The following is a 144,179-nucleotide window of genomic DNA, read 5'->3' as shown; positions in this document are numbered from 1 at the left end:
AATCTTTCTTTATGGGGATCCCAGATTTAGTCTGGCATTTAACTATTTGTTTTTTCCCCAAATACAGCTCTTTATTGTAATGTGCTGTTTTAGTGCTCTCATGCTAGTCTCTCGTAGCATACAGATGTTTTCTCATGCGACTCTATTCTCTCTTCCCTCTTTCCTTTAAAGATATGTATGTAGACACCAAGTGTCATATAAAGTTACTGATTTTATATTATTTCATTGTATCTATGTGAGATCTCACTTTGCTCTGTTGTTTTGATACTGCATTCCTATTTGTGTGTTTTATGCTCATTGTTGAATTGGTAACACTGTAAGTCCCCATATTTAGCATTTATGAGCAGCATATAAACATTTAATAAATTGTTTATAAGACATCAGTTGCAAGCTGATATATTATTATTATTATTATTATTATTATTATTATTATTATAATTACTGAACAGTATTTGTCAGAAATTATAACTTCTCTGATGAAGACATATTTTACACATAACTGTGTTTTGCAGTAATTCATTATCTGTTTATATACCAGCCTCCACTTATATCAAATACATAATAAACCCTGCTTACAACTATATTATATTTTATAAACTATTTTGTTAAATGTGTCTATACTACTTATAAATGCTAAATAGGATGACTCAAATTAAAGTGCTACATTTGAAGAGACCACAGCATTGTAACATATGTAAGAAGCCCAGTGTCATGAAGCTGTGTACTAATACTTTTTTATTTAGAGCCTTGCAAAGAGGGACTAGACCTGTCAGCTGGCAAGAGATCAATGGCCCTTATTTCCTTAAATGCAATGTACATTACGTGGATTTTCAAAAATGACCATATGTCAGAGCAGACCAATTACATGCACGTAACTGCATTTCACAGCAGTTCTGTGGCTGAACGGTTACAGCAGACAGTGAGAGAGGACTGCAGTGGCTGCTGCTGTTTTGCTGACATGCTGCTTTTGCTACACAGTTGTTGTAGACATGTTACGTTCGCGCCACCTTTGTTGACAGAGTTGCAGCTTACTCACAGCTAATCACTTAGTTGTTTTGAAATCAATATTAAAAGTAGAATCAGAAGCAAAGCAGCCTGGGAAAGGAAGATGGACTATATGAAACCCACCCACCGGTCTGATGCAGGACTATAAATACACCTTGTGACAGTTTTCTGTTTGTAAGAGTGTTGCCAGATTCACTGTCGACCCACAGGTCAACCAGCCCACGGAGGAAATCCCACCACTCCAGATGGCCAGTCCGCCCCTGCTGTCAAATTATCATTGACTGTTTTTAGTTAACTTTGATCACAGTTAATCAGTGACAAATTACCCTTTCTCTTGCCTGCAGCTGAGACACTCAGCAGAGAGGAGTAAGAGGGGGACATATGTGACTATGACACAAGTTTCAGAAAGCCAATAATTGTGTTGATGCTGAAGTTCCACATCATACAACTGTCAGTCTACCAATTGAGATCCTTTTACATAAAATGGCAGGTCACATTGTGACGGGGGATGTCCCAAATGAGTCTTTTTGGCCCCAATCCCAACCCGAAACCTTTAATATTGTTGATTTAGTATGCTGGAGCGCCCTTGTAGCCAAATGGTTACTGCCACATAACCGTAACGTCCCTGGGTCGATTCCAGCCAGGTTTGTTTGATGTCATACCCATCTCTCTCTCCCCTCGTTTTGTGTCTGCTTCTTCACTATCCCCTGTCCAATAAAGGCAAAAATGCCAACAAATAATCTTTAAAAATAAATAAATAAATTTACATGTGATACATTAACATGTAGCCTACTAAATTTTACATTTTTCACAAGCTACTTGATACAAATAGTCCTGGTACTAAGTTTATAAACTTAAATAATAGATATCATATGTATTAAAGTTTAACTGGGTGAATGCGACTCCAGAAATTGATGTGATGGAATCTGCTAGATGGTTTTTACCAGAGAAGACTAATGACTCGGTTGGAGATATGGGAATTACAAAAACACTCCTCTCACAAATGTACAGGGGTGTTACAGTTTGTTTTTTCAAGTGGCGAAAGTGATGCTCAGTAACAGGTAAAAATGAGAAGCTGCTATTTGAGTGTTGGATACACTGCTCTGTGCTAATAAGGAAGGGAGAGGAGAAATAGCAGATTAGTTAAGGTCTGCGTTTAGTGAATCCATGTTTTTTTTCCAAATACATTACATAAATACACTATAAATACACTAAATATAATATTAAATACACTAGCAAGCAGAGGTGGACAAAATAGAGCACAGTAAAGAAAGGATCAGAGTTTTTAAAGGTTTCCTGTTGAGTTTGTCACCAATTGATTATTTGTCTAGTTTTAAAATCCAACTGAAATTAAACTGCATTTTCTATCTGCTACAGCACACATATCTGACTTGTAAATCATGTCCTGTTTTCACCTTTGAGTCACACTAACATGACTAACATCCAGACAGCAGCCTGTACACAAGAGCCTAAGACTAAACAACAACCCACATTAGCTTTCCTGCTAAGTCTCCTTCATATCTAACTTAAAAACATGAACATCTTGTCCTCCCGCGCCTTTGCTTGTGGAACAAGCTGCCAAACAAACATTCACCAGGCAAAAGTGCACTGCTAACGTCACTTTGCTGGCTAGATAGATAATTAGCTGATTGGCTGCAGCACATTAAACAGCATGTAAACATACATGAAAATGTAACTTCGGTCCTTTGAGATGCTGGTGTGATCCTTACTCTTCAATACCACTGCTAACAACACGGATAAGACACGTAACATGTAAGTTTGTTTACTTTGTCTCTCATCGACCTGCTGGTGCCGCCATCAAAGACCAACATGGACACGACTCTTCAGCCAGCTGAGATGAAAGGCAGTATCTCTAATATTTCTACTTTTTAATAAGAGAAAAACTATTAATAATACACTTAAAAACACGACTTATTGCTGACTGCAAAAAAGGGATGACTTAATGTGATTTCAGTTGGACTTTAACAAGGGCTGATATTTAAATCAGAGTGATAAGGTTAAGAGTACATTTATTGGGTGTCTAAATTATTAAAAAATACATATTTTATATAAATTTCTCACCAGTTTGTTTGCTATATCAATTGAGAACAAGCAACAATCTAAAACTGGTAATGAAAATATAACATTTTCTTTGATTTTTTTTTTTTTTTTTGATACTTTTTTTTTTACTAAATGTGACTTGTGAGATTGTGTTAAGATGTGTTTGTAAAGTTTGAGGGCTTGTGAACCTCCTTCCACCTTGCCTGCCCTGCACACCAGGTGGCCTTCCCTTTCCTGCAACCACGTGCTTGTTAGCCACCTGTAATAGTGACCAAGACTGGCCTTTGAGATTCGTTCCAGCTATGTCCTCACCCTCTCATTAATATTTTTTTTTAACATAACATCTACTACTCCCTCATTTCAAAAGTTACACTGAGAATGTATATGATGTATGTATATGTGCACAAGAGGCTTCAGGTTTAAACACCATACTTGTGTATGTTGCATACTGGACTACAGTTGGGTCCGAACCAGTTGTGATGTCACAAATCATGCTTGTATGCACTTGTGTTGAACTCAGATTGTGGTAAACACAGAGTAGTCCTGTCACTTTTTATTCGAAATTTTAACTTTTGTTCGAACATGGGGAAAAATTAAATATTCAAACAGTTTTGACCTTTTCAAATTCAAAATTTACAGTCTATAAGTGCAACAGACCATTTGAAGTAGTTGTAGTTGTAGTAGCCTTGTAATCCAGCATGTCGTCCTTAAAATTAACAGCTATTTAAATTAATCAGCTTGACCTATTGCATGCTCTTTGACCTAAAAGGAAACTAAGCTAATAAATCAAAATGGAACAGGACACTAGCGAACAAAGCCGTGCTGATCAGATAATCACGGCACCGAAGCATCTGAGAAGCAGTGTGTTGAAATATTTTGGGGGCTACACCATAGGTGGCAAAATTACCAACAAAGACGAGGCTGTTTGCCAACTTTGTAAAAAGCTGCTGCCTTACTCTACATTGACAATAAATCACGTGCTAGTTTACCACACAAGTGAGGCAGCGGAGGCGTCAAAAAAACAGAGCAACGTCAACTTTACAACCTCATCTGACTGCCCACTTAAGACACAGTGCAATCTCAAGACACATAGCGCAGTTTTATAACACCACACAAGAAAATATAAAGACTACACTGAACAGTAAAATGACCACTGACAGATGGACATCGTTGGCCATATACGCTTATGACAACAAATTGCATCGCTGACACATTACAGTATATGGATTGTGTTTGAATTGATTTGAGCAAATTACTTGTTAGTTCAAATTTGTTCGAAGTTGACTTTCTGACAAAGTGACAGCCCTACCACAGAGAAACTTTCCCCTTTCAGTAGATGAATGTGAAAACAGCCTTCTAGTGTCACACTCTGAACATACAGTACCAGTCAAAAGGTTGGACACACCTTCTCATTACCTTGAATGAGAAAGTGTGTCTAAATTTTTGACTGGCACTGTACATCATTCTGTAAAGTGAAGGTCAAACATCCAAGTGAAGTGACAAGAAGCTAAACACATATTTGACTTGAGGGGGACTTGAAAGTGGTTATTGGAGCCCCAAAATTTACTTTCAGCTGGGAAGAAAAACTCTTTTCCTACAAGAAAAATACAAGGAAAAGCATTCACACACACATCAATCTGTACAATATCAATCAAATATAACAGATTGCTTCAAGTTTCAACATGTGCATCACCTCCCGGCCATTCTGCCATTACATATTACTGTTACAGACAGGATGTTTTCAGAAAAGCTTAGAAATCTGAGTGAGGTGATAAGGTCACCAGAGAAGGGCTTTGTAACATGTATTAACATGACTAATATAAAGCATTCACTCTATATGAAAGCCCTTAGGATTCAAAAGGCCCTGAATTTCAAGACTCAGCATGCATGTATGCTTTTTCTAATGCAAATTAGCTGGGAAATGACTTCTTTTGATTATGCACTGGAATAAAACGAGAAAAAGAAAGAAAGAAAGCATCAACATGTATTTAAGAACACTTCAGATAGATTTTGTTTTCCTTCTTTTTCTCTTTCAATTTCTGTAAATGCATACAAATCAACCATCATCCTTATTCAAGCTATTTCAAAAGTCAATGCATTTGCATTAATTAATAAATTAATTAAGGCAGTGAATTACATTATTTCTTGGCAACAAGTAATGTACAGTGGGGGCATTAGATGAACTTCTCATATACCAGAAATGAGTGCAGAAAAAGCTCAAAAAGAGATACTGCCAGTGGTATTTATTGATTTTTACATTCAAACTGACATTGTTTATGATATTTTCCCAATCTGACTTGACCTACTTAGTAATTACTAAAAGTATTGCTTATCCATCTGGTTAGTATGCTAAAGGGAAGCACACATGGGTCCCATGGGAATTTGAGAGAGGTAGGCACAGTAGATGTCTGTTTACTTCCATATGTGCAAATGTAGTGAGTTTAATTACTTTTTTATTACTATTATCTTCATGTGCAACTCTGCAACTGACCATTTATTAAAAGAGGCAGTTAAATAGATCCCTACAGCTTCCTCATCAAAATGTTTGTAATAGATTTATGAGTTTGAGAGAATGGTGTTAAACGTACAATGATGAATAAAAGGGGTGTAACGGTTCTGAAACCGTGACACAAACGTCCATAGTCGCGAGATGCGGTTCTGTCTTCTGTGTCGCGGTCCCACCACACAGATCAGAAAACAAGGAGGCTTCGTACTAAGATATGAGCATATATACTTATCAGACAGGGGGAATTAGAAATAATGCCTCTCTCTAATATAGCCTGCTTCTGATAAAGGCCTGGTACCCTCTGCAGTTGAAGTAAATAAAGGCCCCGGCCACTATTAGAGGAAATACAGTAATTTTGTTTACTTAGTGAAGTTAGTATGTTTTATTTATGCATCTATTTTGTATAATTTGTTAATTTATGTGAAGTTAACTTAGTTAATCTACCTTTATAGTGTTTTTTAGTGTTCTTGATTTGTAGTTGATTTAATAAAACCCAGATTTTTTTTTTCCCTGAAGTATGACCCTAAAATTCAAGGTCTGAATCGAACTGGATTGGGAGAATCATTATACCACTAATGACTAAAAAAGACAGACAATTAGTATGAATGCCACTGTACAGACCTGTCTCTCTAGTGCCATCACTCATGATCTGACGCAGAAAACCATTTCCAGTCCATTATTTCTCTTTCTTACTGCCTCTACTACAAAGACCGGAGTCCCTACCTTCACTCACCTGAGAAGGCCTGAGCACCAAGCCAAGGATATAAATCTACTGTTGAGCTGTGGCAGATGAGGTGAGCGATTTGATAGTAATAACACAGAGGACCAAAAGAACAGGTAATGGTGGAAGGTTGGGATTCATCTGTCTTATGTCCTGTTTTTGGAAGACATGAACTTTACACAATATTGCACTGTTCTGAGAACTTCTACCATTAACTCTGGAAAGGATGGTACAACTTCATACATAATGAAATCACTACAACCCTTAGGCCAGTTCTGAACACATTTACAAAATTTGCTGAAGACTTTTTTATTTTTTATTTTTTAGCATTTTTCATATTTCTATCTACTTACTTCAAACACACAGTTGGTTTCCTTCCCTGGCATCTTTTGATCACTCAGTGAGCCTTTTTAAATAAAAATTTGCATGCTCGGATGTAATCTTGTGCATACCAACAAACTAAGAAATTTGAAAAATAACTTATTTATTGTCATAAATGTTGATGGGTGAGAAAATCATTTAAGTATGATCAGGGTCATTAATGAACATCAAGTTCTAAGCCATGGAATAGTAAATAGCAAATACATTTAAAAGTCTAATAGTATTTCTGCTTTCTCCATTTTTATAGTATTTTCAAGACAGTAAACCTTAACAGAAATAACACGTAGTCTAAATCATACCAATAGGTCATTTGTTTGTTATTAGATTGTGCACAATGTTGAAAATATACTCTACAATAGGCTAAAACACAGAAAATCCTAGAAATAATATTGATTCCAACAAAAATACCTGAGAAAGGTGCCTAAATGTGTACCGTTAGTGGGATATTCTCCTGTGCTTGCAGTTCACTGTCCTGCAACACTGCAGGACCAAAAGTCCAGTCTCTCCAATTATAGATCCAATGCGCTCATCCATTTCAGTTGTTTGGAAACTGCCTGTCCCCTCCCATGGCCCCTCTGTCTGACAGCTGACAGATGTTTTATGGTTTCTTGTTTCCAATCAAACTACTTCTTTTAAACTTCCACACATGCTGTTTTGCACTGATATTTGTTGACTTGTTTCCAAACTCTCTTTTTCTGTGAACAGTTGTTTCTGGTGATGCTATTATTATGTTTATTTGGTCTCATTTGTTCTGATGTTTAACTTTGCACAGTGGACTGAGGAATGCTGCTCTCATATAGGGTTATTTGGCCATTTCTAGATCCTAATGATACATTGCCAAGAATGCAAAAGATCAACGGTGATTCACTGACATTTTCAGGTATGAACAAATCTATTGTCAGCTCATGTTTCAGGTATGAGTTCTGAATTATATGGAGAAATCCAAGAGAGAAAAGAAGAAAGCATTTGTGCATTAGGATCAGTGTCATAGGCTTCCATTTCATCCTTTTAGCAGGTTAGAAGATGTGGACAGGTGGGTGTTTTAAGCCACACAACAGCCTGTACTGCTTTTTCCTACAGCGCCAAGGTCACAGTTCATGCTTGCCTCAGCATGACCCCACTCATGTAACTGCAACTACACTGAGTTTGCTTTATGAAGCATGTGGCTCGATGTGATGTGTGATCACTGTGTGTACCATTTCTACAGCACATTATAGCCCCTTGTTGACGAAGCCTGGGCTATCTGTACTTGGCTCCTGCTTACCAATGCTGCCTTCGTGATCCCTTCATCTTGATTAACATGAAGATGATATCCACCCCTTACACACAAACAGACACTTCTCACCCCATGCACTTCTGTCTGCAGGAAAGAAAAAAAAAAACGGAGAAGCACTGATTTTCTAAAGCTGCCGTCTGATGTAGAATGATTTAGCAGCCCCCACGCCTCTCTCTTGCTATGAACTCTACGACTGAGACTGTCCAGGGCAGGGCTGAATAACTCGGACTTGATGATGGATTTGAATGAGACCTTGTCCGCCCTCCTGTCTCCATAGCAGTGGTAATGATGGCAGCAGTGCCAGTTATAGTGCACACCATGCAGACGGCCATCCATATAGATAAGGGGAATGAATCACAGCTAGTGTCTTTCAGCGTAAATTAGCGTCCATCCCCTTGAATTACACAGCCAACCTGTGCCTTATCTGCAATTATCAACACTCCATGACCACAAAGTCTGCTTCAACTAAAACAAGAGAACACAACAGGCCTATCATCAGGCCAGGAGTGTAATCTGATACCCAGATGCCATCTCTTCTGGTGGTTTACATCCCCTACTGGAACAGTAGTGTTGAAATGACCACACACGACTGACATCGTCTGGACTCACACATGTGCACTTTACAGGAAAAGCTGATTCTGACGTCCCCTCTTTGTTTTAAAGCTTTTATAGATTGAAGGTTGTGTTTAACAGTATTGACAGAGCAGTGCAGACATTTTTTGCTATAACTTTATCTTTTGTACTGAGCACTTATAATTTAATTGCTCACAATTACATTATAACATATTAAACGCACATACACACTGAAAATAAATAAGCTTCATGTATGCATTAAAATTTTATATGTCTACTTCTTCTTTGGGGCTCATGTTGATGACAGTCTTGCAAAAGGAGAAACGCCTGTAAAAATATCATAACAGCGCAGGATGTTTAAGCTGTTAGGACATTATCTATTTAACTGCTCATCACACACTTAAACATCAACCAAAGGTGGGTGTATGGTGATTTTCCACTTTAAACACAAGAGAAGAAGGAGGAAGCCTTAGAAATAGGCTGTATTCTTCAGCAGTTTAACATTCTGGGCATGCAGCAGCACAGAGATGAGAGGGGCTCGAAAGGTTTAGTTTGGGTTGCAGAAAGAAACAGCTTCACTGCGTGTGTATATATAGTAATATAAATGTTGAGGTTGCTCCATAATAATTAGAGAAAGAACGGTTCAGTAGGTTTAATAATATTTTCCAAATCAATTTACCATGGCTATAAATGAAGCTGACTGCAAGACAGACAATAAGTCATGCAAACCTCATTAGGCTTTCCTTTTGTGAGTGTGCGTCTGCAGTAGTTACTGCGTTTAACTATAATACAGATTATACAGATAATAGCTTATTAAATTCAAAGTTCGCTGTAGTCGTGGAAATTAATTTCAAGCAGGGAGCATACCTTTCTGTAACATTTAGCTATGCCAGACTTCCTTAATTGCATGACAAACAGAATTGGCCTAGCAGATAAGCTAATGTAAAACAGCAACACTGCATTTTTTTTCTTTTTATTAACCGTTATAGGTGTGACTGTTACAGTGTTGTACAGTGAGTACAGTCCAAGTTTAATCTATGAATGTTTACCATAGGTGAGAAATTAATTCATATTCAGAGCATGTCCTGTTTCTGTAATCATTTCTTGTCTTTTCCAGGACTGAAAGTCAAATCAGCCTGAAATTACACTTTTTCAGCTGTGTTATGGCTTCCAAACAGTGAATAGTGTTAATCTTGTACTTAATCACATTGAGTTTCCTCTTAAAGGAAGACATCTCACTTTTTTTAAAACTGTGCAGAATCTGGTTAAAAACAGTATAAATGTTTAGAGATAATCTTCAAGGTCAAGTGACAAGTCTTTATCTGCCCATATTTACCCTTGGACTTGACATTGACCAACCAAAGGGCTCATTTCTTTTGTAAACACTATAATCAGTTTTGAAGAAATTTGGAGAGAAAACGACACTGAATGGGGGTTAGACAATGAGTTCAATCTTGTAGTGAAAGTGCGAAAATAGCAGAACACACATCCTACAATTGTCTGTTTTTGTTTTGTTTGTTTTTTTAAAACATGTCATCAGAGAAATATACCTTATTCTTTCCCGTATTTTTAGAAGTGGTGACAAACTACTTGATAAAAACCCACCAAAGCCTTTGCAGACATGCCAAACTTTTTAAGACAGTGGAGGAAGTGAAGCCTTTGCTCAACTTTGTTTAAGTGTGTAAACAGACCAGGTTAAACAGTTGGTCTTTCTCTGTCAGTTAATAAAATCATACAACCAAGCACGGATGGAGGGATATAAGTGCAAATCTCTGAGTTTAAGCACCACTTTTGTTGGCACAATGATATTAAAGGCAGAGCTAAAATCAATGAACTGAAATCTGACATTCCTCCCCTCAAGGTGCTCAAGAGCCGTGTGCAGGACAAGGGAAACTGCATCCTCAACTGATCCATTAGGTGATGAGCTACCTGTAATGCATCTACAGTATGGAAGCAGGTATATTATGACTAGTCTGTCAAAGCATTTCATTATTACAGATGTCAGAGTGATTGGCCTCTAATAATTTAGACAGGTTACAGGTGTTTGGGTTGTTTGGTGATCTTGGGTGAAGGCACAATATGTTTTTGACAGATGTAAACACTTTGTCCACTTCCGTCTCTGTCATTTATTGTAATCGTTGCAAACAATTAAAAACAATAAATAATAATTTGAGAAACAAAATGCTTATTTTCCATGTACTATACATTTAAACTCTGTAATTGTAAATGCAGTTGTGGCTTTGTGGGAAAATGACTGATTGGCCCTTTTTTTGCTAAGAAGTGAATCTTTCGGTTTGCACATGAATATCTAAGTTTAGAGGCCTCCAGGCTCTTGCTAGGCTTTTTCTGGGATATGTGTGGGAGACTTGATTTTCATATTGGTTAATAACTATTCTAAGCTGCACACTAAAATACTGTGTTTCCTTCTAGGAACACATTTAGAGCTCTTATCCCGCCGGTGATTTTAGTATAGCTCGGGTCTTCTTAGTCCATCATTCTTCCTAAATCTCTGAATCACGGCTAAAGAGCTGAAAGCCTCTCGTGCACTGCAAGGTCTGCCTACTGTACATCTCTCTCCATTAGTTGTGTCAGCCTGTCCCTCTCTGATCAGAGCCACACACATACACATAACACACACACACACAGTTGGAGGTTGCAGATGGGCTGTGTCAGATAGCCTTGCTCTACAAACAAGCTCGGGAGGACGACATCATGCCAAAACAGCTCATTAAACGCTATTAGCCTGTCATTTCATCTAAGTGAACCCTTTCTCGATTCCTCTGGTTAGCAAACAGCTTTGGGGTCACAGCTAAAGACGAAGTAAAAAAACAGAGAGGCAAATGAAGCAGGGCCACTCACTCTAATGGTGCTTGTGGGACTGACATAGAGGATAATGTGTTGTCAACGATCAGAGAACAGGATTTGAATCTAATTATACACAGAGAAGAGCAATGGATGTTAGATGATCTGTTTTGTACTTTTGAGGACATGCATCTTTTTTTAACAAAAAAAATTTATATATAAATTAGAACATCCAATGAGCTGTGTAATGTAAAACAGTGATTCACAATAAGCAATTAAACAATATAGTTACAGGCCAATTGCAAAGTTAATGTTAAGTGTCGGATGAATGTAACAGACTAAAGAGCACAATCTAGATGAAAACATGAGATAGAAAAACTCTCATTTTATCATAATTGTTCAGTAGTCGAGCTGTCTGTCTGAGAACATTAGCAGGCCAAACAAATAAAAATATTGTTTTCAAATCAATATAAATAAGTGGAAATCTTCATGTCCACGCACACCGAATAGAAAGATCTATAAACCAACAATGTCTGTGATGCAAACTGAGTTGAATAGGAGCTAGTCTGACGTGCATCTGTTTTCTGATCTGATGGCTCTATCTGCAGTAATCAGCAGGACAATATATTTTGTCTGTCTTCCAGAACCATTAAAAATCACAGCTGAAAAATAAAATAGTTTAAAATGAGTACTTTGTTAAGGCTTCTGTGTTAAAGTCTGATATTTTGTTGACCCATCTATCCATCCCAACAACCTCCCAACACAGACTTTGTCTCTATATAATAACGTCACCTGATTTCCTCCTTTGCTCCCATCGCAATTACCACAGCCACTAGAGGGATTCTGTCCCTTGAATGTACTGTATATAAATATATATATATAAACATGTTGTTTGGGGCACTTGCATAAACATTTACTAGGAAGGATAATCTCAAATTGTTCACTTTCTGCATTACCCACATAAGATCAAGGATTTAAATCTGTAAAGTCAGTGTTGTTAGTGTGTATGTCTACCATAATATAGCTGGCTATGTTTCTAACACTGTATCACAAAAAAAGAAGAAACATGAAGCCAAATGGCCACCATTTGAAGTCTGTGGATCCTTTATAACTTTCAGAGACACAGCGAAGCCTCTGTAGTAAAGTCTGCTATGATGTTACCAATTCATTTATTTTCTTCATCTTGACATACAGGATGAAATGGCGCCATTCAGCCGTATTTGAAAAGCTCTTGTCTGGTGCCTCCCTGCAGACGGCTTTATAAATCAATATGACTCCACAAAGTCAGAACACAGCCTAAATGGAGACTAAATAGATGATTAATATGGCTCAAGGTTTTGATAAAGGTCAATTTGGTAAAAGAATGCATCGGTTTGAAGCAATTACCACCGGTAATCTGGCCCCACCTGCAAAATTAGAGTTGCCATGGATACTTGCTGAGCAGGAAATGGTGATGCTTACCCTGCATGGCAACGTCTTTAATGTATTCATTACATCTCAGTTTACCTGTGAGTAAAGTTGCACACATGGATTTCTCCTAAATATTCCAAAAGACAAACCAGTTGGATACAGCATGATATTACACTTTTTATATTATTATTTATATTGATAATAATACATAATCGACTACTTGCTGCAGCTCTAAGATGTAATCATTATTAGTCAAGTTTTCTCATTACAGAGCACTGCTAACTGTTGAGAAGACAAGGCTGTTTTATTAGGTTTGATTTATGGAGCTCAGCCCAGTGGAATAACAAACATATAAGACCTTGATTTGAGCAAAATAAAGCTACAAAAAGCAAAATTACAAATATATTTTAAATTTACAGAAAACGTTTGCTCTGTTTGTTATTATGATATTAAAATCAAATTATTTAACGTTAGCAAACATCCTGTATACTTTTGTAAACTACAAGGTTGAGTCACAAATATGAAAAGGTAGCACTTATCTAAGGTCAGTCAAAGAGGTGTTTGTTCCTCATAGAGGCAACTGTTGTTGCATATCAATAAAATAATTATCTTTGCTCTTAGAATTAAAGCTTATAGCAGTATAACAGGTGAGCAGAGCAGAGTACAACAATGCACAAAAAAGTTCCATATTCACCTCAGCTAAAGTTGTAGAGTAAAATACAATTTATTCCTCAGATTACAGATTGTATCTGCAAAACTGTACTGGATACTCATACTGTATTGTCTGACAACAAGGCTCACCTCCTCATATCATATTATACACTTTGTTGTCTTCTTTGCTTTTTCTTGCCCTCCATTGTCATTTGCTGATAAGAACAATATTTACACAAGAAAACAAGCAAAAACCTGAGCATTAAAAAAAACAGCTGTCTTTTCATGCATTATTTATCTGAATAGCATGGCAATTGTATTGAAAACCCAGTGGTTAACTACACTTCCATGGACCACAAGGTCAAAGAAGCAAACTCCCATATGTACACGAACATGGGAAGTGTCAAGCAGCATGTTCGCTGTAGCCCCAGGGCCACAGATAAGTGTGAATTCTAGAGCAAACCAATCATTTCAAGTTTTCCACCTTATGCAGGGAAGCCTAAGGGACATACCTGCACATCGGTGTGAAATCTAGTCTTGACCATCTGCTACGTGTTGTTCAAGCTTGGAAAGCAAGTTCAAATTCATCCACCTTATTATCTTACATTTGCTTCAAGTAAGCAAGAAATTCAGAGGACTAGTGTTTCCTGGCAGATTATTGGTTGTGACATTTTTTTCTTAGTGCGGTATTTCTAAGATATGGCTGTCATCAGTATGATTTGCCAACATTGTAACTCAACAGATATTAACACAAGGTTGTGACAAACATGATAATAAAACCTGATCTTTTTTTTTTTTTTTTTTTGGAAGATATCTCAGCGCAGTGACACTGCCTTCTGAGTGAGCAGGGTTTTAATTAAAGCCCCAAACACAAGAGCTATCGATAAAGTCTTCACAACTTAATGCCTTGTGAGTTGCTGCCATGGATGTGGAGAGACTGGTGGGGTTATTTACACCATGAGACAGAGTTAATCTGCCTTGATGCTCTTAGATCTCTAATCAAATAGGAATTGTAAATACCACAGAATAATCCACCCAGCTCTTGTGGCAAGGAGTAAGATGACTTCCACGGAAAAAGAGTTCATATTTGGCTAAAAAAAGGTAAAAATTGAACATACAGTATGCTTATTAAATACTCTTACAAGACCATTACTTGATTTTCCTCTATGAGTGGTGCTGTTAAGCTTCTTTTAAAAATATGAACCCTTGCCCTGATCAACAAAGGCAGGCAACTGAGAACAAAATGTATATACATAAAAGTACAAAGTGGCACTGCAATTACCATTAAGTTTGAAATTGCAATTTGCTCATTCAGTCTGGAGATAATGTGCTCTTTTCCATCAAAGGATCTCTCATACTCTTCTGAAAGAAGTATAAGAGTATAAGAGAAACCAAATAACAAACAAGAATAATTAAATACATATTAAACTACATACTAGGCCACTATATAACGGGCTGAGGATAAAAAAAAAATTTGGTTTAACCTCTGGCACGGTGCAAGTCCAACTCATGGGCGCCATATCAGCTTTCACTGGTTTGATTAAGAGTTCATTATTAGTCTCTCTTTGACTGCCAATATAAGAAACATATAATGAAATCTTTCTAAACATGCATGTTTCCAAATTCAGTTGATCAAATTTAAAAATCAACATGTTTAACCACTTCTGCTGCAATTTTTGTGCTGCAGCGTTAAAGTAAGAGTGATAATGTTTTATTTTTTGAACTATGATTGACCGAGTGGTGTCACCGTGCCTCTTGGTTGTACAGCAACTCATCACTCACTTAAGTGGTTTGATTGTGAGAACTGCTGACTCTGAGCAAGAAGGTTCAAACCTCACTACAGCTGACTGACCAGCTCCAGCCACTACTTGCAACTGCAAATGATTTGTAGAGGTGGAGAATTTTCCAGTGCATGGCCTTGACTAAATCCAGCAGAATGTACAATTAACTCATCCTATTCCCATCTACTTGTATTGGAGAGAAAAGGGTTCTTCGGTGATTACACACAAAATAACTTACAAACTGAACTTCCAGAATAATGCAACTTTTTGACAACTAATCTCAAAGCATAGAAGCCTTTGTAAATATGGCCTTTGTCTTTTAAATTATCATTTTTTTCCTAAATTTTACAAAGAAGTCAGTAACATTCACAAAAAGCTCCATTTGAACACAAGAAACTACGACACACTAGAACAAACTAAGATCACACATAAAAATGAAAATGCTTTTCATAGTATGTGGAAAGTACTCAGAGACCACCAGTCAAAGATGCTATGAATTGATGCAGAAATACTACAAAAGACAGACATCAAACAGAAAAAGTTTTTTTTTTGCTTTGATGTCCACTTACTGTCATCATAGATAAAATAGCTATATATATAACTCCATTGTCCATCTCCTATGAAACCAATCATACTCTGAAACCAGGTAAAAAGAAAAAATTGGGGTGGGGGGGAGTCTTTGATTCTTCAATACACTGGTTTGTATGCATATTTCTTGGTTTATTCATATCTCCCATACAACTGTGAGAGCCTTAAGGCCAAAACCTCTGCTGAAAGGATTAAGTTCAAAGGCAAGCGAGAAAATTACTCACAGACTCAAAGTCTTCAGCCGTGCAGTGGGCCTTCTTAAAGCGACAAGACTTCACCATGTCCCACAGGCGGTGAGCTGAACGGTCATACAGCCTTTTCCAGTCAAACCGGCCACAGCATGAAACCTCTGCTTTGGTCCCATTGAAACTCTTCCTATTCACATCATACATACGACGTGTGTTCTCTGTATGCTCTGCAGGTACATGCCAGACCTCCTTCAGATGTTCTATGTCACAGGTAGTGAGTGCAGACTTTCTAAGAGGATTTATATTACAGAATGTAACGGCAGGGAAGGTTTTCTCGGGCGCCAACATTTCTTCAAGTTTGGTGATGTGATGGAACTGAAAGTAGTAGATGATCCCGCTAATGATGTGGTAGATGAACAAGCAGAGACACCCGAAGAAAGCAAAGGTCCAGAGGCAACGCTGGACACGAGAGGATCCCTTGTTGATGACATGCACCAGACCATGTAGAGAGGTCTTTCTGGCAAACTGCTGCAAACTCCCTTCATCTGGATTAGAGTGGGAATAGATGGGCTGGGGGGGTGACAGTGGGTCAATTCCACCCAAAGCCCCAAAAACTGAATGTGTTGTTGCGCTGCTCATAATCATCTAACAAAAACTAAAATGGAATCTATGGGCTTTTATAGGGAACATTTGGGCGAGGCAGGAAAAAAGGAGGGCATTTCCATTCAAATACATTATCTCTATCCAGGGCTAAACTTTTTTCATCAACTATCCATCTCACACAAACAGGAAGCCAAGTTCAAATCTATGTAGCCCATTATAATAAAAAAAAACCCAAAAGCAAAGTTCATGTCAAATGGAAGTTAATGAAAGCTCCCATTAAAAGCTTTCCTTTGTCTGAGTAAGAAAGAGGACTTTCTAATGCAACTTGTTCCCACTGGTTTTGATAAAGAAGCATGATAAAGGTTGACTGATTGACAATTAAGTTTAATTTGTGTGCCACAGCAGCAATAAATCTGAGAGGATTCAAAATGTAGTTTTAGCTTGAAAGCCCAGCAGCAAAACAAATTTGTTGCGTAATTGTTTTCCCTGAAAACAATGACAGTAAAACTCTGGCTTGATAGTGTAGCGTCTGACTAAAATACATCAAAAAGCTACAAATGCCTACATTTCTGTGTGTGTGTGTGTGTGTGTGTGTGTGTGTGTGTGTGTGTGTGTGTCATGGCACCTTCCAGGGGAGTAAGGGCATAACATAGGAGCAAGTATCATTCCTTTCCCAGTCCCCAGATTTGGTCAGTTTACTGTACACTGTAGTTGAACAACTTCTCAAAGAAGGCATTTCCTTCAGGGTGAAGCTGAGCCAAAACAACAAACAATAGACTGTTAAAGTGGAAAACCAATAGAAAATCCAATAAGGACAAATACAGTATACTCCCTGTGTAGCAATTAGCAAAAATATTTCCAGAAGGAAAATGCAGTTCACCCGTATTGCTTCTATGTTAACAGATACACAATACAAAAAGTCACTCTATAATATTCAGTAGATTTGCTGTTGTACTGTGTATACAGAATAACCAGATCTATTACCAGAGCACAATGTCTCTCAATACAACTACCAACAAGTAACCAAGATCATCATAGCCAATCAGAAGACCAATGAGAAACACTGCTCCCACAACTCCCATTATTAACAGTCAATCCACCACAAACATCCCAAAAGACACTAGTAGTTTGTCAATTCTGTGTGGAGTTCACATGTTCACATCGTGGCTCTTGGGATTTGAAAATTGCAAGCATTCAAAATGTGATTTCAGTTTTAAAATGATTAATTAATTCAGATCTATTCTCTGACATAAACTGACAACTTGTCTGTGATCATTTTTGAATGCCATCACAATCTGGGACAGACTCAATCACCCACTCGCATTTACCCTGCAAGCAAATAGATGAATGAATGAACATGGTGACTGTGAGGACATAAAGAGGTTAAGGTGCTCACAGACAGTGGGTGGCTAACACTAGCTCTGTCACTTTGATTTTGACTGTTCAGCTTTTTTTTTAAAAAAGTGTTTATGTAGTATTTTTACATTGATTGCATATTTTGATATGTAATATTATAAACACTGTTTATGGGCTTTCTTCACAACAGTTTGACTTGTCATAGTATGAAAATCAGAAGTGCTCTTAATAACATTAATGATGACTCTGTTGTATTCAAATGTCCTATTAAGCTCTAACAGTGTGACAGTGTGACATGCTCAACAGCAGGACCCTGAAATGGAAGTAGCTAAATGGAATTCAGCCATCTTTAAATGTATTATTTACACCTGTGTTTTTCCTACTGTGGCATGTCAAAATGTCTTTTGCGAAAAAAAGCCAACTCATACCAGAAAACAAAACTTTGACTGTTGCTCTAAGGCCAATGTCTTTTCACTGATGTTTTGGAGCTACAGCGTCATATATTTCACGGTCTCCTATATCAGTAGGTGTACAAGTAGCAGTTTTCCCCAGTATGGTTCCTGTTGTTGCCATGGCCACTGAGACAGAAAGTCAGAAAAGTTAACTTGTCAACTCAGGCGGCAGTGACAAATAATAGCCGTAACAGTGACAGCCCTCCTGCATCAGACACATCAAAGCCTGAGGCAGTGCTGTGTTAACTTTCTTTCAACACGTGTCAGTGGTAAACTCAGGGTTCAAAATTATCTTTTTGGCCAACCTGCAAAGGTGGCTGGTAGATGAAAAAATGTACCAGCCAAACTGACTTTTTACCAGCCAAAAGCAATAAATTGCTTTGTACTATTGCAATTCGCTATTATTACTATTCATCATGTCTCATGAGATTCTCATTCAATATTACAGTAGCGTGCAAATACGCACTTCAATACGGAAATGTGCTCAAGTTGGAATTAAATGCCATCACATTAATAGAAAGACTACAGCAGCACAAGCAATCAGAAAATCCATTGGCCTGAGTTTCAGTGATGATTATATTAAGAACTATTTATGTCTCAAATGAATTTACCAGAAGGATCATGATTTGAAAAATACTAAATTTTTTAATACTCGTACATTATATGTGTCACAACAAGCAACACTTTATTGAACTGCAAGATTATTGAACATAGTTCAACGGAACATTCAGGGTGGCAGCGACATTCACGTAATATAACATAGTAAACAAGTCAAGTTAGCCCTCCAAGCTAATGCGTGCTAACTACACTAACGACGGATCAGAAATGTGTAATTTTTTTGTGTAACTAGACATCAAACAAAAGCCAGAGACTATATCGTATTAAGTTGCTGTGAGCTGTTAATTCATCACTTCTAAGCAGAGGGCAGAAGATAACATTATCTCAGAGCCAGACAAGCCCGGGCAGCTCTCCTGTTCCTGCCTCTGTGTCTGACACACACTGGTCAGCGGCTTTCTCCTCAACCTGCTGCTGGGTGTGCAGCGCTCTCTCCTTTTTTTCGGTTTTATGGCGGGTGGCAACCAGCATTAAAGTTGCAATACATGACATTCAGCCACTAGATGTCGCGCTATAGCACCAACATCTCAGACCAAAACAAACGTGTGTTGTTTACTCAATAAAGTTGGGGGGAAAAAGAAAAAAACTGACAGCTCACAAAACTCAGATCAAACTGTCAAACTAGGCAGTGATGATCAAATATGTATCAGGATTCTGTTACTCCACTGTCTATTTCTCATCTCAAATACTTTCAGAAACATATTTTAGTCTACTGTTCAGCTGTAATTTGAGAAAGTTTGTGACACCGCTGCCATCTTGGAAACGGACGTGGAGGACACGGGGGGACTCACATGCACTAACATACATGCTCACATGCACTAACATGCACACGGCCAGTGCAGCTACCAAAACAAAGAACAGAGAAGCTCGGATAACAACACACACAAAGGGAGTGTGACTTCATTCACTGCTCAGATTGCCATTACTCCACTATATCTTTACATAGCAAATAGTTCCAGTAAGGCTCAATGTCATTCATTGCAGGGGTTCTTAACCATTTGTAATTTAAGGCCCACTTCTGATTGTTAAAAAATTTCCGAGGACCACCCTCTCAAATAAATGAAAAAAAAAAACATGACAAAAAAACTGGGTTGTAAATATGTGTTATGCCACTGTCAGCTGTAATGACCAAAACAAATATTCTGCTTACCCTCAGTGAGACATTTGGACTTGCTTCTGGGAAATAATGAGATCAAGTCGTGGTGGGATGGGTGATGTGCATAGTAGCGTTCCAAGTTGCTTTCTGTTTGTTCCTTGCCTTTGATTTTGTGACAGTCACAAAGGAAATGTCTGACTCACATAAATAGGTGGTGGTGAAAGGCAACAGAAATTTGATTACCCATTTTGACAGAGAGGGATATTGACTGGCAGCCAGTAAACAGAATGACACAAGGTCAACTTGTGTGAGCTGAAGCTTCAGGCTGCTGTCTGCTGATAGTTCCATCAGTTCATTTTCCAACACAGTGGATAGAGCCATGTCTTCTGAAGCAGGATCCACAGAAAAAGCTAACTAGCTAACAAAGGCAAAAGACATTTGTCTCTATCTAATGATGTGTCATGATTGGCGTGATTGGATATTCAAATGTAACTGGTCATTGAAATTATATGTTTTAATTTGACATTTTTGATTCATATTAATTCTTGAGCACATTTAGATATAAAAATAACTATCTTTGTAAATTACCAAAAAAAATTATCCATTTGGCAGTACCACTGCCTCCACAGCCCACTAGATAGCATACTGGTTGAGAATGGTTGATTTATTGCACCTTTAAAGTGCATTACCACCACCTGCTACGTTGGAGTGTGAATCAGTGTTATCTACCTCCCAAAAACAAACCCAGTGAACCAGCAGCTTTCTCCATAGCATGTAGAAAATTCATTTTTTCCTACCAGTCAGAGTGGCAGGTGGTCTCCATAATTCACTTGCCAAAGACTAATTTAACCCGCATCTGGTGAATGGTAAGTGTTAATTTTGGACCCTGGATAAACACTTTAAAAGCACTAGTTTTATCAGCAAGAGTAAAACCCACAATGTTGTAATGAAATGTCCATTTCTGGATATTTTCTGCAAACTGATAGCGTGATAATGTAGCTTTCATTTACATGTTATCAGTGTAAATTGGCAAGTGCTTTACTAAAGGGAACATCTGAGCCCACTAATGATGACATTCGTGGATTATTGCATGATGATGGCAATGAATCAGCTAATTGTTTTGAAGTTGAGATATGCACACTGGTAGGATGCTAACCAAAGTGTGATGAATGTAAAGAAGACAGAGAGGATGGTTTCTGACCCTGGGATAACATTCACTGGTCACCCATAGTCAAGCAATAACTCAGTCAACTCATACATGTGTCTGGGTGTGTATAGCGTCAACCAACTGAGCTGAAGGTCACATTCTGACCATCTCTGTCTTAACACTCTGTCTGTACAAGACCCTGAAAATATACCCAACATGGACTTCAATGTGAATCTCTGGCAGAAGATATTATGTTTCCAGGTGAACAATGAACCACTACACACATCTATGTTTAAGGAGGTGTGTTGGCATTTTAAACTTGAGGAGGTAGACGATGCTGCTGGCCTCTGGTCTGCAGTGTGTCTCCCTCTATGTATGTTTGTCTAACTTGTTTTGATGTTTTCTGTAGTTTCAGGTGATTTGTTTTTATTGCTTGCAGTGTGGGGTTCAATACAAATTTCAGCACAAGGACATTAAAATCTATTCTATTCTGGTATAAATAAAACCATGAAAACACCATCTTTTCTCAGTCATCTCAGCCTAACACAACTAACCGATGACAAAAGCAACTGTAACACTGCCGTCTCAACATGACACACACTCCAAACTCTGTTATATCACATAATAATCTTAATAATCAGAATAACTTAATAAATATCACTCAACCACTCATATGACCAGGTTTTTGTGTTGCTCCATTAATTAAAAAAAGGCAATTCCATTCCACATTTCTGAAAGCAGGACTTGAAGCTCCACAAAGTGAAATTCGTCTTTTTACTCTTTGGTGACATTTTTGTGAATGATACTTGCCAACAAACAGAGTAGCCTTATATGGCCTTTTAGGAGCGTCAATTGTGCTAATGACGAAATCTCATGAACATGCACCTCCTCATGAACAGATGGCATTCATCAGGCTGAAACAAACAATTTACAACATGTTTGTCCAGTTAAGAGAGTTTAGTGAATCTGGCTTGGAACAATCACACAAGCAAACCTCACAGAAAAAATCAAGAGAGATTTAGTATAAGAATACAAAATTGTTCGTCTATGAGGCCCTAAAGAGTACAAAAGAGTACCAAGCACTATTACAATTATCATCCTTCCATCATCTTTTGTATTGGTTAGCATCAATACTATATATATATAGACCTGCTGAGCACAGGCCTAGGTGGCTTTAATTATCACTTCAAAGTTTAACTCATGCCTACATTTTAGTTTCCAAGTTTCTGTCTCTCAGCAAGTCTTACATCTTTGCAGACGGTGCACAGGCCAAAAATGTTGAACAAAGACACCATTTTAATAGAAACTGTACTCAAGCTGGTCTATACAGACATTGGTAGATTATAATATGATATTTTCAGGATAAAGATTGATACTTTTCACATTTTCCTAATATTCTTCTTTCTTTTATTATCATATAAAGCATGTTAAACTGCATTTGTATGAAATCATGCTGTAGAAATCTGAGCTTGAACATAATGAACTTAAACTTTAGCAGCTGGTCATAAAGTGAACTGAACGCAGTGAAAAGAGATACTGTCTGCTTCACTGGCCATGTTGTGGTCAAAATATTAAAGGGGACATATTATACTTTTTGAGATTTTCTGTTATTTATGATGTCAGATATCTATCTATGTTCAAGTTTTGAAAACTTAAGGTTAACGTACGTAGAAGTGCTCCTGCAAGTTAAAACATGCTCTGAACACTCCATTTGCAACACTTTTCTGTCTACCTCACTGACAAGCCGACATCAGTTCATGTATGCCCAGCAACAGCCATCCGTTCCATAGCCTTCGCTGCTAAGGTTGTCGCTAAGGTTTTTCCATGGGTTGTTCATGTTGTCCACTCCTATATTCAGATCAGATTCAGGCTCGAGTAGCCGGAAGTCTGCTGAGGGGCAGCTTCTGAGACTACGTCCACACTAATATGTTCTCATTTTATAATGCTATTTTAAAATGAAAATGATTTCTGTCCACATGAGCGTTGCAGGACTGTTTCAGAAATAATGTCCGCCCATACTAACTGAAAACGCATATCATGTGACCATTCACGTACTGGGCATGTGCGTGCTGGTGTAAACAGGAAGCAAACTGTCTATTCTGTGGTTGTAGGCAGTAGTAGAATTATAAAATGCAGAACTTAACTGCACAACAGCTGCTAGCATAGACGACAAGGTCAGCAAACGCCTGTAAGTCTTTATCCACATTCAATTAACCACTGGTAGTCCAGGCTGATGTCATTTGTTTTCTTCCGGAAAGGGGGCACATGATAGGTGTGTGATGAATCAGGGAAGGACCTGTTGAGAGTAATAATCAATCAAGAGGCGAACGTGGGTGTTCGTTCATCGTTTTCAAAAGTCTCCGTTTCCGTCTGTCCAGACTAAAACACAATCCTGGAGTTTTCAAACTAAAATGTGGTCAGCAGCGTTTTCAAAAGTCTCCGTTTTAGGGAGTGGACTCCTCAGGAGGGAGCCTTTAATGCTAAAACAGCCTGTTTCAGACAGAGGCTGAACTGAGGGGCTGTGTAAAGGGTAAATATAAGATACATAAGGAGTTTTTTGAATTGTAAATCATGCAAAGATATTCCAGTAGAGCCCCAGATTAAAAATATGTAAATGTGTATAATATGTCCTCTTTAATAATTAATTCATTGTCCAGAGCAAGTTTTTTGTTGAATCATTTTGATATTCCCCAAAGCTCTCCACATTAACCTTGTACAACTTCCTTTAGACCAAACTTAATATTAAAACCTCCTGAAATAATTCACATGCAATTCACACAATTTATCTTGGAATGTTCACTCTGGATTTGTGAAAATACACTTTCTACTACACACCTCCCAGAGTTGCTAATTGAGTTTTTTTTTTTTTTTTTTTTTTTAAATCAGTTACCCTCTAATTGTCCCTGATAAAGCTTCAGGCTGTGTCTCGGTGTCATCACTGATCAGAGATTTACTCTCTTGTAACTCTTTCTTGCAAACACAAACTGAACAGTCCACCAACATCTAGATGACATGTCAGGGTTAGATTTTCTCATTGGTGAAACTAGTGAGTTTTTAAAACATGTTTAAAAGTCTATGCTAAATCATTGCACTTAAAACTTTCAATTATTTTTTCTTAATATTATTTGTAGCTTGACTGCTGCATCATTTCCATGTCATTACTGATATCGGTTCATTCACCAACACAATTATTATTTTTTTGTTATCTGAAGCAAGTTAATCACAAACATAGCATATCTATGCAAAGACAGGATGTGCAGCTTCATTTTCCATTGTATGATTTATTCAATAATGTCAAGCCATCAGTGGTCATGAGCATGCACTAGCATACACTATGCAGCAAATAGAGAAAATAATCATCTGTAATCTTCTTAGTGTTTGTTTATTACTTCTACATTGTGTAAATATTAAAATCACAGGATAACAATAGATGTTCATTAAACAGTGATAATGATTTTTTAATCTCACTCGATTTGAGTTTCTCCATAATGCTCCAAAATTACCCTGAACTAGTTAAGCAGAAGCAGCCAGAGTTTTACCTCTTATCATTCCAAATAGACTGAAAAAACACTTTTTCTGTATAATTAGTTTCAAAAAATTATAACAACCAGCTAATTAATATTTTCATGTCTATCCACAGTAATAACATGATGTATTAGATGAATTGCATTGCCCTCTTGCAAGGTTCAGCTTAACATACTATAAATATGTGCAAAGGGAAACATATTTTGAGTCCATTTAGGAGGAAGAGAATTGTTGGAAAATATATTCATGAATTTGCCATGTACTTTCGAGGGAAAGAGACTACTGAAACCTACAAATGATTGTATGTGTAAAACCTGATGTCAAAGTACAAATGTACCCTCTCTCCAACCTGCATAGTAACAGGAAGAACTACAGTATATGAAATGACTATGTTAATTATGTCTTATTACTGACTGACTTTTGTTTATTGGGGGATTTTTTCATACTATATCTTACATTCCACATCAATAGTTTATTTTGATGACAAAACTATGGTGCAATTGGCATTCACAGGATATACTAGTGTCCACCAAATTATAATAGCCCACTATTTTCCTCTTTACTTATTCTTTTCCCAAATGAAATATTTCTAGATTTGTATTCAAATCTTTGTATTTAAATCTGTCAGCTTTACTTATTTCTTGTGCTTTGTGAGCGAGGAACTCATATATGCATGATGTAAGGTCTATCACTCATTAAACTGCACCATCTGTATGCAGCCTCACTGACTTGCTATCTGGAAAACTGGACAACCTCCACTGTGACAAAATTGGTACGTTGAATGAATCAGTACTCACCAAAAGTATGTAAAACTATATTAGGGTAGTTATTTTTTTCCGCATTGTGTCAGACTCACCAAGCAAGGTTTAGCTATAATTTAATGTCTGAACAACAAACTGTCCAACACCTCCACAAGCCATAAATTGGATGAGCCAATATATTGGCCAAGATTACTGCAGATATATCAGTGTTGGAGTGTATGTTGCCCAATAAGTGGCAAGAAATAGTTGTACAGAAATGTCAAAGGCATGATTGAGATTGTTTAGAAACAGTTACACCATTAGATAGTTAATCCAACACATAACACTGACAAATGTGTTTTTAACTGTAAAATGTCCCCATAATACATATTTTGGGTTTTTTAATAACTACATTTGAATGATCCTTCTAAAAATGAATATCAGTCAGTATTGCTTTTTTTTCAATATTGGTATCAGCCTCCAAAATCCAGTATGGCTATAATTTGACCTTGTCTGTGCGCTGGGAAATATACACCAACACACGGGTACATCTTTTCTACAGTACAGTACTGATTCTTGATTCCTGTGCCAGATGGAATTTATATGTAAATCTCACATTCGGTTTTTATTTGAAGAAAGGGCAATGCACATAACACTGTGCCCAATTCACATACACTAAATAAATGTACAGCAGCACAGGTCATGATGAAATTGCTATTTGTTTGTGTATTACCCTGCTGAATTACTTAAATTTTAAAGTAAAGAAACTTCTGCACACACAGTTCAAGAAAATGAGTTGCAAAAACAAGCGGATTGCAGTGCCATCTGATCTGGTCCTTTGGCACAGCAGCAACACTAATGATCCAGGATCCTAAACAGGCTGGCAGAAAAGCACTGTCCATTTGGTTACTTAAGAAAATAACTGAAACAATTTTAACTTAATAACCCATGTTTTCTTTTTCTTTTTAATTATTAATGCACCATAATACCCCTTCCTTGAGACTCTACAATTTGAGTTAACACTAGTCCTTTCAGCCACCTGGAAATGTGATATTATTGGTGAATTATATGTGGAAGGATCGTTTCCATTCCTGGGCCTGTCAGGATCATAATTGACATTGTCTAATGTGATTTTAAGCTCCTCTTAAAAGGCAGCATATAGTCTTGAGACTTCACTGTATTTGGAGAAGTGCCCAAAGACTACAGGACTGACAATGCAGGTTTGTATCTACACAGGACTCTAAGACCAAACCATAAACTTATCACAATCCAAGACGTAACAGCTTACAATATAAAAACCAAAGTACTGTACTTGTGTGGGCAGAATGAACCTTGGAGATATGCCTTAGTATATTTTGGAGTCAGATGTATTTCATTTTGTAACATTATGATATATGATTCATTATTAATAGTATCTTGTTAACCATATTCATACAGTATAAGGCACTAAACATACTGTATGGATGTGGTTGCCTCACAGGACACCATCAACCTGACTATTCTCCTAAGTCATTAATATACGTACCATCACTTACTCACTATTCAATATTCAACAAAGACATCTTTGAGAGATTACAAGTGTTTCTCCAGCTGCTGGTTAAAAAGGAATCAGTCATTTCATTCAGCCAAATCCCACTGGACCTTCCTGTCCCTGATCACTTTTTTTTCAAGGCAAAAATGTTACTCTCAGGAGAAACATATACGATGAACAGAAAGGAAGAAATGAAACACCAAGAACTCCAATGGGGACTGACTGACTGATTCTGCTTAACCTTGAAAGTCAATGACTGTCTTACTGTCTCTCTTTGTTCTAACAAACATAGACTGATATGTGTAAATTCATTTTTTGATCTGGGTAGTAAAATATAAAAATATACCAATGTTTTTCCTGGTTGAAAATGAGGCAGAGGTGGTACCATCCTGATTATGTGCACACACATGCATGTGTACTGTGCCTTCAACTGGCTCAAGCAAACACTTTTTACAAGCAACGTACTTTATTAAAAAGATATATAAAGGTGCCCTGTTAAACATTAAATTAAATGCAACATAAAAGCTGATGTGTTAATTTACACAGTTAACAAACAGAAAAATTGCTTAAAATCAAATCAAACATAACAGAAGCTATTGTTTTCATTTACAGGTCTCGGGGGCCCTCTTGCAGAGTAGTTGTACATAAATATATAAATGCCTTTGCTTTCATTTACAAATTTCACAACCAACAAAATGTGGCCCTGCTACAGGGTAGCTGAACAATACATTAAAGCCATTGTTTTCATCTACACAGTTTACAACCAGAGGCAGAACATTTCAGCCTCCTGTTTTTCATTTGATAAAATCTCTTGATGCACTCCTTGTAGTCCAAGGCCTCCTGGTCTGGTCCATCAATGGCCACCTTGCAGCACACATCTGTTGCACAGTGGTGTCTTAACCTTTTAAAAAAATAATTCATGCATTAAGAAACTTTGTATTATTGTGATACAGACATGAATAGTGATAGTGTTCTCAATCATATATTACAATCTTGAGTACAGTAAATAGCCTCTCCATGTCTGCAGTCTGGACTGGGGCTGTGGGAGCGATTGCAGCTGCAAGGCTCAGGTTGGGATACAGCTCAGAGGATTGTGGACATACAAGCCACAGATGCACCTCCTCCAGAAGTTTGGTCTGAAGTAGAACAAAGTGAGAAGAAAGATAAAATTACTCTTTAAAACCAATAGACTGTGATGGTGGTAGTGGTACAGTTAATGTAACTGATATATAGTACCTTCAGATCAGGACTCCTCACTCTGAGTCTGTCGGAGTCCTACTCAGACACCAGGTCAGACTTCCTCAGTCTTGGGAACTGCTCTGCCTGTGTCCTCATCTCAGCATCGCCATACTCTGCAGAGTTCATCAGAATCTGTCTGGGAGAGAACAAACTGCTGGTGTTTGGGAATCGGTTCTCAATGTTCTCAGTCAGTGCAGTTAGAAACGGCTCCATCACCTGTAGAAGATTTGAACAAATTTCAATAAAACAGGTCTTGAGTCCACAATAACTTCTCAAATATATTTATACTTACAGTATGCTTTATATACTATATACTATATAATACCTAAAGTCTTCTTGAACTTCTCCCATCTTCTTCAAGGTATGCAGGTATCTCATCCTGCAGAGGTTTCAGACCAGCATCTGATCGGCGCCATGCCTGCCAGCGGTCCTTGACTATGCTGCTCTCTCTCAGCTGTGTCAGAGTTGTTTTCAGCACTGTGACCTGAGGTCAAACATGGCAGCTCAGCTAGATATCATTCAATTAACAGGAAAACCAAGGACTGTGGTATTGATCTCATGCCTCCTGCTCCACCTAGCAGAAGAAACGTTTTTTATTTTGGAAAACCAAAAAACTGCCGGTGGATCTTCTCATGCACAATTGGCATTAGGCACAAAGGATCATTTACAAAGGAATACAGTCCTTGAGCTTTTGGCTCATTCTGGGCTTGGAGCGGGAGGTTTGCAATGAGAGCAGACAGAATCAGGCACATCAAACCTGTTGCCTCCTTATTTGACTCCCAACTAGCCCTACAAAAGTTAATGATGAGCTTAATTAATGACAAAAAAGCTCAATTAAATCTGTGAATAATCTGGCACTGAATACTGCAAACCTGCAGCTTGATTTGGGAGAGTTCAAAAAGCCTCTCCATTTCTTTAAGACTGCTGGTCCTGTTGCTGGAGGCAACAGAAGATTGTTCCAACAGTTCTGGCCTATTTGATGAGGTATGGTACTCCCCTCTGCTCCTTTATGCAGTCTGACATGGCCAGATTGAAGCAATGTGCCACACAGTGCAGGCCAGGGAATTAGTCCAACTCCAGTTTTTCTCCCTTAAAGAATTCAAAATGGTTCACTATGACAATCTCATCAAATACCTAAACTAAGGGTAAAAGCAAAAGACACAACTCACCAATCATAACTGAGGCTCCGTCACTGGCGAAGGAGGCCAGCTTGTTGCTTGGTGTAGCGTCTTGTCATCTCTGATGACACATAGTATGGTGTCATACAAAGCTGCAGCATCCCCAGCAGACACTTCAACCGAATGCAGCACTTTGGTCACAAAAAACTATATAAAATTATCTATATTCAGTCTAAGTAATTTGAATCAGAATATCTACATCAATTTTATTTAATTTTAGAAAGTAATCTCACCTCACAACAGAGAGATGTCAGTGGTTTCATCAACCATTAACCCCCACACTGGGGATTTTGACAACTTTGCCATCAGCTTGTCATCCAAAATCTGCCCAATGATCTCCACCATTTCATCAATGACGTGACTGCTTGTATGTTTGGTGTTGGCACTGACCCAGGGGCAAAAACAGTAATTAGGTTGGCCTACTTGACAGTAATTATATGGAGATGTTCAATTTACAATCATGTAATTAAATGGCTGCAGAATTTACATTCAAACCATCAATATAAGCACAGCCCAATCACTTGCATAAGAGAATAATGGGCTTATAGTTGGTGCGGTGGGGCCACTTTTGCTTGAGGCATTCATATATTATTTTGAAGCAGCCTTCAAGAGCCCTGTGGTCCACATCCACTTGTGTAGCTATAGCACGCTGCAGTATTCTCCCTCAAGACACAACAAAGTCATTTTTTTTTTAACAACTATTTTATATTAGTTTTTTTGTAACTTAAAGAGTACAGCTTTTGTAACAGTGTTGCCTTTTTCTAATGCAGTTCTCCTTTTCTTCTGCCACTTTATGGATAGCTGTCATGTCATGATGTTTTAAGGTATCCAGCCTGTAGTATGTGGACATCTGTCTCACAAAGCCAGCAGCAAGCTGCAGCATGGGGGCACAATGTTTTTGGCATAGGTAACATGTCATGTAAATTTGTTCAGCCATTGTGGGTCAAATCCACTGGCTCTGTGTTTTTGAGAAAATCTGGGAAGATAAAAAAAATGATGTTGAAATCATGTAAACGTGGGCTTTGCATTAATACACTCCTAATGACTTGGCAACTGAATACCCCTACCTTAACTCGTCCTGGCCTGCACTCTGACTGTGATCCTCTCCATCACCGGTCCCTGTCACTTGCTGTGGTTGTGCTTTACTGTCAGACCTGACAATTTTACCACATCTCCTTGGTAACATGCATTAGTACTTTATAACTGCTTATAATAACCAGTTGATGTCTGCGCTGTTTCACCTGCCTTCATGATTGTCCTCCTCACAAACTCGCTTTGTAAAGTAATTGCTGATTTTACGAGCCATATCTACAAAGCTGAAAACATTACACTGATGGGATGTGACGTTAATTTAGGAAAACTTTTTAAGAAATTGGACATGCTTGGACATTTTACTGCCTGAACACCATGTATCACCAGTAGCACCTTTACACATGCTAACATGTATTTTTGCCCCCCCTACCACCTGACGCCAGCATTAATAACTTTTCTGGTGGAAACCTTGATACACATTATTATCTTATCTACCATCAATGTGAACACATGTTTATGTATATACATATAAATATATATTGCATAAGAATAGAAAAACCTGGCATGTATATCTGTAGGCCTTACTAACAAAATGGACATCTTATGTTTTTGGCTCGACACAATTACGTTATGTTGTTGCTGAATATTAACATCTATAACAAAAAACAAAATATGCAACTCCATAAACATGTTTATATACATAAGAAAAAAGTAGAACATAGAAAAAATAAAAACTTAATTACATGTCACCATTTATGATATCACCAAGGTGAAGGAATTTTGTAAACATCCTTCTGACTCACTTTCCTTCGGCTTCATTGCAGTCTGTTTGATAGCAGTTATTCTGCGTGGGGGGGCCTGGTCAAATTGCATGGCTGTCATCACTTTGCTGTCATCCCCTGTCTCTTTACAGGCCTCACAATAATTATGTAGGACAAAACATGCATAAATGACGAAAGGAAGGTCATTCAGGTTTATGCCCATAGCCCTTCTAAGCACTCCAAACCTCGCCTTCAATCGCCCAAAAGCACATTCAATTACCATTCCGCTTTGACACAGACAAGCCAAAGTACTGTTCTTCAGCGCTGCAGCCACCATTTGCATATTCCTTCATGAGGAAGAGCAATAAGGGATAAGCCGGGTCCCCAAGCAGAAAAATTGGTGTTGAACTGAGCGTTCAACTGGGAATTGGCAAACACTTCAGTGTCATGAATGCTTCCGGGCCATATGATCACAACACAGATGAATTCGTACTTATAGTCACATGCGGCTTGGACGTTAAATGAAAACCTACCCTTTCCATTGATGTAATCCATAGTGGCTGTTTAATTTCAAGTCCCATTGATTGCTACCAAGCACTGCGGCATACCATGGGCACAGTAAACCCCCTTGACAAGTTCTGCTTTGGGTTCAGTGAAAGGCACCCTAATGTACTGTGGGCCTAGGTGGACTGTTACTGATTTACAGACCTGCCTTACAATGTTCAAGACACTCTGTCAGGATAAGCCAGAGGTGTTTGCTGTCTTCTGCAGCCTCCCCTTATCACTTATGTAGTAAAGTGTACAGGCTACGTTTTTCAAAACACCTACTGAAGATCTCATCACTGTTGATTCCCTTTCAGTGTAAGGACAAAGGAGCTCACTCAAAGATACAAGTGATGCTCTGGACATGCGAAAGTTTTCCTTCCACTCCTCATTGCATCTTACTAAAAGATGATTTCTTGGTCCCTCCCCAGCCGCTATGTTCTCAAACCATATGCACAGTCAAGCTTTTTCTGATGAACCTACATCAATCCATGAAAAGGTTAATAACTTCAATCATAAATTAAGGTCATCTTTAGACATAGTGGCACCAGAGAGAATATAAAAGAAATCACAAACTAAGGCCACCCCCTGGAAAAATGAGCAAAAATGCCTCCTAAAGAGGGAATGCCGTCGAGCAGAGCGTGCATGGAGGAAAAACAAACTAACAGTCCACCACAAGAGTCTCATAAAATCTATTTCTGCTTATAACAATGCCTTGCGCTGTGAAAGGCAGGCATATTTTTCTAAAATTATTAACGCCAATGAGAATAATCCCAGAATTCAATTTGAAACCACTGACCGTCTCCTTAAACCCACCCACTTTAACAAGCATATCCATCTTCCCTCACAGTCAAAGTGCGAGGAGTTTGCCTCGTTCTTTGAAAATGAGATTGTCAGCATCAGGACTAGTATTATAAACACTACCAATCAAAAATATGCTCGAGGAAATCTTAACTTTTTTAGGAAAATTAGTGAAGGGGAACTCCGGAATATCATCTCTCAACTGAAATCCTCCACCTGCTCACTCAATGCCATCCCCACTTCCTTTTTTAAAGAGGTTGTAGATAGTTTTATTCTTGATGTTCTAGACATTATAAACTGTTCCTTAGAGTCAGATATCTTCCTGGATCCACTAAAGACTGCTCTAGTTAGGCCTCTGCTCAAAAAACACACTCTGGATTCCTCTGCTCTGAGTAACTACAGGCCCATATCCAATCTGCCCTTTCTAGGTAAAATCCTGAAAAGGGCAGTGTTGATACAGCTAGAGGCTTTCTTACATAACAATGATATTTATGAAACATTTCAGTCTGGTTCCAGAGGTAAACATAGCACCAAGACTGCTCTCACTAAAGTCATAAATGATCTTAGAATGAGCGCAGATAAAAAGAACGTTTCTGTCCTTGTTCTCCTCGATTTGACCGTTGCATTCGACGCCATTGATCATGAGATACTTCTGAACGGACTCGAAAGCTGGATTGGTCTCTCAGGAACCACACTGAGCTGGTTTAATACCTACCTCACAGACAGAAACTACTCTGTTAGTCTTGGTGACTATGTTTCCGAGAAGCGAAGCATTCTCTATGGTGTTCCTCAGGGCTCGATCCTTGGTCCATTGTTATTTTCTCTTTGCATGATTCCACTTGGCAAAATTATTCGTAACCATGGGATTCATTTTCACTGCTATGCTGACGACATCCAGCTGTATTTATCTGTAGCACCTGACAATAAGGATACCCTACACCCTCTACTAAACTGCTTCTCTAGTATTGTGCAGTGGATGAATGGCAACTTTTTCAAATTAAATGAAGACAAAACCAAAGTCCTTATCATTGGCACAGACGCTCAAAGAGATGAAATAATAAATAGACTTGGAAATCTGGCCCTACAGGTAAAACCAATAGTGAAAAACCTGAGTGTCATTCTTGATCCTGACCTCAATTTCGACAATCATATCAGCAATGTTACTAAAACAGCCTTTTATCACCTGAGAAACATCACAAGAGTCAGACCATACCTCTCCCTGGAGGATGAAAAAACCTGACTCATGCCTTTGTACTCTCATGGTTAGATTATTGCAACGCACTGTATACTGGTTTGCCAAAAAAAACTATTGATAGACTGCAACTCGTCCAAAACTCTGCAGCAAGAATTCTAACAAAAACCAGTAAAAGAGTTCACATTACTCCTGTGTTAGCATCTTTGCACTGGCTCCCAGTAACATTGAGGATAGATTTTAAAATTCTTTTACTTGTTTTTAAAGCTCTGAATGGGCTAGCACCTTCTTACCTGTCAGATTGCCTGTCGGAGTATGTTTCAAATCGCTCCCTCAGATCGCATGGTGCTGGTCTGCTAAAGGTGCCACTGACGAACAGCAAGAGGTATGGCGACGCTGCCTTCAGCTGTTATGCACAGAGGATTTGGAACATGCTCCCTCCTCATATTAGACAGGCAACCTCGGTTGACAGTTTTCAGAAGCAACTCAAAACCTACTTCTATGACCTTGCCTTTGATTTTGTTTTACCCCTATGATTTTATCCCTTCTCTAGAATTTGTCTTTTACTCCTTTACTGTGTCTTAACTGATATTTATCCCGTTTATATGTATGTCTGTGTGTATATGTATGTATATGTTTATGTATGTATGCATATATAAACGCATACATAGGTATGCGTATATATATATGTACATGTGTGTGTGTGTATCTATGTGCTTGTGCATATGTATATATCTGAATCTATGTTTTACATTTCCTTTGTAAAGCACTTTGAGCTGCATTTTATGTCATGAAAGGTGCTCTATAAATAAAGCTATCTATAAATTATTATTATTATTATTATTATTGTTATTATCATTATTGATAACAATCCCAGTCTCAAAATTGTCCCCCCATCTGGTGGTTTGACTGGGCCTGATCCAAAACCTTTGTTTCTGGCATACAAACTACGGATGCTGTGGACCAAGTAATTTTGCGCGCAGCAGACGCCTTTGGTGAAGTGGTGCAACAATGATAAGTCGAATTGTAAACTTGTAATTAGACATTCCAGTGCTAACCAAACATAAACAAACAGGTACATATCCACCATTGGTGTTGTTTCAGGCGCATGCTGATTACATAAAGCAACAATGGGCATGCGCAAATTGAGATGTGACATCATTGTTTCCCAAATGCTCATTTTTACATGTCTACACGGATACACAGAAACTGTCATTTTTAAAAATCTGCACTTTAAAAGGCATTTTTTTTAAAAAAATCTCTGTTTTAGTGACCTAAAACATTGTTTGCATGTGGATGAGAGACCAAAACATAGACCAAAAATGTTTTGAAAAATATCCATGTTAGTGTGGATAAGGCTTAAATCTAAAGTAGACTTTTTTCCAACTGCTGAAACCAAGTTTCCTTTTTGTCTTGTATGACTGGTAGTATTCCCTTAATGTTCTTGTGTTGTCTGTATTTGCAGCATGTTACTTTATGTCACATATGTGCTGTGAAGTTGTTGAATGTGTTTCTTAATTTGCTTGTGATTAACCTATTTGCAGTAGTTTTTCACCCCATATTCACTCTATGTTTTGTAAGACTTATTTAACTAGTATCTTCATTTGCTTGTTTCTTAAATGTCAGTACATTGAGCTTTCTCTGCCATCACAGAAAACCATAATTCCATACTGTGTAAGTCCTTTTTCACTGAAGACATTTTGACACAGCCGTAAATAATAAAATGAATGATGGCTGAATTCCATTTAGCTGCTTTTGTTTCAGGGTCCTGGGCTCACACTGTCATTGCTTACTGGGACACTTAAACAGTGCAGAGTCATAATTAATGTTATTACAGTAGTAACACCTGTGTTTAAGTCAAAATGTGAAGGACAAGACCTATTCTGAGTCAAGGTGTCTCTCAAGACCATGAGTCAATAAACTGTGTGTTTACAATGTGTGATCTGTTACTATTTTACCATTGGTGTTACAAGCTCTGACAAAAAACAAACAAGACTTCTTGTCCCTAGTTGTGTGCTTGTTCTTTACCAGACCAAAGAATATTATTTTTTTGCTGCAGCAACAGTTTAAAAAGGTTTAAATCAACTCACTTTGTGAGACAGAGAGACAAAAGTAGCAAGCAAAGATATTGTTTAAATGTTGGTACTTATCAAAAGGTAGCTGCTGCACTGAATCAATTTTGTCAACGTTCATAATATTGGCGGAGCAAATAGGCTCACCTCTTTAGCTGCATGCAAATGTCAAAATGAAGAGGGGGGAGATAAAAGAAAGGGCATTTTTAAGCACTAATATTATTTTATGACCAAGTAGAAGATAGTTTCTTTCTTTGAATGTTTAAACTGTAGAAACATCAATGGATCACATTTCTTTAGAAAATAACCTCAGTGTTGGTGATCATATTACTGTTAGGGTAAACCGGGCCAAGACGTGTTGTGGTTGTGTGTGTGTGTGTGTGTGGAGGGGGGGGCAATAGTGTGGCAACTGCAGCCCCTTTTATACAGAGATCCTGCAATATTGCCATAAAGAAGACCTGTCATTATGCCGGCTTCCCCAGGTCATGGGGGAAGATGCGCCTTTACAAGCTGCTGTAGTCTCCTGGTCGACTGGTCAATTAGTTGGTTGATATGCTCTAGTCCGACCAAATTCTCATTGGTCAAATAATTGCCGTGTTACTTTTATAAGGAGAAAAGTGCTACATCAATAGCTTTCCAGGATTAATCCATTATGTCCTGCAGCGGGAGGGACAGACTAACAAATTACCTGTGAAAACAAGGGTGTATTCAAGACACTCCTGTTGTTTTTATTCGCTCAACCTAATGGAGACTGCTAGGTCTAACTGTACTCAATGTGTACTGAGTGTTTACTGAACATACTGAATGTTTACTGAATCAGTGTTTGTCCTATAGTTATAACAACAAGAACTCCCACCAGGCCAAAAAAACAACTAACTTTGTTAGCCCATCTATAACTCTGTTAAGAAATAGGGCGTTGCCTAGTATGTTTGCGTAGTGGGTGGGAAAGAGTGAGTGACAGTGTAACAATTAATAAATGCTAAAAAGTCAAGTCTGTTGTTTCCCCAAGTGCTGAAAAAGTGAAGGGGGTTAGCTTCAAAGTTAGGAACAATAGGTTAGCCTAACCTGAAGACACAAAACAACTATGTTACAGAACATAGTTGGGAAGACTGAAATGTACATCTATTTTTTTTAGAAAGAGACACAATGTTTAACCTGCTTGTTTCCTGGAACTCATAATTGAACTTTACTGAACCTCTATAGCACATAGAGCTAATTTTGGTAAATGGCCAATACTGTGAAACAAATGAAGCAGGAACATGAATTATAGACTTTAAAAGCATATCATTAAGTTTAACCACATCCCCTCAGCTTATTATTGATCATCCTTGAGTTTCACAAGTATCTAACAGCATTCTTACAGAACACTTGGAATTTTACCTGCGCCCCTTTGTGCAGTCAGTGTGTTTGCTGTTGATTCAAAACTCATCTAATTAATTATTCAAGGGTATTATTTTCTACGTTGAATCTATTTCCTGCATCAGCGATGCCAGTAATGGTTCCCACAGGACTCTGGAGTGCCACGCTTTCAACTCCTCTGCTTATAACACACTGCCTTCATAATAGTGCTGCAAACAAATTCAACATGCATGCACGCACACACACACACACACACACACACACACACACACACACACACACACACACACACAAATCAATGTTTCAAGGGCTCGCAGCGTTTAGCAAAGTACTCTACTAAGTGAATTTCTGTTCTTGGCAAAGTGCAGGGTTTTAGTCAGTGTTCTCACGCCGACAAGACGTTTAAAAGACATGCAGAGAGGCCAGAGTATGTTCGAAAAGTATAACTGAATTCAAAAAGGCCTTTGGTCCTTAATTAGTTTTATGTCTGTAGAGCTGCAATGATTAGCCAGTTAATAGTCAATTAAACAAGTAATTGATCAATCAACAGAAAAATAACTGGCAACTACTTTGAACATCGATTAATTGTTTAAGTCATTTCTCAAGGCAAAAATGTTTAACTTCCTCTGGTTTGCTGCTTTTGTGCGTCTTACATTGTAATCAAGTAGGGAGTCAAGTTTTTTTTTGGCTCATATCCCGATCCAAGTCCTTTAATATTGGGTAAATTAAATTTTGGGTTGATACCACGTCCAATACAATACTTACTGTATATTTACACAGCAGCAGAGGACATGCAATGTTGATTTAATATGTATCTGACACATGAAATAACAGGTGTAACCTACTGATTTTGGCATACATTTTTCACGAGCTACTTTATCCAAATACTGAAGGTGCTGATTCAAAACTATTAGATTGATCAGCGTAAATGTTTGATATAATATGAATGAAAGTCTAACTGGAAAATGTGACTCACAATCTGCTAGAGAGAAGACAAGTCACTGTTGGAGTTTAAACAGCAGTGCTACAGGGTGAATGTTCTTCCCTCACAAATTATCTTTGGTGGAGTACAGACTTGCAGAAAGCACACAAACCTGACAACATGCAAGCTTAAGTTTGGCCTGCCATTAGGTTACTCAAGCTGTATTACTTACTTAAAGCAAGGGAATGTTTGGTATCTACAAGAAATAAACAAGCTTAAAATGTTATCAAGCTGCTTTTATTTGCAACGGGCACAACCATGTTTTTAGATACTTCACAGTGAGAACTGTGTTTGAAGAGACGACGCAAACACCATGTCTAGACAACAGGCGTAGCATAAAGTGGCACTCCAGCAGTGCAGCAACAGAAGCTTCAGTCTTCCATTTGTGTCTACACAGGATGTTTTCAGGCACAATACTGAGTGTAGATGACCTGCGTTTTGGCAGAACGCCCAATACCCAATAACTGTAGTACATGTTAGTTTATGTACACACATAAAACAGAAGGAAAATAGACTAAAAGTGTAAAAATACGCTTTGGATTGTGGTTAGGCATGTCAAGTGAAATGTGAGCCCAAATGCAGCCAGTGTAAACAGCTGATTTGATTAAAGTAGAAGCTAGAAGCACATCTCTTCCATCAGACATGCGTGAGACATATGATGGAAAAGCATGTATAAAACGCTTTCTGTGTAGAAACCGCGTAAGTTAGACACACCACTGCCAGAGACTGAACTAGGGTCCCTGCCCTGGTACTTGAGCTCTGATCCTAAACGGTGATCCAATTGAGCCACACTGACCAGCTGAATATATGAATATATGGTTCGTAGTATTTTTGGGCATTTTAACTTGAGGGTGAGGAAGTATGAAGTGTAGGATTCTAAAGGACCCACAGAAATGCAAAGAAAAAAAACTCTCAATCAATTGAATTACATTTTAAAAAACTCCACAAGCAATTTGTCTTTCTAACAGTGTCCAATTACACAGTATTGGCGTATATGTCAGCCGATAAGTAATAAGAAACTGCATTACAGAAATGCCGCAGCTATGTTTTTAGGTAGTTTAGAAACATTGTGACCAGAGAGCACTGGCAACTGTAAATTGTCCCGTCTCACAATTCGTTAATAATTGAACATAAGGGATCCTTTACAAAAACATTAATGTAAAAACTAAATATCAGCCAATATATATTTTTTTTTACTCTCAATTATCAGTGCCTCAAAAATCCAGAATTGATCTGCTCTAAAAAATGAGCTGCTCTTTTCTGCTCTGGCCTAAATCTGTATTTGGACAATTTTAACTGCTTTTTTGTCTGTGGTTTGGTTTTAGAAAAGGGAGCTGGTTGGAAAAAAAGAGCTGTAGGCGCTAATTTTAGTTAGTGGCAGTTTGGGTGTGTAAATCTCACTAATTATCAAGGTAAGCAATTTCCAATTCAATTCAAGCGCAGGCAGTGCATCATACAAGCACTTTGAAGTGATTAACATTGGGAGACAATTGAAAAGCTAATGGGCTGCCCCTCAAATTCTCAAAGTCAAATGTGTGCCGAAAGAAAGGGTTTTCTGCTGCATTCATTCAGTTGTGGTGGTCCACAAAAATGTCTCCCGCATTATATTGCTTTATTCATCACTATTTGCTATCTATCACTAAAACAGCAGTGTCACTGTTGGCGACCTGCTGATTTCTATTCTACTCCGTCCATTTGTTGCAGGATAATGTTAATGCATAAAGCTACTGTTGGAAATTAAAAATGAATACTGGATGAGACTGATTATTGACAGTTAATCAAACATAGAGCACTCAGAGTGGTACAGTACACTGCTGATATACATAATTATATTGGTTATTGTCTCATCCCTACATCTGAATCAATGAATTCACAGTGGTTCTTGAATAGACAGATAGACTCCAAAAAGTCCTTTTGTCTTGTGAAATTATGTCAAACACTACAAGTGTAGGCTGCCATTAACTGTCAACTGCACCAGTGTGTTGGTAAGGAATTTATTGAAAAATGTTTTCAGGTAAAAGAATGAGCCACCTGATGGCTGCATTTGACAGCATTTTATAACAATCTGCTACACTGCAGATGAAATCTGTTCCTCATGACCACTACCAGTGCTGAAAGATTCCATGCCCTGTCTTTACACATGATGGCAATTGCTCCATGTACCCTGCTGTGCTTTTGATACAATGTAATAACCTTTTCTAAGAATCACTTAAAAAGAAAAAGATGGCAAGTTTAAGAATGTGTAATAAGGCTGCCAGCCTCCATCAGCTTTAACAAAGGATAATGGCATTTCTAGGAATCTGTCCAACAATAAGATCTTTTATAAGCGAGTCTCCACAAGTCAGAAACACTTGTGGAGTGGAGGGGACCATGCACCCACCACACAGGGTTTAATTCTTGGTTGTGATACCTCTTGCTCGATTGTACATTCTGAAAAAAACACAACTGTTTGTGTTTGTGGTTTCAGCAACTGTTTGTGTTTGTGCAAGTAACCTGTGCACTTGCAAAGTGGAGGGAAATGGAGCTGGGAGAGCTCTTCTGGTGAATCTCATAGCTGTTTATACCCTCCTCATGCTAGTTACTAGTGAGTTAGTGGCAACGAGAATAATTTCTTTTGAATCAAAATGGTTCTCAAAATTCACTTCAGTTTTGGGGTCACAATTCTGTTCTTCTGTTTTGGTACAGTGGGGAAAACAATAAGTAAATATTCTTTCTCTTAAACACCTACACTATAGTGGCCCATGGGCCAAAGGTTAATATTACCTTAGTGATATGAGGCAAGATAATACAGCTAACATGATGTGCCCTTCTCTTGTCAATCATCTGATGCCCAGTATACAGTTTTCGATCTCCTATTAGATACAGAATAAGCCATCTTGTGAAGACATATTTTTCTCTCAAAACTTTTTTTCTCATTAAAAGTTTTTTTGGGGTGGGCTTTTTCTTATCCGAATTGAGGATCAAATAACTATGGGAAACTAGTACAGACCCATCAGTATTCTACCCCTAGTGTCCAAGGTGGTCAAGAAATGGGTAGCAAAGCAGCTGATCGCTCACCTGAACAAGGGCCATCTCCTCTGCACCCAATGCAATTTGGATTTCACACCAACCACTCAACAGAAACAGCCCACTGCAACTTTCTTTAAAGTGTAAAGTCAAAATTAAATGAAAGTGGTGAAATAGGTGCAGTTTTTCTGGATTTAAAGAGAACTTTTGATACTGTGAACCATGAGATACTCCTGTCTCCTTTTTTAATTTCTCCATTGATGCCATTAAATGGATGAACTCATATCTAACAAACAACAAGCAAAGTGTACATATTGGCAATACTCAATAAACATACATTAACTGTAACATTGGTGTTCCTCAAGGATCAATACTGTGCCCTATTTTGTCTGCCCATCCGTCAACATACAAATGTATGCTGATGACACAGTTCTTCATGTACATGCTAAAAACAAACAAGAAGTCACAAACAAACTAACTGCAGCCATGGTGCATGCATCTGATGGGTTAAGCAATTCATGTTTACACCTGAACATAAACAAAACTGTCAAACAAAACCCACAGAAACTCACCAACCTGATGTTTTTGTTACAGGAGAAAAGCTCAAATACCTTGGAATCATTCTAGATTTGAACGTGTCATTTAAAAAACATGTTAAAAAGGTGGCCAGTACTATCAAACTCAACCTGGCTAATTTTAGGAATATAAGACCATAGCTAACAATAGAGACAGCCAACCTCTTTATGCATGCTGTGATCTCCACCCACACAACACACTGTCTTACAAGCTGGTCACAAGCAAGCATGACAACTCTGAAACCAACTTAGTTCCTTTACAAACAGACACCTAACACACCGAAAGGCCAATAGCTTCCACTATTGCCATATAGTACAAAAGTACAATTTATTTAATTTAGATAGTTTTAAACATTTTGCAGATGCTTACCTCATCTTTAAGGTCTTACATAGGTTTGCACCTCCCCCACTGAGCCACTTCATAATGCAGAAGGATAGAAGTAGCAGGGGCAACATGGGCAACTACCAGAGGGTACTGTGTTGTGCAATACAGACTCAGCAAGTTTGGGCAAACAGTCTTCTCAGTCAGAGCCACCCACCACTGGAATAGTCTACCTACTGAATTAAGAGAGAGCACTAATTACCTATCCTTGAAACATAAAACTAAGATATGGCTTAAATCAAACCAAACTTGCAATCACGAGTAATCATATCACCTCATCTCTGACACTACATTTACATACTCTCATTGTTTTATATATACACACACACACACATATATATATATATATATTTCTGTTACTTCTCTAAAGTATTTATGAATTGTACTGAATTGTATTGCTTCAATTGTAGTACTTGTTGAAGCATTGTATTGTATTGATGACATTAGGTCATTATTTGTAATAACCTGCCTAGGGACTACGGATGAAAGTCAGCTCACTAGCTAACTGCAGCACATTTACATTGATGTGAAACCTTAAATGTTGATTAATCTGCACTGTCCCTGGTAAATAAATAAATAAATACATACATAAAAAAGGATAGGGAGGCGTTGTATGTTGTACAGATTGTAAAGCCCCTCGAGGCAAATTCGTGATTTGTGATACTGGGCTTCATAAATAAAACTTTACTTAACTACAGTTAAGAGGACAATTAATAGCAATGTCAGGTGCCCACAAATAATGTCTCACATAGATAAACTCCATTTCATTTAAATGAATGTGCCAAGTAAATCCAATGTCTTATTACTGCCAGCTGATAATTTTGAGTGTTTTATAAACAATGTTTTGTAAAGCCAGGAGCATAACAGATTCTGCATGACTATTCCCATCAGAATGACACTTTTTTATCTACAAGCTTCAGCAAGAGCATTTAATTTAGAAAGCAAAACTCATTATATACACAGAAAAAAAACAGATGAGGAGACTGGAGGGCACCAATAATAAAAAAATAAGTATGTGTGTATGCATGTGCAATAGGAGAAGAGCGAGCAGTAGTAGGGTGGGGGGTAGAAAGAAAAGGGTATGTAAAAGAGAAAGATAAATCAGAAATTGCCCTACACAAAGGATCCAAAGGATCCATTAATATAACTCTGCCAGATTCTCATTCAAACAGACAGCATTATAGAGACTGTGTGATGAAAGTGGTAGTGTAGTGGAGACTAACCTGCAAGACTTCACATATTTTTTCTTCCCTGATGTATCAATTCTCATTTGCATCACTGTAGGTATTTAATTTTTTTCAAAAAACGTGTTCAAACAGATTTTTTGCACATTTGGTCTATGTTAATGTTTGCTTGCATACCACATTCCTCAAAAAATGCAGTCTGCGTGTCTAAATCAACATCCCGGTGATAAGTCTTTGTGCACTCTACTCATGAATATATCAAAGACTAAACAAACACCTGCTTTTAGGCTTATGTATGCATCTGCATCTAGCGGTGGGATCCCAACCTTCTAATCTGCTGCAAAGGTTTGTTCGATCAATAAGAAATGTGATGTATTTTAATTTTGTGGGGGTTTTTTTTCTGTCCTTACAGGTGCAACGGAAGGAAATAAGTAAAAGTAAAAAGCCTCTAATGCTACAAAGTACCACAAAGTCAACCAAATACAACACAGCTTTGCTCAAACACTGTAATCACTGGGGGTCACACACTAGACATGTCTGGCCTTAATGAATACCCACAGTGCCCTCTACTGGACAAATAGAACTGCACTTTTAACTTGATCTTTGACGAGAGTAATAATGAACAGGAGTCCCAGTTTAGTAAACAGGGGTTTTCATCAATAAAAAATTAAATTTTGTTCCGACCTGTAATTGCACTGCCCTGTGCCTTAACCACACTCTGAAAATATGGTGTAAACTTGCCTGGATGGTAAACCTCTGGAGACCTGTGAGATCAACAGTTCAACAAAGAAACAATAAATAACAAATCAATGTCCATTATTGTGTATATTTATGTTTCTCAAATAGCAATCTTGGAGTTTACCCTTGATCACAGGGAAATATTGTTGTAATATTGTTTTAGTATCAGCAAAGCTCAGTTTGTGCAGTCATGTAAGACCTGCAGTACTATACACACAGTTACTACAGGGCCCACATCACTAACTGGTTGATGCTTATTTATGTGAGTCACTCATAGCAGATAATGTTATGAAATGAAAACGACTGTAACAATTAGTCTATTTATCGATTAGTTGATCAACAGAAGATTTATCATCAACTACTTTGACAACTGATTTATCATTTTAGTCATTTAAGCATAAATGCAAAAGAATTTTTCAGTTGTTTCAGTTTCTCAAATGTGAGAAGCTTTTCTGTGTTATACATGATAGCAAACTGAATATCTTTGGATTTTGGACTGTTTGTCAAGTATAACAAGGCATTTGAGGGCATAACAATGAGCTCTAAGTAATTAGTGGGCATTTTTCACTATTTTCTAAAGCTTTATCGAAAAAACAATAATCAGGAAAATAATTGGCAGATTAATCAATAATGAAAATAATTGTTAGTTGCAGCCCTACTTGTCTACTCTTGTTTGAAGCATACAAATCCTTATCTTGGGGCTACTTTCTATTCCAAAATCTGTTATTTCTGGTCAATTGTAGTTAGATTAGAGTTACTGCAGTTTTAGTTAAAGTATAGTTTATAATTCAACAACAACTATGGCAAGCCTGTAGGTTTTTGTGTTGTAAAATCCTTTTGAAAATAGTGGAATATCTAACAAAATAAAAGGTAAATGGTAGGCCGAACATATTATTCTGACTGCACAATGTGTGGACCGTTCTAGTTGAGTAACCTGCATTCAGAGGAAGGGAAGCTTATGTGTTAGTGAACATAACTATACTTTGACAAGACATCAATATACATAAGTCTATTTTAATGCAGGAGCTGTCTGACAGCGGCTGCCAGCACAGCAGAAGCAAACCCCCCCCAACCCAACACCCCCAGGACAGGGTGCTCCTCAGACGCTTTAATCTTAAATGTACAGAATGTGCAGAATTATGATCCTATGGAAATGATGCAAATAATCACGCTGCCGTTCTCCATTAGTATGTGACAGCACTGCATTATGCAATGCAACGCATAGTGTTCTGTCCACCCACCACCATTGCATTCAGAATGCAGAGTGATGGTGTACATGTCTAATAAATATTGCAGGAGGATACATTTGGACCATCTACCCCGCTGCATAAATCAAGACACTTTCCAACCCCACATTATCAAGGCTTCACTTGGCTGCATGGCTGCTTGGCCCTTCTGCTCTCCAGCAACTGTCAGTGGTTACTCATAAGCATCTGTGTGAATATACCACCATATTTGTCTACACTCTCTAAAGATCAGGATATATCCCACACTATCTGTAGCCTGTTTATATTCTGAATACACTTAAATTGAGCACACAAGGGTTAGCTCATGAATGGAAAGAATAGTTATTGGTATAGGGTCCAGAGGTCCTCTCCTGGAAAATGTTGGTAATGTTCCCCACTACTACACACTTAACCACAGTTTGGATTTTTCATCATAAAGAACAAATGACCTACAAATCTCAGACAAAAGCTGGCAATATAGTATAGCAAACATTTTTACACATGTAGGTTCAAGGATGCAAAGTACATAAATACTTAGTAAGCTAATTTCCTTTAATGACATTTAGGCATATTCTGTATAGTATTTCACTTATATTAATTAACCTTTTTCCACCATTAAATCAATGCTATTTTCTTACTTAATGAGCTGGTTAGAAGCTATATGTTGTTTAGCAAGTCCTATAACTGTTATATACAGATATATTATAAGCAATGCATATCAACATTATTTAACTTGAAATGTTAGTTTTATAGGACTTTTGCATTTTGACTTTTCACAGCTGAAACAGCAATAATATAACTAATAACATTAACTATGGTTCTTAGTAAGCCAGTGATATAGTATACAAAATACCATGAACCAAGAACACCTAATGCAGCCAGTTATTGATATAATTTAAACTTGTGCTTTTCCTGCTAATAACATATTTATAGGTCTATACCTTCCTATTGTGACGCAATACTGAATCACTGTAGGTTAGTCAGACTTTTAGTTATCAACAGAAAATAAATCTTTTAAGTTCGAGTGAAAAAAATCTCTATAATTTGATCCAAACTGAACACAAACATCTAAAACACAAAATTATTAACTGCATAACTTTTTCCAACATATTTCTACACAGCTAGCGTTAGCTATAAGCTATCATCACTTGTGCAGACACCTGCTTCTTTAGAAGTCACATAAGTTGAACAGAAACTCTGTCTAATCACTCAGGATAGATAGGTTTAGATTTAATACACCTATATCTGTATCAGTATGTTTTCATGTTATTGCTAGCGCTCAACATTTAACTAAAAATATCCCTCTTCCGGATGCTAACACCAAAATCATCGTTTTTGCATTGATTTGTCATTCTCTCAGCGCCAAACTTTGAAAAACAACCCACAGGTGTTTTAACTACACTCACCTCACTGCTATGAGAGCATCCTTTATCCGGGTAGGATGAAAAATATTATTTGTGCTGCTCAACAATAATGTGAAATGTACATGCATGATTAACGCTAGCTAACGTTACATGACAGAAACAAACCGAGGCTAGGTTGTTGCTCAGCTGATGGGATATCACATTGAAGGACAAGAGTATAGGATTTATTGGCATCTAGGGATGAGTTTGCAGATTGCAACCACGACTATAAAAAAAAAAAAATTAAATTAAAAAAAAAACGTAGTCACTGTAACATCACCCATTGGTTTATGGATTCCCGTTCTGAAGCCTCTTGTTTACCATTTTGGCCATCGCCATCTTGGATTTTTGGAGCCGGAAGTGATGAAGAGTGGCCATATTTGGACAAGAGGATAGAGCTAACCCTAACGCTACAGCATTACAACATATCATCGAGCACTTTATCAGGAACGCCTGTGCAATCTAACAAATATTTCATCCACTCCATTGACATACATGAGGGGGGCAAAATATACGGACAATTTTTCAATATAATGCACTCCAGTACACCACCACCACCCACTACGACCTCAATAATAAAAAAGTAGATTTATCACCTTTCTGACAATGTCAACAAAAACTGAAAATGTATAAACTTCGTAAAAGTAGAATTCATGGCAGAGCTGTTGTATTGGATTGCATTTCATTGCACAAGTGCTGTTAACAAAGTGCTCATTGAGTGTATCAGTAGGCAATAAAGACATGACTGAAGGCAGAATTTGGCAGATCAAAGCTCATAGGAAAATTATACTGGAATAAAGGTTATGCAGGTTATCAAACGGAAATTACATTATAAAAAGCAGGCAAAATAACAGCAATAACACCTTACATTACAACAAAGTCAAATACAACCACAAACTGCAACTACAAAACCACAGTGATTAATCAATACAATATTGTGTATACTGTAATACTGTAAATACAAATATTTAGGTCTGGCTCACTCAGCAGTCATTGCTGATAAAAAATAAATGGCAGGTTTCACTGAACAATACCTTATCTTACAAACACAGACACTGCTAGCCTCAATTATAAGACAAACACACATAATCTTTTTGTTAGATCACTTTAATTAGGTACCAAACATTTCTTTTTTATTAGAAATAGGTCACTTCTAATAAAAATGATGTCACAAACATTTCACTATCCTTTCATTCGTATTCCCTTTACCAGTTAATCAATTTCATTTACAGAAAAAATTCTTGCTTGTAATTGTCATAAAGCATTGCCATGATGTATGGAATAATGTAACTGAAATTAATAAATTTGTTGTAGCCTAAAAAAAGGTGTAAAAAAAAGATATATAATGAATTCAGTGTGACTATTTCCTGTATGATCTCAGAGTTATTGGAGTGGTTTAAGACTTTAAGGCCACTTGAAAGCTACCTGCTGAGCTGGAGCTCAAGAAATACAAAGAGTGGCTGATGAAATCAGTCATGGTCAAAGCGTACTTGAGATGAAACTGAAACACGCCCACAGCCAGGTGGAGGTGGATATGAAAAAGTACTTCAAAACTGAGGCAGCCTATATGGTCAGCCTGTAAGACAGCAAAACTGGAGATCAGGGGTTTTTTTCCCCCAAACTCTGTGCTCTTCAGTCACATCTCTGCAGGGGTAGAACATTTGATTTATTATTAGTTATTAAAAGAAAAATAAAGGAATGAAATAAAAATCATATGAGGAAAATATCATAGCTTAATGTTTGCTGCTCCATAGTTGAACACTTGCATCATTTAAGTACAAGTGAGCAATCTGAGTATTTCTAACCTGAGGGCAGGCTCAGACTTTGGCACCCTGTTGGTTTTTCCAGCGGCTGATATGTGGTTTCTGGTCCGTGACTGAAAATACATGGCGTGTCTGAATGATGGGGAGAAGTCTCCACTGGCTAATTTGGACCACATGGGAGCCAATGTCACTCTGTACAAGAGCAGTAAACTGTAAGAGATGCATAAACCCTTTACTGCAAAAAAACAAATATTAGATGTCCTTTGTGATTAATTACTGATATGTTTATTTTTCCACTGGTTGTCAGTCATTGATGAGTCTTTTTTTCACACTCTGATAAAAGCTATAACAGAGCAGATGAGGGAATAGGATGATCATATAAAATTACGTACATATCAACAACTTGATTATTTACACTTCATAAAAAGTGTTGTTTTTTATGTTCTGACAGATTTTATTAATGGCAATGACATTTGAATATTTAACATTTTACACTGCTGACACATTAAAGCACTATTCTGCCAAGATGCAGAGATCCTGTAACCAGATTTTTTATGTAAATGATTGTAGGAATCGCAGCTGACCTGTCAGTCAAGTTTATTTTTATACCACTAGCCTGATAATCAGACAGAAGTTGACATTTAATTTCACTCAATTATTATGTTAAATATTATATACTTGGCCAAATCACTGAAAACATTGGAGATGTGCTTTACAGGCCTTTAGGGAAACGGAAGAAAGTGCAGATGAGGCAATTCGAACAGAGCTTACCCCTCCTTGGACAGCTAATTGTGAAATTAATGAATTAACTAATTACTATAAAGTATAGCAAAATTCACAGAATATGTAAAGGCATATATTATATTTTAAAACAAGAAATCCACTGGATACATCTTTCAAACTGATGAGGAATAAGTGCAGCAAAAAGACTATAGAGCAAAATAAGACTACATCATTTTTGAGCTGCATAAAGTGATTTTTTTGACCACCCGGGGTAGACAATGCACTGCAGCAGAGCCAGTTTATGGCTCTAAGTATTCAACTTCTCAAGTGCTTTTTGCTTAAGTGTTAGCAAACACTTGCATACTTACAGAAATAGAACAACATGGTCATTGGAGTGGTCTTTCTGTTCACAATCAAATATAGGTATTACTGTTGTTTTGGCTCTTATTTGATCTACCACCTCCTGGGGAAAATAGCTCTCGAATCAGTGTTTCAGGTAGCACACAGTCATCTTGTGCAAATGTTTTTTGCAGCTACCAATGTTTTTATATCAGGGGAGGGAACTGCAAAAACAGGCTAAATGTGGCTGAAATCTGCATAAAACTGCAGAATGATGTGTTGATTTCCATTAATACAAAAAAATGTAGCTTAGTGGAGCTTTAAATTACTAATAATACTATAAAGACTGGGGAATTCATTCACTCAGGAATTCAGATGTAGGAGATCTTTAGCATCACACAGCATTTACAGCACCTGCTCACGTAAAATGTAGACCAGTGCCATTGCATTGTTGTGTCAAGTGCTGTAAATAAAACTGTTATTTGGACAAAGGTCATCCACTTTGTACAAATGGTCCACAGTCAGACACTAATAACACAACAACAACGCCAGGTCAAAGTAATTAGTACAATCTGCTAAGATTTTGTGTGTAATAACCTCTTGTAGTCCTGATGAATGCCTCATTATTTGTTTATACCCTAGATTAGTTTGTTCTTTTGTTAATCCTTGTGCTCCATATCTAGAAGCCCTCACCAATACTTTTAAATGGAGCAGAGATGATAAAATACAGTGTGCTGTGCTTTGTAATACAAGTTTATGGCAGCATTGTGCACTGAGAGTAAGAAATGTTTGCCCAATTTCATGTTCATGCAGTTGTACTGCTCCACATTTAATGGTTTTTACTTATTTTCAGACATTGTCTGTGTTAAATCCTGTGTTAAGAGGTATTTGACCAGAGAGAGAGCAGCTGAGTTTATGAAAGTTCAGTCTGCTGAGAAGTGGAACTAAGACTGTTTTCAATGTGGGGATTGTGACGTGGCTTTAAGCCCCACAGTATTAAACTTGCCAAAGCATACAGTGAAAGACACAAAATACAAATTGAGGTACAAAACATGGAAATGGGTTTTTAATCAAACTGCATGGGAACTTTGTGAATTTATGTTTCAAGAGCTGTAACTAATGCTACATTCAAAATCAGATGAAAACTGTCAGCTGCTATACTGCAACTAATCACAACCACACCACACCAACTTTTTTTATTTAGCGTATTTAGTGTTACGAAGGTATGAATCACAGCAAAATTAGTCAGTCATCATTTGAGCAAAAATGTCGGCACTGTTTTATCTTGCTAAACCATGACTCAGTATGTCCTTGTCCAATAACACTTTTCTTAGGAAACATAATTGAGTAAATGAGAACAAGAAGAGAGCAGAGTGTCATATACCTCTATAAATATACTTATGAGACGACTACGTGACTAATCCAGACTTATTTAGACTTATTCAGACTTACTTATCAAGTGCAACTTTACATTTATAATACAACAATACAATATATTCAGCTATACTTTTCACAATTTTCTCTCTTTTGTAATATACTGTATTTTACTGAAAGATAATGATAAATTCTCCCTCTAAAGTAGTCTAATGCCCTTCCCAGCTAGGACACCTAGGAGATAAAGAAAAGAAAGTAGCATAAAACACAGTTTATTTAAATTTGGGTGATTTAGAGATGATCTAAGGATTATGCAAAAGTTCAAATACGTATTTCTGCACAGTGCTGACAGTAGGTGCTGTCATGTTTGTAACATGAGCGCAACTTATAATCCTCCGAGTTGAGACAAATTTGTCGTCTAGTTGGTGTTTCTGTCTCAGGAGGCATTACGTTGCATTTATCAAAGTCAGAAGTCAACAACCCTGACTTAACATTTCTGGAACACAGCACATATGCTGAGTGAGGAACAAAAACGCCTGTTTTACACCTCTTAGGGGAACTGGGGAACTTTCACTCTGATGTTTCCGAGCACAGTGTAGCAAAACATTAGCATTCACTGGTGATGCATGACAGCCCAATGCTATTTTTCTTTACCATGTGAATTTGAGCAGTGTGAGATGTCAGTTTCTATTTGACAGCTCATTTGTCAGTCCTTTAGGCCTCTGTTAGGCATCTTCCTTTCAGTGTACAGACATGCAAACCCTCCACCTGGCCTCTCAGGTGGAAACAGCCCTGGACCTTTGCCCGTAGTCAACCTTGCTTCCAATGCCAGACCCAAACGCACACACACACACCATAGCTGGAAGGGAACAAAGGCCGCTGAAGCTGATTTTATGTTCTTTATTTTTTTAATATCAGCAGGCATTGGATAGTCCACTGGGGTTGCAGGCAATCATTCTTATCTCTTAGCTGGTCTGCTCTCTCAAAATAACAAAACCTTATATGATAGTAACTTCTCTGCATTCAAGCTATCAAAGTAGGAAAATCACAGACAACATTCGCAACATTTCTTTACTGTTGATATGGTGGAAATCATGAACTTCAATGTGACAAAGATATTCTAGATGTTTCCACAAACTGTGATAGAAAAAAAACCCCAATAATAACTAATCTCCTTAATGTTCTTCCTTTGTAAATCTTTTTTATATATTGTGAGTGTTAAAGCTTTGCCAAAGGTGACCCATTCTGCACACACTCTGTCTTCACAGTTAATGAAATTAGTAAGAGAAATATGTCCAAAGTGTCTCCAACAGTGGGGGCGTGTATTCCTATCTTGCACGAAAACTGTTACGATGCTTGATCTCCTTCTCTTGCACCTTGTCTTTAAGACTTCTCATCTCCTTTACAGAGTACCTCAGGGGGAGCAGTCGGAGAAGGAGACGTGTTCTGTTTATACTCGGTAAAGTGGACTCTTGTTATCTGTGGCCTTGTCAAGGATTGCTTTGCAGAAACTAAAAGGAGCCTGCTATCAAATTCCAGCTCCACGGCCATTTAACGAAGGCCCTAGGTATTTAATGTTGGCTTGTAAATTATCTGCACATCTTAAAATGTCAAAGCACACACAGAAAGAATACAGATTTTGTGGAAGAGATTTAAAAACTCTGTAAAGGCACCTCATTCTCTCTCTACATACTATTGCATATATTATTGTAAGCATCGCTAGCAGTGGAGAATTAGTCCTACCTCACACCTGAATTCACTCTATGCGGTCATCAAGATTACACATGTTACATATACTTTTTTGAAAATCATTTTTGAAGCCTGGGGTTTAGTTTTACCAGTAAAAATCTCTTTAGTAGCTGGAACCCAGAAATCTCTCCTTTAAGCCGTAATATCACTACATGACAATCATACAGCTAGTAATTTTCAGCCTTGCAAGTGGCACGGCTTTATGGATAGCAATATTGGTCTGTCAGTCGGTCGGTCAGCTCAACACTTTGGTCCAGAGTGAAATATCGCAACATCTATGTGATGGATTGCCATGAAATTTGGTTTAGGCATTTGTGTTCCCCTCGGGATGCATTGTGATTTTAAAGAATGAGGGTGGCAATTTTCCATATTTTTCTTATTGTCAACAAATCTCATGTGCAAAGCTAAATCCTTTAACTTTTCATCTTGCACCATCGTCATTTTGGTTCATGACCAAATACTTAATGAAACTAAATGAAAACTAATGATATTGGCTATACTTTGTGTTTAGTGCTCTAGCAAATGATATCCCACTAAACAAGCTAAACTAAGATGGTGAGCATATAAACATTACACCTGCTAAATATCAGTATTTTAGTCATTGCGATTGTGTTAGTATGCTGATGTTAGCATTGAGCTCAAAGCACCGCTGTGTCCACGTATAGCCTCACAGAGCTGCTAGTGTAGCTGTCATCTTATTTTGATTCAAATATTGCTAAATTCTGATTGGTGCAATGAAATACAGTACATGACATCACATTTTCTAACCAGTGGGAAGACGACAGACAAAAACAAAAATACAGAAAATACAGAAGTTTGATCTCACCACTAGATACATTTAGCAGCAGTTCTGGAGCTTTTCATTGTATTATATGATCTTCCTCAGCAGATGGTGTAGCTTAGTTGTCATGGAATTGCAGATGCTCACATTTCCATTCCTCTTAGCACTTTCAAGACGTCTTGTCTTTGTACTAAACCTCTACCCAGCTGTCTTTGGCTACTATGGCTAAATGTGGTTTAAAAAAAAAAAAAGCTCAGCAGCCAGCTACTTCCAAGATCTGCGCCTCAAAGAGATCTGACTGTCAGCAAACGACATGTCAGTGGCTGCTAAAAGGACTTCTAACCTGTGGAAGTGGAAGAAATTGATTTTTTAAAAAGAGCATATTTAGATGCTTGCCTTGAAAAGGATGTATTCTCTGTATTTTTACCTCCTCATTTTGGTTCCTGGAGTAATTTCTTTTGACAAAATGCTCTTGTCTAAATGGCAATTTCACAAACATATATAAGAGGCAGTGATTAGAGATCTTCAAATAGGAACATCTCACTTCTGAGTAGTAGGGATTAGTAGACACCTTCAGGCAGGAATGACGGTAGAAATACACCAGCTATTGGTTGACACTAAAGTATTGCTATGCTAGATATACCTAACTCAGGTTGTGAAAGATTAGTATGTATGTGCATTATTCTACTTCTCATACGCCCTGAAATAGCCAGAAGCCCTAGTTTACTAAATTGGCACTGATGTGAAAATTTGCAAGCACCTTTGCTGTATTTATGCCCTCATTTACAACCTGTACTGTCACATCTTAGTGCCCTCTGATCAACTCATAACTCTTACATGTGTCCTCATCAGAGATTCCTGTTAAAACAGTGTGACCATAATGCATTCAGCCACAGGAGACTGTCCAAAGGGTAATAGAAACGCTTTGGCTTTCCTCATGCTTCATTTACAGATGACCTTTTATATTGTACTGTGTTGAGCACAACCCCTGGCATGACAGTGACTTGTCTGATAATGGAAGTTGTTAGTGTAAGAAAAGCTTGAAATGAGGAGCAAATATATCATGGGAATACAGGACGGTTAACACCTACAATATAATGCAGCATAACAAAGCTTCCTTGACAAACTGTTGTGAAGCTTTTTGTATACATTTTGCTTAAGACTGTCACAGAGGTATAAAACTAAATTATATTTTTTGGCAGTAAAGTATTGACCCTTGTAGGTTGTACCTGCATTGGAGATTCAATGATGTAATTATACAGTTTCTTATGTAATGACTATTCATTCTTATAGAGTCATGAAGAAGCCACTCAAAAACAACTTCATCATTTGTTTGCTTTCAATAGTTGCACAGAGGACGTCTGAACCCTCTCGGACTCCCCTTGTGAGATAAACACTTTCTGTTTGAAGTAAGTGAAGGTATTTAATCCAACAACACTTACTGTCAGGAAACAAGTGCGGAAAGGCGGCATCAGTGAGGTAGCAGGTCTCTCAGTGTGATGGCTGCTGTGCTGTTTGTTTGATGTGGACTTGTTCTTTCTAGTTTTACCCCTGAGAGGACATTATGCCAGTAACCTCAGTTTGTAAATCACAAGCAAAAGATGATTGATTCTGTTTAGTTGTGCAAGTCATCGTATGAGGCCCTACAATTTACATTTTGTTTTTTGACTTTGTTTTGTTTTTGAATTTTGTTGAACTGCATCACTTCAGAAGCATTTTACTGAGATGATTGTGTCTCAGTTTGACATGTTGTCCTTCACTGAAAAATACTGTTTCCCTTGCAAAGGCTTAGAAACCAGCATGATCGACATATATACAAAAAACAGAGAAGCAATAAAAAAATATCAAGATGCTAATGACACAAATGGGGTTTTGAACATTTAGTATGTGGTCCTGTCTGTGTTCATGCATTTCTAACACCACCTACAACACAGTTTATTTTAAATATACTCTGTGTACTAGACTAGTATGTCACCAGAACTCATCAGTGATATTTTATTTCCCCTCACCTGGTGACCTAATGTTGCCTGAGACACATTAAAACTAGAATAGTACAAAGACTAGAATCGTTATCATCTTTTGTGACAGCTCACTAAAGGTGTCATAAAAGAGCTGCCACCTCTGAGTGACCTTTTTTCTTCCTGCTGTCAGTGCTAATTATTTCAGCTTGTCAAGACACAGCCTTGCACCAAAGGCTACTGTGGGTTTTGTTACAATGTCAAGACTGTATAAATAAACATGTTGCATTTATTTTTTAAAGTTCAAAATATATTATTGACAAGGCTACCATCTCATCACTTGCATACTTGGATTGGTTATGGAAGAAATTATATAATTGAATGTAACTTACCTACAATAAGGAGATTGATGAAAACAAACCTCCCAAAACAACAAGGAAAAGCTGTCACAAAAACTAGAGGAGCAGAGAAGCTAAAATCTCTACTTCATGGATTTTTTTTTTATAGACTGAAAAAGGTGGGTACACACACTTGCTGACAGCTGAGATGTCTTCTGACTCACCAGGCTACAATGTGGTTCATGTCAGGAAAAAAAAAAATCTTAAAAAGATTTAAATCCGGCTTTTGTCACATGTCACTTTTGCTATCTTTCCCTCCTTATGGTTTATGTCACCCTGTCCTGTATATTTTCTTCTTTTAACACCCCCGTCCCCGGATCTGTGCTTCGCCTGCTGAACACCGATTATGTTTCTGACCTCAGCTCCCTAACAAGCAGAAAAAAAAATACCCGAACAACAACATGTTATTTACTTTTCAGTAAATAATTTTGTATTAGGATCAACAAGCTCTACCCCCACTGTGAGCAGTTCTCAGACATAAACAGATGTAATGTTTCACCGTTATGGGAGTTAAAAGCCTATTTGATCTAATGAATTTTAGAAATACCTTCCATGTGGAGTTTTGAGGTTGTAGCCAAATTGATGAGGATCCCACCAACAGGATAAAACACTGTTATGAGGGACACTAACTGGAATGAGGCACTTTTGTGGAGCAGTAAGGCATCTGAATAAACACAGGCACCTCCTTTTGAAAGCTGAAATAAACTCATCATGAATAAAAATGTACATTAACTTGTTTTTTTGTTGCCTTTCATGGGAGGTGTGTGAAGAGACTTGATTAAAATATATCACGCTGCAGTTCCAGCATTACGATTTACATCACTCCTTAATAGACAAGTCTTATTGCAATAATTGGAACAAAAGTGCTGAAGTGATCATGAGCGCTAGAGGGCTTAATAAGTGAATGTTAATGTGCTGTATCCATAAACTAGAACAGTTCCTCTAGTGATTGCGAATGCACAATTTAAGTATCTGCTGTTGCTGTTTATGTAGCAGATTCTAAAGGCCCCCCTGCTAAGTTCACATTTTAAAAAGCATCATTACTTGATTGCGATGTAAATCTCAACCCTCCTGATTTATTTTGCTGGTAGTCAATTTTTACTGACAATGACGATGCTAAAAAGGTTTTAATCAGAGCTTCACACAAATAATAACCTCTAAAAAATTAACCACAGTCTGTAGCCAGTAATTTTTATTTTCTAATGATTCCCGTTTGTCTCAAGTTTGGTCAAGGATGCCCTTGAGAAACAGAACGTGGTCATCTATAAACATCTTTTTTTTTTTACATCATATTACATCCAACCAAATATATTATACTAGTGTCAGCAGTAATTTTACAGTTCGGTAAAGTTAATAAAAAAACAATATAAACATCTGGCATGACAGCACTTTTCAAGGTGAATCAACATGCGTGATTAGCCTCTCTCTAATATTGCTGACACCCAATGATGCATAAAACCTTGAGGACAAATATATAAAAATCTATCTTTCAAAACTATTTAACGAATGTCCCATATCTTCCCTTTTGACATCTTATATACAGTAACTCAGAGCCAGTGCCGGCACGCGTCCAGCTGCATCCTTCATCAGTGACAGTAAGTGGACAGGGCGTGATGAAGATTAACTAGAGAATAATTTGGTTTTTGAAGCTGCGGTTGAGGTCTTTGTGTGGGAGGACAATGGAGTTGAGTATAATCACCTCACAGGGGATGGTCACGTTACAACCTGAGGAGACAAACAAGGCTGTATTCAATCTGTGCAGTGTAGTGCAATGCACAGTACTATGACATTACATTTCAGTTCAGTAAATCTCACTTCTGGCATTTGATGTGTTTCACATTTCTGGTTTGTCGAATGAACAGAAGAAAAAAAAAAAAAAAAAAGAGGTAGTTAGCTTAAACAGCAATTTCCACCATGGCTGCACAAGCAAAAAAAAAAAAAGAACATCACAGAAAGAAACTTACAGAAAATGAAATGACGATGGAAAGTGAAGTGCAAAAACTTCTTTAAAGATGAAGACAAATGACAGATGGCATAATGCAAAGTTTCAGTAATGCTTCTTGTTCATCTGTCGAGCCTTTAAATTTCTGACAACCTCAGAGGAAAATGCTGAGGAGAAAAATGCAGCTTTGATACTGATGAATATTTAACAATTCATCTGAGGAATGCGAGTTTCACTTAAGGTCAGATGATGCTTACCAAGAATAGTAATAGAGGGTGTGAGTTTTCCTTCTCTGAAGAGGGTCTCGCTGTCAATCTTTGCATAGGGATCATTGGGGTTTGGGTCACTTGGGGTTCCTTCTACTCTTGCCCACTTTCCAATTGTGCTATCCCATCCCACAATGCTGTTCAAAACACAGCAGTGATCCTTAAGGAGAAATAATGACAAAAAACATCTTGAGTTAAACATTAAACACAGTGTTTTAGGTATTCAGATATGCTGTAGATAGCAGATACTGTTCCTACATGTGAAAAAACAGTGGATATGGTGAAATCAGTGTACTTCAGTCAGTGTAACATCAGATTAAAAACGCGGGGTGTTTATTTGAAAGTGTAGCTCAACTAACAAATTGTCCTTGTAGGCTATATGCAATTAAAAGCAAATAAGTCGTCTGCAGTCTAAATTTATTTTGGAGGCACCCAGTAATCACTGATGGGACATGGGATTAAATTATGCCAACCTCCAAATCGTTAAAAATTACATCTTTGCGAGAGACACAGGCAACAATATTTCTTGTGTGACAGGGGAGCTTAAAGATACATGTTTGGATGTCACCAACAGTGAATGGGCAAATAAATCTGCAATTCATTTGAGTCCCAGTTTAGTTCAAAACTCAATGGGCCTCATTCACAAACACTGCATCTTATAAACCGTGCGTACCAACGTTTTTAAGCACAAATCCAGGATTCATCAATATGCTCCTAACTGAATTTGTTCTTACTCTGTGATCAAATTTAGAACTGCCTTAGACCATGTGTACGCACAAATCATAAATGTCCCACAGTCTTCAAAAATGATACAGTCAATATTTATTCAATGTAAACGGTATATTGGAACCACAATTACTTAAAAAATGATTGGGCCTCAATGTAAAACATTTAAAATTGTGAAATTACTATCATGTTTTGCAGTGAGTGTTAATATTTTCAGTGTAAAACATCTTGGCACCGAAGTTGCAATGGACTTCACTTCCACTGCAGTACATGACACCAAAATACAAAACCAGTGTGGGTGAGAAAAAACCCCAGAGTGTCTCAAGAAAATGCACAAAATCAGAGCAACCAGCAACCAGAAAAGTGCTTCTACTTGTCTGTTATGTGCAACGTACGTACAAACTGCTGTATATTTACAAGGGCTTACCTGAAGAGTCGCACCATGTAGGATGATGGATTCGCGAACTCTGACCCCAGCACCAATAGTCACTCCAGTCCCGATGGAGACATTGGGACCCAACTGCAAAGAGAAAAAGAAGAAATTATCTTAAGTGATCACCACTGCACAACTGCAACTGGTAAAATAACAAAGATCAACCCTCCAGGTAGGAACTAGTGACACTGTAATGAGCACACCTGTATTTTACAATTTTCACAATAACAGTTGCATATATTTCATAAGAGTGTGTGCCATTAATAGTACGTCATTCACATGTTGTATGTGTTTATGGTGTAAAGTGCAATACAATAGGGAAAGACACTTACCATAGCAGTGGGGTCAATGTTGGCTGTAGGATGAATATAGACATTACCTAGAGAAACAAGAGGAAGTGTGAAAAGACTTGGCTCCAACATTAGAAAGGAACAAAGCTACAGAAGATCAATGAATCTCACCACTGATTTTGGGCCCTCCCTCCTTATTTGAGGCCAGTCTTTCAGGATGAGTTGTGTGATACTGGTTGAGGTACAATCGACTGGCATAAATTGCAGACCTGAGAAAAGATCACCAAAAAAACAACAAAGTGCTTTTTTAAAGCCATACATCTGCATTATACTGCTCATTTTGGAATCCAATATCTCCCCTCTCCTCTGACATTTAATAAGCTACAGGGTTATACATGTTGGAAAGATAACTTTATTCCCTATTGGATCTGACAGCATTTATGACATATAAACTCACCCTGCAGATTTTATCTGGCTCCAGAAGCTGAGGGTTTTATACACGTAGAGTTTGCCCTGCCCTGCCAGGGCAGTGAAAATGTCCTGCTCCAGCCGGATGGCCTCTGCTCGGTGCCAGCCGTTGGTTGGCTCCTCTCTGCAAGGGGACAGATTTACAAACCAGAGCCAGGGGCCTCATTTATTAAAATAAAATCTTTTGTGCAAAGTTAAAGGTGAGAATGAAAGTCAAGACAAAGTTGATATTTATACAGAAACTTGTACTAAACTCACTATCAGGTATGGCTGCAATGATTTCAATATATTCTTTCCCTAAATTTATTGAAGGATCAAGTAAACCATTTTTAAAAAAAATAAGGCACCTGTTTCCTAAAAGCCATAGCATAAAAATGGAGGTATTACATGATAACCTAAATACTAAGTGGATGATGAGACACTGTAGCTGAGGGTTCTCGCTCATAAACATACCAATTTAAAAGCTGTATTTTAGTCCTTAGTGTTTTAGTCTTTAGTCCAACTTTACCTTTCTGTTTGCCCAGTGACCAATTTAAATACACAGAATTTCTTGGGCCTAAAATTACGCCAGTAATGAAAAAAGAACACTTAAAAGAATTGAGAATGAATGCCCAGTGCTTTACCTTCACCCTACTTGTACTTAAATAGTCTTTGTGATTTTTAAAATATCCAGTTATGTGCAAAACCAACCAAGTAGTCCCTCTTAAAACTAAACAGAAACACGAATCTACTGCCCTACTATCCAGCCCCAAGAATTAAATGAGAGCACTGAGTTAAAATGCACCACTGGTAATAACTTTAATGGTGTCAGTGCTGGATTGAAACCAAAGCTGATTACCTAGTAGTGATCCAAAACTTAAGTAGATGGGTCTATGTGTTCCATATTAATCAGGGTCTCTGGCATAGTGTATTGTGAGAGCCCCGAGATGAAGCAGAATGTTAAATATTGATGAAAAGAATATTTTAAAGGATTACACCCATAATCGAAGTTTTACCAAAAAGGAAGGGATATGGTTAGAGGCAAAGTTGGCCCTGAGAGATTTTGCAGCAGAACTCTTTTTATTTCTTTAAAGTATCTCTGATGTGTTCATAAATTGTGCTGATTCAGTGCCAATCTTGATTTAAGTGCTATTGATGTTAGTAGGTGAATTATGCACATGTGGTTTGACCTTTCGTGATATACTGTAATTTAACTGTCCTTGGGGTGCCAGGTGTTAGATCTACTACACTATAACAAACATATGAAAACACAAAAAGTGAAAAGTGTCAAAATTTTTTAAAACAAATAAACAAAGAAATACAGCTTCTGTGAGTGAGAAGGGTGCAGTCTTTCCACATGCACATTTACGCCTTAATCAGAAAGGAGCTTTTTGTTGTGTTCAGAAAAAAAACAAAGTGGGGAGTCTAGCAGCTAACAAATAGAGAGAGGATTTATAAAAGGTACAAAGTCATTACATAATTCTCACTGGCAACTATGTGACACAAAGTTTCGCTATCTCCAAGCTATCTAATTAGTCTGTTGCTAACTAGAGAAACAAAAACAGGGACAACATAGAGGAAAATAAAAATAGACATGAGAAAGTCTGACATCCTCCTCAGGAGAACAAGCTACAATAGGGTTTGCTTTTCTGGACAAAGATTAAACCTAATACTAGACTAAGGAGTTTGTCCAATGGATATCTTCACCGAATGTTGTCTTTAGTGTGAGACAAGGCTTAATCTCTGCCAGGCAAACTCCCCCAAAATGCCCCCATAATAATAATGCACATTTTCAGGGCAAATTATGAAAAAAAGCTGCATTCAAAATGGAAGGTTTATAATTTAGAGGAAAAGTGTGCAGAGGAAGTGCATGAGAGACATTCACAAAGCATCAATTTCAGCTCAATCTCAGCCTTATAATGGGTTATATTTATATACATTGGGGTCCAAGAGTCTGAGACCATTTTCCCATTCAGGTGAATGGGAAAATGGTCTCAGACTCTTGGACCCTACTGTAGCTCACACCACGTTCTAAGTGCTCTATAATCACACCGTGCAGCCTAAATGTACCAACTTACCCATCGTATGGATATCTGATGATTGTGTGAGGAAACAGAAATGGCAGGAGAAGGGAAGGAAAAAAGACAAATGAAGAGGACCAAAGAAATGGAATAAATAGTATTCACATGCATCCCCACGCACAGATCCCCGAGAGGGAGCACTTCAACTCACAACAACATGTCCTGTTGATTCTTCTGGAAGAATGTGCCAATATGCTGGAAGATATCTGGGTTAAAGAGGTATATACCGCAGTTGATGATGTCACTCACAAATGTGCTGGGCTTTTCCACATAATGCAAGACCTGAATAAAAAAATAAATGAATAAAGAGGAGCAGTTATGATTGAGCTGGCAGTAATGCATGACTATTAGGGGAAATAAGACAGGAAGGGTTAAATACCTCATTTGTTTCCTCGTTTTCAACAATGCAGCCATAGTTCATGGATTGCTTTCTGTTTGCCTGAGAAAAGAAGAAAGGCAGTCTGATTTAGGATACATTAACTTCTGTTTTAACATCAAGGATGTGATACAAATATTTCAATGAAGTCAAGATACTAAAACAACACAAAATAAACAGTAATCAAAACACAGAAAGAAAACTTTTTAGAGATGTACATGTTCTATTAAAGACAATAACAACTGTCAATAATGAAATCTCACCGTTGTCCCGAGGATAACAAAGCTGTTTGGTTCTCCATGTTCCTTTTGGAAGCTGAGCATCTCTGTTAGGGGAAATGCTGAGCAGACATCTGCATTCAGAACAAAGAATGCCTCTGGACTGCCAGAGACAATCTGATCTCTGAAGTGATAGATGCCCCCTCCGGTACCCAGGGCTGCATACTCCTGCAAATACCTGCGGAGCAGAGTCAAGAACAGCAAACCTGTAGTGATTCAACAGTTTAGGTGCAACATGGCAAGAAAACTACTGCTGCCCCTATATATGAAACATATGTCATTGCTATATGGAGAGTATGCAAGTTACTAAGTATATCTGTACTTGTTTATAGAGATGTAGCTAGGAGCTCTATTGTTTACTGGTGTTTGAGCTCTGTTGTTTACCTGATGGAAACTTTGAATTCCTGCTGCGCATTAAAAAGGAATCTGGTCAGTTCTTCATTTGGCTGATAAAAGCCGATGAGCAAAATCTCCTTCATATTTGGTACCTGTAGCACAAGACATGTTTATTATTGGACTTATTTCATTTAGAACGTACTGTCCTCTGCATCAGAAGATTAGATTAACACCTACCAACTAAAAAGACAAGCTTTTTACCATTTTAACTAGATTTAAGTGATGCTATGCAGGGCCAAAACATATCAGGCCAAATTAAAATTGAATTTAACACTTATACCACCCAAAATAAGTACATAAAACATAATATGAGTACGGCGAAGTAACAAAACATTTAGATATACATTTAAATACACAAAACACAATTGGCCATGGAACCATTGATGCACATCTGCCATATACTACATTTTCTCTGTAAAATGACTCTGATATTGCAAGGATACTCACCTTGGCACATGCTTCAATGTGATGCTGCAGCATGGGCACACCAGCTACTGGAAACAAGGGTTTGGGCACTTCAAATGACAGTGGCCTAAACCTTGTGCCTGCAAAGCAATGTTCAAATAAAAGTTCAGACAACTTTTTCTTCCAGACATGAACAGTACACTATATATCATCTCCTCTCCTCTATTTTGGAAAAAAAAAACTAGGGCAAACTAACTTCAAACTTCTGGCATTTATAAAACGGCCTTCTTCACAGACAAGCAAATGTTCAGCAATACATTTGATACATTTAGGGATTAGGTAATAAATGACAAATAGAACTGATCAGCAGCAGCACTTTATTTCTGTGAAATCTACACTTTGCTTTTAAAATTCACCACTGTGTTTTATTGGAAAAATAAGCTAGCTGATATTTTAATTAAACAACATTAAATGGTGGACTGAATGCATGCCGAACTGAATAGTATATCATAACGCCATAATTGCACGTATTACTTAACTTAGTACTGTGGTACATTTGCAGTTATCCTAAAACGCCTGCTTTTTTAAATGGAGTACGTTCACTTCATACAGGGGAGAATAAGCACAATAGGTAATGAAATGAGCCAATGTTTATGCTATTACCATCAGCTAACTGATATTGTTATTTACATGTTGTCAGTTAGTGCTAAGGTCATAAAATTTATTATGATATCGATTCTCAAACGTTGTTGTATGTCTGTGTTTGTGCGGCGTCCTCTCCTTACGCCACGTCAGTGATACTTATAAACAAACTGTTAGCATTAGTAGCCTAGCTTCGCTTTTAACCACACACAGCTGACTCTAAAAAATATGACAACACAACGAAGAGATATAATTTTTCCTCACCTTTCTGGGGCCCACCAATTAAAATAACCGCCTTCAACATGTTGTCCAAGAAGCCGTAGTTTGTGACAGATAAGTTCCTGACTGATAAGAAAACACACAACCTGCTGCTCTGTGGTATAGCCTTATATTTTTCACATCCGCATTCCGCGAAGACCCGCCCTACTCTGCCTCTGATTGGCTAGTATTCATTACCTTCGTTGGTTTGATTGGTTATTTTAGGAATATCACGGCCACAGCCAATCAGAGGCAGAGTAGGGGCGGGTCTTTGCAGAGCGCATGCGAATAAGTCCGCATGTACTCGTGACGTCGGTACAATCAGATTTAAAACATGGAGCGGAGTGCAGCGACAGAAACGGAGAGAGATTGTAAAGAACTATTCACAAAACATCCTACGGCTAAAAGCATCTATGTCAGTTAAATGGTCGGTTATTATCATTGTATTTGTTTTATTTACTTTTCATTTACTTTAATTTCATTTTTTATTTTAGGCAAGGCAAGTTTATTTGTACAGCACATTTCAATAACAAGGCAATTCAAAGTGCTTTACATAAAACATAAAAGGCATCAAGACAAAATGTAAATGACAAAAACACAATACATTATAAATAGACACATTTAAATACAACTACAATTAAAGATAATTGGCAATTTAATTTAAAGGTCCCCTCTAGACATGCTGTATGCATGTATATAAAATACTCTACTCTGATATAGTTTTTCCATAAAAATGCAATTATCTTGTTAAAATCCTTAAAATTACATCTACTCCTTCTCCCTCATTAAAAATTTCAGACTCTAAAATATGCAAATATATTTAATTTCAGAAATTTAACTGCTGGACACAATCAATCCCTGCCCCTTCTCTTAGAAGCTTAGGGACCTCTGAGACACCCAGAGTTGCTCTCAGCAGCTTTGTGAACTGGTCTTTGCACTTTTATCCCATTTCGGAGGACTTCTATGGTAAAACACTTTGTGCTCCTGAGTCCTGACTGACATGTCTCTGCTGTCAAATAACTACAGGAGAAAGTGAGAGCCTCGCAAATGTTATGTGTACACTCATTAAGCGATAGTCTAATATATTTGTATTTAATGGTCAGAACAAAACAGGTAGTAAAAGCCTCCCAAATGAAAATATAACAATTAACAGATTTATAAGAAATCAGAACTAACAGAAGATCTATCATTGAACCTATCCATGTGCATCAAAGTCAAAGATAAACTAATAACAAGATTAAAAGTTGGCATTTTGATTTCAGACTTGGCAAATGGCAAATTTATCATAATCCTGGCTTCTATATTTGCAATAGAGCTGTTAGGCAAAATCTACATTTTTAGGGTTAATTAATTCATTTATGGTAATTTGAAGAAGGTACAGATGATTAAAATTGTTGTTGACCATTTTGAATTCTGAAGTGCAGAGAATTACATCTGAAAACCTCTCATGTTCTATAAGATATTCATGTTCTTGTAGATCATGGATCTTTAAATGTGACGAGACAATCAGAGATTTTAGGCCTTCAAGGTTCTTGCAAGAAAAACAAAAATCAGCAGCCAAAACAAGCCTCTGAATGTGCCAAAAGCATCACAGATTTAGGCCTTTCAAGGGCATTATAGTGTTATTTTTCCTTCATTTTGTACGATTGCTGATTTAATTCCCTATTCGGTCTTCTGTATTCCTGTGATTTATACAGCTGAAACACATTAGATTGAAAATGTGTCTCCTGATGTGGACTCAGGACACAACAGTTTGTTGATGTTTTAATACACTGCCATCACCAGAAAGTTCAGTTTAGCCTTTATCCTCTTTTAGCATATCTTTTACATGCGATTAAGGTAGGTTATACTCTTATTTGAGTTGAGGGAAGTTGTAGCAGTGGGAAACATAACAAAGCTGTCAGTTTTAAGCACTCATAAAGACAACAAATAACACATACACAGGTCTAATGCAGTTCATATTTTCTCATTAAAACGTAACCTGAAGTAAAACAGTGTCCCATGTGGTTCTATTCCTAACTCAAACATATGCAAATAAGATGTGAATCTGCATCAAACAAACAAAATAACATTTTAGTCAATGATCACCAGGGGACAAGGTGCTTTGGTAAAAGCTCAACAGACGAATCTGAAGAGCTTTCATATTTCTACAAAACATGAAAGGTTTATTCCTTTACAATCTGGCCCATCCCCACCTCAACATAAATGACAGCAGCAACAGAAATATTCAAATGTGCATGGGAATAAGAACGTGTTTATTATACTGAAATAGCTTTCCTCCACTATAGTCTCACAGTATAATAAAACATTAAATATATTACAAAATATGTACAATTTTGGTTTCCAAAGCTTTCAAATTGTCTATAAAAACATTCTTTCTGAAATTTTAAAGCGAGTGCCACAGTCAATGCCACATTCTTAGAATTTTAGAAAGAAAATGAAAGGTCTTGTAATTCCATCACCATCTTACTCTTATATATAACACATTTCATACATCAGTCAAAACCGTAAAACAAATTGTATACTGATTGTTTGATTCAACATCACCCTGTAAGTTTAATTGAATTATAACTGCTGGCAGTCAAGAGTAATTCTACAGGCTAACAACATAAATCATCCCCCAAAACAGCAATTCAGTCATATCTCATACATCCAGGGTGCAACATTAACTTTTTTGTCCATTGGCCAAATGGCTAGTGAACATTCAAATTTTACCAGCCACTCAACAGATTAACAGTGTTTCTTTTTGGCTGGTACTTGAAGGAAATCTACCAGCCACTTGTATATTTAACCAGCATTTGGCTGGTAGCTGGTGCTAATTTCGTGCCCTGCAAACATCACAATGCAATACCGGTCAAATCCTTCACATGTAATGCTGTTCAAGTAGTGCAACTTCTAAACACTTAAAAAATACAGTTCTAAATGAGAAACAGTTTGGCAAAAAACATTTGCTGAGAGGCACAAAAAAGGTCTTTACTAGAAAACACGTTTTCCACTTCAGGCCCACTTGCAGATATTTTGCTGTTGTTTCATGAGCACGTGAGTGAAATATAAAGTTATTGGTGGGGGGGAGGGGTTAGTATCCCAATCACATGCACCATTAAGAACCAATGCGAGTTATTCTAAGTCAAAAGAAAATTGGCTCTTAGATTCAGCATACAAAGATTCACATGAAAGGCTGGTGTACAGACTTTCTCCATAGATTGCGCTGACTTTAGCACAAAGTACCGACAACAACATGTGTTTGTGATTTGTTAAATTAACAGTACCATTCCTGTTGAAAATGACGTCAAATATTCACAATCAAATACTCAAGTCCAAAAGTCACAACTTTGTGAAGAGGGTAATTACTCTTCAGGAGAACTATAAATGTGAAACCAGCGTACCTCATACAGCCGACCCACCGAAGGCTTTTACAGACTATTCATTACTTGCCTTAAAAATGAACCAGGCTGTGCAGTAAACAATACAGTACCTAACATGCTGAATTATTCCATGTAGTGTGCAGACCTTTTATCACCCAGTGTTTCAACACACAATAATCAGAAATCTGGTTGTACCTACTTGTAAAACAAAAGCTAAGAGCTACTCATGCAAATCTACATCATTGTTCAGGTCTCTTTGTTGAGGAAGCAATAAATACGCATGTTCTGTCTGAAAACACCAAATTACCATAATATACATGTGGAGAGGTAACAGGATTAATGATTATTATCTAATAATGAAACTATGTTCCTAGTGGTCACTGATACAGGTTGATAAAGCTCAAAAATTACTTAATGCCCCTTTAAATGTTACAAAACGGATGTGTTTGAACGGATTTAACCTTTTATGAAGAACCTCAGAGCTCAGCTTATCATTACTACGACTGTACATGCTGCTATGGTACCACTGGCCAGTATAGGTGAGCAGACATCTGGTCTTAATGCTCTCAGTACTATCTCCTGTTGTAGAGGTCTTTGCGTTTTCGCAGCTCCTCCAGCACCCGAGCCCTGAACTGGGTCCAGTCCTCATCCTGGAGCTGCTGGAGGCCCAGGGCCAGATGGAGCTCCGGAGAGTGGCTGCGCAGGAAAGGATTGTACTCCTTCTCTTCTCCGATGGTGGAGGGACTCTGAAAATGAATTGTATGTCAAATAGCAGTCATCCTCAAAATTGACATGCATGAGCTGAGTCTCAAATCCATACTACACACTAATTCTAAGCAGGTTTTGTTCACACTGTTGCATAGAGCAGAGCCATTGTTAATGTTATTATTAACACTTGTGCTTTTCCCACTATCACGAGTCAGGGTGTCTGCTGTGAAAAGGGCCTATTACAGAACAGGCATTTAAATATCAACAATCACATTCAGATTAATCTGTATCTGAAGACAATCCCTGCAGCGGTGCACCGTGAGATGTTTACTTTGACTCACTCGCTCATATTCAGCACCACATGCTGATATTTAAGTAGTCTAGCCCTGAATGGCCCAACTTGACTATCTGATAAGTCAAATTCTTTTTCAAATTATATTCATATAATAACATCAGCCAATAATATCTGGGACATATCTGACATATGTTTCTAAACCAGTTTATACACCTTCTTTGTTGTTTGTATACATGTATTTTTCTTTACTTTACCCTTGCACTACCCATCATATCCAAAAATAACCCAAAAGATCAAAATATATCAAAAAACACACCAGCCACATTTCATGCAGCCAGCATGCATGTAACGCAGAGAAAACAATGTAGTCAATCATTTCATTTGTTTTGGGTATGAAAGTTGTCAAAATTCAGGGATGTGCAAATGTGTGAACCCGTCTCTAGTGCTCTCATGCTGTATAGATAGCACAAAAAAACTCATCTGAATTCTACATAGGCACTTCACTTAACAGCGAACCTTTGCTCTCTTGCAGACTGTATCATAGATGAGACTCAACTGAGAGCCTGAAAGAGGAGGAAGTGAGAGGAGTGCGAGCGCTCGGCCACTGACAACTCGTACACTGTAGGCAGGTGATAAGCCCTTCTTCCCAGGTGCTGGGCAACATGAATCCTTTCTGAGTTGGTGTGCTAGAGAGGCATAACAATGGCAATACATCATTCTCACCGTGCACAGCTTCTGGCCTCGCTGCTGCAGCACCCACTGATATTTGTTTTCCCTGGCAGTGTTGCGTGGCTCAACCTCAGCAGCAAACAGCAGGTTGTCCTCTGCATACTCATGACCTTCGGGACAACCAGAGGACAAAAATTAAAAAAAAAAAAAAAATCATGCTGATATGCATAACCCTACAAATCTTACACTCTATAGTTGTCCATGCACAACCCCTTTCAAGACCTTGACTGTAAATAAGTGCATTTCTGCGATGTGCAAAAATCAAGCTGGTACACATTCAATCCACACCCACATGACAAACACTGATGCAGTTGTTTGGAACTAAGTCTCTGACAACTGTGAAGGTTTTTCCTACCAGGCCATAATAGAGTATCATCACTTAAGGAGCCAACCGTGTCCAGAGATGACAGCATTGTTGTGGCACTGCCTTCAAACATCCTCCCTGAAAAACAACAAGAAGAGATTTGACTGAATTCAAGTGAGTTTGAGTTTTATTTCAGGGTATCTGCGAGTTTTAGAAGGTCTTGTATCCGCATTTAGAAGACCACACTCTTTAGGATCTTTTCGTTGCTACCTGACATGTAATTTAAGACTCACAACAGTGATTTTGTTTTAAAATGTCAGCTGCTGAGGACAAAGCAACCTATTCCTGATTAATCAGAGGTCATGAAAGTTATTATCCTGTACTGTAAATGAATAGTAGAAGAAAAAGCACATTAGCAACGTTACATTAAGTACATTAGGTTGTGTTAAGTAAAGCTCATTGTATGCTACTGTACTACTAACTGTTCTGACTTATAGATGCCATGTAATTAAATCATTTACACTAAAGGGCTATAAGGAATTTGCCTGGCGTACATAATAGACATGGTAGTAAAAACAACAACCATATGGTGCAATGAACAACCAAACAACATGAAAAGTATTCAATATTAGCCAATAGCCATGCTATAAGGATTTTTTCAGAACAAACACTCTGGGATTGGCAAAGCAAAACTAATTTGCTTGCTAAGGTAAAATAGGAAAAGGTTCGATTAGCATGTAGTAGCAGCAGTTGGTAGAGATAGTACCAACTTGCATGTGTAAGTGGAGTAAACCACATAAAGCATCAAAGGAAGGCAGATGAATCATGAAATCCATGAATTTAAATGTTATTACTGTAACTGAAGTGACTGTAATGGCTGTAATTGAAAACAGCTGGTCTTGAGGTCTGAGATCAGTATATAAATGAATGAATGTGGTTCAGATAAGCCACTGGGTATCTGCACAGACAGGATTCTCCCATACAGTTAAAATAGTACAGATAGATCATGAACTCCTTCCCCTTCTCTGGTCGACCTGACCTATGGATACCGTTTGACACTGTAAGCCATTTTATGCAAATTAATCACATATTCAAGTAGCATCAACTTGTCTTCATGCAGAGAGCTGTATTTCTTTACATTGGCTGCATTTTTAGCTTTGCATTAGCTAACAATCAGTTCCTTACCTCCTTACAATCTCTGCATTCAGTGTCTCGTCAGGATGTACAAGGACCTGCATTATGTGTACAATGATTCCAAACAAACACATTGCAAATGTCTCTGTGAGAGGATACAGAGGTTTCTGTGTCTTCTCTGTGTTTTACATAAAAGCAAGAGTTGCTGTGAACCCGAACGCAGTTCTATATGATTATTATTATGGATCCTGTTCTCTATGTAACTTACCGCATCCTGACAGGAACACCAGGTCACCAGAGAAGAGACTGGAGGGGGCACCGACTGCCCGGCCATCCAGGAGGTAGATCATGTGGCCCACTGTGTGTCCAGGAGTGAAGAGGGCCTTAAAGTGCAGACGACCGACTGTTACCGAATCCTTGTGTGAGAGAGGGCTGACAACACAGAAAAAAATACAGCAGTGTCAATGTAATACCACTCATTCGCTACAGCCTGCTGCCGTTTGGAGCCTATATATTGCGAAGCTGTTGCATCCACACAGTATATAAAAAAGACAAATAAATCTGATTGAGAATAGCTGTGACACGGTTAGGGAAATGAAAGATGTTGAATTTTTATTTAATATCTTAAATTTAAAATTTAAGGCCAATCTAGCAGCTCGGATGTAACTCTAAAGGCCCAAATGCACTGAAAGCATCTGACACGCACGTTTTGAAGTACACGCATTTTTTTAAATGGGTGAACGCGCACCAAAAGCATTATGAGGCGCGTCAAACTGCCTCGACGCCCAAACTCCGACCTTGTTTCGATTTTAGAGTGTCAAACGAGGACCCAGCGATCAAAGCTGTCTTTTCTGCAACTGAAAAAGAGACAGATAGCACGACTGAGGAGAGGGAGAGGGAGCGTTGGTAGAGGGAGCATTGGTAGAGAGAACAAAGCGTTGAATGCAAGAAATACAAAAGTTATTTTCTGACTGTTTCATGGTAGTTAGGTTCTAAAGCACACATAAATAACCATCAAACACTCTACAGATGATTTGCTGTGGAAACAGACGCTCTTAGTTTCAGTTTCCTCCTCTGCATTTCTCCTTTTCATTTATTCATAACTAATGCAGCAGTAAATACAAAGAACAACAGGACAAATCTGTGTTGGTTTCTGTACTGTTGGCATTTCAAATCTGATGCCTGCAGAGTGCCATAGGAGCGTCTAATGAGGCGCGTCAAATGAGGCAATTATCAAATGAGGCGTCAATTATTGCTTTTAGAGCGTTTGGGCCTTAATACCAAATGGCCAGACAATGAGAGCAGGAGGTTATTACAAGAAAATCTAAACACAGAGTAGTCACTGGTAAGCAGACAGAGGCACTGGGAAGTAAATTGCTAAACCTATAGCAATGACCTCATTCTTAGGGCCACCACCGCCCCCGAGGCATAACCCAACAGTTTATCATACCATCATAATTAAGTGTGAAGTCAGCTGCTCCGAGTGCTGACCGAGAGAACAAGACAAGACTAAGTACAGTCGGAATGATTCTTGTGTGACGCAGTGTGCTATACTGTGCTATCAGGGACTTACTGTGTGAGGCCAGGAATGTTATCAGCTGCATTTCCATAAACTCGGCATGAGCTGTGAAGCCTTTTCAACCCTTTGTTTCCCCCACTGTGATCCCTGTAAATAGGACAGAAAGCAGAGGCTTGCTACAGTGATTTGGACGGGACAATGTACTGCAGAATCATTAGAAAATATGTTGTTTTTGATTTGGCCTTCAATCTATGCTAGAGAATTTCAACCACATACACATACTGTCCTACTTAGTATATTTATCCCTAATCTCTTCAAGTTATTCATACATAAAATCCTAAAAAACAAACCACACATTAAAATAACAAGGATATATAAAATCAAACTATAAAACTCACCAATGCTTGTGTGTGCAGAGTATCGCCTCCAACATTACTCCCTCCTCCTTAAGGACTGCCTGAAAAGTTATGAGAGCTGTTAAAATCTTTAATCACCGTGTTAAATCAACTATTCGACAGCAGTTTATTCAAAAGCCAGCTGTGCTGCAAAATACTTCAGATTGTTGACACAGTACGGCATTTTTTATTTTACTAATGGATACAGCTGAGAATGCGCTTACAACGCTCATTCACTACTGCTATTGATTGTCAACAGCTACAGCTATAGTTAACTATGGTGACTGATAATAACTAAAGTGCATTGAAAGTGATGCTGAAAAGTTAGAAAAGTGATTTTACGATAAAAGAAAAGGCATAATTGTCACTGAGCTGCTTTCGGTGTGTGAGCTTGATAAAAGTGGTTTGAAGTGTATAATCACATCCTTCATTCGTACTACAACCACAAACATTCCTGCAATTTTGTTTCTGAATACCTAAATCTCACAATGGGTTCTCATATGTCATTAAACTGTATGCTGGCTCTCTTTCAACAAGGTAGCTCCTGCAATATGGCTACTATAAAGAAACAGCTACTATGGGATTATGCTATTAATTCTAATATCTGTTCTTATATTGACTAATATATTCATCATTTTGATGGTAGTTTCTATTTGATCTTTTCTCAAAGATAATTCAGATCCCAACCATTAACATCAGATGAGGTACAACATGCTACTGAAATAGAGGCAATAAGATCTGGCAAATCTTTGGCTTGTCTCAACTTTTTGTTGTACTGTTGATATGTGTCAATCTATCTCCTCTTGCAACAGAAAAAGGCTTATTGCAGAGGAAAACGTCCGCTGTTTTCTGTATCGCAGTGTCTGAAAGTCCTTAATCGGTCTGAACACAGCCAGGAACCATGTGTACGTACGTCTGGGCATCAAACAAACATGCAGCTGACAGTTGACGCCGACTCTTGAGGCACTCACCTGAACTGTTTGAGGGTCTGCAGGGTCTACAACCACTGCAACGCTGGAGGCGGTGTCAATTACAAGATAGCTATAGTTGTCAGACAGCACTGAGATGGGAATTATTTTGATACCTGTGGGCAGACAAAGAAATGAGAGTATTACATTTTTCATCCAGATTGGTAAAAGATTCAAGATGTTTATAGTCACTCCGGTTATACAGGTACAATCTTTGGCTGGGAGGCTCCATTATAGTAAAAACAGTAAATAAATATATATAAAAAAGACACATAAAATACAATAACACTATATAAAAATAATAAAAAAATATATATCAGTGAATTTAAACCCTATAGAAAGTTATTATACAGACGGCAGTTATTGCACAAAAGGTTGAAAATGGGATATTGCACAATGGTTGGATTGCACTTTGTGTGTGTGTGTCTGTTTGTTGTGTGTGTGTTTGTTATTTATTTAGTAGTCTTATAGCCTGAGGGGGGAAAAAAAACTGCTCCTAAGTCTGCCGGCACGTACACATGTAGCTTTGTATGCATATGATGTGTAGTATGTCTTGACAGCAACTTTGCATTGATCGAAGTGAGAACGACTAGATTCATGTATATATTTATATATTTGTACATTATGTTTGACACAATCAACAAGGCCTTTTCTTCTTTGTAAACAGCACTCAGGCAGCCAATCCCCCACAATAACCAGGGAACATGTGAGCAACACTGTATGAACATAGTGAACAATAAAATCCACACTGTTGCTCACCATTGAACTCCACGGGCAGAGCTGTGGAGTGTCCAGAAGGGTAATGTTCCCGGGCTTTCCTCACCTGCCTCTTGTAGTACATGTAGCCAAGCCTGGTCCTGGTGTACAACGTGTACCTGGGACACAGTTCAAAGAGGCAGGTAAACACTGAGGCTTGCTAGCTGCTTCGTCCATCTTTAAAAGGACTCAGGTGACATATCCGCAAAGCTAACATGGCCAAAGCGCTTAAAACTACATTACCACGAAATATTAGATTATGCGGAGCCATTTTTCGATTAAAACACTGAGTATGAGACAGTTACAAAATATAAGTTAGTGGCTCATGTGTATGCCAAATAAAACAGAGGCTATTATCGGTTTAGGAAAAGCCTTTTACCATAGTTTCAGGGGTAATCCTATCAACTTTAAAAGGCAACACATGTGTAATACAGTGTGGTCTGCCTCTGAAGAATGGCACCCATCGCAGCTAAACGCTAGATGTTGCTAAGCTACGCTAACGAGAATCCCCCCCCTCCCCGATGACAACAACATCTCGTTTTGTTAAATGCGGGTCATATGACACTCACGCGATTCTGAACAACGGCCTCTCCGTGCGAGCCATTATCTTACTGAACAAATGTCTCCACAGCACTTGTCCCGTGCGTCTGAAGCGGACACATAAACATAAGAAGCAGAAGAAGGATGCGGTGGCAGTCAGCGTAACCATCCAGTCAGGAAGCGCCATAGCCTCTGAAGTGGAGCGTCATGACGTCATGAACGACACACGCCAAACCCGAGAGCGTGGAGATCAAAAACAGTTCTAGTACTGTATTATAATCAGTGGTGGAAGAAGTAAAAGTACCAATACAGCGATGTAAAAATACTCCATTACAAATAAAAGTCCTGCATTAAAATCAAACTTAAGCAAAATGTAGTTAAAGTATTGCAGTAAAAGTATTGGTTTAGTCCCCCTGACTGATATATTATTATATATGACATCATTAGATTATTAATACTGAAGCATCAGCGTGTGAGCAGCATGTTACTGTTGTAGCTGCTGGAGGTGGAGCTAGTTTGAACTACTTTATATACAGTTGGCTTGTTTATTCCAGTGGTTCCCAACCTAGAGGTCGGGCCCCTCCAAAGGGTCACTAGATAAATCTGAGGGGTCGTAAGATGATTAATTGGAGAGGAAAGAAGAAAAAAACAAAGTTCTGATACACAAATCTGTTTTCAGTTTTTGGACTTTTTCTCCAATCTTTGATTTTTGGCGAAATATTGGATCATTTGAACATTTATTGAGATGAAACCATGTGAGAAGTTTAGAGGGAGAAATCACCATTTGGTGGAGCTGTTAACAACTCATAGACATCTGAAATATGACCCCGACTACACACTGCTTTTTTGTGAAAGCCAAAAAGGTTGGAAACCACCGATTTCATCTTTAAAAATGTGTTGTATTTTAAAAGCTTGTTATATCATCCATTGTGTCAAATCTTCATCTGAAAAGTAACTAAAGCTGTCAAATAAATGAAGTGGAGTAGAAAGTACAATATTTCCCTCTGAAATGTAGTGTAGCGCAAGTATAAAGTAGCATCAAATGGAAATACTCAAGTAAAGTACAAGTACTTCAAAATTGTACTTAAGTACAGTACTTGAGTATATGTACCTTGTTACTTTCCACCACTGATTATAATGTTATGCTGTGTCTTTTGGGCAAACATAATATTCACAAAGCCAGATTTCTTGAGTTTCTTCCAAATAAAAATGTGTTTTATGATGAACCTCAGATATTCTATGATTCTGTCTGCAGGGTGTCTAAAGACAATAAAGCTTTAAAGACATCTCATCTCTTGAGAAACATTATGGAAAACATTGCCAGATGATTTAAGTTGGTTTGCAATATTGCCTATTCACTTTTTTAAAGTTTTATTTATTTATTTTTCTCTTTTAATGTCTGCATTATGTATCTTTTACACCGTACAACTTCATTTCTGCTCGTGTTTTTTTGATCAGTTTATTTTATTTTTCCCCAACACTCCCCGTACTGTTGTTTGTCTTGTAGTATTATAACAATAATGCATTTAATTTGCACTGCACTTTTCATTCACAGTGAATCTCAAAGTATTACAGTGTTAAAAACATATAACAAAATAACAAGAGTTAAAATGAAAAGTATTGTGCTGTTAATTAAGTTGAAAAATTCTAGTACAATGTTAATATTAAATAGTACATTTAAAACAAACTGAAAAATGTCATAAGAATTTTTTTTACTATTACATCCAAGTCCAATATGATTGTGTTTTCATGAACCTATCATGTAAAAAAATCACATAGAAAGCTAGAAAGGTTGTTTTTTTTTTCAGAAACTTGACATTAAATTAAAATAACCTTTATGATGTCGTGTCAAGAAAAGTGCTTTTCTCTTATTACTATTGTAACTTCATTTTAGGTTTAACTGTAGGCTGCTGTGGTAATGATATATTAAATTTGAACTTATTCCCACACAAAAAACATTGAAATGCTTTATCCAGTGTTTAATCATATTATATTATATCCTTGTACGAGCTCATTCCACCTTTGACATAAATGTGGAATGGAGTCAGCTGGTTTCGATCCACTTTTTAATAATTTAGCGACACCTAACGTTCCTGGTGGGACATTGACTACCATTCAGCTACAGCTGAAAATGAGACACTACAACAGGCTGTGTAGTAGGCTATTTAATAACATTTGGGTCAGATGACAAAAAAACAAAACAAAAAAATAAGTGACTCAATGTTGGGAATATATGTCCCAACATCTAACTAAATGTTTGTAGAACACTTCACTCTACAGTCTGTTTTTTGAGTTGTATTTTTATTATTTTGTTAAGACCCTGAGCAACCGGATTCTCCAGCTTTTGGAGAACATCAGTGACAGTGTGAGTGTCAGTGACCATATCCTGTTACAAAGATGACATCCTCCTGTGGTGCAAGTCTGCGAGCCTCCAAGGAGACAGAGGAGTGAAAGCAACAGTGCTCCCCTCTTAGGCTAAAGCCACCAGGTCAGTACAATTTAATTTATTTTTGTTCATGTCTAAAGTATTATTCAGATTAGACAAGAATGTACACACAAAGTCTCATTTGTACCATTGTTTCTTTAGACTTTTCTTGTTTGACTGGGGTATTTTATATGGTATTTGTTTAAGGTCATGGCTTTTCCATAAATACACTGTTTACTTGTTAAACTGGGGTTGTTTACCATTGTTACAATGTAATTTCAATTGTGTTTTTTGTCACAATAATGTGAGAACCTGATATTATTTTGTACTTGTGACAATGAAAGGTATAGACTTTATAGGTATAGGTATAACAGCTGTTCATACAATAATGACCACACATGGGCAATTGTAGGTCTGTGTATATTTCATGATTTTTGTCAGTATATGTCATACAACCAGTAGTCAAACGTCTCCAGTATGTCTGATGAAGCTGATCACCACTTATCATCTCTTTAAGGTGGTCCTGTAAAATCATGACCTCTAAAACAGATAATCCTCCACCCTATGAGGACGCACTGCACCATCCTAAGTATGGAGATTACCCAAACCAGACCCAACATGGCTCCCCTTTTCCACCACCTCCATCTTACAGCCCTAGTCCTGGCATGTGCCCCGGCCCGCCTGGCTACGGGGGCACGCAGGCTGGCATGTGGGCCGCCCCTGGCTTCTCTCCATCTGGGATGCCCACCACAATACCGACTCTGTCCGCCGGAGTGCCCGCATCCAACCCAGGTTCTGAGGAAATGACACAGGACTTCAGTTAATCGCATCCTGCATTATATTAAGATTAGCTCCCAGTTGAAATAAGTATAAATCACCACTTCGCTATCCCCAATTCTGCAGGAGACATGGAGGATTTTCTGAGCACCCAGTGGGAGAGCAGGTCTATTCGGCATGCCTTCATCAGAAAGGTAAGCATTTTTATCATTGCTCATGCCACGCATGTGTGAGTGTTTTTCTGTTGTTCAATCCTGTTAATCTCATCCACTGATATGTTTGTATGTTTGTGGGCAGGTTTACTTAATTTTATCAGCACAGCTTGCTGTCACTTTTTCAGTCGTCGCTGTCTTTACATTTGTGTAAGTGTCCCTAGTGTACAATACTCCATCTGATTGCTTAATTTATCTGTATTAGAGTGCAATGAACAGTCTCCTGAGTGATCCCTCATATTTGTGCTTTTATAGTGACCCAGTGAAGCTGTTTGTCATCAGATATCCTGGCATCTACTGGGCATCTTTGTGAGTTAGAAACAAAACAGAAATATGTGAAAAAAAAGAGAGAAAAGCTGCAACGCTTCAGAATCAAATGATATTCTCATTGCTATTATTCTCATGACATGCTGTCATATGTTATATGTAAAGTAACAAACTCAGTGTTTTATCTCTCCGTAGTGTGGTTTATTTTTTGGTTTTCTGCATTCTCGTCTGCTGCAAAGAGCCAAGGTAAGCAGTGAATAAGTTTAATAGTTTTAAGTAGTTTTACTACTACTAATGTTATGTCTTATTTAAATATTCAGCAGCAATGACGCTTCTGTTTGTATACTTTTTAAAATATTCATTACGATTTGTATTTATAGGAGGCGTTTCCCATGGAATCTTGTGCTGCTGGGAGTATTTGTAAGTATTGTTTGTGTGAATGTGGTCCAGCAGACCCACTTGGCAAAACTAACATAATGTTAAGAGTTAGATAATATCTGATTTCAAGAGTGGAAACGAACAAAACAAAGACAGCCAGTAAGAAAGAAAAAAAAAAATCTTCAAACATGCTCTATGACACACTGTCTTCATGTTTTGTCTTACAGACCCTGGCCTTGTCTTACATGGCTGGAACAATCTCAAGGTTTGTTTTTGGCTCCAACTCAATGCACCTCGATATGCAAATACAGTACATTTCAATAACAATGTATTAAATGCTGTGATATTTTTTCTTATTTCATCATGTATATTTTTTGTTTTAATCATTCTATGTATCTTTTACAGCTATTATGACACAAAAGCAGTGCTTCTCGCCATGGGAATAACAGCGTTAGTTTGTGTAGCTGTCACGATCTTCTGCTTTCAAACCAAGGTAGATGTAGCTGTAAACTGTGTCTCTCTGTATCTCAGTAGCCCGTGGCTTGTCAGAGGATGTCTTTGTTGTCAGTGTAAAAGAACTCCTTTGTCTCGCATTACAATGGCGCACTGGGTTCCTTTAAATATTTATAACATTTTGAGATGTGAATCCAACTTCACTGTCTGATGCAACTCGAGATGACAAAAAGTTACATTTTTTGGCTGGTACATGACAAATCCACCCGACATGTATTTATTATTTTTTTTAACATCATTCTGATCCTCTTTGAAATTATCTTGACTGCTCTTTCATGTGGCGTGAAACCTATTAACTTCTCTTTCATCCTGTTAATGACTTGTTTCTCATCACAGGTGGACTTCACCTCCTGCGGGGGACTTCTCTGTATTGCTTCCGTTTTGCTCATGATTCTTGGGATTGTTACAGCCATCGTCCTCTCTTTCCAATACGTGAGGACTCTTTGGTCAAATTCTTTAATTTATTCCCTCTGCTCGTGTTTCTCAGTGCAAGGAGCTCAGTGGAGTGTATCTGTGTGACTGATTTCACATTCAGAGGCCTTTCTTATGTCACTCAACAGGTCCCTTGGCTTCATATGCTCTACGCTGCAATTGGAGCCATCGTTTACACTCTGGTGAGTCTGCGTTCTCTGAATTTATGGAGAGCTTGTGAGCTTGGTATTACAAGGTTGTTTTTTTTTAAAATTTTATTGAATGACAAGAGGCATGATGGTCCTTACAGCCTGAAATACACAACTGTTAGAAAGACCAACAACATGCTGACAATTTGCGCTAGAGCCTTACACCTTCATCAGGGGCCAAATGGGAATAATAGGTTGAAAACCATTTCTTATACATTTTCAAACACCACACAAGGCACCCTGTAGGATAATTACATCATTCAGTAATCAAGCCATCATCTGTATTGTTACCCGTGTTTGCTTTACACGTTATGGCGCCATCTTGTGGTTAAATTGAGTCAATCCAACCAAGACAAAAAAATCCAATTCCAGTAAAATTTCCAACAAATTGTATCAAAGCTAAATAATAACAGTTAAAATTAGCTTGTAAGGAAACACCTGAAGTCTAGTTCTTCATTTAGTCCATGTGGCGATAGTGTGTTTAATTTATGTAACCAAAATGCTTCATGTTTCTAAAGCAATAGATCCAGATTCCCATCTCATTTTATTGCAATTCATTTTCTCGGTGCTTTAAAATCATGGACTAGTAACTGTGTGGCTGCTCTAAAAAAAATGTTTTGCTACAGGAGAAATTAGATCCTGTCTCCTAATAGTGCTTTTGTGTTCTGAAATCCGGATTTTCAATTGCCGTTTTGTGTCCCCCACATACATCATGATGTAATTATCCTACAGGATGCCTTGTGTGATGATTGAAAGTGTATAAAAGGTGGTTTTCAACCCATTATTCCTGTTCAGCCCTTGATGAAGGCGGAAAGTGAATTGTTGGGCTTTGATTCAGCACAATGCTGTTTGAATAAAGAAGCAGCTGATGAAACGAGCACAACTCTGTGTGCGGTCCTTCTCCTTCAAGCAGTTTAAGAGATCCAAGGCTACCAGGACCATCATAAACTTGATGGGGTTGCTTCTTCATTTGACTCTAGAGCCTTATACCCATCAGGTTTGTCTTGCTGTTGACGCTGCAGAAAGAGCCATGGGATCAGTAAATTCATCTATAGTTTTCCACCCTAGAAGCACGAAGGTGCTGAGCAGATTTCTCTGCAATCTTCCTATGATGTCAAGAGATATAATCTGTGGTAAATTTATGTTTTGCTCTGCGAGTACTGCAAAATTCTTGTTACACCCCTGCGTGTATTGCAATACCTTTAGTGATCCCCAGACTTCTCTTCTAGCTCCATCGTCAGGTTAAAATGATAATCATTTGGGTTTATTATAAAATACCTTAAAAAATTAATGACATTCCCATCAGCCTCTGCTGTAGACTGTGTTTAGTGCTAAATAGTAAATGCTAACATGATAAAACACTAAACTAATAAGATGAATATGGTACGTTTAGCAAGTATAATGTGCTAGTATGCTCTTAGAATATCTACACATTCTTGATCTTTCAGTAAAACTTTGTGTGTGACTATATTTAGGATTAACAAGACAAACCGTATATAAAATCAATATCTTCTGGTATCTCCACACTGCACTCAACAAAGACAACTCAAGCACACAAACCCAAGTTCCCTCTTTTTTCGATGACTAAACTTTGGTCTGTTTTCTCTGTGTTTTTTTCTTCTTCAGTTTTTAGTATACAACACACAGCTTCTTATTGGAAACCGAGAGCTGGCGATCAGCCCAGAGGAGTACATCTTCGCAGCTCTTTCTCTCTACATAGACATTGTTCACATTTTCCTTTTCATCCTCCAAATCAGTGGAGCTGCAAATGAATGAGCTCACCGGTAGAACACATCTTGCCCTCTAAGAGCTTGGACTTACAGTATCTTGTGTTCGTCAATAAACATAATGCTATATATCCACAACTGTGCAAACTATAAATGTAACTATATATAGTCACATTTTTTGTTAATACTCAGGCACTTTGGTTTATTTTTGCACTGTTTAAAGCAGGGTAGTGATTTACATCTTGTAGATCTAAATGAAGAGCGAACTTTAGCTTTGTATTCTGAATGGTTGCTATTTAATATTTTGTTATGCCTTTTTGTTTTAGGAAGTAGTATTTTGGTGGATCGGCCTTGTTTGATGTAGCCATAACCTGTACAAACATGTTATTTGAAAATGGAGACCAAGAAATTTATGGTTTTGAGAAGTTTTTTATTATTTATGTTTAGTCATTTAATTACTTACAAAAGACATGTAGTTACAGGTGTTCTGTAGGAGACCACAATCATTATTAGTCCTTTGTCTGTGCTGGTAGTAGGTGGGATTTAGGGTGGAATCTGTATTAAAGTTGCCTTTTTAAACATCTCCATAGAAAAGACAAATAGACAAATACTGACTAGTTGATTAAAAGATGAAATAAGTGTGTGCAGCTTTACAACCTTTCCCTAAATGACTGGCAGACTCCTTTTTCTCTTTAATGTGTCCGTTATTTGTTGTTGTTGTTAAGACAATTATGCACACCAATCAATAAAGTTCCCCCTACTGTTGCAATGACTTTATTCTCTCATCTTAATGGTTAATCGTTGTGGCACATTAAGAGTCATAGTGTGGCACTAGCTCCTGCACCCTCTCCCTTTCTGGATTAAAAAATGTTTCCCATCACCAGCATCTGTTTGTTGGTCCAATGATGACTGGATCTGTCCATGCGGTAGAAGATTCAAGGTGTCAGGCGCTTAGGGTCACGTGGGAACATGGAGGTCTGACGCACGTTGTGGAGACCCAGGTACAGCATGCAGACTCTCTCCAGGCCTGCGAGAGATGACAGATCAGACACTCAATAGACCTCAGTGATCTTGAGACGCAGGTGCAAAATTATGCTCGTGCCAACTACCCACTTCTCCTATGTGTTACCATGAAACCAGGGTAAAAGCATCTCCCATGCACCTGGGGATATTTTCTGCCGTGACAATATTCTAAAACCTTTTAAAAACAGATCAACTGTGTTCACTAAGAAAGAAAATGGTCTTTAGCCTGTGGGTGCCCCTCAAGAAACATATATTCCTTACCAATGCCTCCGCCACCATGTGGGGGAGCGCCAAACCGGAAGGAGTCGATGTATGACTTGATCTTTTCCAGATCTGCAGTATCATAAAAAACAGAGATTCAGTTGTTAAAAACTTTAAATGACTTTTTATTTCAAAGGTTTTGTTTAAATCATGACCCAAACCATCTAAAGACAAGACAAAATCCTTTAACAGATCCATCGCTGCACTTGTTCTTACCAATCTGGTGATGGGTGGCCCTCTCAGTCAGCAGCTGAGCGTCGTGGATCCTTTGAGCTCCAGACAGGATCTCCTCTCCCCTCATGAACATGTCATACGAGTTGGAGTATTTCTGGACAAAAACAAAATCACTTAAGAGGTCAAGAATGAGGATATCAACATATCAGTTGATGAAAGTAGGGACAAAGACCCGTACACACAAATAAGATATTTAAGACTTGGAAAGTTAAATGAAGGACTGCAAGTCCAAAGTCCTGCAGCCTGGATTGACACTGGACTACAGCAGTACAAAACTCAAGAAAAAGTAGAAAACATGGCAAAGGCATCAAACAGTTTAGTGGAATCTAAGTCCACCTAAACTGGTTGACAAACTGGTGCTAGAAGCCAAATATGGATCACATATACATTCCACAAATATACTACTAGAAGTGAAAAATCACAAAAGTTCGCTTCTCATAATGATATAAAAATGATATTAGTACTTAAGTTGAATTTGTCATGTCTGTACAACAGGAAGTTTTACTAACATAACAAAAACCCACTGTGGTGTTTGTCAGCCAGTATATCCAGAAAGAACAGAAGGCTAAAGGGTCCTTGGCCAGGCCAAAGCATCTTTCTGGCCTCAGCTAAGTTCAACCACAGGTCAGAAACAAAACTCATTTGCAAATCAATGCTATTGCATTTCTCACTATGTAGACGATAACCGTGTGTGTGTGTGTGTGTGTGTGTGTGTGTGACTGAGAAACTTACAGGGTTGTTTGGATCAGGCATCGTATAGAAGGGTCGAACAGCCAGTGGGTACTTATCCAGCACATAGAAGTCAGTATCATACTGAGAAGACAAAGGAGATTCAAACGTTGAAGATTAATGAAGACAGGTGCTTCCACTTTCCTTTATGTAATGTAACAAAAGGCTTGGATCATAAACTACTTGTTATGAACCTTTCCCTTCTGCGTTATAACCACATTTAACCACATTTTCCTCATTGCAGCAAAACAATTTGATGATGATTCTGTCACTTATGAAAGTTCCGTAAAATGTTTCTGCCTTTAGCATTAACTGCTGTAGCATGTTGTTGTTGTTCATGTCTGGCATGTACAGTGATTATAGAGGATATGTGATGTTGTATATAAACGGTCCTATACTGTATTATTTGTAAATCCATCAAGAGAAACACCACTTGGAGAATTCTGGAAATTCTCTGCAGCTCAGGTGTTATGACCTGATAGTTAGACCACCTTGGTTTTTGAAGCACTGTGATGAAAGCAGATAACTGATGTGCATAAAGTGCTATTTCTGATGTTGAGAGGAAGAGTTTTCTCTAACCTGCTGAAAACCATTAACAAAGTTCTTACTCTTGTCTGACTGGAATTACATGTGTAGAAAAAGAATATCGGAGGCACACTTTGCACATATTTTCATTGTCCAATCAAGCAATAGTCAGCTTTATACACTCTGACACTAAATAACCAAACACATTTGAACCTACCTTTTCCTTAACAAGGCGGCCAAGCAGCTTTTCATTGGGTGTACTATAGAACAAAAAAAGAGGCATTCATTTTAACACAGATAACTTTATTATTGTGTCACATTTTTCTACCTGTAACTTGTTACAACAAAAAATTTATTAAACCTCTAGTCATGGTTTTGTGTCACCAAAGACAAACAACAGCTTGTCAGCATTAATCACATAATGCAGAGTGAGGGTTTCTGGCACAACCTCTCCTACTTCAAAGGAGCACGGAGAGGGGAAATAAGTCTAGAAAGATGAGAGCTCCCGCAACACTTGTATTATGAGGAACAACTTTATTAGTTGACCGACGCATTTCGCCTTCTGATGAGGGCCACCAGTCAAAACGTTTCGGTCAACTAATAAAGTTGTTCCTCATACCACAAGTGTTGCGGGCGTTTTCATCTTTCCAGCATCAATCACATGAAATTCTTGAGTAAGAAAATGTTGCTGAGTTATTGGTCTGGTGTTTCACTTCCTCTCTTCACACACAAGTAAAAACTTCTGCTTTTATCAGATTAAATCATCTAAGAAGATGAGTGGGATGTAGAGTACAGGGTGTGCAAACATTTCTGACCTGAGGTCGTCTTCATCACCCATCTCCACCCCGGCCTCACGTAGCATGGCCAAAGCCTCGGTGTACTCCAGCCTCAGAGTGGGCTCCAGGAATTTGAAAGGCTCACTGGGGAACTGCTTGTTCACCGTCTGAATCTCAGTCTGGAAGCTGATACAAACAGACACACACAAAAAGGAACACATGTTAGTTTCTACTTATCTGGGTACATAATCTCCACCCACACAGATCCACATGCAGGGAAATGTGCCTTTCACAGTTAACCTAACAAGGTTCACACTGGTTAGTAACTTTGTAAGATAATATTTTAGTATTTGAAGGCCTCTCTTACAATATTTTACTGTGTTTCAACTTCGAATGTTGTCCCTGCTGGCCACCGAAATTGTTCTCTTATAAAAAGAGTAAACCAGAGCTAAATGAGTCAGTAAAAATACTTGAGTGGAAAAGGGTCGGTTTTGGATGGGACGAGATGTTAACTAAGTCACCGTTACAAACAGTGCCACTACAAAAGGTGGGTCACATTGGGCTGAGCATCAAAGAGTAGCATTTATCAGTTTTTCAAAGACATCTAACAATACTGTCATACATTTTCAAAGCATCATGAGACAACTAAGAGTTCCACAGAGATGGGCTCATTGACGCTTGGAGTGCTGGAAATTCTGTCAAAAGCACATGCAAAATAATTTATTACGTCAAGGAGAGACAGACTGGAAAGTCATGAAAACAAAAGACAAACAAAACAGTCACTGAGAAAAGAGGAACAGCAGAACAGCGGTCACAAGTTGAAACCAACAGTAACTGACTGCAAAATGCAGCATGCTTGGCAAGTGGTCTTATATGATCCATCTCTGCAAAAGTGCTTCCCACAGACATTTAGTGACATTTATTGAAAGTCCCGTTTCATGAAGTGGAAAAGAGTTTGAGTTGTTCCCATATGTCTAATGTCAGGCCCCTTTTTCTTTTCTTTAGAAATTCTCTTGCAATTATATGTCACATCAGACTGTCAGCCAAATCTCCCCTAGTTTTCATCCATTGAAGAGAACAGCTTACAGGACAGAAATCCAAGAGTAGTTCATTGCATGTTAGCAGAAAGAGCAAAGAGCAAAATAAGTTTTACAAGCCATTATTTAGGCAGCCTGTGCCAGAACTGAGGTTAAACGTCATTACTAACCAGTCAATAATAGCTTACAAGTGTCTTTTTAAAATAATTATTTGTTAAGGCAATGAATACCCTTATTAAATAGTGGACAGCAGGGAGATGACAGGAAATGGGGGGATGCAGCAGTTCATAATCAGTTAAGCTTAATATGTAATCTTTCTACAATACACAGATACATAAAGCAAGCAAAGTTGCAGATTCTGTACATCATAAGAGCTTCACCTACTCATCTTTTTATCCAGTCGCTCTGCTCTAACATCTCTTTACATGTGCTGTACTGATTCTCACCACTAGGAGGCAATAAAGCCACATCCTAAGCCTTTATGGCAATTCACTTGACAGAGTGGAAATCACTGACTTTCAATGGAGCAGACAGCAGTGGGTGACAGCACTTAATCTGGATTCAACTGCTGAAACAGTTTTGCTAAGAAAAACAATATTTTGACTTTTTGCCATCCAATAAATTTGCACCCCAGGAACTGATCCTGTAGAGATTCAGCTCGTGTCAAATAGAAAAACAAAGCTTGAGCCTCTTATGGCAAGTCATTTGCACATGCATTTTAGGTACGATCATAATCTGAACTCTCAGGAAGTTTCAGGATAACATTCTGGTAATTTGGAAAGTATCATGTCAACTAATTACAAAAGTACAGCCAGACATTTGCCAACTAAAAACACCTTTACTGCTTAAATCTTGATCTTACTTGTCTCTCAAGCCCTTGAAGATTTGGACCATGGTGTCAGTGATGGAGTCAATCACTTCATGGTAATGGTAGTTGAAGGCCATCTCAATATCCAGACCCACAAACTCAGTCAAGTGACGGTGGGTGTTGGAGTCCTCCGCTCTGAAAACTGATATGATTGAGATTTAATATTAATGCTTTAACACAGAACACTTTCACAGCAGCAGCAAGAAGGGGAGAAAACGTGGCAACACATCTTCTGTTAAAGTGGCTCTTCATGCAGCGTCATCTTACCGAGGGGATGCTGAATCCCTAAACCTTCACCTGACCGGGTCATAAGCCAGAAGTCTATCAAAGGGATCAAGAGATTTGCAATCTGGCTGCTAAATTCAGCCTCATCCCATGAAATTTCATTAATTATGAATAATGACTCAAAATGTGAGTATCACCAACCTTTCAATGAGTGATTCTGGTACAATGTTATCGTGAGTTACTAACATTTTCCCTTTCTTGTCATTTCTCCGTAATTGTTTTGGTGAGTGATAAAGACTAAATATTTACTCATTTCCATTCTGAAGTTGGATGACTTCACTACTGATGACAGGTGCATTTATGATGAATGCCTTAATGAGCACTACATACAATTAGCCAGATATATAATTAACCAGAGCTGTGTGTAATGGTCGTACAGAAAAGAAGCTGCTCTGTGGTTGCTGGAGGACGATAATTGAAGAGGGATAATTATATGCACAATTATACGTAGGTGCGAGGCTATTCAAAAGGCAGCATCAATGAAAAAAATGCACACTGATTCTAAACCATTAAATGTATTTAAATAGACAACGTTTCAACAAAATAGTGGTCAAAATGTTTAAAACTGGTTACCATATATATTTTGTGTATATATATACCAATTGGCTGGCAGGCTCTATGATGACACGGGTAGATAATCATACAACCTGCTCAGGGTGATTAACATCTCAAAGCAATTAGTGACATCTCTTGAACAGTAGAAGTTCAAAAGGTAGTACATCAAAATATCAACAATACATTTAAAATAGTACAGTTGTAAGCTGGAAAAAAGGGGGGGCAACCTTTAAATGTTAAACAAAAGCATTTTTGAAGTGCATATATAACCCAAAAAGAAGTCACATTTGAAATTCTCCACCTATATATGGGTGAGGTAACCATTTTTCAACATTTTGACCAGACCAAGATGCACCTTGGATCGAAACGTTGGACGACCACACCAATGTGAAACTGAGCTTCTCATTTCTCTCTGCTCTTTTTATTGAGAGGTCAACAGTCTTTACACATACATGCATACAGTTAATTAAACATCCAGATATGCCTGTATGGAGTGGAAATAAGCCATGTGCTCATGCACACAATTTCACAATGATTGAGATTTATAAAAACAGCTCCATGCATATGTATAGCTTTATAAATGTGGCATGTACAGTGTATTATGCATATTTCTCCTTTTGTATGCAGAGAGTTTCAGTCTAGAACCTACACAGTTTTATGCACCTGACCCTTGAATACATTTACTGAAACAACTAAGAGGAAATAAAACAATTCCAAACACAAAAAAGCATGACACCTGCTCCTTTGTGCCGAAGACCAGCCTTGTGTTTGTTCCCTGGTGGACTTCTTTAGCTGATTTCAGATAGAGGCTTCATAGCTGTGGGGGCAACATTTAAACACACCGGTACTTCTGGCCACTGGGATTTTGAGGAAAGTTGATCCCTATTCTCCGTATTCATTGTGTTGGTGCGACTGTAACTAAGGCAACAGCAGTAAGTACATTCTTGCCTTAGAAGCAACGATGACCTTAAGCCCTTTGATTTCTCTGGTGGAGTTACAGAGAAACCAACAAAGACCTTGGTTCTGTCAGTACAACACTGAATGGGCATCCTTCTTCCAAATGTTTTATTCTCTCACATATCAACAGATACAAGTGGTAAACTAAAAAGGATGGGGGTGTACAGGATCTGAGTATTTATGCATTTTGTTACATATGACAAGGGTCAAAATTTACTTTTTTGTCCATCAGCCAAATGGCTAGCGAATGTTCAATTTTTTTTTTTACCAGACACTCAATAGATTACCATTGTTTTTTTGGCTGGTGAGCGAAGCAAATCTACCAGGCACTTGCGTATTTTACTAGCATTTGGCTGGTGGCTGGTGCTGACTTTGTGTCCTGACATATGGTATATATTCAATCAGGTGGTGGCAGTGTTTGCTTGGCCAAAGAGATGAGGGTACTCCTGCAACTGCAAGTTTCTGCTATTAAACTCTTAAACACTTAAATTTAAGTTATCGTACTAGTCCCTGAACACCTCAGAAATACATTATCTAACGATATAGCTACTCTAGATGGCATTACCCTGACTTCCAGCACCACTGTGAGGAATCTGGGAGTTATCTTTGATCAGGATATATCCTTCATCTCCCACATAAAACAAATTTCAAGGACTGCCTTTTTTTTTACCTACGTAACACTGCTAAAATCAGGCACATCCTGTCTCAAAAAAGACGCAGAAAAACTAGTCCACGCTTTTGTTACTCATAGGCTGGATTATTACAACTCCTTTATTATCAGGCTCCCTCAACGAGTCTCTAAAGACTCTCCAGCTGGTCCAGAATGCAGCTGCACGTGTACTAAATTTCTCCCATATTAGCTTCTCTGCACTGGCTTCCTGTAAAATCCAAAATAGAATTTAAAATCCTTCTCTTTACCTATAAAGCCCTTAATGGTCAGGCACCATCATATCTTAAAAAGCTCATAGTACCCTATTATCCCACTAGAACACTGCGCTCCAGAACGCAGGCTTACTTGTGGTTCCTTGAGTCTTTAAAAGTAGAACGGGAGGCAGAGCCTTCAACTATCAGGCTCCTCTCCTGTGGAACCATCTTCCAGATTCGGTCCAGGAGGCAGACACCCTCTCTACGTATAAGAGTGGGCTTAAAACTTTCCTTTTTGATAAAGCTTATAGTTAGGGCTGGCCCAGGCTTGCCTTGGATCAGCCCTTATTTATGCTGCTATAGGACTAGACTGTCGGGGGACTTCCCATGATGCACTAAGCTCCTCTCTCCTCCTCTCCCTCGCCATTTGTATGCATTATGTCTCATTAATGCATGTTACTAACTCGGCACCTTCTCTCTCCTGTAGTTTTGTGCTTTCTCATCTCTCTCCTCTCTCCTTCTGTTGCTTTCTGTAGGTATTATTATTATTACCATTATTATTAGTATACATCTCTATGTGGAACTTGCATTGTGCTATCCTCTCTTTGGTCTCTCTCTCTTTCCCTCTCTCTCCCCCTCCTGATTTGGCACTATATAAGTAAAATTGACTTGACTTAAAGTCTGTACAGCACCATAAAGTCTCTTAGTAGTCCCATTGTCTCACTAACACACTAAGCTCTAAAGCAGCTCTGGCCACAGTGAAAGTAACAGAGGGAGGTCTGTTAAAGTTTAACAATCCAAATGCATTTGGAGCCATTTTAAACTGTAATCTCAGTTAATAGGGTCTACAGTTTTCATGACACTCTTGCTGCTCGTTTTGCCGTTCGCCGTAAGTGAATGAGAATTTTGAGGGGACAGATGGGAGGCATTCTTACCTGGACCCACACAGAAGACCTTGTCAAAGTCAGCACAGATGCACATCTGCTTGTAGAGCTGGGGAGACTGGGCCAGGTAGGCGCTGGTTTTAAAGTAAGACACCGTGAAGACATTTGCTCCGCCTTCACTGGCAGCTAGAAGTGGACAAAGACAACTATTAGACATGAAAGAAGATTTTAACCACCCCGCAGCACAAAATGACCGTTCTATGCCAGGGCTGATAGAGTTTTTAATGACTTCAGCTGACTCAGTGACCATCCAGCACTCTGTTTCAGTTGGAACTCTAATTAGCCAGCTTAAATTTCTTAGTTTTGAAAGAGCGAATACTTCTATGACAGCTAGGAGCCACCAAAAATTGTGCCAGAGATGTCTTCACAGCAATTTGCTGAATTCTGACAAAACTCATTTAAAGCAATGGATTCTTAAAAATTCATCTAATAAAAACTATGTCCACAAACAAGAAACTGCCTGACACGTTTTCGAATTAGTCAAATACAGATCTAAAATTTATATAAGATAAGGCCAGAGTTACATAACTGCGGTTTCATATGACACGTCAAAGGGCATCATCTGATATTTTCATGTCGTCAAAAGCAGGGTGGGGTTTCTGTTTTACAGGACAAATTGTTCACTGTATGTTCTGGGTGGTGGCAAGGCAGGAAATGCGGTTTTAGTAAAAAGCACAGTGTTGACTCACAGGTGCCGCCAAAAATAAAAGAGCGCCACTTTTGAATTTAAAAGGTGCCAGGGTGAGTCGTTACTACAGCCTCTTGAAGAAAAGAGGAAGTGAAAAGTGTCACAGGTTTCAAATATGAGAAGCATGTGGGAGGCTGTGTGCTGGGCATTAGTGTACAAAACTATTGCACTTGCGTCAGAAAGTCTTTATTCAAATCATTTTGACATTATATTGATGCTTACTCAAATCCTGTTCCCATTCGCTTTGTTTTCATAATCTAACTGAGCATTTTCTCTAAGCTTTTAAGGATACACATTTTCAAGCTAGTTTTAAAAGATAGACAGGTGCCCATATGAAAATTGAAACAGGTTAAGCTTTCTTTAATCATTCCCCCTGTTCATACAGGCCATTAAGAGATCCTTTCCTAATGTTCTCTCTCTTTGAAAACAAAGTATATTTAAATCTTTATGTGAAGCTAATATGAGGCCTCAGGTGTCCACATTAGTTACATCAAGTGGATATTATCAAAAGTAATTTTGGTACAGAAAAACCCATGTCCTTCCTAAAACCTAATCCTTTGTACAATGACTTTTTTTTTTAGCTGAACGATGAAAAAGTTTTTCAAAAGGTAAAATCTATGTGTGTAGAATACCAAGTCATCAGACACTGCAGATACTATGTAAGAAAAAGCTCAAACAGCTTCTCAATTCTGAATGTTGGTGAGAAGATTTCTGTTTAAACTTTAAGTTTGTCTTTTTTCTAGTCTTCACTTCCTTCTATAAGCAGGATGAAGTCTGTTGGGAACAAGATTAAGGAAAGTCTTCTCTGTCAAATTAGAAGGGCATTGCAGAAATGTGAAAGTAGAGGAACTGATGGGTGAACTGGTCGATGCATCAAAATTCCCAGTGTGCTGGATTAAAATCCTGATTGGTCTAAAACAACGAAAACTCAAATACCTCCTTGTCCATTGTCTGCTTGAACGTAGATGTGCGTGCGGAACGTAAAGTGTGGTTTAGTTAGTCACTGACACTGTCTTGTGAACTTTAAGATTGGTTCCTGATTTAAAATGCAGACATGAAAAATGAACAACTCCTACAGGAAGTCAAATCTAGAAACTGTCACATGGTGACTCACAGTAAACCTTTGGGTGATATATATGGAAACAAGTTTGCTACTACTGAAAGATCTTATCGAAAATTATTCAACACGCTAGTCTTAGTGTTCCCATGGGGCAAGAGCAATATGACAGAGAATGTGTTTGTACCTGATATGATTTTAGGAGTCTGGATCTCCACAAAGCCCTTGTTGGTGAGGGTGTCTCTGAAGAGCTGGCACACTCCCGACTGCAGGCGAAAGATGGCCTGGCTTGTGGTCGTCTTTGGGAGGACACACACACACACACAGACAAACACACAACCACACATGGCAGCATTACCAAAATGAGAGTGATTCACTGGATTTATTATACAATCGTAACAGATGTGTGAAAACAAGAGTGCCAATTTCTGATCATGCAGCTCTTCTCTACACAAAGGGTGACACATTAATTTGTTGGCAAGGGCGAGACATACATTTAAACCCAGCGAGGGCCTGCAGAACTTTAAACCTATCATTATGAATCTAAATACTGAAACCAAGGCAGGGAGTAAAGCTGCTCAAAGTAAATCAGGAGATTACTGTGAAGTATCAAACGTAAAGCCCAAAAACCCCCCAAAACTGCAACAGTTAGGCGACAGAGCATAACTGTGTCAAAACGTAAGAAACACTCCCTTAAATGGACTGACTCATCTCAAATGACCACAGGATTTCTTCAAAGGAGCTTTACCGTTTTTTCAGGGTGATAATGTCTAAATACTGGCAAGCTCATTAATCTGCAGACGGGGTTGTCTGGCTAAAACAGAATCTTCTCCTTCGTTTCCAATATGAATACTTAACAGCTGCCAAAACCTATAAAAAGCAGTGAACCAAATTCTACCCTAAATACTCTTATGACTCATTTGTGTCACACATCACACAGTGGGCTGTGCCACATGTTAAACCTGGGAAACCCACCCTGTGCAGGACCATATTACAAAAAGCATTAAATGCACTGAAGAGCACTTCCTGTTTATAACACTTCTCTAGTGTGTGGGTATCAATGTGGGAGGTTGGTTAGTGCAAGTTTCTCCTCACGTTGGTAGTTTATCTGATGGTGGTGTCCTCACAACATGGAGCCTCAGAAAAACACACCCGAACATGGACCTCTGTGTGGGAAACATTACTGGCTTGAAACCACACTGCGGTGGTGATCTACCACAGTCTGGTTTCATAGCTTAGATGAAAGTTTAAATATTTCCCAGGGTTTGTTCATGGGCCACATAATTAATAGAAATTTTAGAAATATGGCCTACTGCGATTGTCAAATTGCAGGAGGCGAGGTATTTGTTAACAGCATAATGTGTCAAAATACCATTTTAAATTAAATATTATTGTGCTGCAGAGATGTTCTGGCCTACACATCATATTCTCCAGACTTAAAAAAAAAAACATCTTTGTTTAGTACAGATCCCTGCAAAAAAAATCACACCATAATCACCAAAATCCATCAGCCCAACTCATGGGCCCACCTTTGTTCTTCCTTTTATTTATTTAGCCAGTAGATATTTGTATTACATTCTGTGGTATTACATGTCAAGCCTCTCTGCATTTGTTGTTTGTATTTGTTTGATGTACTATAAGTCGGTAACATGAGTGATATGGCAGTGTTATGCAAGAATTTTACACCAATGTCATAACTGAGTAACAAATGAATACATGGCAAACTGAAGGATACTGATGCTCATATATCATACATGTCTATAATACTGAGGTAACAGCAGCACTACTAACAGAGGATTTATTGTGAGTCTACTCAACACCAGAAAAACTAGTCAGGAGGATGACAGGCGACTAAAAAACTGCCAAATGACTCATACAAACTAAATTAAAATGAACAAAGCAAACTTTTCCACTGTGTTCCGAGTGAGAAGCCCCTTATAATCCAGACAGGGATTATGGACTGCAACTTCATGATTTTTTATGGAAGCATGGCTTAACAGCAGCGTCCCCAATAGCGCTGTTGAGCTACCGGGGTGCAACATCCTCAGGGCAGCTATATCAGCTAATGACTCCGGTAAGACCGAAGAGGGTGTGTGTGTGTGTGTGTGTGTGTGTGTGTGTGGGGGGGGGGGGGGGGGTGCACAGACAACACCATTATTGAGAGGCACTGCTCTGCTGACCTAGAATATCTCATAGTTAAGTGTAGACCTTTCTATCTGCCCAGAGATTTTACATCTACTGTTGTGACCGCAGCATAAATCAGGATGCTAATGCTAAGCTTGCTATGAAGGTGTTGCGGGCTGCCACTCGAAAAACAACAGACTACACACCCAGCCAAATCAAAGCAGTCTAGTTCTTATATCGTGTTGGGGGGAGGGGGCGTTTTAGGCACACCCAACAAATCACGAACAAAGAAATGGTGAAAAACAGCTTAGATGTCTAACTCCACAATTCAGTACTACAAGCTCATAGTTTTTTTCACATGTTTTCAGCAATTACTTTCTAACATGTATAATGTGTTTCAAAAGCAATCTCTGATTTTCCTTTACACAGACTTTAAGGATGGCCAAGTTGAAAGGGGACTTCTTTAGAACTAAATTATTATTGGAGAAGGTTTATGGCCCCCTTTTGGAGTGTCTGTCTGCCTGCCTATGTGGCAAACGCTTTATAGCTTCTCTGGGCTCTAAACTGTCCATGAGCTCCGAGTGTCTTGTTACAGAAACAGGTGTTGTTGCTCGGTACTGTGGTGTGATGTTCGCGCCTTCCTGCATGTGGCATCATGCATTGTGGGAGGAAAAGATAAAAAAAAACAATGTGGCACTTTGCGGCTTACTGCTGCTCGCATAGGTGTAGCATATCTGCCACACAGGGCAAGATAGCGTCAGCACACTAAATCACAGACTTTCCTTTTATAAGTTTCGAGCAGTAGTGGTTTGCATTTTGACATACTTGGCTTATAAGGTTGTCTGCTTTCACTTTCTTGTAAAAAAAGAGCTTTAAATTTCCCTTGCAATTTGACTTTTTAAATGTAAAGGAAGTTAATCTGCAAACATGAAAGGTGCTTCATACTGTAGGTTTCTGATTATTTCATCTATTAAACGGCACATACCTAAAAATAGGTATTGCTTCAAATATCTGAACTAGGAGCTTTTCCCCATCATGCCAGACAACTACACAAGCCTCCAACATCAACATGTCACTTGTGAGATTAGATATATCAGGACAAATCGAGACAAATACTCTGCAGGCTTTGTCTCGTATTCAGGGTTGGTAGCAACTTACCCTGAGATCAATCACCCTGTTGTCAAGCTTGGTGTCCTGGTTGACTGTGGCTCTGCCTTCCTGAGGGCAAACAAAAAAACATGATCAAAACACCAAAAAACCCTCCAACTATGAAATATTCAACAATGTCAGTGTTCAGCTCCTTTTCTTTTCACAGGGGAGTTTGTGTAACCTGATGTGTCAGATGTGTTTGGTACACAGAACCATTTGAGAAGTTGCCCATGGAAACTATTTGGAAAAAGGGCAGACACTTTCAAAAAAAGTACTTGGCAGTTGATTGGATGGACCGTGTGTCTATCACCGTCTCACCTCGTGAGGCAGCTGGATTCACAATTGGTCTGAATCACCGGTGGTTCGGACATGTGCGCGTAACTTGAAACCTGACAAGAGGGGTTCTTGTGTGATCCTGTGATGTAGTGATCTTGCGAATCCAGCTGTCTCGCAAGGTAAGTTTTTGTGGGAAGTGATATGTAAATGCTTTTTTTAGAGGGTTTTCCAACCTCATAAGGCAGAAAATATACAAAAACATGCAATATTTGTCATTTTTAGCATGAAAATCCTAGCTCAAATATCAGCTGTAGCTCTAAAGACAAAGACAAAACTGGTCCACGTGTTATTATTAATGATAAAAATTAAAAAAAAACACTGAGCACTGTACTAATACTGTGATCATATAGCTTAAACACCAACAAGTGAAAAAATGTGGTTGCTTTGTTCCATACAGCAGCTATTATTGGGTAAAACTGCAACAAAAGCCATCTGCAATGAGAGATATCAGGGCAATAAGAGAGAAAAGAAAAGAAAAGAAAAAAAAACTAAAACAAATGAAAGAGTAAATGTTTCATCATGGGAGGAACCACAGCTTCCAGGGTCGTGGATGTCAGGCTTCCTCAGAGGGCCGGCTGGGGGTTTGAGCTAATAGCCTGTGTAGCCACATCCTGCTCCCAAAAGCCCCACGCAGAGGGACAAAAGGTTAGATGGGCAGACAGTCGCATAGACAGGGCTGTTAAGCCCCGTTACTCTTGGGAAGGCAGGTGCTGCTCCAAGTGTGTGACTGACATGTTGAATACTGGCAGAAAACACCTGGGACGCTGCTGCAGCTGCAGAGATAGGCTTACTGGATAAACAAAGACGGGCTCTCAGCTGTCTCTGGCATGGTGCGACCCATATATTTATTTGCTCATAATATTACATATAAATTAGTAATATAACATTAAATATTGGATATGATGGAACCACAGCTACAGTGCATCCATTATACATTATTTAACAGTGTTAATCTATTAATAGAAACAAACTCAGATTCAGAACTCAAACAAATTCAGATTCTTTAGATTTTGTTTCCCAAAGTGCAGCCCAATAACTGCCAGCAAGGTGCAGCTAGTTCTGCTAACCCGTTTAGCGTTAGTGTTGTTAACTTGTTTGACAAGATACAATGTCTGCTGAAGTAGCTATTAGCACAGAATTAGGGTTATTTAATTGTTATACAATTTTGGATAATAGATACTGTATCAAAATGTATAAAACTGAATTGAAAAGAAATCAGGAATCAAACTATATCACTCTTAACATGCAGCAGCCACGAAATGTAAGAGCCAGAAATGACAACCTACACTGTGAGTGGGAAAAAATAATGGATTATTGAATGCATCACAATTCTCTCAAATAATTGCGACAAGTGCAACAGCGTTGATTCACAAAACTCCTTAATTGGAATTCAGAGGACTCTGTAAGCCCTGGCTGCCGGCTCTTATGAAAGCACATTTTGCATGAAAAGGGAGGGAATCAAACGAGGTGAGATTATAGACTGAACGTGATGAATGTGATATTAATTAGTGTGAGCCACTTTGCTCTTGATCTTGTTTAGTTTAACCGAGTTTAATTATCCAATCCCTGATTCTGCCAAAAACACACGTCTCTGTTCTCGTTAGACACAATCTTCATTCAGTGAAGGATGAAGTTTGTTCCCTTTGTGGATATGCTACAATTCTGCTTTTCACATTGAGCGTAGAGATAAATTAAAGCTTATATTTTTTAATTATGTTGTTGTCATTACACAGTCAGATCAAACCTATCCAGTACTGTCACGCATAATGTAAGTGTGAGTCTTAGACGGTGGACTCACATACAACGTTCCTGTTTCTCACACTGAGAAGTTGTTGTCAGAATTTTTTTTTAAATTAAAGCAAAGTTTGGAGCACAGAGAAGTCTGTCTGAGACTGAGCTGTCTTACTGGTGCCACAAGCACCTGAAAGTAAAGAGCGTCACCTTGAGAATATACCACACTTGGAGGTTCACACTGTTCCGTTTAAAGCGCTGACACCCTTAAATTGTTGGTGGTTAGATTTTTCTTTTGTTCAGCTAAAAACGCAGAACTTTGGGATGACATGAGGCAATATTTTGTTATGAAAATACTGCATTATGGATTCTTAAGAGTGCCTTAATCACCTACCTAATGCAGCTAAGCTGTTCTACAATCATCAGAGTGAAATTGCAGTGCATTGCTTCATTGAAAAACAACACATAAGATCAGCCTTGGGTGTCAGCCAATATTTCACATTTGCACAGTGGAGAGAATGGCACTGAGGTGTCGGGTGAAGTATGCCTTTCATGCCCCTCTCATCTATCCCTACATTTGTCCTCACCTCTTCCCCATCTGCATCGGGCCTGACAGCGTCATCCAACTGCAGGGGGAGACGAGGCTCTGCCTGGCTGATGACGAAAATCTGTTAAAAGGAGAAAAAAAAAAAGGAGCATTGAAGTTCAAGGTGTGACAAGCCACAAACGTTTCCATTTAATGTAGAGAAAATGGAAAGTACCCACACTCCACATACAGGCCAAAAAGTTAAAGTGAAATGACACCGACAGCATTTTCTGTTAACACCTCCTCTGTGTGTGAATTATTGACAACGTGCTATTGGGTTTTATGCGTACAGGTGGCGGATGCTAAATCATAACACCTCTATAATCTAATGTAATCCACTCAGCCCTGCCATACCTGTTGTTTTGGTTTTTTTTGAGACGCATTATATTCTTTGCATTATATTCTTCCTGATGTTTTCTCACCCACCTGTCAAATTGTATGTATGCTCTAAAATAAAAGCAACCAATATCATGCATCAATTACAACATAAACAACTGACGGCTATGTAACATGCGGCACTGTGTGAATAGTTTAAAATGAGAGTATACTACCTGTCTGACTTACACAATCAAGCACATCTGTGTGTTTTATGCATGTCAGTGCTGAGTGCATTACTGTGTGTGGTAGTTTAAATACTTGCATGCTAAGACACTGTGGTGGTTTCTGTGTGAATAATTATTTAGGTGTGTAGACGAGACTGTGTGTGTGTGTTTGTTTGATGGCTGGTTTGAAAAACTGTGCCCACCCTCTCGATGTGAAGCTCGACGTCCTGCTGGGAGCAGCTCTCGATCTTCTGCTCCACTTTCCTCACCACCGCCTCCACATCAACGATGCTTTCCTTGGTGATACTGGTGGAGACAGTTGGAGGGTTAACAATCTATGTAACACTTATAAAACACATCTGTGTAGGAAGCGTGAGAACAATATTTCCAATAAAGTGTGAGTGATACTTGCAGACGTGTGTTTTCATATTCGACGTGTGATGTGCAGGGGTAGTGATTTTGGTTGGGTGGTGGGTTGCAAGGCTTTTTTTTAAATTTTTTTTTTTAATCTCCTCACACCTTCAAACTTCGACTGCTGCAATGACATTTGCTAAGTGGGTGAGAAAGGGCTAGTTGAGAAGCCGCAAGAGCTATCGGAACCATAGTCACCTTTTACTGTTCAACACAGATGTATTTCACTTTTGTTAGGCTCAAATCAGCAGGCTGCAGAGGTGTGAGAAGAGATTCATAAATCTGAAGTTAGACAAATCTGTTCACCTTGCTGGGGGGAAAGGGATAAAAAAAAAAAAATCACATCTAAATTGTACTCACTTCAAAATTAATTGGAGAATCCTAAATGATTTCTATCACATTATTTTTCAAAAGAAGCTGATTTCACTTTTTGCTTTTCAAAAAAAGTGTCTAGTGGCATCACACTGTGATTTAGTATAAAGGCCCAAACGGTTAATTAAATGTGGGCTGTGCTATTAAAACCAGCACCAGCTAATTTCAATGCAGATGACAATATACTGTATATCACAGTAATGTGCATCATCATAGTTCATTTGCATTATTTTTTTTTTTTTTACAAATTTGAATAACTTTCAATGAGTCCATTACTCATTTTTTTTATTAGTCACAAAGGTAAACAGTAAACAGAAGCTGAAAGGGGATTGTTTAGCTTCGAGACTGTTGATTAGCATGTTGTTGCAAAAGTGTTACATCATATTGAGAGCTCCTGGGAAGTACCCAAGACTACTACAAAAACAGCTTGATACAGTAGGGGGAGAAAGTGTAAGAATTTCCCCAACAAACAAATCAAAGTTGACCACAGCCTGTGAGAAGAATCCATTTTCAGTTTTGTTTCTCGGGATTTTAAAAACAAGGCACAGTCTTTTTACACAGGTTCTTCGCTGGAAAAAAAAGAGCATCATCAGAGATATGAAGAACAACACACACTGTCATGTGGTGCGAGGCCAGATGGGAAACCTGCTGTAATCCTTCACTCCTCCTCATTAAAAAGCATTAATGAGGGACAGAACACTGGGGTACCGCTGTCCCTTCGGCCCCATGACAGCTGCTGCCATAGTCCTTCCCCTCTAGTAGGAGATCAGTTAGATAAATAAATCCCCGCATTAATAACTTCCTCTGCGGGGCCCAGAGGCTGGCGACAGCACATTCAGGACACACTGAGGAGAGCAGACTGATTAACTCGAGACTGAGAGTTGACACTATCACATGGAGATGAGAAATGCTACTCGGGGAGAAAAGAGGAGAAGGACCAATTTAATACTAAATCTGTGCCCCAGGTACAAAAACGCTGACTGGTTTGTGCAGCTTTGCTCACAAAATGGGTTTAAATTGGGTCCAATACTGGTTAGATTTGGTATAAAAGGGTGAAAATAGGCAAGTAAAGCAACTTTAGGATTACTAGAGATACTCTGGTAACTGTTACCATACTCTAAGTACCATAGAATTACTCTAGGAATACTATACTAAACTTGTTTCTTTGAATTTATCAGCCATGAGCTGACAAAACTGTTACAAAGTGATATTGGTACTTTGGCCATCAAAAACACAAGTGGTCACTAATAATGCTTCACAATTTGATGTCAGAGGAAAGTAGAGCCAGGGACAAACTAGACAAGATTTTCACATGTATGGATGTTTTCAGTCCTCGAAGCCCACAAACAACAAGTACCAGCGGTAAGATTAAACAAAACCACCCTCGGAAGCTGAGATCTCTCTTAAACTTTCAACACTTCTGACCAGTTCTGACTGCAAAAAATAAAAGATCCGGATGACGCCAAGGCTGCAAAACAACAGGCTGTGCTTTCAGCGGGCATTGTTCTTGAAGACTTGATGAGTGAAGTATTACATGTAGTAGGGCAATTACTAATGAAATCAGTGAAAGTTAGTTTACCCAAATTACATCCAGTTTAAAGACAGCCCTTCCTGCAAAGAGATGTTGCTGATGAATTTTTGAAATGTTATTTTAGAAATGAAGTGAGCAGCACTTCATTTATTACGGTGGAGGCAGAAATCTCAGTGACTAATATCTCAAAAATCACAGAAAATAAAACCCAAAGTAGCTGCATGGCTACATACAACAAGTAATAAGTGGGGAAGTATGTTTTTTTTTTTTTTAATATGGGTGAACTGACCCTTTAGAGTACTTTCAGTAGGTCTAGTACTCCATACTACAGCTCAGCTCTCTTTGGCAATCAACGGTCTAACATACCGCACCACAATAGGATTATTTTAAACAGGTATGATCCAAATCAGCAAGTCTTCAAGACACCCTGACTGGATCAGAGGACTCAACATAAAATTAAACTTGCAAAATTCACACTACACAACACTCAGACAGGATTATTGTTATCCTTTAACACATCTCTCACAGGATTTCTGCAGGTTTCACAAGGATTAAAATTGACTTTTTTAAAAGACTGTTTTAGACAAACATAGAATGCAATTTAATAATCGTTTCACAATCATACAGGTCAAAGTATGATGGAAAACGAGACCATGATCTACTTTCATCAGCAATCCCACTTTTAGTTTCTAGATAACGTCTCCCAACAGCCCACGATCAGATGCATTTCATAACTAATATTACTGACTACAGCAGAATATAATTAAAACTTTAAGACTTATTAACTAAGGCTTTTTTTGAGGAAATGAAATTAAAGGGTTTTCATGCTTTTTCAAGACATGCAGAGATAACGCTCCCGGTTTCAGAGACCGAATCGGCCACAGTTCTCTTCTATTTTACATTCAGCGCTTCTGAGGTACTTGAACGGAGTAAAAGGTTGCAGAGCCTGAAGATCACTTAATTAAACTGTGCGAGTGAGAGGAGGATGACTTGGACATACAATATGTGAAAGGAGATTTCCCCAGCAATGTCATCACTGCCCTCAGTGTGATTATGAGAGGATTTACTTGTAATCCAGGGTCTTACTTTGCTTGTCAATCATCACGCCAAAGTGTCTGAAATAAGACATGAGCCAGAAAAGCCAAAGGAAGTGAGAGTGCCACTTGTTTTTAAAGGTTTTAATATAAAAAAAACACATAATATTTGGATCCTAATAGCATTCCCTTGGAAACTTTTTAAATTGCAGCGTGACTTTGCGATTTTTGAGTGTTTGAAGTACTACCATGTCGTCTTGGTAACCGCGTCATCCCTTTCACTGGCTCTGTTGTTAAGTAGCAAAGTGTCACACAATAGCCTAACTGCCAACCACAACAATGCAGAACCAGATTGAGGAAGCACTGCACATAAATGAAATCATCTGACCGTTACAAAAATATATTGAAATGTAAGTGATGTCCTAAACACATGAAAGAACAACTTCCTGTGTGACATGCATTCAACTTTCTACAATATTAAACAAAAGACAATTTGAAATCATTGGTCTTTATGATTTTTGTGAAGCTACAAAGCACAACAAGAAGTGTTTTTCAAATCCTGGCACCCCTGCCCTGCACGTTTTAGATGTTTCCTTCTTCCAACACGCCTGATTCAAATGATCGGCTCGTCATCGAGCTCTGCGGAAGCCTGATAACGACCCATTCATTTCAACCAGGTGTATTGGAGCAGTGAAAACATCTAAAACATCTAAAACAGGGGTGCCCCATGACCGGGATTGAAAAACGCTGCGTTACAAGATGACATAAACTGAAACTGAATCTCAATGACAGCTGGGACCAGGTCAGCTGAGTGACTGAAAGGAACTATGGTGCGATCAGGGGATTTTGACACGCTCTAACAGACTGAGGTCAGTCTGTTCAAGCGACAGAGGTCGACTAAGGTCTGAGCAGCATTGACCTTCCTCTCATTAGAAAAATGGCACTATTGTTTGAGTTTAGCTTCCTGTAAATCTCAACGTACTGCAACTACCTGCCAAGAGACTCCTTGGATCTCATTTATGAAACATGAATGAGTGTAACATAGTAATTTATGCATTGGGGTATTCATTAAATATCTAGTAGCTCCAACTTGTTTACATCTGACTCAGGCAGGTGTGTACATAAACTCCATCGTTCATTATTTACTTCTTTTATGTTTTATAGTTAATCTGGTGATACTGAATACACAGTATGGCCTTGCATTCTTTAAGTATTTCATAAAATAAAGAAATAATGGGTTTGTTGTAGAGAATCATAACTGTTCAATGTTCATAAGACTATAACAGACTATTTTGCCGCCAAAATGCTGCTGAGTCCCACATGGTCTGGAGAGAGGAACCTGGAGAGAGAAACTAGTGCTGTTGTCAATGCTCAGTCATAACTGGCATTATGGTCTGGTTTATGAGGTCACTGTCTAGATCAACAAATTTCCCCATTTCTGTTTGAGACTATTTTAATTGTCTGTGACTTGTTGTTCAGTTAACAGTTTTCAACCACATTTTCTTCAAACTTTCTGTATGATTCTCTGGAAGGCTGAAACAGCATACAGTTGTTCTGTATTCTCGGTCCACATGGTGGTAATTTCTGAGGCTTGTTTTAAAACAGTACTGCTGCAATCTCTGAATTGCCCAAGTTCTTTATTATCCAATGTCTAACTGTCATTTTGGTCTGGCGGTTGTAGGTGTTGTCCTTTTCCTTATTTAGCAACGTCTGAGGCTGTGCAATTTATCTAATTCAAGGTAATTAAAGGCGTAAAAACATGCTTCTCCATTTGCAAACGCATGGAATTTGTCAAACAATGAAAACATCATTGTTTGATGAATGTACTGTATGTTTTTCAGTAAATTACGACAAGGCTACTTTTTTTTATGTGGATTTATGCTTAAAAACGCACAATCATTTTCATTCCTCCTGAGATTATCAGTCTTCCCACTTTAGCCCTTTTAATAAAGTGCATATCCGCTGATATTCGTGTTCATTCATAGACTACTAGTAATGGGCTACAATTATACTGCTAACATGACTAATGATGCTTGGCTCTTAAGTATTTCTTCTGATCCAAGTTGCTGTATCTACCATCTCGACAGGAACCGCTCCATTAAAACACGGCTGTATCCCACCGTGTTAACAGCCAGCTTTTGTTGTCAAGTAACAAAATGATTGATTCCCCAAGCCTCCACTTCTCTCAGTATGTGTGAAAATGGATCGGTGGACGATTAGGGCCCAGGATTTTCCCACCATTGTTTTGCCCCTCTCTGACAGGAAGCACAGTCTCTGTACTCACTTTGCGGCAAACTTGACCATCTGCTTGCTGGCACGATCTCCCACTGCGACTAGTGCCTGCACGTTGAACTGCTGTTGACGCAGGACTAAGAAGCACTGCTTCCCTGAAAAGAAAACAACAACAGTTGATAGTGTCGGGCTGTTAAAACCCGTTTCTGGGCATATCTTATTAAAAGCTGAGACGGTCTGTCTGAAGTAATGCAAGTTTGTTCAGTCTACAGGTTCTGATCTTCCTTGTCATCTACAGAACAGGACATCTTAAGTGTTAAACATTTGTGAATGGATCCTTCTCTTTGAAGAGCCCTGTGTGTGGAGAAAGGGTGATTGCTACCTTCCTAACAAACACCACACACCTAGGAACAGAGTAAACAAGTTAGCCAACACAATCCTGGGGCAGCAGACAGTCGGACCACCCAGGTACTTTGATGTTTGTAGCCTGTGAGAAGGAGGAGGGTGGTGGGGATAATAGCGACGTCACAATCCCACCAACAGATGCACCTCATCCCAGACCAAATCAGGATGTTATTCTGCCCGCACGGACATCCTTACAGCGAGCAGAAAGAATGAAAGACATGAGTGGGGGAGGAAGTGACTCTTGACACCGGAAGTTATCCTGAAAGGAAATGGCTAAACGGGTCATCATTCAGACCTCAGTTTATTTGTAATCAAGCAAGAAAGGTGTTCCATGCAGGGTTGTAATAACTTGTCAAACCTGAGAGGGTTCATTGTATTCAAATAGAGCAACTGCATGGCTGCCAGTAGTTGGAACCCAGCAAATAGAGGTTATCTGATCTCAGTGTTGGCAGTGAAATACTATTCTGATATTAAAAACACCCTGAAGTCGTCAGACTTTGCTAAACATGAGAAGGGAGGGAGAAAAAAAAAACTGCTCTCTAAGTGTCTGCACAATTCTTCACAGAGTAATATATCGCAGACAATAGAGGGAAATGTCAAATTCTCAATACTTCACACTGGGGTACTATTTGGTATGTATTTTCTCAGTAAAAGCTAAGTGTTTTGTTTTTAGTTTCTGACCTTCAGTGTTGCTTAAACTGAAGAAGGTGATGCCCGTCATCTAGGTCATGGGAAATCTAAAAGCACCTAGTAAAAGGCAACTGGAATTGTTGTTTGGTCTTTAAGAGAACAAAGTGACGTGAAGAACTGGCCCAAGGGCAGAAGTTTTAGATGTATATCCCTATAGTACACCAAGGATTAGACCAGAGGTCATCTAATCTGGACTGTTTGTGTCTTTCGCACAAAAGAAAAATGCTCTAAGCCGAAAAAAAAGGTGAACAAAGACGAAGGGGTGATCTCACCTTTGGCTCTGCTGGTGTGAACCCGGGCACGCAGCCAGATACGCTGGTCAGCTTTCTCCGGAGTGAGGTCTTGGACCAGCACCAACACCCTGTCTGGCTCACACACACACACACACACACACACACACGTGAATACTTCAAAAGAAAAATCAGGGTCTATTTCCCCACCTCACATCACTCCCACCCCACCTCGTACCCTCCTAAAGGCAGAAAGAAATGTGAATAAGCATGCATGTGCGTGTGTAGACGTACACAAAATACAAGGCTCAAATTACAGATGTACCTAATAAATAAGACACACTAGGAGGCCCGCTGAAAACCTGTCTAACTCTCCTATTCTCTGTGGGTTTCATGACAAATTGACTCCAGTTTCACCTGTGTCACTCAGAGGCATGCTTTTACCTTATTATCAGCACGCAGACGAGGCAGACACCGCGGCTACACCGGAGAAAACAGAGCCGCCCTTTTGGCTGAGAACTCTGCGTCAAACCCACATAAAAGCCCTCACCCTCCACCCTCCACCCCCACACCCCGTCCCCACGGCTGGGCTTGGCATGCAGGTGAGCGAGGCCCCACTTTGTTTGCTGCCACTCGAGCTGAAAGAGCATCCAGACAGATGGACGACCTCGACAGGTCTTCCTGCTGCCTCTGTCGCGTTCACCCGAGATTTATCACATACTATTAGTCACTACAATTATCACTGACACCGTTGCGTTCGTGACGCGAGGAGAGAAAGAATTTTTTTACGATGTTAATCGGTTTTATCTGTGTTATCTGTGACTTTTGACAGCCAGACTATGGTAATCTGAGAAGTTGTGTATGAGGATGTCATCTTGTATCAAAACATAATTTGAGGGTTGCTGCGTGTTTTCAATTTCTGGACGCCTTGTTTTTCCATCATGTTAATTTCCTCGACTTTAGAGTGGATGTTCAAGTGGAATATGCCATTTATACCTCTCGTATCCCGATGCTTTGTGTTCAGCCTGCGTTTCACAACATCGAGCTGACTCATATGTGACTTTTATATCAATAATGTGCAATAATGACTTTGCAATGTCCTTGTGTGTGACACAAGATTAAAGGTACCTTGTTTATATCTGCATCATATTTCATCACCCAGTTTCAAATAAAATTATTTGTCGAACCCTCCTCTGAATCTACAATCCTACCAAACAGAGATACAATAAAATAAATAATAAATAAAATAAATAAATAAAATAAGAAGACACAATAGTTTGTGAAGCAGTGAGTTTTGAAGAGGTTATTTTCAAGGAAAGACTTCCACTTCTGCCAACTGTCAGATGATTTACAGGAAGCTGAGTGCAATGCAACTCACTGATAAAGAACACCCCACCTAAACTGGCACCTTGAAAAAAAATATTAAAACAAGATCTGAACAAAAAAGGAAGGCTTTGTGTTTCCTGTCTCATGTGCGTGTGAGAATTCATCTTCATACTGCATGACAATGAATGAACAAATGCTTCTGAAACGTACCCGTGTCTTTCTTTCACAACACTGACACACACTTGTGAACAAGTATGGGAAAGAACTGCAACATGGACAGCAGACACACAATAACATAACACAATAACATAACACATAAAAAAGTTATGCATGGAGACATAGGGAAAGAGCTAAATGTTGATTTTACCCATTGAACAACTCCTAAAAATTCCAATATCTATTAATATGACAGAGAAGATGGTCTATATGGTCAATAAACAGATGCACATCAAGATGAATGTGTCCCCATTTGCAGAAAAAATATTGAATTGATCTGTTTTGTAGTCGTGACTGGATGTTTGGGTTGGCTGTTATGAGGGCTGATGAGTGGAGGAAGCAGCTGCTATACTAACCCAGTTTTTGTTGGGACTGGACCATTGCTGACACACCATATCGGTCCTTGGCAAAGTCCTAAAAGAATAAAAAGCACATCATCTTACAGCAGAGAAGATCAATCATTTGCTTAAACTGTTAACAAAACATCACACTGCTTTTAGTGTATTCACATAAACTCTCCACTGTTTTCAAAAGCAACTTCACCACTTTCGTTTCATAAGCGTCAGTCTGTCTGCTACAGCTGAGATAACAGACAGGCAGCACAGATAATGATGCTTATCACGAGGAGAGGAGAAAATGATCGAGAGAATATAAAACACACAAAGTTCAGCGTGCAGGCATTTGCATACAAAATGTTGCAAAAGGTGTGAAAGCAGAGGTAGAGTCAAGTCGGGGAACTGGTCTTAGAGGATGAGTGCTGTGATACTTACATCTTCCTCTGTGCTTTGTTGTTCAGCAGCCTGAAAAACAAAGAGGTGATGTGGGTTTTTAAAGGGCATCGCAAATAGCCAGGAAATAACACCAAGAGCACGATCTACTGAATTCAAACATAAAAAAAAATGTTCAAAAAAACATTCAGCTTCAAATGGAGTAACATTTTGCTACAACAGTTATGCAAATTGTGTTTTCATCTCGTGCTATCAGGGATTTGAATAGAATTAATAAATCCTGACTCCGTCCTAGAGCTAAGCCTCAGATCTCTGGGACGCACGGCTCTTCTACACATTGCTCTAACACATCATAGACAATGAGTAATGGCAGTGGGAGATATTACTTTGTAATAGAAACAGCATAAGTGGACAGACATTCTTTATCTCTGCACTGATTTCCAGGCAAATGGCTCCCTGTGTGAGATGAGGATGAGTCCTGGCGAAGTTACACCTCCATTTTCTATGCAAATTGATATTGGTGTATGGAAACGGCTGGTGGCGGTGGAGTGAATTGGAATCGCCCATCCTTGATATGGATATGATAATCCAGTCGCAAGATGGATGACATTGCAGCTTATGATCCACTGTATGTATATATTGATAGATCTATTAATATAGACCTGCAATAGCCATGAAGCGACAGACCAACGCCGGAGCAACTAAAGTGACAAGTGTCGGCGTAAAAAGTGAACAGCAGAAAATACCTCGGCTAACACTCAATAAACATTCAGCTCAGCTTTCAAATCTTCCCCGAGGCCGTGCAGCAGAGGTTCAGAGGTTCCTGCCTTCTTCCATGAAACATGCTGACTGTGTGAATCCAGGTGGAAAAGCACAATACCTTGCAGCTTTCGCCAATAAAAGCCACTTGAATCATGGCAGACTGATGATTACGTCTTGGACGAGCCAGTGCCGAGCTAGATGACACGTTTTCCGAACAACGGATACAGTTTTCCTTAGTCATATCTTGCCAATTTTGCTTTGAGGGATTGTCTAATGGAAAAATCTAAGGATGAACCTATACTGGCCCCGATAGCGACCCTTTAAAACGGATCAGTTATCAGCCAAACATCACTGATCCTCATTATATACTTCAATATTTTCTGTTCTACTTCATATATTTTCTGCAATGAGCTACTCATCACTGCCTGCGAGGGTTTTACAATAAATGCATTGAAATGTGAAGGCAGTGATATGCCTTTACGGTAAAACAGGATGTGGTTCTTTCTGGATGTGGCAGTTGCCAGCGGCACATTCTTAAAAAAAAGAATGATGGTGTGTGATTGTCTCCATTTACAGTTAAGGTGTTATGTTTTACAATAACAATTAACATATAAGAATGATCCCAGTTCAATGGAGCAAGGGAGTACATATTTTAAATTTGTGAAAAAGAGTTTATAGGTATTGGATCAGTACTCTATATCAGAGAGTAGGCTATAGGTATTGGTATATGAGGAGAAAAAGTTGAATCAGTGCAAGCCTTAACTTGTTACAGCGGCATCTGTGGAAATGAAATGCAGATGCCTGCGCTGCTATAGAAATTTTGCACTGCGTTTGAACTGTGGAAGAACACGTGTACTCTGACGCTGACAACTTATCTGCATGGTTCATTGGACATAAAGAGTACTCAGTACTCAGTTTGCAAATATGTCAACTTGTCAGTGGTCATGCTGTTGAGTCTGTGAATGATGGAGCCACTTTTTTTCTCCACTCAGTGGCAATGAAAGCCTGAGACGTTATCTGGGTAGAGTGATTGCATGTTAAGAAGGAGCTGCTAATATGTTGTGCACTCAGTGTAGAGGAAAATAGCACTTTGTTTGGGTGGACATAAACAAAGCCAAAATGACAGGAATACTTAGACAATGGATACTCTTGCCCCCCCCCCCTGCTAGCCAACCAACCCTCCTGGACCCACAATGCCCGCAGAGCTGCACGTCACAGCCCTACCAGCTGTAAGAGGGGGCAACGGATGTGAAACAACAAACCCAAAAAAATAAAAAAAAGGAGGCACCACTGACCAGCTTGGCCTGTTTCTCAGCCTTCTTTGCAGCTTTCTCCGCTTCCTTCTGCTGTTTCTTCAGGGCTTTCTTTGACGGGCCCTGCTGATCCTCCTCTGTTGCCCTGGAACAGGAAGAAACACACAACATAAACATTTAAGTCAACTTCCACCTTCTATTTCTCTTGCATCCCAGAAGGAAGTAGTTGACCGCCTGGGAAAACCAATTTTGAACCATCGTCATGTCTAGCTTTTAAGTCTGAACTGCCTTTAATCCCATTGTCTTTTAAAAATATAACAGGTGTAGCCTGTGCAAATGGAGGGACGTGGGTTGGAGAGCGGCTGAAAGCAGAGATTCCAGAGAGAAGATTTGTTTACTCATTTGTGAAGAACACAGACGATCGCATTTTGATAACTTTTTGTCATATCTGAAAGTAAAGGTGTTTTTACCTTTAAAGGTGTTTTGCTAAATGCAACACTAGTCACTAGCCTAGATAGCACGACGAAGTGTCAGAGCTGATAAGCGGCGGACACCTTCCTATAAAGAAAAGTGTGGTTTAGTAGAAGCAAAGGGATAGCAGACTGAATACAACACTACGCTCTTCAGTAGATGTAACAACGAGGGCACAATATAACATACGGGACGATAGAAACAAACAAACATCGATATACACACACATATATATCTCACAGGAGGCGCAATATTTGTTAAATGTGAAATGTGTGTTAAAACACCATTTTAAAGTAAATCTTGGGCTGCAGAGATGTCCTGGTCTACACATCATATTCTACAGACTGAAGAAAACATTTTTGTTTTGCTCAGATCCCTGCAAAAATCACACCATAATCATTTTATGTTTTTCAATGAAAATGAGAATAATGATGTTAAAAAGTATCATTCCCTCTAATAACACAAATCATATCACAATTGCACATCAGTCAATAATCACCATTAGGTGTTTTTTCAAAATCGCACTTTAGATATTTAGATTCTTATCCATTATGCAATACCATCAAGTAAGGCATCTGATCGGTCCCGACTTTATTCTGCAGCTTGACAGTGACGCCAGACATACAGCCAGAGAGATGAAGAACTATTTTCAGCGACAAGAAGAACGAGGAGTCCTACAACAGATGGTATGGCCCCCACAGAGCCCTGATCTCAACATCATGGAGTCAGTCTGGGATTACGTGAAGAGACAGAAGCAACTGAGATGCCAGAATCCACAGAAGAAGTGGCGCGAGTTCTCCAAGATGCAGGAACAACCCACATGTCAAGTACCTTGAAAAAGTATGTTTAAGTGTACCGAGGAGAACTGGCGCTACGGGCAAAGTATGTGCTCACACCAAATACAGTACTGATTCCTCTTAGGTTTCTTCTACTAACTGAACATTGTTTGAAGTTAATTGATAAATAAAAACTATTCATGGCATTATTTTTGAGAGCATCTCAAAACTCACTACTTTAGTGCCTAAAACTTTTGCACCAAAAACTACTATAAAAACTGTGTACGCTGTCAAAATCATTTGTATGTTCAACAATTTAATATTTTAACTTTGACGTTAGAACAACGCTCAACAAATGTGCCTTATTATTTAGTACATTAAAAATACTGCAATACAAGTTATTTATGGTGGCCAACATCAGTGCAACATTAAGGCAGTATCAGCTAATTACCGCAAAAGTGACATGTCTATTTTAGGTCAAAGCCTTGAAGGTTGTGAAAGATAATGGTGGAGTAAAATATGTGATCGCAGACTTAATAATCAAACAGACTGAACTTTGCACTCCAAATGAGCCTCGCATGAACTGTTGTAGACGTGGGCTAAGACTGCAGGTCAATGAATAAGTGCTGTTTGGTTTTTCTCAGTCCAGGTGTCCAGACCTCAAAGACGCCCATAAGCAACATGGGTTACTCATAGGAAACAACAAGGACCAAAGGCCCACTATAAATAGCTATAAAGTCTAAACAAGGAACTAAATTCACAACAGATAATGCCCTTGACTTCCGAGGTAAGACTTCAGACAAGGTTTAGCACTTTAAGTACTGCCAAACTGACACCACTATTTACAGCAACTTGCAGCCAAAGTCCTTGAATTTAAAATCAAAATGATATATTTTAACTTTTGGAAGAAAAAAAATGCATTAGGGTAAAATATTTCTTTATAACACCTAAACTTGAGCATCTACTTTTTGGTAATCTGCTCCAGAGCATAGCTGCTGCATCAAAGGAACTAACAAACAACCCAAACACACACACAGCATGAGTAGCTTACTGGTACAATCTGATTCAGCTGTGTTAGTCACCTGGACTGCACTCAGAGAACAAACTAGACCAAACAAAATACACTCAGGTCGGTTTATTTGTATGTATCAGTTGAATCTGTTAAACTGAATCAACAACCCCTTTTTTTATCTCCCAGGCATGTTAGATCAGTCTGACTGTCTGGAACAGCTAGCCACAAAACACCTACACTCTGCTGACGAAACAGTACAAACAAACAAACTTTGCAGCAGCTGATTCTTTAAACAGCTAAGTTAAGCTTATTATATTTGGTGACTGCCAACATTCGGTTAACACATGAACACATGATGGCATGGGCCAATGAGTTCATTACACCCCCAAGTCACAAAAATTATGATACCATAAAAGGACAATAAATGGACAGGAACAGTTAAGACAAAATGGTTGTGATATGCAAAATATCAGAAACATTTAAATATACTGCAGTCCAGGTCATAACAGTAATGTAAAATGTAAATTGTAATGCAAAAATCTCAACCGAACATGAAAGTTTTGAATCAGGTAGTATTCAGTGCAGGGTTGGTGTATTACATCGCATTACACCATAGAGGATTTCTGTTTTTCTGGTCACTCATTGTATTTTCTACATTAAGTTAAAGAGTAACTAGATAGCTAATTAACCAGACTGACTTGACACCCTTCCTGTCTGAAAACGACACGGTACGTGACCAGAGGGTAAACTGGCAGGAGCACAGAAGACAGATGTGCATAAACACGACGTGACAGGTTGAGGTTTGCCAACTTAGTAGATAAATCTGAACTTTTTATGATGTGTTGTATGTAATGAAACAGTTAAAGCGCAGATTGACATGGCTGAAGATATTATCAAGATATCCTTTTGTTATGTACTGTAATCAGTGTAATCATCCTTGTATAAGACAGCTTGCTCTCAATGCCCCCCCCCCCCCCCCCCCCCCTCTGTTTAAATAAAGGTTATATATGTGAATATATATGAATCAGAAAGTGATTCAGTCAATTCAGCATCACTGAAAATACATTTGGAAACATTTCATTCATATTCCACCTCTGAGTCTGCCACTAAGAGTGAAGTGAACCAAGTATAAAGGTGGACATTTCCTTCATATTAATCAAGCTGTAATAAGCCGAATTCACCAGAAAACCTAAAAGACTTAAAACAGGATCTTGTCACCTTTTTTCAGTAATTACACTCATATATCAAACACAGCCATCATAAAATGAGAGATTTTCAATGTAATGTGATGTCCAGACAACAAAATAGGTATTAACCAACATCGCCACGGCTCGTCCTGTGTTTGGTTTTATATTTCTGGTATTTTAAAGCATTTTCCTGTCATTGGCAAACTTTAACATGCTTCTACTTAAACTCATCAGATGACGCAATCTGCTGCATGTTAAGGCAATGCTAACGTTAGCTGGTTGCTAGCCGCACTGTTAGCGCTGTCATACGGCAGTGTGTGAGTGCTGTTGAGCTATGACATTAATAACTTTGACGCCCTTCTTACCCCTGGACTTCCTCTTTAGTCATTTCGAGTTATTTTTCTTGGAGAATGAGGAGAAAATGTTTCACGGCTGTTTGACAGAGAGTAGCACCTCATCAGCTGTTCACAGCATGGACGGCTACAGGAAGGAAGGACCTGTTTGGACGGGGCACCAAATACGCGGATGTTTTGGGATCCGACTGGAAACGAGTGAGTGGAGGTTGTTCCCACTGACTTATTCGTCCGGCTTCTACGTGGTCTAGACAAAATAATGTGAACACCTAATGGAAAATGACAGACATTGTCGGGCAACTTTAAAGAATCTGGGAGGATTTTGATTTTCTCAACGATATGAAGCAAGGCTCAGTGCTCCAAAGAGGCCAAGTCATATCTATCTATCTATCTATCTATCTATCTATCTATCTATCTATCTATCTATCTATCTATCTATCTATCTATCTATCTATCTATCCATTTGATAAAGTACCCTCTAAGGTGCCCCCAAAGTATGGTAAAATGCCCTCTAATGCCTGCACAAAGGAGAAAACCTACAGAGTTCTGTAATGACTGTCTAGTTATGGGTAAATCAGGATTAAATGCCCTATAGGTTGCCTTTATATGTGAGAATCTGGAAGAAAAACCCTCATGGGTTCCCTTTTAGTGGAAGAAAATGTGATAGTGCCCTGTAAGGTTCCCCCAAAAACGAGAAAACAAGATGTGCCCTTTAAATGAAGAGGATGTAATGCAGTCAGTGCTATATGAGTTGCCATTGTAATGGGGTGAGCTGGAGGTTTGTGGTAGAGGCTGCTTTCCCTTGAGCAAACGGATGTGGCAGTGAATGTGCACTGCCTCTCACTGACAACATTTATGTCAGTGAGAGGCAGTACCCAGGGAAGTTAATAATATAAGTAATATAATATTTTGGTTGTCTGTGTGAGGTGATTGAAGGCTAAGCCAGGTGTAACTGATAAATTTAAGAGAAGTCTGAAACACCATTGTTCCTAAGATGAATCATACTTGGATCAAGGTCACTAATGAACTTTGCAATAATGGCAGAATAGTTTTGAATATGGTTAAAGGTGAGATGGAGTCTAGAAAATAAGCTCCACATTAGGAGGAGGTTATGAGAGGTGTATAATATGATTTTACATTAGATTTTCTTTATCCTGGGATAAAGGCCTCAGTTTGCTTTGTAATGCTCAGTAAACCTATTCACATTGAACTCTACCAGCTTCAAGTGTATTTTTTGAGTCTTTCTCTTGAGTTTAATGCTAAGTTGTGGGTGACTTGAAGATTTATTGGCCCATCTGAAGATTTCCCATGACAAGTTCTGTATGTGTGCCCTTCTAGTGAACAAAAAAGGGGAAATTACAATTTAGGGTTCCCCTGAGTCTAACATACTAAAGTGAAAATTGGGTGCCTTTTTCATTGAAAAAACGTGCCCTTTAGGGTGCACTGTATATGAGAAAAACATGTTAAAGTGCCCTTCCAGCGAAGAACATGAGATACTGTGCCCTACACAATGGAGTAAACTGGCAGTTATCATATGAATTATCAAATCCTTAATGTAGGCTGACCATTTGGAAAATAAAGCACCCTTAAAAACATGTAGTTGTTGTTGTAGCTGACGTTATTCCATTTAGTTGATTTGGTACAGCACTACTACAGTTTGCTCAGTCACAACCCCTTTAGATTGTTTTAGCTAGATACATACTTAGCCATCTCTATACTAAATATTTGGTACAAACTGGAAATCACCCTTATGGTGTAGTCTTCTTTAAGGAAATGATTAGAGTATTCTTTATTCAAAATGTGTTTACAACCCTATAGCTTGGATTAACTTGCACTTGTAGAGAGGAGGATTAGCATTGGGTTACCCTACAATTACAGAATGCCAAGAAGAGACAGAAAATTGAAGACAATACAAAGGGATTTGCAAAATGCAGCTAGAGGCAGTAAGGGAGGAGATGAGAGAGATGAAGTATGTTTGCATTAGCCATTAACGATTAGAGGGATGCCCAGTAGGACTTAAACCTCTGCCTAGGCATGGTAAAAAGTTAAAAATAAATGTATCCTGTCATGAAACTGTTATGAAATCTGGAATCTTTTACGTAACCCTGCTAACAGACAAACAAACGGAGAGGCATGCAAGCAACTTCCTTGATAGGGGTAAAAACATATAGACAAAGGCAAGAGGGCTAGTGCAATTCTAGTGCTGTATGTCAGTGCCTTACCACGCCAAGGAAGTGGAAAGGCATGATAAATGTCAGAGCTGCTCAATCTTTCAAGGATGTTTGCCAATTTTTATGACATGGAAGACGACAGTATTGTCACTGAACCTAAGGAGTCCCACTTTTTCTATGCTCTCCCTACCAGCCATGTACAAGCTATGCTTACAAGCTGACAAAACTCCTATAAATATATGCTACATAGCCAGAGACAACTGCATCAGTCGACCAATCATTCTCCAGATTCTCCAGCCTTTGAAGAATCTGGCTGTCAGATCTTCTGCTGTTGTCCATTGAGAGGGACGTCCCAAGTGACCATAATGAGGTCATTAACATTTTCAAACTTATGGCATAAAGAATTCTCCTTTTATTCCACAAACCTTGCTTCTCGCTTCCATGACAAGAAAAAAACAGCTAATTCTCAAAATGTTAATAGTTCTATGTTTCTACTACAGATGTGTTTGAGAAATAAACATTTAAAACGTTACCCATTCCCTGTATTTTATTACAAAGATGTTTGCAAAATAAATGTTTAAAAAGTAGATCCTTTTTAATACTGAGGTGTGGTTGTCCTTATATTCTGACTCACGCTGTAAAATGTCAATCTTAACTGGGGATGTAGCCTTTTTACCAACCCTTCATCGTTGTTCTCTTCTGATGGGGGCCCATTCAATACATCAGGTGCCCTTTATATTTTTTCACCCCTGACCCTCAGACAACCTGAGTCTGAATGAATTGGTATAAAAAATGTCAAAATTGATGGATGAAATTAACATTTACATTATATATATATATATAGGTGTTGATAAATTTGTCTGACTAACATATAGTGGTGTAGAGGGATATATTTTGTCGACATTGCATGTGGTGAGTCTCTCTATTTTCAGTTTCACAAATTATCCAGACAGACAAATAAATATACCAAGTATGTGTTGTTAATACCACTTTGTAGACCAGCTTGGACATATGTTACTCTGTGGTCGAGAATGTGTTTATCTGACGGTCCCTTAATACTGAAAAACCATGAATAGTACAAGATAAAGAAAAATTACATTTAAAAAAACTGAAGTAACTAAATCAACATGGTAGCAACACCAACAAAAAATGCACACAAACACATGGTATTAACACTACTATTAACAAGTGACCACGATGTGTGGTCTTCTTATGCATCCAGGTGAACATGTAAGTGACATAATCCAGGAAATTAATTTCACACCTTTAGTCCAGTGCACTAAGTGCAGTCAGGTATGAAGTGACCTTTGCAGGAATGACCATGCATGGCGAGTGATGGTGGTTTGAATACAGTGGGGGGTCATCAAAGCTTTTCTCAGGCTGTTGGCCACAGGAGCTCCTGATGCAGGAAACAGTCTTCCTGCTGCCACTTTCCAACCAAAACAATGCACCCATTAGAAAAGCAGGTCACTGCTGCCCAAAAGGAACCTTTGGTATTTACAGTATGTTCCTTCCATCCTGAGTTTGCAATAGCCTTTTACAATGATTTCTGCACTTATAAAAAAAGAGTATTTTGGGGGGGCATTTTTGTCTTTGTTTGACAGTTGAAAGTGCAGGGAGACAGGAAACATGGAGAGAGACTAAAAATGCAGCGGCAATGCAACGGTCCGTGACCATGTACATTGCGGTTATGTGGTATGCATCTGGCACTACTCAGAATTCATCAGTGTATCTCAACCACATAATTTAAAGGAGGCTCCAAACAGACTGGACAATGGTGTCAAGTTCCAGTTTGAAAATCAGCTCTTGGATGCACACTGGTAATGAATCACCAGTAGAAACAATTTCCTGTCCTTTAAGCTTTGGCCTTTAAAGCAGTAAAGCAAACATGAAACACATACTGCAACATATGCACGCGAGTTTGTTTTTACTAATGTTGAAAAGGTTGCATTTTTCCCACATTGAGCAGGAAGGTAACACTGATGTTTTGCAAGATATCAGATGATGCATGCAATGTGTGTATTTGTAGATGCATGTCATTGAGCAGTGAATATTTTGTCATCACACAGACAGAACAAAAGCTTTAATTATGAATGAAAGCGTGCCTTTGTGGACCCAAAGGTTAATTCCCAAGGGGGCCATCGCTACTTAAGATGTGTGCACTCAAGTAAGCACTTTGGGCAATTTGGATAAAAGCATTGTCCATATCTGTTTTTTTCTATGACAATGATGGTTAAGTATTTGTTTAAATGATCTGAAATACATATCGATAATCGGTCAAATCAACAATGACAATGGAAATGACATTTGTCCTCCTGTCAATCTGTCCACCTTTGACAACTGTTGTACTGTAAAGCACATTTGTCTCTTTGTATACTTGTGAACCATCAGTTTATTGTGTAACCCTACTATGAGCATGCCATTACAATTCTGTGTATGTTGGTTAATATGATCCTGATGCCCTCAATTGAACATCAAGGTGTCCTGACAGTGAATGAAGCAGATGAGGAGGATTTAGCTGAACACAGTGAAGTGTTAATCACAGATCTCTTCTTGCACGGGTTGAGGCAGTTGGGCTCTCATGCAAATTCTGAATCATTTGGGAACATTTCCAACTGAAAAGCCCCCCTTGTTTTATCTTGTTTTAATGTGAGAAACTAGAGCTCCAAAATATCCATTGACCCTGTGCCTTGATGGAGGTACTTCACACCTTTTTTACATGTAAAGAAATGGAAATGTATCTCCATTGGAGTCTTGACTGAATGCTGCTTTGCACAGCGGCCACTTGATGACTCTATTCTCCTTGACATCTATTGTTGCTTACTTCCTTTGGTCTGCAACTTGAATATTATTCTGTCACCAGTCTACCCAGATTAAATCTGTAGTATGTGCCAATAAAAGAGCCCACAGAAAGACTGATACAAGTATATGATCAAAACTTGTAATTTTTATCTTGTCACTATATAATTCCAGCTGATTTAATGATATATTGCGTTGATACTCAAAAAAGACTATATCTGCCTATTTGCATCTTCAGAATATATAGTCTGTGTTTTGACTACTATTTTTATTGTTTTGTGAGTCAGGGAATGGCTAAAATGACCCATTGACCCATTCTGTGAAGCAAATGAGGATAACACTTGTTTACAGGCTACACATAATGAAGGCAGTATATCTTGTTAACTGAAAAAAGAAAAAAAATTTCAAAGGAGAACTTAACATGCTATTTTCTTTGTTAAGGAGCCATATGGGTGCAAATTATAACTGAAGATTTTAGCTTTTGTGTTGTGGCTGCTTAAGATGTAAAAGTGCACAGATGTTCCTGCAATTACAGGGCCCGCTAAGTCCTCCTTCTGCTTTCCAGCCAGATCAGGTGGAGACATTTGTGTTAGGGTTAGGACCCCCACACCCCTCCCTTCAACCCACACACACACACACACACACACACACCTCATCCCCCAACCCCCAACCCCTGAGGGGAAGAAGAGCTGGTTTGGGTGAAAATGCACACCACACAATCATTATGAGAAGCATTGATTTTTTTATTTTTTTACATAAAAAAACATTTAAAAGGGTAAAAAAAGCAGCATGCAGTTTCTTTCTTTTACAAAACTTCCAGTGTGAATGACAGCAATAAATAATAGCTTTCAGATAATCACACAACTTAAGTGCGAACATACAAATGCTACAAACTATGTACAGTTTCCAAAAGCAGCTAGCATCCCTGAAAACAGACAAGGCATTCAATGCCTAAACTTTACTACAGCATCACAGTTTGCAAAGATGAAATGACTCTTGATTGTAAAGCTGAATGGAAATGAGGCACTGCCTACGGTTACAATCTGCTTTGAGGAACATAAAAATTACAAAACTTTCAGTGAAAACCATCACAAGACACACAATTGCAACAATGCAAACAAATCAAAATGTATAAAAAACTTTTTTTTCTTTTTTACATCTGTACAAAATGTAGTAAGTTCTTTGAATTAAAGCTTAGTTTTTTTTTTCTCTCCTGAGAGTTTAAAGTCACAGACTCTGAGGTTGACTGATGTTAACTTGTCAAAACACTTGAGGACTCGGACTCGGTTGACACAGATGAAATTTGCCCTCGCTTTCTTGCCATGAGATTCACCTTCTGACTTGATCTGCTGCTCATAGTCAGGGCGCTCTTGGCCGACTTCTTGAACTTAACTCCCAGGAAAGCATAGAGAATGGGGTTCAGGCAGCAGTGAAAAAAGGCCAGGGCTTCAGTGACAGAAATCCACTTATCCACTGCTTGTTCCAGTTCACAGGAGCGGGGGACCACGTTCAGCCTCATGAGGGTGTCCAAAAAGATGCCCACACAGTAGGGCAGCCAGCAAGAGAAAAAACACACAATGAGGATAACTGTGGTCTTCAGCGCTTTCCTCTTCAGTGTCTGGCCCTTGACGCCTTGCGACAGCTTGGCGATGATGATGCAGTAGCAGATGAGGATGACCAGACCAGGCAGTATGAAACCCACCAGGATTTGCTGGAAGCGGAAAACAACTGTCCATATGAGAGTGCCGTTCTGTGGATAGATGCGCTGGCAGATGATCCTGGAGTCACCAGTGCTCATGCTTTCATTGAAGTTCCAGGGGATGTTTGAAGACCCCATGTTTTGTGTCCTGGCAAACACCAGGTCAGGTACAGTCAGCACAACTGCAGGGAGCCACACAGCCACATAGATCACTCTGCTCGCAAGCAGCTTTCTTGTGGCTTGGCTGTTGGTGGCCCGCACAACGGCCAAGTATCTGTCTAGACTGATGAAAGCCAGAATGAACACGCTGCTGTACAGGTTGACTGTGTAGATCACGTGCACAGACACACAGAGGAAACTTCCAAAGTACCAGCTGCTGGCTGCATCCACAGCCCAGAAGGGCAGCGTGAGGACAAACAGGAGGTCAGCCACAGAGAGATGGAGCCGGTACTTGTCCGTCATCGTTTTGACCTTTTTCTGGTAGCCCATGACAACAACGACTAATCCATTGCCAATGATCCCGAGAATGAATATTATTCCGAAAACTGTGGGTAGGAAAATCTTGTTGAAGCTGCTGCTGAAAGCGCTACCACATGGCTCCTGGAGGTCCATGCCAAAGCCTCCAGAACCCTCTGACAAGTTGTCAGAACTGTTGTCAAAGAAGTAATATGAAAAGTCGAACTGTAAGAAAAAAAGTTGTTGAAAAGTTAGAAACATTTACATCTGGGTAGATGTTTACATCACATAAACAGCTCAAAGTAAAAATGTCTGCTAACCTGTTTCTTACGTTAGAGGTGTCTTAAACTTTGACCTAAAAAATGGACCTCGAATTCTTAACTTACAGTTGCTGATTTTAATAACGGGTGTATATTTATTAGAAAAAAGTGATTTATAACCTGACTTATAGCCACTTTACACATGTACACTCGGGACTAAGTTATTATTAAATACAATTTATCTATATTAATTGCCATTTATAAAAACAACCTCCAGCACATATCAGGTTAGAAAAATAACAAAAAAGAAACTTACCCCTTCCATATCAGGCTCCATGTTAGCCACTCGTTGATAATGTAACTTCGGCACTTGTGTGCGCGTGTGTTCGCATCTGAAGCAAGGTGATCCGTTGTGAGTGAAGTCAGACATACATATCCTACCGCCGCTTCCCTGCGCCCGCCCCTGAGGGAGGAGCACTGTCAGAGAGTACAGTCCCAAAACGGCTGACTATAAAACCAACCGCTCAGCTTGTGGTGAGGACATCAGTTTGTGAAACATGTCCAAAAAAAAAACAACAAAAAAAAAAACAACTACTGTTATCATGTTGTCTTTCAAAACGGAAAAAAAACCTTGCGAAGCTAAAACAAGCCTCTGGGGACATGGCAGAGGAGGGTCTGGTGTCTAAGAGTATGTCATCATTATTTGGCTACTGTGAGAAATTATTTCACGGCAAAAGGTTTAAATGGAATATTTCTTAAAGCTTCCTTTGTATCAAATCTGACTTCCTTTATGCAAAGTATTTTCCTTCATACAATAGAAAATAAACAGCTTCACAAATAAGAGCTATACTAATACTTTGCATTGTGGGAAGAGGACAGGTAGGCTACATGAACTGTTATTACAGAATTATCAATAGAGATAAAATTTTAAAATAGAAAAATTCAACCAAGAAAGTACATATAGGAATTTAATTTGGAGATAGAAGTTGTGTGGTACTGGTGTGGTAATGTCATTGTTAATGATCTGACAGGAATATAGGTGATACCACAGCAGGCAAGCATGCTATTAAGTTCAGTAAGGCCACTAAAATGTAATAGATACTATATCAAGTCTCCACAAAAGTCCCTGCAGGGAAGTTATTGGAAAATTAGAGCAATTTTAGGATTACACAGGCTTGTCTGGTAACATATCATCAGCTCAGCATCTTCACATTTCGCTCTGCCCTCCTCATTCTGCACAGAGAGAGGCTTGACATTTAGATGGGCTGTTGAGGGTCTTCTCTCAGCCTCATATTTCTCTCTACAAATCACTTTATAACAGCGTCTGATGACAGTTTTCATCAGTGGAGGTCTGAATCTGTCCTCACCTTTATACACATCCTGTCACTTCTCAAGTACTGTTATGTCTGCACTCCCAAGTACTAAATGACCCCCAGTGGATTTGAAAAGAACCACACGCCCTATAATGTGGGATTTCTATCAAACAGCTTCGAGCCTCAAAGTGTTCAACATTCATTCTCTCACAGCTTGGCCAACCCTCTCTGATTTCAGTTGACTTAGTGATGACAGGGCCGGGCCACATGAAACTCCCCGCCCTCTTCACAGATCAATCTGACGGTTTTCTGAAACTAAATATCCACCATGAGGCACGCAAGCACTATTTGATGTCTTTGATATATGAGAGCAGTGATAGATTCAATGAGTCGAACAGCATCATTGATTCCACTGATGTCCAATCCTTGTGTTGAGGAGTGAGATGCTTTGCTGGAAAAAAATAAAAAAACCTGTAACTCCTACAAAATAAATTACTACGCAATTATGATTTTAGAGGAAGATGATGCTGCGAGATAACTTACATTCATATTCCACATATCAGCACTCAATTGACTATTCCTACAATATCAGAGGTTAGTTAAGGTTCAGCAACTCTGTTAAAGGCACAATACACTTTATGACCTTCTAGTGCTCTAAAATCCCCCAAAACTCACAACAGTTCAGCTGAGTTTCAACACATCAGCAGCAAGCTGTAATGAAACTTTGGGACTAGGGTGCTATATCAAAATGATGAAGCTCAGGAATAGATTGCAGTCATGGCTGAATAATAAAAACTCCAACTATTATTAAAGATGGGATGGAAACCAGTGCAGCCCTGAATATTACTGACTGTAATTGTGTTTGCTCAAAGTACAATCTCCATTGCAGAATAGCTCAAATGGATATGATATTTTTGTCAGTTTAAAAACCTGAAAAAAGCTGTTTTGCTCTTCTCCCCGTATTGACAAAAGTGATACAATCTGTTGCCACTTCATGAAAGATTTTATATTTTCTGCTGTAAACACCTGGTGTCTAGTAAGGCTAAATTCCCCTGGTGTGTGGGAAACCCTGTACATATCATTTTCAGTTTCCCCAGAATAAGGACAGTTAGCGTGAGAAGCAACAGGCTGAAAACAAAGCAATAAAGCACCATGGTAACGAGTGCTGATTAGCAATAATGCAGATGAAAAATAAATCAGGAGCTCAGTGATTATCACTTTAATATAATAACAAAATAACATAACAATCATCTGATAATTAACAATGACTCACAGACATGCACACGATTTAAACAAAAGTAATACGCATTTGTTGGGGCTTATCAAAGTGGTTGTAGTCTAATCCTGGTGTGTTTGGTGTCCTCAGATCCGCCTGCAGCTGGACTCCTGAGGAGAAGAACAGAGGGAATCTGCAGCTCAGAGAAAGGCCACTGTATTGGTATGTTGCTCTTATCAACACCATTCAGACGCAGACATTTTCTCTGTTATCAGTCTGGAGGCAGAACTCCTGGATTTCATCTGTGTCCTGAATAACGTACACTATTTCATTTTTTTACATTCCCTGAATCACTTCCACTACAGACAGAAATTCCACTGACTCACTTTCTGAAGTTTTTTTTTTGTTGTTGATGCTTTCAGAAGTATTTCCTCTGAAGCCTTCATATGTTGTTATTTTGAAATTAAGTTCAAATTTCCCAAGGCTGTTTTTAAAATCAGTTGTATGTGTTTTGAATTGTGAGGCCCAATTGCATTAGATCATTTTACTGTCCTCACATGAAACAGCTACATTTATGAGTAGAGCAAAATATTTGACATATTCACAACTCAGTTCAATTCAACATAGGAATTTATTTGTATTTAAAAAAAGATTATATAATAATATCTATTCAATGTTATAATTTATTATTCATTAATGGAAGATCCTGTGGGTGCATCAGTCAAAACTCGCTGAATGTTTGAAGTTTAGGAAAATGTTGAAACGAGACGTATTGATAATTAACACAAATATTATACAGGCTTAAACATGGTGTTTTCAGTCTTTCATAATCACACCTTTCAGAAAATGGTGAAATAGAAGACTATTTCCAAAAAAAAAAAAAAAAAAAGCGAAGTGCAACATTTGTGCTCTGTCTTGCAGCTTTGAGCAATAAAATTAGGTATAATCAGTGCACTGCAATCAATAATCCTTTCTGGAGTTTGTGTGTACATGGAGCTTATTGTTTTGCAGGATTTCAACAGAAAGAGATTTCACTCCTCATAATACATAAGACTTTTTTTTGGCAGCTCCAGCAGTATATCTGCAGCCTCCACTGTCAGTGTGAGGATTCAGATTGCGATCGACCCAGAATACAAAAGATCTGTGAGCTACTTAGAATACAAATCCCAAGAAGTGTGAACGGCAGCGAAGGGGGCTCTTCAGTGAAGAATGGCTATTGAAATGAGGCAGAAGAATGCCAGTGAGATAAAGAGAAGAATGAGCAGCGCCGTTCAGTCAACACCAGCCCTCCAGTTCCAACTCATCCTAGCCCCTCAGCAAGTCGGCACGGGATAATTTCTCATAATGATACCTCTGCTGCTCAAGTATCACCTTCACTTTTTTTTTTTTTTTTTTTTCTTTAAAGCAGCACATAGAAAATAACATCCAGTCTTTGTTGTCGAAGCTGACTTTGGGTGTCACCCCATAAATGCACACAAGGTTTTAGGTAACTCAAATAGCTTTAATCTCTTGTCTGGGCACTGAAAAGTGGTTTATGTGTATTTCGACTCAATACATGCTTGCCAGTGCGTTGTAGACTCACATATTCGTGAGATGGGAACAGAGAGAAAAGATGGTTGTTTTTTTGTGTTGTAATATTAGACTCCAGTTTTATTTAGTGTAGCAAAAACTTCATATACTTATTTGTTCCATTTCATGTTGTTACTGTCACACTATTATCCACATTGTCAGAATCACATAGCAAATCTGTATTAAGTATTAAGTCAGTTTTGTGGCATATTGTGTATTTCTGTTCTCTCAATCAGTGTGGCGTCTGTGATGTTAGTCGGGGGTCTGGAGTGTGTATTTTGTTGTTTTTAAATTACTTAAGATGATCAGAATGTTCCTGCATGTTTGTGCGTAGAGTTATGTTCATTATTCACCCTGGAATGCATAACTTCTCTATCTATCTATCAGTCGAGGCTCTATCAGGGTGCCTTTGTTTTTCCATCTCTCTGTGGTCGATGTGTGAAGTCTGCTCAGGGAAGAACAGACTTCATCCTTCATGCTCTCTGAGCCCTTGTTTGGGTTTGGTTTTCTGTCAAGACCAGATGCATCAAGCCTCAGTGAGTAAAACATGACACCAGAAAAAATGATACTCAGACCCACGACTTATCACATGAATGCAGATATTGTGGAGAAGTGACCATAATCTCACAAACAGTCTTTGCTTGACTGGAGTGGCATGTGTAAGCTGTCAGTGCCATGTGGAAATCTTTTTTTTTTTTTTTTTCATAAAGTTGGCACTGATGAATATTAGTGATTATATTTCCACATAGAAAAAATATTTGTAAAAGCATCCGGTTTGCTTGCTTGCTTAAATATTTGTGCTTGAAGAAAGAGCTTGAATTTTGAACAATAGAGCCACTTTAAAGACAAAGCTTTGCTCCTTATCTTTGGACGGCACCCACTTAAACTTCCTACTTTGCTGTGAGGCTGCATGTGTTGTTGGCCCTTTTAAAACTCTTTCCTTGACCTCAGTCAAGGTCACAGTGCCCCAGTGAATTCAGCATGAAATGGAAAGGCGGTGCAGAAACTCAGCCAGTATGCTCAACTTAAATTACATTAATTAGTACTTTCAGTATCCTGTTTCTTTGCATGACAAATTTGTGTCTCCATAGTGTTAACAATTTGGAAGGATGCACTGGTTTACTTCCCTGGAGGGAATTTCAGTTTTAACTTGTCTGAAAAGAGTCATAACCTGCCTTTGTTTTCCGAACAAAGTCTTTTCAATCTTTTTGTGCGCTATAGAATGACTCCCAGACTCAATCGAACAACATAATAGAGTTTATGGTATCTACTTTAGCGGAGCCTATATGTTTATGAGGATCAATTTGTCCGTTTGAAATATATTCATAATTCTGTCTTACTGAATGTGGTAAAGTTATTTTAGGGTCACAGCAGGATAGCAATAGCAACTCAAACACAAATGTCTTGCTCTCAACTTATTTTCATTTTTTTCTTACTGGAATGCTAACAAGCTAATTTCTTAGCTACCAGTCTGACAATGTTGGTGGGCAAGAATTGGAAGCAGGCGATTTTTTTACTCTAGAACATTTTCACGCTGATTACCCTGAATCCTGCTGCTGCCTGTCCTGACATGGAGTCCCTGTGGAATTAGAAAACGGGGCATGAACCAATAAAAACTGAAATGGATGGCACTGCCCTCAAGCAGTTTAGAAAGGAATATATTTCCACTTGTGGCACAGATCCAAAGCAAGCCACAAGGCTGGTTGAGAAATGCAGCTTGTTGGTGCATAGGAAGGGTGTTTTCTATGAGTCCACGATAAATGCAACCGGGGTTCCCTTTCCTTTTTCACCAACGTCTCTATTGTGGTTTTGCTGTTCAACAGCATTAAAACACCGGCAAAATGGCCTGAAGTGCATGCTGGTTTTTATCTGTCATGTTTATGCTTTATACAACCACAATGCAAACTCGCCTACTTAGATGATTTGAATGTATTCATTTGCATAACAGTTTAGATGTTCAATTAAAGCTCTGTTCTTTTCAAGGTTTCACAAAGGAACAAGGTTATATAACTGTCACCGCCTCAGCAGATCAGAGACATGAAGTAGGAATTTCAATCGCATTCTGTATGCGATTGAGTTCCTTATGTTGCTTTTTTCTCCAGACACTGGGAGATCCCTCTGCTGCATTTGTATACGACACAAGATCACAGCGAGTGTTCTTTCAGGCTCTCTGCAGGTGGAGGTTCTCCATCTGGCCTGTGAGGAGAGTGGTGGAGACACGAACAGTGGCTCAGCTCAGGCCTGATCACCTCAGATAACAGGGACAATAGGCCAGATGACAGCAGATAAGCTTTCCAGAGTCGAGTGACCAGAGGAGGGAAAGAGGGAATAAACCAGCTGCCAAACCTGGCTGCCTTATAACTTTTAACAGCAAGAGTCTTAAAGAAGAAAATCTTTTAAATGAACATGTCAGCAGCAGTTTATTTCAAAAACACTGACCAGCACAGAACTTTCTTTAGCCTCTTATACAAGTAATCATCATAAATATTATTTGAAACAAGCCACATGTATGATTGGTTTCATTTCAAACTGCAAAGGATATATTTAGTTGTGATATGTGTTTAATTTCCAAAAATGTATTTATTTTGTGAAATAATGCTATAACATGAGTGTTTATAGGGTACTTTGGCAGCGTAAGCAGCTCATATCATTCTGTTAGTCAGCATCTTCTGCTGAGCAGCACCAGAGTAAACATGGGAACGTTTAAGCATTACCTCTTAGTGTCAGATTATTTAAGTAAACCTAACATTTTAACCTCTGCTTTCCAGAGACCCTCTGTGTATAAAACCTACCACCTTCGGCACTTTCCTTTTAGTGCTGATTTATAGCACCACTCAGCAGAAGAGGACAGGCTTCATTTATTATTTAAACACTGTGATGGAACACCGACGAGCCGGATTTGTGTATATGAGCATCCTTGTCGATGGACAGAGCTTCCTGTGACGACTGATATAAGGCTCCGGTCTGGAGCGAGGGGACATGTGTCCAGCACCAGACCTGAACAAAGCACTGGTGGAGGAGTATCTATCAGTCCAGGCCAAAGACACGTTTTACTGCCCCTGCGGTGCCCCCATGTCTGAAAGATGACACCGTCTACATTGACTGCCTGAAGCTAACAGAAAATAAATAGTTTTATTTTCTTCTTCCTACAGTCTCCAGAAAAGGGCAGTGGGTAGTAAAAGCTGTCACCATCCAGTAGTACAAAAGTCTTGTGTTGTTTGTGTCTCTTTCAGTTGGTGAGTCACAAGCTCATTGCATAAAAGCCTCTTAATCATAGTTTACTCATCAAAATGGAGCCTAATATGAAGCAATCAAATCACACGCCAACTTTATCTCAGGTATGTGTGTTGTTTTGCTGAGTGTTTTCTCCAGTGTTGATGATATTAGCTTTTCAGCTAATACTAAGAATGTGGAAACAAAGGAAACAATTTGTCTGAAAGGTGTATTATTGAGCCTGTCCTCCCAAGAAAAACAAACCTATAGTTCATAATTTCAGTTTCAGTCAAAAATGACCTATAGTCACCTTTGAGTGACAGACGCCATCTAGTAGCTGCAGTTCAGATGACGTTTATATCAGGTGACAAATTTTTTTTTACAGTGTTACAACTGTAATTTACTTTAAAAGTTAATTGCTGTAAAAATGATGACAGTATTCTGCTGCAGAATGTGAGTTTACAGTTTGATACTGTTGCCAGTCTTGCAGTAATATACTGTGCTTTTACAGTGTTCCTATTGTAATCTACATGAACATTTTCTTATGGTAAATGTTACAGTAAACAACTGAAAAGTTTTCTTCTCATTCATATTAATAAAAACAACTATGAATTGCAGACATATACTATAAATTACAATGTGTCTTTAATCTTAATGGTCCAGTAATGAGATCAGGCTCACAGCTCACTGAGTGAGAGAGAAACAAAAGTGAAAATCGAGCACAGACTGAGAGAAAAAGAGATGAAACAAACGTATGACAGAGCGAAACATTTCAAACAAGAAAGACCCTGACTTCCCTTTATGAAGTGACGTCAAGTTCTTTGGAAGGGTGGTGACAATGATTCACAGTAAGCTTGTTAGTCTTCTTGGCATTTCTGTCCCCAGCTGTCCTCTGTTCACCTCTCAAGGTTAATCACAAGTACCTGAAAACAACATGTAACAAATCACCTATTATGTCCCAGGTTTTAATACAGCTTGGCAACAAACTACAGTATCTTAGCAGCAACTTACAGCTTAGAAACACACTTGTGTTGAGCTAAGATAACCAATATAACCATTCTGTCTTCTGGGGCTCAGCAGCAAACATATCTTAATCAACTTGGCAACATTAAACTTCAATTGTTATGTGCTTTAGATAGTAGGCTATTATTATTATGACGTGTAGAAAACAGTCATCTAAAAACTAGATGACTAAAAACTGGTCTAAAAACTAGATTTACAAGCAGTAGTGAAATTTTTTTTTAAATACCAGTAATTCAAACTTCCAACTGAAGAACACCCCCTGAAAATGCTCTCTTGTGCCTGCTGGGTGCTTGAATATACCAGTTTAATGTTAGCAAAAATGAAATGTAGTCACTAATTGGGTAACCAGATATACAAATGTGATGCTATTGCATGTGGCTTCTGTCCCTCCATTACTGCGGCGGTGAAAATGAAAATACTATGAAGATGTAATGCATTCACTTGAGAAAAAAAAATTTGCCCTGTTTTTCTGACATAACGAGATAATTATCTCGGAAATTCTGAGAAAAGTTTTTATTGATTCTGCTCTGTTTTTCTGATTTATTGAGATACCTCAAAATCCCAAGACAATCCAGTTTTATTTTGGTTTTGGTGTGTAACTTTGGGAGATATTTGTGTATTTTTATATAGATGGTATTGTTATTAGTTTGTTGACTTTGCACAGGCACCTCAGGACAGGCAAAAATGTTTCATCAAAGCCCAAAAATAGATGAAACAAACACACCAGACTTCCTACAGAGCTAAGAGGTTATTTTAGTTTTCAATTGACTTTAATACTGTCAGATAAGACATCTGAACCAGCAATCTTTAGGATTTATCTGATGACCCATTGGAAAAATAAAACTTACAACAGGTCAAATATGAGAAAAGAGTACAAGGCATTATGTTCATAAAAGAACACAGAAAGAACATGAAAGAAAACATGTGTAATTATCTTTCAGGACCTCAGAGGTTGTCTTTACCATAATAACACTACTTTAGGCACCATGAAATTTAGACGGCGGTGTTACCCAGTCAGGATTCTGAGGTATCTCGTTAATTCAGAAAAACAGGACATTTTTTTTCTCAAGTGAATGCATTACGCTTCCGTAAAATACTGTATTTTACTGTCAAATCTTACAGTAGCCTACAGTTAATGTCTGTTTACAGTATTTCACTGTATTTAGAAAGAATGGTACCTTACTGTTAGAATTTGACTGTATTTTTACAGCAATTTATTGCAGTGTAGCCATGACGATAAAGGTTGCCTAACTTTAAGGAAGTAGTAACTTTAACCCATACCGCATTTCAAGTGGTTATTAAGCCAAACCATGATATTTCCCTGACCCTAACCGAGTGTTTTTTTTATGCCTAAACCTAACTAGATCTTAACCACAGTGTCGTCACACCATAAAACACCGTTATTTTTAACAGTGATTTGATAAATGATGTTGTCCTGCCGTTTACTATGTGTTGGTCTGGAGTGCATGGTCAAACAACCTATATGATCCTATTTGGAGGACTTGTTGGTATTATTTCAGAGAGAACACCATAATGCCATTGAAAGAAGTGTTGGATTGTTTCGACTCATGTTTGCATCAAGGCAGACAGGGAGTTCCCCTTGTGTATTCAAAATACCAGGATTTATAGCTAAACAAACTAACCCTCTGTGCTCCCTCAACCCTATGACAGAGTTTCCTCCTTCCAGCCAACTCTTCAGTTGAATCCTAAAGGCGCTCACTCGGGACCTGTGGCCCTTTGTACTCGGCTCCCTTTGGGTTTATTTTCTCAGCACAATTGAATTCTTTTCTTTTCTAAAGATTGCGGAGGCTGTAGATCCCTCCACTGATACAGAGTGTTGCTTTTCCTACCCCCCGCTGCCCCAAATCTGTGAGGATTATTGTGTTTTTGTGTAAACAAAGATGTGGAGTAAATGATACATCTGGATTTGCTGTGCCTAGACCAGCATTTGGTCTTCTAGCTTTTTGATTATTTAGGAGGCCCATGCTTTAGAGTTGTTTATGACAGGAAATAGAGCAGGCGCTGGTCACCCTGTCAGCATACCAATAGCACTGTTCTCACATGATCGATCAGGATATGACAGGTGCTTTTTGTTGCTGTGCTTGTTTTGAGTGTGATTTCTGCTGGAAAACTCTTTTAGAAATTATAATGCAGTCCCCACTGGGCCTCAGCAAGACGATTTGGACAAAACACACTCTCCTCTGACAAACAGTGAGGCAGTGAGAAACATCCATTAATGAGTTATTTGCAGCAAGTGTACATGACTTATCAACACCATGAGTTTGAAGAGCACGATGTGATAAAATGTTGCCTTTCTGGAGGCAGATAGAGGTTTTTCAGGCCTCAGGTGGGAGCAAGCCAGTATGAACTCTATTTGTTCAGACTGATTATTATATGTCAAGCAGCAAGAAACTCAGATATTTGCTTTGAGCTGCGGTGGCCACAGAGGAAAGCCCCAAGGCAACTGGCAGAAGGTGTCAGTATCAGAAGTGTCAACAAAGCTTCTGGGTTATCATCAATAACATCTGTATGACAGCATGGGCAGTGTGTGTTTCAGTTAGCTCCATGCCCTGCTGTCATTCACTGTTTGCTTTTGTCTTGTATCTAGATAACATTGTGTATTTTGGAGTGTTTATTGCCCTCCTTGAAATCTTTACTTGTTACAATTTGTCACCATCTTTGTTGCTAAGTGCTCTTTGCTGTAGTGTTTCTGCACTGTCCCCTAGATCCCCTGTCAATCAAATTTTGTGGGCAGTACCGGGATGTGGCTTGTGTTGGATTTTCTTTTGATGCAATTTTAGTTCCTGTTCTTTGTTTGTTCAGTCTTGGTTGCAATCAAACTTTCTTTACTGTTTATTTCAAACAAATTACAGGTGCAAAGCAGATCACTTCCTGTGAATCATTGGGGTTTTCCTGAAGTATTTCAAACAATTAACATAAATGCCTTGGTATAGAAACTAAGATAATAAACTTATTCATTTATAAAAAAGAAGCACAGTACTTAACTTAACAACAGAAGACATAACACAGTTTCAAAACAGTCAATAAATGTAGATACAATCTGATATACTTACATGATATTAGTAATCTATAGTGGAATGCATTGAACTAAGCACATTTACTCAACTACTGAACTTAAGTACGATTTTGAGGTACCTGAGTATTTACATTTTATGCTACTTCTACTTTACTACATGTCAGAGGAAATTATGGTCTATTTTTTACACTTCTACGTTTACTTGACAGCTTTAGTAACCAGTTATGTTTCACAATTAAGATTTTACATACGAAACATTTGATCGTCTCATAAAATAGGATGAATTAAAGTGATGCTTATGAAGTAATATGTCAATAATAATGATCCAGTAATGTCACACAAACTGGGGCTACTCTGTAAAATGTGTAGATTTACTTTTGATACTTTTGCTGATAATACTTCTGTGTTTTGACTTAGGTAACAGAACTTTTACTTGTTTTAGAGTATTTCCACAGTGTGGTATAGTCACTTATACTTCTTCCACCGTCGCATACCACATGTTATCAAACCAATCTGTCTGTGGTGCTTCATTGCATAAAGGTCAAGAGAGGCAACGGCTCTAACTGTGGTGAATACAGTTTTTTTTAACAGCTTGCTGGTGTTTAGGATCATCACATTGTGTAGATGGTGAAAAGTTCAGACAAGTAACCCAGACAACACCAGTTTTATTATGGATAAACAAGAGAATCTCAGGTATACAACTGGGGCACTGTTCCCTAACGTGAACCAATTCTAAAAATATGGTATATTTAATCACTGCCATGCAAAAATAGTGATGCAGTTTTCAGTATACGTATATTTTTGTATGTGGGTGTCCGAGAAGCAACAACTCAAAGATGGTCTGGTGGAAAAGCTGGCAGCTGGTACTTGCTTTACCCCCCCCCCCCCCACACTCTGTGAATCGACAATTCATTTCCAGCCCATTTGTACAAAAGGTGATTGTTAGCGGCAGGTCCAGCCCGTCCACTTACAGTTCTCTGAGTGAACCCTCCAGACAGCCATTGCTCAATCATGGTTCACCTCTCTGGCAGAGGGCACGGACAGCAGCTTTCACACTCACTTCAAATCAAATCAATGTCTGATCCATCATGGGCCTCTTGCCTTCGGGGCAGCTTTGGATCTGTAAGAACTACTCTCTGTGGTATCCAGTAGCTACTAAGGTCTTGGACTGATATGTGTGTGTGTGTGTGTATGTGTGCTTGTGTGCACAGAGTAATAGAATTAAAGAGGGTCCCTGTCCCCCTCAGGAGCTTTCCATCTGGTTTTATATGTTAAGTGACAAAATTAGAAGACTTTGATATATATATAAAAGCAGATGTTGAGACAGGATGCTGTTTTGAATATCCTGAGCATCTTAAGCGAACTGTGAAATAAATGTCCAGAGTGTGTTGTCAGAAGAAGTAACTTCTTAGTTGAACATTAGTGATAATGATGTACCATATAGTTAAATATGCCCCTCATGTGACTTTGAGTCTAATTTTGTTGTTTGTAGCTTCTCTTGTTGGAAAAACTATTTATGGAATTTAAGTTACACCCAACTCTGAAATATTTGGTCTGTGTCAACAAAAAAATAGTTCCTGTTTCCTCTCTTAACCACATTTCCATGCCCGCAATGGAGGATATTGTGAGATACTAGATCAGGTGACACTGAGGAAACTTTTTTTTAAAAATATTAATCTTTTTCCAACAAAATATCAAAGCATATAATCATATATCTGTTATATAAAGATGATATCTCAGGAGCTATATCTTCCATGCATATATTAAAATTAATATAGCAGAAGAAACAAAACAAATGATTTTTTCTCTAGTGAAACAGAAAAAAGTAAAATCACAAAAAACCAATGAAGCTAAACACTCTCTGCTATAATATATTCATATAAACACAACAGAGTTATGTTTTCTGTTTAATCTTTTATCAATTTTAAGGATCTCTTTCAAAGTTTTACACACAAGTACCACAAACAACATGTGTTATTGTCAAAAATCAAAAATCCATGTTCAAAGATTTACAGGCTAAATGCAAGTCAGTTGGTCAGAAACACCTGCTTCATGGGGTTGTCTATAGCTGGAGCAAGGTATTTGGAGGAGGCAATATTTCCTTTCCCTATCATAAAAGAAGGGTGTTTACATTTCCTTGGCTAAAGGAAGCCCTGAATCATCTTAGCATTTCTGGGCCAGCTTTTATCATGACAACTCACTCGGGAAACATTAATCACAAAATGACTTGCACACATTTCAATCAGTAGGCTATTTGCTCAATGTCACATGGTTGATAGAGTATCCTTTGGTGACAGACCTTACTGTTTTTCCCTGTCTCACCTCATCTGACGTAAATTTAAGTACGTGTTCAGGCACACCCGTATCAGTTTTTCTCACCCACTGTCTGGCATACTGAAAATAGAGAAAATATGTTTAATTTTCACTATAGGGTTAGTTATAACACTATTTTAAAAAGGTGTCACAACCATCCCCACCCCTGTCAGCCATTGTTTAACTACCTGTAACAGCATGGTGGTTTGAAATTACCATAGATGAAATTCCTCACATTTTACCTGAGAGACTACTCTTTAATCTAATTAATTTACATAATTCCAACTTCCAACTTCCAACAATATCAGTGCTAATCAAAATATAGACTTGGTCCAAAAAATTACTTTCTTACCTGAAAATCAGCGTTTTGGCTGTAAAATCTGCATACTTCTTCACACAGCTATGCAATTTCACATGCAAAGTCAGGAAGGCAGTCATCATACATGAAATTGATCACATGATTCTTAGGTCATCCCTTCTTGGTGAAAGTGATGCTGTTATAACCATTCCTTTGTTACAACCATTCCTGGTCTCCCCCTATTTAGATACTTAGTTCTAAAGGAATAGTTAGACATTTTGGGAAATACACTTATTAGCTTTCTTGCTGAGAGTTAGATGAGGCATGAGAGTGATATATCAATCAATCAATCAATCAATCAGTCAATCAATTTTTATTTATATAGCGCCATATCACAACAAAAGTCATCTCAAGGCAATTTTCACATAGAGCAGGTCAAGACCGTACTCTTTAATTTACAGAGACCCAACAATTCCCCCATGAGCAGCACTTGGCGACAGCGGTAAGGAAAAACTTCCCTTTAACGGGTAGAAACTTCAAGCAGAACCCAGCTCTTGGTGGGCGGCCATCTGCTTTGACCGGTTGGGTTGAGAGAGAGAAAGAGAGAGGGAAAGGGGGAGGGGGGACAGAAGAACAACAGTCATAACAACAACAATAAGTATAAGTATCAATAGCCAGGGAAGGATGCCATCAGGACTGTGAAGGACCGCGAAGGCTCGGCCCAGAACCCAGGGTTTCCTGTGAGATGAGAAAGCACAAAAAACTCCGGGGAAGAAGCAAAGTTATTGACATGCATTGATGTTACATGAATGCATACAGATGGAGAGGAGGAGGAGGAGAGAGGAGCTCAGTGCATCATGGGGAGTCCCCCAGCAGTCTAGGCCTATAGCAGCATAACTAAGGGCTGATCCAAGGCGAGCCTGGTCGGCCCTAACTATAAGCTTTATCAAAAAGGAAAGTTTTAAGCCTACTCTTAAACATAGAGAAGGTGTCTGCACCCCGGACTGAATCTGGTAGATGGTTCCATAGAAGAGCAGCCTGATAGCTGAAGGCTCTGCCTCCCATTCTACTTTTAAAGACTGTAGGGACCACCAGTAAGCCTGCATTCTGGGAGCGCAGTGTTCTAGTGGGATAATACGGTATTATGAGCTCTTCAAGATATGATGGTGCTTGACCATTAAGGGCTTTGTAAGTTAGGAGAAGGATTTTAAATTCTATTCTAGATTTTACAGGAAGCCAATGCAGTGAAGCTAAAATGGGAGAAATGTGATCTCTTTTTCTAGTTTTAGTCAGTACACGTGCAGCTGCATTTTGGACCAGCTGGAGAGTCTTTAGAGACTTGTTAGGGCAGCCTGATAATAAGGAATTGCAATAATCTAGCCTAGAAGTAACAAATGCGTGAACTAGTTTTTCTGCATCTTTTAGGGACAGGATGTGCCTGATTTTTGCGATATTACGTAAGTGAAAAAGGCAGTCCTTGAGATTTGATTTATGTGGGAGTTAAAGGACATATCCTGATCAAAGATAACTCCCAGATTCCTTACGGTGGTGCTGGAGGCCAGGGTAATGCCATCCAGAGTAGCTATATCATTAGATAATGTGTTTCTAAGGTGTTTAGGGCCAAGCACAATAACTTCAGTTTTATCTGAATTTAGTAGTAGAAAATTGCAGGTCATCCAGGTCTTTATGTCCTTAAGGCATGCTTGGAGTTTGTTTAACTGATTGGTTTCATCTGGCTTCATTGATAAATATAATTGGGTGTCATCTGCATAACAATGAAAATTTATGGAGTGTTTCCTAATAATATTACCTAAAGGAAGCATATACAAGGTGAATAGAATTTGTCCAAGTACAGGACCTTGTGGAACTCTGTGTCTAACCCTTGCCTTCACGGAGGATTCATCATTAACATGTACAAACTGAAATCGGTCTGATAAATAGGACTTAAACCAGCTTAATGCAGTTCCTTTAATGCCAATTAAATGTTCCAGTCTCTGCAAAAGGATTTGATGGTCAATTGTGTCGAATGCGGCACTAAGATCTAACAGGACAAGTATAGAGACAAATCCTTTGTCCGATGCAGTTAGGAGGTCATTTGTGACTTTCACCAGTGCTGTCTCTGTGCTATGATGCGCTCTAAATCCTGACTGAAAATCCTCAAATAAAATATTGTTATGTAGAAAGTCACATAACTGATTACAGACTGCTTTCTCAAGGATCTTAGATAGAAATGGAAGGTTAGATATAGGTCTATAATTGGCTAAAACACCTGAATCAAGAGTAGGCTTCTTAAGAAGAGGTTTAATTACAGCTTCTTTAAAGGACTGTGGTACATAGCCTGTTACTAAAGACAGATCGATCATATCTAGTAAAGAAGTGCTAACTAAGGGTAAGGCTTCCTTAAGCAACCTAGTTGGGATGGGATCTAAGAGACAGGTTGATGGTTTAGCTGAACAAATCATTGAAGTTAGTTCAGGAAAGTCTACTGGAGAAAAACAGTCCAAATATATGTCAGGATTTACAGCTGTTTCTAAGGTGCCTGTGTTTGGGGAGAGAACGGTGCCTGTTGAGGGCAGGAGGTGGTTAATTTTGTCTCTAATAGTTAGAATTTTATCATTAAAGAAGCTCATAAAGTCATTACTACTGAGAGCTATAGGAATACATGGATCAAAAGAGAGTGATACCACTCTCATATCTGTGCGCACGATATGAAGCTACAGCTGGGAGACAGTAAACTTAACTTAGCTTAGCATAAAGACTTGAAAAAGTGGGAGACAGCTAGCTTGCTGTCTCCCATTGCCAGGCCAATAGTTACAACACATACATTACTCTTTGGTTTTTGTATGGATCAAACAAACATGACGTAATGTGTTAATAAGTGAACTTTAGAGGTGTTGATAGACAGATTTTTTTACCCTTGTAGCTGTCTTTATGTTAAACTAGGCTAATGGCCTCATGTTTCCAGCTCCATAGTTAATGCACTGACATGAGAGTGGTATTAATCTTTTCATTTTACTCCCAGCAGAGAGCAAATGAGCGTATTTCCCAAAATGTTGAACTATTCCTTTGAGAATACAGTCCTGGTTGATTTGGTGATTAATTATTATTAACAGAGATATGGTGTGGGTTTCTTTGTTATGTCTGAGGTGTCTGAAAGGGATATTAACTGGTTTTATTCATGTTAACATGGAAACCTAATCTCACCTAATCATGTAAGCAGTTCAGCTTGAACAAAATCTTATTCCATGCATGTAACCACAGGCAGTGCTGGCATGAACTGTCAAGGTAAACATATAGCACAAGACATTCTCCTGCACCTGTAACCTGATCTCACTCACCTTTCTGTTGTTCAGACTTTTATTAGTCTTACTCACTTAACTTCGTCTGTAGTCTCTGACAGGGCTCCGGTAATGGTGACTCATGGAACGCCCACTGTATTTTCCCTTTTTCCCTTCCCGACATCAGGCACAGCTACTTTTTCTTAGATTCTCCTTTTCTCATCCCCCATGATTCATTAGATTTACCGTTTTTTGAATGCCCAGCGGCTGGCTGCCATCATAATAGGTTGAGAAAGATCGTTTTTTTCCATCATCAAGTTTCTAAATCATCTGCAGGGCTTTTCTATTTCTCCTACATAGATAATGATAGCGCACTGGCTTTGTAACACAGAGGCAGCAAGATGTCATAAATCAAGTTTTTAAAAGAATCCATTTTACAATTTGTTATATAATGCATATCTCCAACAAGTGCTCCGATCCATCTCCAAGCTGTCTCTATTCTGTCCTTTAATAATGGGATCTGGCTTTATTCTAAGCTCTCAAAACATCCGTAACCCAAACTTGCACACAGCAAAGATGAGAATCGTTTGATCTATGTTTGTGAGTCTTTGCCATAGTGTCTGTATTGCTTTTCACTGGTGTTTTCCTTTTCATACAACCAAATAATCTTAGGCAAATGTCTGGACAAAGTCTTTTACAAATATATGCATGTGTAGCCAGAGGTTTGGCTGCATCTCCAAAGAATGTGAAGCATCAGCCCACTACTACATTTTGTTGGCACCATCTATGATATTTGGCCCAAACAAGCCCATTTTCCTCTGCCTTGATAATTAAATGATAGCTGCAGATACACCGCTTATCTCTTACTGATTCCTTTTTTTTAATATAAAACTCACACACATACAGTGTTGAGCATATAGACTGGAGGGCAGGGAGAGAGGGCTGCAGGGAGAGGGAAAGAGACATGAAGAGAAGAAGGACAGAGAGTAACAAAAACAAGTTGGTTATGTTAAACTGCTGGAGAAACAGGGTGAACTCTTTGTGAACCTGTTTGTCTTGCTGTTGTTGTCTGCCTGCATGATCACACGTACTCACATAAAACCACTCCACTGTGCCCTCACTTCCCCTCGCTGATGACTGACAACCTTTCTGATAGATGCAACAGATGCACACAGTGAGATCAATAACCTCCCTCAACTCCACCCCCACTCTGACACAGATCATGAGACACTGTAGCAGCCGTCGTCTGCCTGAGTCGCACTTCCTTCATATAAGATAGCGTGAGAGGTCTGAAAAGATGAACTATTGACTGTTACAGAGAGGCTTGTTTTTGTTGCTGTGGTGGCGTCAGACTGTGACAAAACAGCTCTTTCTTGTCGGCACGATTACAAAGTTCTTACGCAATGAAGAGTTGCAAGTTTTAGCAAGGGTAAAGTTGACCTTTCTGATGTGTTGCCTAAAAAAACACAGGTGATTAAGTCATCAGCACTACAGTGGTTGAACCAGTGCTTCGGAAACAAACAGAGCAGCCTCCTCAGGTGAACCCTGGTTTGCTGCAACAGCTGTAATGTGACTGCAGAGGCTGTGGGTTGTTTGACAACAAGAGTCAAGGAGTGAATTTTTAACAGCAGAAAAGTCTTGCTCATTTGTGGATTCCTCTGATCTGGTCATTGTGTTGCTGCTCCTGAAGGCAGATGGCCGCCCCTCCCTCAGTGATGGGGGAGGTGTGTGTGTGTGTGTGTCAGTATTTATGTTTCTTTGTGTGTCTGTATCTGTGTGTGTGTGTCCTTCAGTGGGTCTTGTCTGAGTGTATAGGGTTTCTTCATGTTTGAATGTGTGTATGTTTATGTGTCTGTCTCAGTTTATTTACATTGTGCATGTGTGGTTATCTCCATCCATAACAAGAAATTTGGTCAATTATTGAGACTTAAGATCTTACTTTCTTATTAAAAAAGTGAAAAACAAAATCAACTTCTTTGAGACATTTCTTGAATAAAGTTTCATTTTCATGATACTGATGCACTGATCTGCCATATTCTGTTATGATAATAATAATAACAAACTTTATTTATTCAGCACTTTAAAAAACAAATTCATCAAAGTGCTTTACAAGACAAAATAAAATGGTAGACAAACAATAGTAAAAACAATTTGGCCTTAAAAGTTATCAATAATTTCTCAAAATAAATTCTAAAATTTACTGGAAGCCAATGAGTAGAGGGTAAAATACGAGTAATGTGTTCTGGTTGGTTTTGATGAGGAGTCTGCCTGCTTGATTTGGACAAGCTGTAATTTATGTAGACTCTATTGGTTCAGAGATGTGTAGAGAGAATTACAACAAGAGTAAATAAAAGCACGTATGACAGTCTCTAGATTTCTATTGGATGAAATTGGACTGATCTCGGAGAGTCTTCTGAGCTGCAACAAACAAGACAACTGTGTTAGCCTGCTTGTTCAAGCTGAGGTGGTTATCAAAGATGACATCAAGATTTTTTCAGTTTTGGGCTATATTTTGGGAAAGAGAGCCCTGATGTTTTGAAGTATAAGCAGTAACTGTGCCAGGGCCAATAATAATTACCTCAGTCTTAGCAATATTTAGCTGCTAGGCCATCCAGCATTTGAGGTTAAGGGTGCAGTTGTTGAGTGTATTAATTTGATAAAAATCATTGGGAGAAAAAAAAGGGACAATTTAATGTCATCTGCATAGGAACGGAAGCCCACATTATGACTGCAGATGACATTCCCCAGGGGTAAGTTTTAGAGAGATAACAAGAGTGGTCCAAGGACCCCGCAGTTCATCTTCACAGAGGATGACCATGACTTGCCAATGGTGACACTAAAAGATCTATTGTGTAAGTAAGAATAAAACTACTTTAAAACTGAACAAGAGATGCCAATCCAGTGTTGACGAACGTTTGAGACGTTCCACTATAAAATGATCAACAGTGTTGAATGCAACACTTAGATCTAACAGAACTAAAACTGAAGATTTTCCAGCATCGGTAGGAACCAGCAGATCATTCATCACTTTAAGGAGTGCAGTCTCTGCACTGTGGTTTGCCCTAAATCCTGACTGAAATGTTTCAAAGAGTCCGTCTCTGTTTAAAAAAGCAATCAACTGTTGAACAATTGCATTTGTAAAATAAGCAGGGACATAACCTTATGTTAATTATGGAGATGATATATGGACTGACAGATCCATGTACTTCTGATAAACCTGAGATTTCTGATAAATTTCTGAAACGAGGGAAATTGCACCAGGAAGATTTGGAATTATGTCACTCCTCTGACAGATTTTTCTTCTTGTTTTGAGAAAAATAACCCTTAAATGTTGAATATAAGAATAAATGATTGTTTGTAGTGCTCAGAGAAGGCGGGCAGACACAAGCCGCAAAAACGTTCATGGCAGCGTATCTCATTCTGAATGTGAATACCCTACAAGTGCCGAGCCTGGTGAGTAGGCTTTGTTGTTGCTGACAATACAGAGTTGACAGCACATCTGGCATCATAGCAGGGCCACAGTGTTTGTCTCCCCCACTCTCTGCACCATTAGCTGCTCACCAGGCAGGAAAAGACCAGCTACAGTGCTGTCCTACTGCCAGTCATTCACGATGCATCACTTAACACACTCAGCCTGCGTCCACGCCAATACAGATGAAAGTGTTGTATGTATCCATAATGACTGTTTTGCTGTCCACAAATAGCATTTTCAGTTTTCTTAGAGTTTGCCATCATCATTAAAATAACAAGACAGCAGACTCCTCGACTGGCCATCTGAGGCAGCAGGTTTACCTCATTTCCACCATGCTGTTCTCCAAGTGTAGTTCTTGTTTAGTTCAGCTTTACATTTCCAGTAAAATCTCACTGAGATCAAGATCTCTTTTGCAAAAGAGACCTGACACGGATGACATATAGTTTAGTCACATAAAACAATCAACACACACACACACACACACACACACACACACACACAGTAATTACAATAGTCATGACCACAAACAGTACGAAGAACAGAATGTGCCAGATGTGCTAGTCAGACATCTTCAAAAACAGATCACACGACTGTCTGATGAGATCACACCCATACCACAACACAGACTGCTTTTTTTTTTGTTTAACTTTCTAACTTCTTTTACCTTTTGTTTTCACAAGAGCATTTATGAAGAGTTGCTTTTGGGGGTTGAGATCTTTTGGATCCTCTGTCATTTTGGAGGATTAACAGTAGATAACAAAAACCAAATGGTTTTTATAAACACGAACACTTGGTTGACACGACAAAGTACACAATATACTAATGATAACTGCTGTTTTTGATGACAAACTGATCATTTCACCATTAACAAGACAAAGGATCTTTTAATGGCCGGTATTAGCAGGTAGGATGATTACAGCAAACAAAACCTCTTTCAATGTTTAAGACAGCCTTAAAAAATTGTGAACCCATCCTTTAAAGCACAGGTGAAAGGTCAGTGACTGAAGGTTTAGTTAATTCTAAGCTTCATCTGGTGATCCACAGGTAACATTTCATCATGATGCCCAAATACATTACAACTGACCAAATTGTATTTTGCTGCTCATCGCTCATTGTTCCACTTTTCCTTAACAATGTAATTAATATGACTTTCTTCCAAAGATTTTGAGGCAAATAGGATTACATTTTGGAACCTTTGGGTTAATTGAAGTCCCTAATCCAGAATTAGGACGATGTGTTTCTGTGTCAAATTGGTAAGAACCCTTCAAACAAACAAACAAAGCTGACCTCACAATGAAAGAGTGAAAGGAGAGCTGTGTGACCTCTTCCCTGACTCTGTGTTTGTTCAGGGAATTTCAAGTCATTAAAGCCCTAACAAGCACAGAGCCATGAAAGGCCTGATAGTAAGTAGTTAAAATGACCCACAACTAATGGCTGAAATGGAGTGACATTTGTACAATGACTTTGTTTGGTCCTGAGTCTTCTACAAAATCAGTACAACAAAGCTATTCCAAATCGTTACTTGGCTTAGAGCTGAAGTCTATCAGATGATTAGGATTCGGTGCACAGGCCTATTGAGTGCAGTTATTTGTAATTTCAAAGTGATGCACCAACATCTCATAGCAGTCACACTGAGGAAATACAAAGCAATTTGGAAAGGTGAAATGAACAACACTCAGCAGCTACAACACTATTTAAATTATTAAGGCATCCTGAGTTTGATATCACACATTATTACTGAAATAGCTGGGAAAATGCAATCATATCGGGTGTGAAACATCATGAAATATGTTTGTATGGTATCAACGGCTGTGCCTTTGCTACAATTTTACTCTCCTTGCACACAGATTTTATGGCATAAAAC

General features: G+C 38.6%; 5 protein-coding genes and 1 long non-coding RNA gene across 20 annotated transcripts; 1 reads left to right on the top strand and 5 right to left on the bottom strand.

Annotated features, from left to right (window-relative positions):
• Nucleotides 1-26,928: 26,928 nt before the first annotated feature.
• On the bottom strand, nucleotides 26,929-34,428 carry LOC121907366. Of its 11 annotated transcripts, none has more exons than XR_006098847.1 (7): nucleotides 29,913-34,428; nucleotides 29,659-29,810; nucleotides 29,417-29,538; nucleotides 28,573-29,336; nucleotides 28,245-28,463; nucleotides 27,998-28,144; nucleotides 26,929-27,909 (listed from the first exon to the last, which is right to left on the bottom strand). It is a non-coding gene; the product is annotated as an uncharacterized LOC121907366 (long non-coding RNA). The 11 variants fall into 11 exon arrangements; XR_006098845.1 differs by having other exon boundaries at nucleotides 29,659-30,401; nucleotides 30,493-34,428; XR_006098849.1 differs by having other exon boundaries at nucleotides 30,493-34,428.
• A 22,496-nt stretch (nucleotides 34,429-56,924) lies between these two features.
• gmppaa (GDP-mannose pyrophosphorylase Aa) lies at nucleotides 56,925-64,469 on the bottom strand. Of its 2 annotated transcripts, XM_042427309.1 has the most exons (13): nucleotides 64,313-64,469; nucleotides 63,449-63,546; nucleotides 62,990-63,093; nucleotides 62,591-62,783; nucleotides 62,331-62,390; nucleotides 62,103-62,233; nucleotides 61,949-61,963; nucleotides 59,881-60,015; nucleotides 59,595-59,692; nucleotides 59,466-59,512; nucleotides 59,128-59,220; nucleotides 57,966-58,134; nucleotides 56,925-57,491 (listed from the first exon to the last, which is right to left on the bottom strand). In XM_042427309.1, exons 1-13 carry the CDS (start codon nucleotides 64,350-64,352, stop codon nucleotides 57,391-57,393), a joined length of 1,284 nt encoding a protein of 427 aa, XP_042283243.1. In that variant the 5' UTR covers nucleotides 64,353-64,469; the 3' UTR covers nucleotides 56,925-57,390. The 2 variants fall into 2 exon arrangements, with proteins under 2 accessions (XP_042283243.1, XP_042283244.1); XM_042427310.1 differs by lacking the exon at nucleotides 61,949-61,963 and having other exon boundaries at nucleotides 64,313-64,467.
• A 1,940-nt stretch (nucleotides 64,470-66,409) lies between these two features.
• On the bottom strand, nucleotides 66,410-75,240 carry pnkd (PNKD metallo-beta-lactamase domain containing). 2 transcript variants are annotated; one of them, XM_042425831.1, is made up of 9 exons: nucleotides 75,049-75,240; nucleotides 74,483-74,598; nucleotides 73,727-73,839; nucleotides 72,759-72,817; nucleotides 72,415-72,507; nucleotides 71,110-71,273; nucleotides 69,759-69,845; nucleotides 69,398-69,513; nucleotides 66,410-68,417 (listed from the first exon to the last, which is right to left on the bottom strand). In XM_042425831.1, exons 1-9 carry the CDS (start codon nucleotides 75,204-75,206, stop codon nucleotides 68,244-68,246), a joined length of 1,080 nt encoding a protein of 359 aa, XP_042281765.1. In that variant the 5' UTR covers nucleotides 75,207-75,240; the 3' UTR covers nucleotides 66,410-68,243. The 2 variants fall into 2 exon arrangements, with proteins under 2 accessions (XP_042281765.1, XP_042281766.1); XM_042425832.1 differs by lacking the exon at nucleotides 75,049-75,240 and adding an exon at nucleotides 74,859-75,003.
• LOC121906760 (protein lifeguard 3-like) lies at nucleotides 74,555-82,243 on the top strand. 2 transcript variants are annotated; one of them, XM_042425833.1, is made up of 12 exons: nucleotides 74,555-74,622; nucleotides 77,337-78,236; nucleotides 78,348-78,415; nucleotides 78,519-78,583; nucleotides 78,689-78,742; nucleotides 78,896-78,946; nucleotides 79,081-79,120; nucleotides 79,306-79,343; nucleotides 79,484-79,571; nucleotides 79,928-80,023; nucleotides 80,152-80,205; nucleotides 81,838-82,243. In XM_042425833.1, the coding sequence occupies exons 2-12, from the start codon at nucleotides 77,978-77,980 to the stop codon at nucleotides 81,985-81,987; spliced, it is 963 nt and encodes a 320-aa protein (XP_042281767.1). In that variant the 5' UTR covers nucleotides 74,555-74,622; nucleotides 77,337-77,977; the 3' UTR covers nucleotides 81,988-82,243. The 2 variants fall into 2 exon arrangements, with proteins under 2 accessions (XP_042281767.1, XP_042281768.1); XM_042425834.1 differs by lacking the exon at nucleotides 74,555-74,622 and having other exon boundaries at nucleotides 76,837-77,507; nucleotides 77,962-78,236.
• A 104-nt stretch (nucleotides 82,244-82,347) lies between these two features.
• Nucleotides 82,348-114,374, bottom strand: dars1 (aspartyl-tRNA synthetase 1). Of its 2 annotated transcripts, none has more exons than XM_042425829.1 (18): nucleotides 114,211-114,374; nucleotides 110,442-110,544; nucleotides 108,427-108,456; nucleotides 108,013-108,070; nucleotides 106,157-106,249; nucleotides 104,842-104,944; nucleotides 99,413-99,515; nucleotides 98,669-98,749; nucleotides 96,024-96,083; nucleotides 92,929-93,040; nucleotides 90,988-91,122; nucleotides 87,386-87,533; nucleotides 85,526-85,672; nucleotides 84,928-84,970; nucleotides 84,189-84,269; nucleotides 83,439-83,550; nucleotides 83,223-83,294; nucleotides 82,348-82,965 (listed from the first exon to the last, which is right to left on the bottom strand). In XM_042425829.1, the coding sequence occupies exons 1-18, from the start codon at nucleotides 114,231-114,233 to the stop codon at nucleotides 82,874-82,876; spliced, it is 1,596 nt and encodes a 531-aa protein (XP_042281763.1). In that variant the 5' UTR covers nucleotides 114,234-114,374; the 3' UTR covers nucleotides 82,348-82,873. The 2 variants fall into 2 exon arrangements, with proteins under 2 accessions (XP_042281763.1, XP_042281764.1); XM_042425830.1 differs by having other exon boundaries at nucleotides 114,299-114,366.
• A 5,533-nt stretch (nucleotides 114,375-119,907) lies between these two features.
• On the bottom strand, nucleotides 119,908-122,042 carry LOC121907067 (C-X-C chemokine receptor type 4-like). The gene is made up of 2 exons (XM_042426404.1): nucleotides 121,900-122,042; nucleotides 119,908-121,548 (listed from the first exon to the last, which is right to left on the bottom strand). Exons 1-2 carry the CDS (start codon nucleotides 122,011-122,013, stop codon nucleotides 120,421-120,423), a joined length of 1,242 nt encoding a protein of 413 aa, XP_042282338.1. The 5' UTR covers nucleotides 122,014-122,042; the 3' UTR covers nucleotides 119,908-120,420.
• Nucleotides 122,043-144,179: the final 22,137 nt, after the last annotated feature.

Source organism: Thunnus maccoyii, chromosome 11 (genome assembly GCF_910596095.1).
Source record: "Thunnus maccoyii chromosome 11, fThuMac1.1, whole genome shotgun sequence".
NCBI classification, from domain to species: domain Eukaryota; kingdom Metazoa; phylum Chordata; class Actinopteri; order Scombriformes; family Scombridae; genus Thunnus; species Thunnus maccoyii.
The sequence above is the reverse complement of the archived record's forward strand: the minus strand, read 5'-3'. Positions and strand labels throughout refer to the sequence as shown.

Excerpts from the sequence above, each read along its gene's own strand:
- gmppaa (XM_042427309.1), bottom strand. The coding sequence starts at position 64,352 with ATGTTGAAGGCGGTTATTTTAATTGGTGGGCCCCAGAAAG. Across the intron at positions 63,547-64,312 it reads AATTGGTGGGCCCCAGAAAG|GCACAAGGTTTAGGCCACTG; the intron begins GTGAGGAAAAAT and ends ATTGCTTTGCAG. Across the intron at positions 62,391-62,590 it reads TTGTTATCCTCGGGACAACG|GCAAACAGAAAGCAATCCAT; the intron begins GTGAGATTTCAT and ends TTCTTTTCTCAG.
- pnkd (XM_042425831.1), bottom strand. The coding sequence starts at position 75,206 with ATGGCGCTTCCTGACTGGATGGTTACGCTGACTGCCACCGCATCCTTC. Across the intron at positions 73,840-74,482 it reads TCTGCCCGTGGAGTTCAATG|GTATCAAAATAATTCCCATC; the intron begins GTGAGCAACAGT and ends GTCTGCCCACAG. Across the intron at positions 72,818-73,726 it reads CAGACCCTCAAACAGTTCAG|GCAGTCCTTAAGGAGGAGGG; the intron begins GTGAGTGCCTCA and ends ATAACTTTTCAG.
- LOC121906760 (XM_042425833.1), top strand. The coding sequence starts at position 77,978 with ATGACCTCTAAAACAGATAATCCTCCACCCTATGAGGACGCACTGCAC. Across the intron at positions 79,121-79,305 it reads TTGTGCTGCTGGGAGTATTT|ACCCTGGCCTTGTCTTACAT; the intron begins GTAAGTATTGTT and ends TTTGTCTTACAG. Across the intron at positions 79,572-79,927 it reads TCTTCTGCTTTCAAACCAAG|GTGGACTTCACCTCCTGCGG; the intron begins GTAGATGTAGCT and ends TTCTCATCACAG.
- dars1 (XM_042425829.1), bottom strand. The coding sequence starts at position 114,233 with ATGACTAAAGAGGAAGTCCAGGG. Across the intron at positions 93,041-96,023 it reads ACAGGGTGATTGATCTCAGG|ACGACCACAAGCCAGGCCAT; the intron begins GTAAGTTGCTAC and ends GTCCTCCCAAAG. Across the intron at positions 83,295-83,438 it reads GGCCACCCATCACCAGATTG|ATCTGGAAAAGATCAAGTCA; the intron begins GTAAGAACAAGT and ends ATGATACTGCAG.
- LOC121907067 (XM_042426404.1), bottom strand. The coding sequence starts at position 122,013 with ATGTCTGACTTCACTCACAACGGATCACCTTGCTTCAGATGCGAACAC. Across the intron at positions 121,549-121,899 it reads TGGAGCCTGATATGGAAGGG|TTCGACTTTTCATATTACTT; the intron begins GTAAGTTTCTTT and ends TTTTTCTTACAG.